This window comes from Bufo gargarizans, chromosome 2 (assembly GCF_014858855.1).
Source record: "Bufo gargarizans isolate SCDJY-AF-19 chromosome 2, ASM1485885v1, whole genome shotgun sequence".
In the NCBI taxonomy this organism is placed as follows: Eukaryota; Metazoa; Chordata; class Amphibia; order Anura; family Bufonidae; genus Bufo; species Bufo gargarizans.
This window is the reverse complement of record NC_058081.1, coordinates 33,973,274-34,096,570: the sequence shown is the minus strand read 5'-3', so window position 1 is coordinate 34,096,570 and position 123,297 is coordinate 33,973,274. Positions and strand designations below refer to the sequence as shown.

General features: G+C 46.2%; 2 protein-coding genes across 2 annotated transcripts; one reads left to right on the top strand and one right to left on the bottom strand.

Annotated features, from left to right (window-relative positions):
* Window positions 1-12,136: 12,136 nt before the first annotated feature.
* On the top strand, window positions 12,137-32,904 carry LOC122929276. The gene is made up of 3 exons (XM_044282795.1): window positions 12,137-12,272; window positions 30,429-30,560; window positions 31,486-32,904. The coding sequence occupies exons 1-3, from the start codon at window positions 12,257-12,259 to the stop codon at window positions 32,079-32,081; spliced, it is 744 nt and encodes a 247-aa protein (XP_044138730.1). The 5' UTR covers window positions 12,137-12,256; the 3' UTR covers window positions 32,082-32,904.
* Window positions 32,905-36,808: 3,904 nt separating this feature from the next.
* Window positions 36,809-100,662, bottom strand: LOC122925558 (probable N-acetyltransferase 16). Its single transcript, XM_044276916.1, has 2 exons — window positions 100,333-100,662; window positions 36,809-37,633 (listed from the first exon to the last, which is right to left on the bottom strand). The coding sequence occupies exons 1-2, from the start codon at window positions 100,660-100,662 to the stop codon at window positions 37,022-37,024; spliced, it is 942 nt and encodes a 313-aa protein (XP_044132851.1). The 3' UTR covers window positions 36,809-37,021.
* Window positions 100,663-123,297: the final 22,635 nt, after the last annotated feature.

Below are 123,297 nucleotides of genomic sequence, written 5' to 3'. Positions count from 1 at the left end.
TGACAGCAGCGCAATGCTTCTGTCAGAATGCACATCGGTGCTGCAGCTGGTCGATCGGTTGGTCCACCTGGAAGGTAAAAAGACAAAAAAAAAAAAGAAAAAACCAGGCCGCAACGCAATAATTTTATTAACTTTGGAACAGAACATGTAACTTTTACTTTTGGAACTAAACATTAACCTGTTTGCTTACCTGTTTTTTTTTTTGTTTTTTTACCTTTATAGAACAAACCTCTCCTTCCCCATGGGTCAATGTGCAAAGCGCAAATCGCCCAAAGATGTGGCGAAGTGCGTTATGCACTTTGTCCCATGTGAAAGGAGACGTTTGCAGCAGCTGTGAGTGAATGGGCCCTAATAGCCCTGTGTGCCTATCCTGGTGAGATGTGATCCCTATGCTAGGTGTACCTGTGTGTGGTACTTTCGGAAACACACCCCTAAGCATAGGGCAGGGTGGTCAGGACAGTTAGGACAGAAATAGCGGGTGTCACGCCTTATTCCACTCCTGCTACAGACACGACATTTTTTTCGGGGTGGCGGTCGGTTTGAGGTACCAGCAACGACACTGGGGAAGTGTCGCTCGTGTAGACGGCTAACTACACTGGTGGATGGGGCCACGGAACCTCCTGGATACAGGAGGTTCGCGATGATCTCTTCCTGAAATTTGAGGAAGGATCCAGTTCTCCCAGCCTTACTGTAGAGAACAAAACTATTGTACAGAGCCAATTGAATTAAATATACAGACACCTTCTTATACCAGCGTCTGGTGCGTCGGGAAACTAAATACGGAGCCAACATCTGGTCATTGAAGTCGACCCCTCCCATGTGGAGGTTATAGTCGTGGACTGAGAGGGGCTTTTCAATGACACGGGTTGCTCGCTCAATTTGTATTGTCGTGTCTGCGTGAATGGAGGAGAGCATGTAAACGTCACGCTTGTCTCTCCATTTCACCGCGAGCAGTTCTTCGTTACACAGTGCGGCCCTCTGCCCCCTTGCAAGACGGGTGCTAACGAGCCGTTGGGGGAAGCCCGCAGCGACTAGTTCGCGCGGTACCACAGGCGCCAATCCGTTCTAGAAACAAATGCCTAAAGAGGGCCACACTTGTGTAGAAATTGTCCACATAAAGATGGTACCCCTTGCCGAATAAGGGTGACACCAAGTCCCAAACTGTCTTCCCACTGCTCCCCAGGTAGTCAGGGCAACCGACCGGCTCCAGGGTCTGATCTTTTCCCTCATAGACCCGAAATTTGTGGGTATAGCCTGTGGCCCTTTCACAGAGCTTATACAATTTGACCCCATACCGGGCGCGCTTGCTTGGGATGTATTGTTTGAAGCCAAGGCGCCCGGTAAAATGTATCAGGGACTCGTCTATGCAGATGTTTTGCTCAGGGGTATACAAATCTGCAAATTTCTGGTTGAAATGGTCTATGAGGGGCCGAATTTTGTGGAGCCGGTCAAAAGCAGGGTGGCCCCTGGGACGGGAGGCGGTGTTGTCGCTAAAGTGCAGGAAACGCAGGATGACCTCAAATCGTGTCCTGGACATAGCAGCAGAGAACATGGGCATGTGATGAATCTGGTTCGTGGACCAATATGACCGCAATTCATGCTTTTTTGTCAGGCCCATGTTGAGGAGGAGGCCCAGAAAAGTTTTAAATTCGGAAACTTGGACTGGTTTCCACCGGAAAGGCTGGGCATAAAAGCTTTCCGGGTTAGCGGTGATAAATTGTGTGGCATACCTGTTTGTCTCTGCCACGACTAAGTCTAAAAGCTCCGCAGTCAAGAACAGCTCAAAAAATCCCAGGGCCGAATCGATCTGAGCTGTCTCAACCCGAACTCCAGACTGGGCGGTGAAAGGGAAAACTACGGGTGCGGCTGAAGTTGGGGACTGCCAATCAGGGTTTGCCAGCACCTCTGGGATTCTAGGGGCTCTACGGGCACGTCTTTGCGGTGGCTGCGACGGGGTCACTACTGCACGTGCCACCGTACCAGCTTCAACTGCCCTTCTGGTGCTCGCTACTTCACCAGGTTGTACGGCAGTGCTGGTACTAGGTCCAGGAAGGGCTGGGCTGCTGGTGTATGCCTCACCACGTAATCCGACAGCACCAGCCCCACTCTGCTGCTCTTGAAGCGGATCCTGCGCAACCTGCGGTCTAGCGACACGGGGCCGGGTACGCCTGGTGCTATCAGGGACCTCAGCCTCCTCGTCCGAACTTTGGGTCAGACTGCCACTGCTTTCTACAGGTTCGTATTCTGACCCGCTGGATTCATCAGATGAGGGTTCCCACTCCTCATCCGACTGGGTCAGAAGCCTGTAGGCCTCTTCAGAAGAATACCCCCTGTTAGACATGTGGGCAACTAAATTTAGGGGTATTCCCTGAGACTACCCAAGAAAAAAAAAGCAAGCCTGTCTTACAAATGGGAGGCTAGCGAAGTACCGGAGGCTGCTGCGGTTGATAAAAAATATCAAAACTGATTTTTTTTATCGCCGCAGTGCGTGTAAAGTGAATGTGCAGCGAATGTGTCACTGCGGTGGGGCGGGCGTGGGTGAACGCACGTGTGGGCAACCGATCAGGCCTGATCGGGCAAACACTGCGTTTTGGGTGGAGGGCGAACTAAAGTGACACTAGTACAATTATAGATCTGACCGTGATCAGTTTTGATCACTTCCAGATACTATAAAAGTACAAATGCTGATTAGCGATACGCTAATCAGCGAATAACGGACTGCGGTGTGGTGGGCTGGGCGCTAACCGATCCCTAAACTACCTAACCAAGGGGCCTAAACTATACTGAAACCTAACGGTCAATACCAGTGAAAAAAAAAAGTGACAGTTTGCACTGATCACTTTTTTCCTTTCACTAGTGATTGACAGGGGGGGATAAAAGGGGTGATCAAAGGGTTAATTGGGGTGATCTGGGGGCTAAATGTGGTGTGGTGGGTACTCACAGTAATGATGTGCTCCTCTGCTCCTCTGCTGGAACCAACCGACCAAAAGAAGGAGCAGAGGAGCACAGCAGCCATATAACCCCATCATATTTACTAATATGTGGGGTTAAATGGCTGCTGATTGTTTTTTTTGAAAATCAGCAGCCTGCCAGCCAATGATCGTGGCCGGTAGGCTGCTGACGAAATACTCTGCAGTGAAATGCCGGCCCGCGATGCGCATGCGCGGGCCGGCTGTGACGTAATCTCGCGTCTCGCGAGAGGACGCGCCGATGCGTCCAGGAGGAACTAATCAACCACCTCCCGGACGCATCGGTGCGTACAGCGGTCGGGAGGTGGTTAATATGTAATGGGCCATGTAGCTCTGTAGTGTAGTGGTTAAGATTCTTGGCTTTAATGAGGAGGTTGTGAGTTCAAATCCTTCCAGAAACTTTTTGGAAATAGAGGCTAAAGTAGATTTAACTACACTGGGTGTCTGCAAGCACTGGCTCCATATATGGACATAGCTATATATGGAGTCAGAGCAGGGACTCCTAAGCCGAACTAGAGTCCCGACTACCTCCTGTCTTCAGAGCAGGGGGTGCCTGGTTTAATGCTCAGGTTCTCCCATAGATTTCCATTGTGCTCAGGTGCTCTGTAGAGCACCCGAGCATCGGAAAGTGCTCTACTAGAGCACACACCAGCACTTTGGTGCTTGACCAACACTAGTCATGGGCTGTACAATTATCGGAGGATTCTAACTGCTCACATCCGGATAGTGCTATGGATACTTTTCTACAAAGTGCTGTAAAATTTCTTGGCCCATTGGATCTGGATACAAAGCTAAAAATTATACAACAATATCAGCAGAGAGACGCTGCAGAACGCCAAGCTGCAGAATGCAGCTTGCTAAAATGTCCAGGCAACCAGAGTCCAGAGAGACTAGTTTTCACAGGCCACTGTTTTGGAAAATGATGGATATCTGGACACATACTTGCAGGGTTTTGAGAAAACCTACAGGCAGTACCAGCTGCCCCGCAGTCATTGGGGTGCGGTACTTAACATCTGGACTGCAAGGAAAGCCTTTGTAGATATTCCCCTGCGCTGGAACAGGATTATGAGGTAAACAAAAATGCCCTTTGGTGCGTATGGCTCTTTGCTAGGAGAGGGGTATATGGTGTTTTGCCGTAGTGAGGGCTTGGTGGTTTGTGGAGGGGGTTGCTTCTAGGCGAGATCTGCAGATATTGCTCAGTATTGAATATACAGCTAAGCCTAACTCTAGTCTTGAGTGGTGGCGATAGGCTAACTGGCTGTGATCGGAGCACTCACCCTTAAAAGGGCGACCCCCAGCCACTGGAACCTTGGGTCTGACCTAAATATTCCTTCCTCTAATAGCTGACTTCAAGTTCTATTAGACGCGTTTCGCCATAATACAATGGCTCATCAAGGAGTGATCAGTGCAGTGGCAGAGCTTCTTCATATAAAATGGCATTGCCTATCCTAGATTGGGTTATTTATTAACAAAAGTGTCCTGCTGCGACATTTTAACATTTCCCCAAAGGCTCACAGACAAAAGTTCTGAAGCTGAAAGTACAATCTATCTGACACCTACTGTGGACTTGTGGCCAACTTATCTACTATTTTCCAACAATGGATTGGAGGGGATGAAAATCACCAGCTTTCTACTCGGATCGGGTGCCAGCAAATAGAAAAGGAGCCATTCCACCGGGAGATATGGGCAGCTAGGAGGAGCCTCCACCTGTTATTTATTCTGTTTCTGAGGGCATGGGAACAAACTGTGTTTTGTTTACCATGAGGTTGTGCACCTCAGTGCCACCTGTCCCAAGAAGTGGAGACCAGCATCCACTGGAGTGATACCAGCCTCTAGGTCACCCCCAGCAGTTCAGCGTGCAGCAGGATACAGAGAAATCCACAAGGACAACCTGCAATTGGTCACAGTGGGTGACAAGGTGACAGTGGGTTTGAGAGATACAGGGGCTGACCTTATCCTTGTACTTCCTATGCTTGTGAGTGCTGAGGACATAATTGAGGGTAATACTATTTCTGTGAGAGCGGTGAGAGGAATCCACCCTGCTGAGCCTATGGCCTGGGTGTGGAAGGGCGAGGTGCGAGAGAAGTCACGGTACTTGACAATATGCCTACAAATATTTTGCTGGCCACTGACTTAGGCAGGATGGTTTGAGATGAAACTGTTGGCAATATGTCAGAATCTAACTCTGTTTATTCACCTACATCCTCACCTGCGGTAGGGACAGTGGCCAACAGTTCTCATGAGTCAAGTAATAGTCCACCAGGTAGTATGTGTGCACTACATGCTTTAGATGACATTGGGGGTAATACTGTTGTGTTAGAAACCAATCCTGTTCTTCGGTCCGTCCCCTCAGATATGTTGCCAGGTACAGATCTAGACAGACAGCTTTCCTCAAATGGGATTATAGTGTCTAATGGTATTGCAGCCAATGAAAGGGAAAAAGTGCCTTGCCCCGTAGTACCAGTACAAATAGGAAAAGCTGGTAGAGAGGAGGCTGTAGGTTGAATGTAGGTTGACTGTAGTAGTGATGCTAATTCTCAGCAAGCTAGCTCCATTGTACACAGATGATAAACGCTGAAGAAACTATCCTTAGGAAGTCTTTGCCTGGGTCAGAGGTTGCTGGATGCCCAGAGACTCCATAAAAACTGCTGTATCCATTAATGCCACATGCACTTCTCTAAACTTCTCCCTTGATGGCTTCAGTAATACTACCCTGCATGATAGTGCTGCTTTGTATAGCCATACCAGAAGTAAGGATTTACACCTTCTCCCAGTGTCCGTGGTCATAAACTCCACAGGGTACCCCAGCACAGTACCTATATGAACATGAACAAAGCTTACCATGAGAGAGAGCCCCTGGCATTAGCTGTATGTAGTTTGCCTGAGGAGGAGCAGGAGACAGGCCCTTTACTGGACTTAGCCTCCTCAGCGAGAAAAGGGGGGTCCTTAGAAGATGCGACCATTGGTAAAGAGTTGACTGAAAAGCAATTGAGACAGCTGCATGAGACACTAAGTCCCCACTGGAGCTGTTTCATTGGAAAGCCAGGAAGGACTCAACTAGTGAGACTACCATGTAGACACAAGCAATCAACCTCCTCTAAGACACCCCAACTATAGGGTCTCCCTGGAGGTACAGGCAGATATAATCAGGGAGTTGAGGAAATGTTGGAGCTGGTGGTGATTAGAAAATCCCATAGCTCATGGGCTGTCCCAGAAGTGCTGATCTCTAAGAAAGATGGGGGAACCAGGTTCTGTGTGGATTATAGGAGGTTGAATAAAGCAACAGTTTTTTTATGCTTATCCCATGCCTAGGATAGACAAATTGCTGGAGTGAATAGTCAATGCCCACTATAAAACCATTATGGCTCTAAGTAGGGGATACAGACAGATTGCCCTGACACCAGAGGCACAGGAACGTTCTTCCTTTATTACTCCCTTTGGGTTATATGAGTTCCTGAACATGCCCTTTGGTATGAATAATTCTCCTGCCACCTTTCAGAGGGTCGTGAATCACTTTCTAGAGGGTCAGGAGGGGTATGCACTGGTCTACCTTGATGACATTCTAGTATTTAGCCAAACCTGGGAGGAACACCTGATCCATAAAATAGCAGAAGCAGGTCTGACCATCAAACCTGAAAAAGTGAGATGCACTGAGTAGGGGGAGGTAACCTATGCCCTGAGCCAACTAAAGTAAAAGTTATTACAGCTTGGCCCAGTCCAACAACTAAAAAACAAGCAATGTCTTTTCTAGGGACCAGTGGATACTACCTCATTACAGCTCACTAGCTAAGCCCTTGACCGATCTGAGAAAAAATAAGTTACCCCAAATAGTTACTTGGACTCTAGAGTGTGGGCAGGCTTTCTCCACTCTGAAACTAGTGCTGTTACAATCTCCAGTACAGCAAGCCCCCAATTTATCTTGGAGATTCATAGTACATACAGATGCCTCCAACTATGGGCTAGGAGTTGTGCCAGGTAAATGAACGAGGGGAAGAGCAACCCATGATGTACCTCATAAGAAAAATGCTGTAGATGAATACTGTAGATGAAAAGGAGTGCCTTGCACTTGTATGGGCCTTGCAGAAACAGCCCTACATGTACAGAAGGGACTCCATGGTGATCTTTGATCACAATCCTCTCAGCTGGTTGAACAAGGTAGCTGGAAATAATGGCAAAATACTAAAGTGGAGTCTGACCCTTCAGCAGAACACTTTCACTATACAGCACAGGAAAGGCAGTGACCATTGTAATGCTGATGGGTTATTATTAGTGATGGACGAACATTGGCCGGGACGGTTTGCGAATGCGATCAAATGTTCGCGAACCGCAAGTTCGCGGCGAGCCCCATTCACTTTAATAGCAGGCGAACCTGAAAAACCTTCAGCTGATATGTACAGCCAGCAAACACTTATTAGAAGTGCACAAATAGTCCCACAACATGGACAGTGACATACCAGAGGGGGATCATTGGCAAAAATTCCCACAAAAAATATTAATCAGGGGCCATTTTTATTCATCTTAAAGGGAAACACAAAAATATGCCCTGCTGGAGCCTAGAAAAATGTTATTTCCTATCGGTTTGATGTATACAAATGTGCAGCACTCTATGTTTTTGTATCCTGCAGAGTCCATTTAAAAAAATGCATACGTTAACGTAAAAAATGTTTCTACGATGGCTCTGTATGGTGAACGGACGCACTGTACGGCATCAGTCTGAGGCATCTGTTAACGCATACATTTTTGGTATGCATTAAATGGATGCCAAAAATGGGATGTGAACCCAGCACTAGTGTCAGAACAAGCCCCAGTACACAGCGGAGCAGCGTGGCGGAGAGGGGAGGCCGCCATGTACTGACAGAGTGCTACCTGGTCCTGGTGGTCAGGGATGAGGACTGGGTTTCCCAAGGATCATTTTCTACTGGGAAATACAGGACACAGTATAATACACTAGAATCTATATAATATAAAGATATTATCCCTACCCCCGAATAATAATAAATGATCACCTAAATGTATTATGTAGAAATACGTCTATGTTAGGCATATTTCTGACACCGATTGTGGCGGAAGGGCACTTAGCACCGCAATCTGCATATTTTTCCTACTCATGCCAGGTCTAAAAAGGATGGCGTGGATAGGGAAAGGGATAAAGTTATGGCCACTCAGTTATTGGATACCACCGCCATACATTGACCTCTGTGCAGCGACCAGATAACACCGCCATACCATGAGCGGATAGAGAGCATAAGAGGGCACAGAACAGGGAATGACTAGGGGCACTGCACAGGGTGTGGTAAGAGGGCACAATGCAGGGTATAATGGGGCACAGAATAGGGTAAGGGGCACAGTCACATGACCCTGTGACATTAGAAGGTCCTTATGGTGAATGCGGTTCATACGCTACCATAATGAGAGGCAGAGAAGTGAGACAGGGGTGTGATTATGTGGCTAGAGATAAAAAATGTAACTGTCGGCCAGTACAGGCCCCAAAAATTACACAATAGGTATTACCTGTCATCAAACTTTGGATTCTGTGGCTGGATGTACATTAGGCGGTCACAGGATAAAAATGGAACTGTCGGCCATTACAGGCCCCAAAAAAAGATGGTGCAGATAGAGAGGATGAGGAGGGTGCAGAAACGGAAGGCTGAGTGAGCCACTCAACCAAGTCTGGTGCGTCCTTTGACGTAATCGCACGCACCTTCTGCAACTTCCCACTTAGGCTGCGGCCTGGTGCACCTGCCCGACCCCTACCACCCCTGCGGAATGGCCTGCCTCTTCCTCTGCCTGTCATTTTCAAAATGACCCTGTGACAAAAGTCCCTATAGAAGAGCAGTATTTGTGGAAGAAGGTATATCACACCCCTGCCTCAATCACTTTTTGGGGGGTAACTGGTATATCCCACCAGTAGAAATTATTTCTTCAAATAGTGTTTGTCACTCTGTGTAGATGCTGTAACGCAGCAAAACTGCAAACAAATGCTGCACTACCTAAATGCACTATATAGAAAGTATATTATTGGTATATAAAAATCCCTTCTTCAATCGTTTTTTTGGGGGGCAACTGGCTAATCACACCAGTAGAAATTATTTGTTCCAATAGCGTTTGTCCCTCTGTGTAGCTGCGGTATCTCAGCAGTACCGCACATAACTGCCGCACAATACAATTGCACTATAATATACTATCTATGTTAGAAAGTATATTATAAGTATATCGCACCCCTCAGTATATCACACCTATCGTTAGTACACCTATACCAGTCCTTAAAAGGACTTTTGTGGCCCTATTAGCTAGCGATTTGTGTCCCTAACAGCCTGTCCCTGCTCCACACAGCAACCTCTCCCTACACTGGCAAAAGACTGAATGTAAAATGGCGGCCAGATCAGGTTTATTTATAAGGTAGGGGGTATGTCCATGTGCTGAAACGTCTCAATTGGCTGTCCTGTCCCACCTGACGGATATGTCATGGGCCAAAGTTCTTCACAATGTAAAAGAATATGACTGGTGCGAATATTGCCATATGTTCACCCGTTCGGCGAACAGCGAACGAGCAAAGTTTGCCGCAAAACGACCGCCGGGCAAACTGCAAGGCCATCTCTAGTTATTATCATGCCAAAATGAAGATATTGTACCTGGTGAGCAGGGAAACTGTCCTGTGGCTGACAGTTCCCCTGTCACCTTTTAAAAGGGGGAGGTGTTGCAAATATTGATATTAATTTGTGTCCAGCTCTTCCCCCTACATGGTGATTCCTGTGTATATGTTTGTGTGTGCAGGTTTGTGTCTGGTCATCTAGGGCAGCGGTCCCCAACCACCGGGCCGCGGCCCGGGACCGGGCCCTGGAAGATTGTTTGCCGGGCCGCTGCCATACAGAGGAGGGGAGACGCCAGGGAAGGGAAGAGGGGAGACGCCAGGGCAGGGGGGAGGGCCCGCGGCCCCGCAAGTGCTTTTTTTCAGTGCCCTCCCTATATTTTGGGTGCGCCTGCGCTCACACTGCATAACCTGTTGTAATCCCGCGAGACCCGTGACCTCCTGCGGCGGGTCTCGCGGGATCACTGCTGGAATGATGAGCCGCAGGCAGAGACACGGGATTGCTCATCGAACTGAAGCCCGCCACATCCCGCAAGTACGGGGGGAAGATGATCAGTGGCACTAATGTTTTAATTTAGAAAGGGGTGAGCCCGCACCGGCCATATGTTGGCAGGGCAGGGACAGCAAATATTGAGGGGCAAAAACTGAAATATATATATAGAGAATGGGGGCTAAATGAAATATAGGTAGAGAGGGGCCTCTGACAAAACATTGGTAATTATAACTGGGTTATTATTGCCAAAGTTTTGTCAGTGGCCCCTCTCTACCTATATTTCATTTAGCCCCCATTCTCTATATATTTCCTTTTCATTTTGCTCCCTCATTATTTGCTGTCTCCGCCCTAATATCATATCACATTATAATAACCGGCACTAATGTCTGAATTCGGAAAGGGGGTCCCACGCCGGCCATATGAGGGCAGAGGCAGCAAATAATGAGGGGGCAAAATGAAAATGAAATATATAGAAGTGGGGGCAAAATGAAATATAGTGAGAAAGGGGGCGACCTGACAAGACTTTGGCAATAATAACCACGTCGTTCACATGAGGGGCACGGTGGTGCTCATGGTTATTATTGCCACAGGGGGGGCCCAAATTCAAAGGTTGCCCTGGGGCCCATATAAATTCTAGTTACGTCACTACGCCAGACGCATGCGTGCCCGACGCGCATATCACACACAGCGTGCAGCCGTACAGCGGGTCGGAAAAAGAGTGTTCCTTCCTTCCAATTGTGATGCCGGCCAGCCACTGCCACCAATATGAAATCTGAAAAGGGCTAGTGAGGGAGGGATTGGTTAGGTCTCATTGCCCCACCAATGAAAATTAATATGAAGGGGGAGGGGGGGGGTTGTCGGCATCCAGTTTCAGATAGTATCTGAGGGAGTGAGTGGGAGAATGACCTGCAGTTCCTTTTCCATGTCACCTTGAAAATATCAGCAGTGCAGCAGAGACCCTAGTCAGTTTTGAGCCACATTTTAATAATAAATGTAATAGTTATCTATTTTAACATGAACCTTGTGTTTTGTTATGCGCGTGACTCAGTCAGTGCCGCCCATCACCCACTAAGCCCCGCCCACCCTCGAAGCCCCGCCCGAGACCTAATCCCGCCCCCCCCGGTCCCTGGGAAAATTGTCTGACATGAAACTGGTCCTTCGTGCAAAAAAGGTTGGGGACCACTGATCTAGGGCCTTTGAAGTTGTCTTCTGGCTAGTCCCACCTCAGCAACCAGAGGTAATACGGGGCTAGCGTAATAAAACTCAAAAATCTAGCTTTACTCAGAACCTCCACAGTAACATCAGAGAATGGGGGGATGGATGTAAAAAGAGAACATTCATAAGGTATGAAAAACCAGGGCTGGGTGTCATTACTTGGTGCTCACCAAAGTAGTGAAGATTTGTCCTAGTTTTCTACCTGCCACGGCACCAGAGCCCATGCCGTCAACGTGAGTGTTAGGTTCCTGGTTTATTTTCTTTTATTTTTAGAAACTGTTGTGCATTATATTTCTATATGTCTTTTGTTCCTTTTTTTGTATATTATATATAAGCATTGTGACTCTTTTCGTCATATTAAACTATAGTTAGTACGTTCTGTCTTGTATTCTTCAATGAATCTACCTGCTAAGCTCGAAGCATATAAGGTGAAAAGTTTGGGAGGAAATTGTAATATTTAACTAACAAATTAATCATATAGGGATAGTAGAGAATAACTGAAGACTTCCTGTAAGAGTGAGCGCTCTTAAAACGAACCTTAGTGGTGGCAGTGATGAGGTATTACTGGGAATAGTAATAATTTAGCTAAATCAATTGCCAAACCCACACATCACATGAACTCCAGTGAGGGTGATCATGACACACACTAACAAGCTACAGACGCTCTAGGCTGCTAGTCAAATATGATAAAGACTATAAGGTAGTCTTCTAAGATGAATCTCCATACTGTATAAACATCCGTGACTGTATGTACACTCCAGCTCTGAAATCAAATACAGAAATCATCATTGATCCCACCCCACGTGTGTCTATGGTTTGTTGATTCTCTAACGGCTGTTGAACTTATTACATAATTTGGGACCGAGAGCACATAGGTCAAGAGATCATTTCTCTGACAGTAAATTGGCCTCTCGAACAGGGATTAGAGAAACCAGCATTAACCCATCCGGGACCAGAGAGGAGGACAGACACCCGGGGACAGAAGAATAAATGAGTAGCTGCGAAGGTAAGAAAAGTATTTTTTTTAACCTTTCTATTCTGCCTTCTCTTTGAGTCTCAAAGCCTCCCATCCAGGGTGAGTTGTTTTTGAGGGTAATTGTCACGGCCTCTGTTGTGTTTGCCATGACACGTTAGCCGTCTTTGCTGTTGCCAGGGACAACGTGTAGTTGTTGCAGCATGTCGGTGCCTCTACCTTTCTCCTGGGGCCTTCCCTGTCTGGTGCCGGAGGGGTTAATTATCTGGCCGGTGGGGATCTAGGTGTGTCCTGGGTGTGGTCTCTTGGCTCTTAATATTGTGGGTCTTAGAGTCTGGGGTTAATTGCCCTTGAACCTTTGTGTGAGCTGGAGATGGTACTGCTCCTTTTCTGGAGATTCCGTCTGTCCAGTGGGAGGGCCTCGCAGCTAGACATACTGTCACAATGGGGAGTGGGGGAAAACTCTGCACCGTATAACGAGGGAAAATGGGAAAGCAGCGAGGCCTGAACACCAGGAAAAGAGAGCAGATCACCTCCTAAAGCCGCCATAATCCTTGCCTTGACTCCTAACCATATGAGCAGACCCAGATGGTAGGTGGGCTCATACACAGGAACCTAGTACCCTTAGACTCCCTGAATATCCCTGAAATAAGGCTAGGAGCAGGTGATGACCTGTTCATCCCAGACGCAGATAAACAGGAGTCTCTACCGGCCTAGTAAAGAACATGTACCTACCTGCCGCAGCCACAACAATGACCAGACCCCATGCAGACAGGAAGCATGGCGGCCCCTGGTGGAGCTGCTCACCAAGTAGTTATTCCCCCTCCGGGGAACCCATACACCCCCTTCCGCAAGTCACAATGAAAGATAGGGGGATGTCTAGCAGACATGCTAAACTACTACACCACCAGACATGTGACAATGACTAGACATAAAACACCAACCATACCAACCACACACATAAGAGGGGTAGAGAAGGGAAGGTAAAGACAAAGGGAACATAGATGACATCGGTGATACATGGATGTCCAACTAGGTGGCCCTCAAGAACTGGGCAGATAAAACACCCAGGACAGGAGCAAGCTCCAGCACCAACAAAGGCTGGAGTACAACTGACTCCAGCCTGGAAGCAATAGGTAATAAAAAACTAGTGGCCACACCCAGCCAGGAATTAACCCCTCCAGCACCAGACAGGGGATGAACCAGGAGAAGGGGAGCAAAGCACATACATGCTGTGACAACGCATTGCCCCTGGCAACCAGCATGCACGGCTAATGTGTCACGGCGCACAACAAAGACCGTGACAGTAAGGTCTAGTCAAATGAACTGATTTGGAAACTATGTGCTTTCTGGTGTATGTTTAACTCAATATCTGTTTGTCTAACTCAATTCTCTTCCTCTGTCCCTCCTTGTGCCGAGTCTTCTGATCTGGGTAACTTCTATCTCTATAATGTCCAGTCCAAGAACCTTTTGTAAAATAAGTTTTAGAAGTGATGATGATTAAGACTAACTAACCCGTGTTAAGGGGTTTTCCGAGTTCAGAGCTGAAACCAGACATATTCCCATCTTCACCCCTCCAGCCACCATGAAATGAACAACGGAGCATTTTATGCCCCGATGACCATCCTTGCCCAGCTCTGGGCAAGGGATTTTTGTCTATATTATTACACTGCTAGGCAGAGGCTTCCACCTAGCAGTGTTCCTACTACTAAACGAGATAAACGAGGCGGCAAATCATAATGAGGTGGTTATTATGGGGGACTTCAACTACCCAGATATAGACTGGGAAACTGAAACTTGTATATCTCTTAAAGGAAACAGGTTCTTGGCAATAACCAAAGACAATTACCTCTCCCAACTGGTTCAGGACCCGACTAGAGGGACGGCCATACTGGACTTAGTATTAACCAATAGGCCTGACAGAACAACAGACGTGCAGGTTGGGGGGCACCTGGGAAATAGTGACCACAAAGTAATAACCTTCCAATTATCATTCAAAAGAGCGTTTCTACAGGGAGGAACAAAAATACCAAACTTCAAAAAAGCTAAATTTAGCCAACTAAGAGAGGCCATAGGCCAAACTAAATGGGATAAAGTCCTCACAAATAAAAATACAGCCACAAAATGGGATATCTTTAAAAGCATCCTAAAATCTCATTGTGAGAGGTACATACCGTATGGGAATAAAAGGTTAAGGAACAAAAAGAAACCAATGTGGCTAAACAGAACTGTAAAGAAAGCAATAAATGACAAAAAGAAAGCATATAAAACACTAAAACAGGAAGGTAGCACGGAAGCACTGAAAAACTATAAGGAAAAAAATAGAACATGTAAAAAACAAATAAAAGCGGCCAAACTAGAGACTGAGAGATTAATTGCCAAAGAGAGTAAAACTAACCCTAAAATGTTCTTCAATTATATAAATGTTAAAAAGTATAAATCTGAAGGTGTCGGCCCTTTAAAGAGTAATGAGGGGGGAGTCGCAGAGAGCGACGAGGAGAAAGCAAAGCTGTTAAATATTTTTTTTTCCAATGTATTCACTGAGGAAAATAAACTGTCAGATGGCATGCCAAATGTTAAAATAAATTCCCCATTAAAAATGTCCTGTCTGACCCAGGAAGAAGTGCAACAGCGACTTAAAAAGATTAAAATAGACAAATCGCCAGGACCAGATGGCATACACCCCCGTATCCTAAGGGAATTAAGTAATGTTATAGCCAGACCCTTATTTCTGATATTTACAGATTCTATATTGACAGGGAATGTCCCACAGGATTGGCGCATGGCAAATGTGGTGCCAATATTCAAAACTGTCCAAAAACAGAGCCTGGAAACTATAGGCCGGTAAGTTTAACATCTGTTGTGGGTAAACTGTTTGAAGGTTTTCTGAGAGATGCTATGTTAGAGCATCTCAACAGAAATAAGCAAATAACGCCATATCAGCATGGCTTCGTGAGGGATCGGTCATGTCAAACAAATTTAATCAGTTTCTATGAGGAGGTAAGTTCTAGACTTGACAGCGGCGAATCAATGGATGTCGTGTATCTGGAGTTCTCCAAAGCATTTGGCACTTTACCACATAAAAGGTTAGTATATAAAATGAGAATGCTCGGACTGGGAGAAAACGTCTGTAAGTGGGTAAGTAACTGGCTCAATGATAGAAAATAGAGGGTGGTTATTAACGGTACACACTCAGATTGGGTCACTGTCACTAGTGGGGTACCTCAGGGGTCAGTATTGGGCCCTATTCTCTTCAATATATTTATTAATGATCTTGTAGAAGGCTTGCATAGTAAAATATCAATTTTCGCAGATGACACTAAACTGTGTAAAGTAATTAACACTGATGAGGACAGTATACTGTATATATATATATATATATATATATATATATATACACTACAGAGGACAGTATACTACTACAGAGCGATCTGGATAGATTGGAGGCTTGGGCAGATAAGTGGCAGATGAGGTTTAACACTGACAAATGTAAAGTTATGCACATGGGAAGGAATAATGCAAGTCACCCGTACTTATTAAATGGTAAAACATGCACTGGCATGGAAAAAGATCTAGGAATTTTAATAAACAGCAAACTAAGCTGCAAAAACCAGTGTCAGGCAGCTGCTGCCAAGGCCAATAAGATAATGGGTTGCATCAAAAGGGGCATAGATGCCCGTGATGAGAACATAGTCCTACCACTTTACAAATCACTAGTCATACCACACATGGAGTACTGTGTACAGTTCTGGGCTCCAGTGAAAAAAGCAGACATAGCAGAGCTGGAGAGGGTCCAGAGGAGGGCAACTAAAGTAATAACTGGAATGGGGCAACTACAGTACCCTGAAAGATTATCAGCATTAGGGTTATTCACTTTAGAAAAAAGACGACTGAGAGGAGATCTAATTAATATGTATAAATATATCAGGGGTCAGTACAGAGATCTCTCCCATCAGCTATTTATCCCCAGGACTGTGACTGTGACGAGGGGACATCCTCTGCGTCTGGAGGAAAGAAGGTTTGTACACAAACATAGAAGAGGATTATTTACGGTAAGAGCAGTGAGACTATGGAACTCTCTGCCTGAGGAGGTGGTGATGGTGAGTACAATAAAGGAATTCAAGAGGGGCCTGGATGTATTTCTGGAGCGTAATAATATTACAGGCTATAGCTTCTAGAGAGGGATCGTTGATCCAGGGAGTTATTCTGATTGCCTGATTGGAGTCGGGAAGGAATTTTTCCCCCCTTAAGTGGGGAAAATTGGCTTCTACCTCACAGGGTTTTTTGCCTTCCTCTGGATCAACTTGCAGGATAACAGGCCGAACTGGATGGACAGATGTCTTTTTTCGGCCTTATGTACTTTGTTACTATTTGTAGCGATGAAATTTCGGACATAGTCAAATCCCTACCCAATGGGAATGCTCCAGGACCAGATGGGTTACCCGCTGGTTACTACAAAAAATTCCTACCAATACTGCTCCCTCATATTACAGTGGTGCCAGTCACTGATGACGGGAGCCCTTCCCCCAAAGCAAACCTTAGAAGCTACTATAACTGTAATAGCAAAAGAAGTCAAGAATGAAATGGAATGCGGCAGCTACAGGCCAATTTCACTTCTTAACTTAGATGTCAAGATATGGGCAAAGATCTTAGCAAATAGACTGAATAAAGTAGTTCCAAAAATAATTCACCCTGATCAAGCTGGATTTGTGGCGGGCAGAGAAGGCAATTTCCACTCTTGTAGGATCCTTCATGCGGTCAAGCTAGCAAAAGACAAAAAACTCCCTCTTATCCTTCTCAGTACGGATGCCGAGAAGGCGTTTGACCGAGTCAATTGGCTGCATATGCAAAGGACCCTACACAGATTTGGTGTACACCACCCCTTCATCACCGCGATTATGTCTCTCTACCATCAACCTAGTGCCAGAGTGAGGGTCAACGGCACTTTATCTACCCCTTTTAACATAAGCAACGGCACGCGCCAGGGGTACCCGTTGTCCCCCACTCTGTTCATTATCACTATGGAAACTTTACTACAAGCAATAAGAGATGATCCATTGATAAAGGGACTGAAAACTAACCAAACTGAACATAAATGCGCCGCCTTTGCGGACGACCTTCTGCTCCTGATCACAAACCCCACCCAAGCGTTCTCTCCATTAATGGCCCTGTTTGAACAATTTGGAATACTTTCAAACTTTCAAATTAATTACTCCAAATCAGAACCTCTTAATATTACTATCCCAACTTCTCAAATCTATAAGCTGTGTACCTCCTACCCTTTCACATGGCAACAGGAGAAAATTAAATACCTGGGTATATATCTTACAAATTCACCAACGAAGCTGTATTCCATAAATTATGTCCCTCTACTGAAAAAAGTCAAAGACCAATTGAGTTCTCTGTCTCTCCCCTTTGTCTCATGGCTTGGCAGAAATAACCTTCTACAAACCTCTATTATGCCCCAAACTCCTATACCTCCTCCAAATGGTTCCTATCCATTTGCCAAATTCCTTCTTTGTCTCCACCCGGTCATTATTTGCATCTTTCCTATGGAAAGGCAGAAAATCGTGTATAGCGTACAACAAACTAACCAGAAATCGTACACACGGAGGTATGGGCCTTCCTGACGCTCAGCTGTACTACAAAGCGGTCCAACTGAAAAGGTGGTTGCAACTATGCATCCCCCAATTCAGGATTTCAGGCTCAGATATAGAATTAAACACACTAACCAATTGTCAGCTAGCGGGATTATGGGAAGTCCGAAAACCTCATCCCCCCATAGAGGGTTTGACCAAAGGGATCTACTCGGTCTTCAACACCCTATCTAGTCACTCGCATCTTCTCTCTGATCCCCCTGGACTCATGCCTTCTCCACTCTGTCCATTCCTGATATACCCTAATGTCACCAACCCTCCAGATTTCTGGAACACATTTAAAGACTTGAATATCAAGGAGTTACTAACCCATACGAAAACAACACCAGAATTGAACACATTCTTTTCCCAACGTTTGAAACAAGCTACCTTCTTAGATATAAAAATCTTCAAAGATGTTTGCCTTAAACTTCAGGATAAATATGCAACTTTAAATGAATCTACCTGGTTTGAACAGTTGATACTAAGACGTACATCACTTAAACATGTAATCTCTACTATTTACAAAAATCTACTAGGTTCACTGAAAATAAACAAACCAACCTACATTGTCCAGTGGGAGGAGGATCTGGGAGTATCCTTTAGCATGACAGATATCGACCACATATATCTAAGGTCTCACGGTTTCTCTGGGTGTGTAAAAATTCAAGAACATTCATACAAAACGATGGTCAGATGGTATAATGACCCTAGCAAACGCTACAAAATGGGTTTATCAAACACGAATGTAGGCTGGCGTTGTTCTCAGGGTAAAGGCACACTTGGTCACATATTTTGGTCTTGCCCGCTAATCACCAGTTACTGGTCTCACATTGAAAAGGAAATCAACCGGATATGCGATTCCTCCCTTCAGCTTAACGCAATCTCAGTTCTTTGGTGGCTACCCTCTAAAGGCTGGTCTCCTAGACCGTTTGATCTCCCCACATGGCTTGTCCAAGCAGCTAGATCGGTTATCCCGCTGCGGTGGCTTAGCCCAGATCCTCCCTCCATTACCCAGTGGAAATTGAAAGTCGACCAACTATACCTCATGGAAGAACTTAGTAGCCGGGCTAACAGGTCTCACTCCAAGTTTCTACAACTGTGGAGCCCATGGAAGAAATATAGGAATTCCTAATTACGACACATGTTTGTTCGCACCTCACTAACAACAAATCCATGTTAAGGACCTCTCGTTTAGCACTTCTAAATATCACTGCCATTTTGGATGACATCAATGTGGTATTGTCAGCCGCATGGAATATCTGTGGTTGAACCTTATGCTGCTGTGGTTTGTCATGACAATGGAGTCTCCTACTCTAGAGAGGAGGCTAACCTTTGCTTACTCACAATCCTCATCCCACCAGGATGAGACAAGTGACCCGAGTGTGATTTGTGATCTGAGTGCTGTTAGGAGGATGTTCTTAGCCTCCTTTCGTTCGATATGGTTATTTGTAGATTAACGTTCCCCACCAAAGCCAGCTTGGTTAAATATTTTTTCTGTATGCATTGACAACTTGGCTACGCTCCATTGTAGGGTCATATGAATAGAATATGATCTTAGCTTTTCGCTCTACGAACCCCAAATAGATGTAATTTGGTGGATGGTAGCTATATCTGTTTGTTTTCTCTGTATCTGCAATTCTTGTAAAACTTGCTTTCTGCTATACCTGTAATATGTCAAAAGATGCTTATTCTATTATTGCAAAAATGAATAAACAGATATTTGTAAAAAAAAAAATTGCACACTGACTAATACAGATGTTGTAGATTGCCAAAAAAGTCTTTTTTTGGTAACAGAATATGAAAGCTGTATATATTAAACTTGAATTTAACACTTGCAGATCTGGAAAATACTGTTTTTTGAAAAGAATTGTGTGTTTTTCAAACCCCAGAAAATGATGGGTTTATGTCTACCTTAAATTGCACACTGACTAAGCCAGCCATAAAAATGGTGATTTGCAATGTCCCAAAAGCTCAGATGCAGTTTTAGCCCATTCCTCCGTATAAACAGCTTCAACTCTGTTATGTTGGTGGGTTTCCTTCCACGAGCTTCTTGTTGGCCCTTACACAACATTTCTGTTGAATTACAATCATGACTTTGACTTGGCCACTCCAAAACTTTAAATTACTTCTTTGCTTTCCTTGGTCTTAGGGTCTTTGTATTGCTGCATCACCCACAGTCTCTTGAGATTCATCTCACGGACCGATGTCCTGACATTTTCCTTTAGAATTTGCTGGTATAATTTAGAATTCATGACGGAGGCATTGGTTACCCTTCTTCCGACCCCTAATACTTACCTGCCTCTAATCCGGCCCTAACCCCACCGATGCATTCTCGGCCCACTATTCCGAACTACCACTAACCTTTTAATAAAACTAGGACACCAAGCTGGAATAAATTGGCCACAGCAGCCATTTTATTAACATACAACAAACATATATAAAAAACCATAACACTTAATGATAAATCCACCCAGGGGGAAGTCCTTGAAGCCCCAAATAACTGAAATTACCCCACTGGGGTGAGCCAATTTGCCTCCAGCTGTTGCCCACCAGCTCAGAAGCACCACTGAACGGTCCATTTTAATTTCGTCACAACTGGGAGTCCAGCGCCGACCAAGGAGCCCTACCATCATCCTCACCTGTGAATATAACCAACTTCAATGACATCCCCCCGCCACAAACACACATATTTGACCCCTTAAGTATGTGCGTCCCTCCATAAATTCAAAGCTGTCTCAATCCCTTCCTGTAACGCCAAACTTTACAAATCCAAATCAGCCCGCCAAAAAAAAAAACACACCATTCTCAAGCTCCGTATGCCTCACCGCTACTGCCCCATTCCTGGGCATAAAATGACCCATAGCCCTATTTACCTCAATCCGCGCCTTGTTTACACCCTCCACTGATCTGGCACCCCTTCCAAACCTTCCTCGGGACTATATCGGACCAAACGGTCATCAATCTCAGAAACAAAGCCCATAACCGCAACATGTCAAACTTCACATCCCAAAGTAGTTCCCTAAATGGCTGTGCTGCCAAATCGTTGCCGCCCACATGCAAAACTAACACGTCGGTTGCCCTATCCTGCATGAAAAACCATGTACCTCCAGCAAAACCCGAGCCCACATCATACCCCTGCGCCCCAACCACCTTACCACCACTGCCGATTGTGGGAAACCCAATTGCTGACCATCCGGCCGAGCCACACTAGGGCTGGAACTGCACCTGTAATGAGAGACCAAAGCAAAGAACAATCCTGCTGCCAAACCCCCCAACCCCTATAAAGCCCCCTCCATTTTACATTCGATTTGAACGGATATAAGACCTAAAACGAATCGATTCTCAACGCACAATGCGCTTGATCACTTAGCCCCCAACGGGCCACCTCCGTCGCTGCTCCAATCCGAAATGAATGACTTGAGTACCCCACTTGACCAAATCCCAACCTCTTTAAACATTTTGAAAAAACTTCAGCGAACTGAAAACGAGATAAAAACGGCCCATCATTAACAATGGTAAAACCCCCCTCCTCATTTCCATCCTATATTCCCTCATACATTGCACTGGGCACATGGCACAACCTGGAACGCCGAACAGAACTTCTCTACGCCCTCTACCCTCCACATCTGTCTTTGAGCGATGAATACTGAATTCCACCCTATCGTTAAACAAATCCATGTCTTCAATAAGCAACCCTCCCACCGACTAACTGTCGGACAGACCAATTCCCCTAAGCGTAACGCCCCAAAAAACGCCAAAGAAAATGCTAATCTAAATAACCGTTCCTCCCAGGCTGAACTACAAACTTCTTTTAACTGCAAACGACACCAGCCTCCTGCGACACTGGCCTCCTGCTATCTTCCCCTACCCTTAAAGGATGCCAACCTTTAAACGCCCCCATGACCAAAAAGAATCCTGCCCGGGGAGCATCCGCCTTCACTGGGTCAGCATTTGCTCAATAATCCATCAGTATTGCTAATGCACAAAAAAACAGGAGTGGCTCTAAAACAGAGATGACACGTGAATGGAATATTTGCATGTCATCTGTGTTTTGTACCTACTCCTGCTTTTGGCTACCTAATTACAAGCCAATTCTGATGGGACCATACAGGCCTTACAGCTGCTACACAGACAGGATCCGTTGTGGGTCTCATTTTTCCTTCCTTCTTGACAGATCACAAGAAGGATCAAATAAATGATGATGTCAGCCAGGCCGAAAGACAAAATAGTGACCGAGTCATGAAGTGGGGAGGGTGGAAACAGCAAGAGAAGTCCACAGAGAGGACCTATGAAATAATGGTGAGGTGGAAGCATCAGGAGGAGGCCACAGAGTGGCCCAATGACACAATCTGGAGTTTGCAGCAGTATGAGGAGGCCACAGAGTGGCACATTGACAGAGTCTTGACTTGGCAGCAGTATGAGGAGGCCTACGAGTGGCACAATGACCGAGTCTGGAGGTGGCGGCAGCAGCAGCATCAAGAGGAGGCCACAGCGTGGCCCAACGACAGAGTCTTGACTTGGCAGCAGTATGAGGAGGCCTACAAGTGGCACAATGACAGAGTGTGGAGGTGGTGGAAGCAGCAGCAGCATCAGGAGGAGGCCACAGAGTGGCAAGGTGACAGTGTGGATAAGGCAGCAGCAGCTTCAGGATACCAAACAGTGGCAAGGTGAGATAGTGTGGATACATCAGCATCAGGATACTACAGAGTGACAAGGTGACATAGTGTGGATATGGCAGCAGCAGCTGCATTAGGAGACCACAAAGTGACCCGGTGACAGAGTGGAGCGGTGGGTGGTATTACCAGTACCCGCTAACGAAGGTGGGTGAAAGAAGGAGCACTTGCCATCAGATTTGTGGCATCAGGCGGGTGGCAGCATCAGAGTAATAGCTGAGTCAGGTAGAAAGAAGAAACCAGTATCTTTTGTCAAAGTGTTGGTGTGGCACCATGGATGATCTAGTCTGATGCATCTGGAATTGGTGGGTGGAAATCCTGGCTGATCCACGCTTGATTAATCTTGACAAAGGTCATTCTCTCCACATTTTGGGTGGACAAGCGAGTTCTCCTTGGGGTAACTATGGCCCCCGCCGCACTAAACACCCACTCTGATGCCACACTACTGGCCGGGCAGGACTGCTTTTCAAGGGCAAACTTTGCTAGTTGCGGCCACAAATCCATTTTCTTCTGCGCAGTGTGCATTGGCAGGGTGCTGTCCAAGTATGCCACCACCTGCTGGTTCAGGTTCTGCTCCAGGTCTACCTGCTGCTGCTGGTGAGTAGTTACTTCACTATGCGGGAGAAGAAAGCTACTCATCAGCGACTGTAGACTCAGGCTGCTGCTGATGGAGCTGGTACTGCTCCTGCCACCTCACCCCTGAGGTCACTTGTGATGACGTGGATGACCGAGTTAACCAATCAAGAACCGCTAGGTTGCTGGTCAAGACACACCCGCTAGATAACATCGGGAGCTCAGACCGCTCGATGCGACTCCTGCTGCCACGAGTCTACGACCCAATTTGAGGGTTTTGCCGTGGGGTGTTGTACCCAAGAAGGAACCAGGCAAATTTCGCCTGATACATCACCTGTCTCATCCGAAGGGCGCATCGGTGAATGATGCTATACTTCAGGAGGAGGAGTCAGTGTCATATGTATCGTTGGATCGGGCGGTAGCGTTAGTGAGAGATGCTGGGAAGGGAGCTCTGTTGGCTAAATCGGATGTGGAGTCGGCTTTTAGACTCTTGCCGATTCCCCGGATTGTTTCCATTTGCTTGGGGGTTGTTTTGAGGGTTTTTTCTATTATGATACCTATTTGCCCATGGGGTGCTCCATTTCGTGCCACTATTTCGAACTGTTCAGCTCGTTTTTGGAGTGGGTTGTGCGTTTTGAATCTGGTTGGTCGTCGGTAATTCATTATCTCGATGACTTCTTGTTTGTAGGGCCGGGGGGTGTGGGGGTCTGTCAGACTCTCTTGTCCTCCTTTTTGGCTCTGATGGCGTGTTTTGGGGTTCCCATTTCGGCTGAGAAAACGGAAGGTCCGGTGATGCGGTTATCTTTCTTGGGTATCGAAATAGATACAGTGGCCATGGTCTTTCGTTTGCCACAGGACAAGTTGGTTGGGCTCAAGCCTTTGATTGAGGGGTTTCTGGTGGTGCGGAAGGTGACTCTTAGGCAGCTGCAGTCTCTCCTGGGTATGTTTTGTTTTGCTTGCCGGATTATGCCTATGGGGTGGGTCTGTTCGCGGCGTTTATCGTTGGCGATGCAAGGGGTGATTTTCCCTAGTCACCGCATCCGACTGACCAAGTCGCTCAAGGCTGATTTACAGGTGTGGCGGGAGTTTTTGTGTTCTTACAACGGCCATACGTGTTATATTTCGCAGGAAATATCGGGGGCGGAGCTAGCGCCGAGACAGAGCAGACATGTGAAGCGCTGCTCTCCAGCAGATACACCCTTATAAGCCTGGATTTACTGCTCCACTGGTCGCCAAAATGGTTAAGATACTGATCAAGCAGGTCAAGCCCGTTCAGCCAGCCAGCCCGGCGATATGGATCGATTCATCAGAAAAGCAGCGGCTGCTGCTGTGGACAAAGATCCCAAGATGGCGCCCGGCAGTCCTAGGAGCGGCAGATCAGCTAAAGAAGCGGACGAATCAGAAGGGGTAAGAGATGTTTCTCCTGACCCTGATAACCTCCCCATATCCCGCTCCTACCTTAAAGAAGCTTTATTAGACGCCCTGGGCCCCATCAGCCTAGATTTAGCCTCCATCAAGGAAGATGTCCGCCACATAGGCAGGAGAGTGGAGGGCCTAGAAGATAATCAAGCGATCATCATCAGCCATCAATCGGAGGCAGCTAATAGCCTCATGATGTGCCAAAATCACCTTAATTCCTTGTATGCAGCTGTTGAGGAGCAGGAGAACAGAGGGAGGAGAAACAACCTGCGTTTCCGTGGAATACCCGAGTCTGTGTCCCCAGTGGATGTTCCTCAAGCTGTCATTCAAATTTGCCTGCAAATCCTGGGACTGGACTCGGTCCATGAAGTAATAATAGAAAGAGCCCACAGAGCCCTGCGTCCTAAGCCACAAGCCTCAGAGCCTCCTCGGGACGTTATATGCAAATTCTTGCACTTTCCTGTCAAGGAAGCTATCTTGTCAGGTGCCAGGCAAGCAGATCCCCTGAGATGGGAGAACAACCCTATAGCAGTTTTTCAGGACCTATCGCAGACCACCCTGAAGAAGCGTCGATCCCTGAAGCCACTAACGGAATGGCTCCGTCAGCATAACATCATGTACAGATGGACTTTCCCGTTCGGTCTGTCTTTTGCATATGAAGGACGGCGTGTCAACATCTCCTCCTATGGGGACTTAGAAAAAGTCTACACCCACTTGAAAATTCCTCCTCTGGACATAGAAAACTGGGAGATGGTCCAGAGCCTTCCAGCATTAACATCCCTACCTGCGATATCATCCTGGAAGACCCTGCGCACCCCAAGATCGCAGAAGACCAAGAAAAGTTACCTCGCCTCTACCCCTAAAAGACTCTCTCTCCCAGATAAATGATTACCTGCTTTTTCCCTACTATCTGGCTCTCCAGTAGTATTGGCCCTTTAAGGGTATTATCTACAATATTACAAGACGTTCAGTCTAATTCCCCCCCTGACGTCAATGACATTGTTAAAATTACTGTATATTGCTCCATCAAGCTCTAACAGTAATCTTAGGTTTGAGCTTGATCTCAAGCTCTTGTTTCGTTTTTTGTTATTTGTTCTTATTGTTTTTTCTTGTGACAGGTACTCCTTCTTCAACTACAAGATAACCCAGTGCTGCTCTATAGACGCAAGATGTCAGGTTACTTTTACATGCTCACGGTCTCCTTCCCTTCACAAACAGGTCTTTTTGTTTTACTTGCTTGTCCTTTATCTCTCGCCCTGGCAGACAGCACAAGCATTGGGGGAAATCAGGTCGACGTCATCTAATCTCTCCCCTACCACACCTTATGTAAGATAATGACTGACGTCCACCTGATTTCCTATAATGTTAAGGGGCTAAGATCTCCCGCTAAGAGGTGTAGAATATTCTCTCTATTGAAAAAAGCTAAGGGCTCTATAGTTTTCCTCCAAGAGACCCATTTTAAACATGGCCACTATCCCAATCTCTCTTACGCCAAATATCCCACTTGGTTCCACTGTGGGACCAGCGGTGCCGCCTCAAGGGGTGTGAGCATAGGATTCGGCAAAAACTTCCCTTTCACCCTCCTTTCACAAACCTTAGACCCAGAAGGCAGATACCTTATTCTGAAGGGCACAAAATGGCCAGCAAACCTTCACTCTAGTGAATGTCTACACCCCAAACTCAGGTCAAGTGGATTGGCTCCTTTCCCTCCATAACTTAATAGAGGCCCACGTAGAAGGCTCCCTAATCTTAGGAGGGGACTTTAATCTCACCCTAAATCCGCTTCTGGACTCCTCAAAAAAGTCCTCAATCTCTCATAAAAACCTCAGATCCCTCCAAGTTAAATTATTTAATTTGGGCCTGGTAGACATTTGGAGGTGTTTACACCCAGACGAGTTAGATTTCTCCTTTTACTCTGCAGCAAACGACACGTATACCAGGATTGATTATATTTTCTTACCTAAAGAAAAAATACAATTATGCAAATTAGCTAAGATTGGCGATATTACACTATCAGATCACGCCCCAATCTCCTGCGAACTGCACCTTTTATCCTCCCCCCCTAGAACCCCAAACTGGCGATTCAATGAATCACTACTAAATAACACCGCCCACAAAAACCAGATAGCCTCTCACCTTGAGGAGTATTTCTCTATTAATAATACCCCAGATATATCCCCCCAAACGCTATGGGATGCCCACAAGCCCTATATCCGGGGCAAGCTTATAAGTCTCTGCTCATTCCTCAAAAAGGAAGCAGAGAAAAAACTGAATCTTCTTTTGTCACAGATTCACGCTATAGAGAAGAAACACAAACAATCTCACCTAGCCTTGCACCTGTCGGAACTCCTTTCTCTAAGGACTGAACTTAAGAACCTCCTGAATGAACGCTCTGCTAAGTACTTTTTATCTTCTCAACAGAAGTTTTACGCTCATGGCGACAAAGCTTCTAAATACATGATGAGGAGGATTAAACAGAGAAAGGAGTCCCGATTTGTCCAATGCATTAAAACCCCCCAGGGCTCGTCCTTGTTTAAATCTGAGGAAATCGCTGCCCAATTTAGACTCTTCTATGAGTCCCTATATAATCTTCCCTCCCAAGAGCTAAAATACTCCCCTGAAGAGAAAATACCCCGTATCAATCTCTTTATGGAATCCCTCACTCTCCCAACACTGACCTCCTCCCAGAAAGAATCTCTCACCAGGCCTTTCTCGACCCAAGAATTAGAGTCAGCCATAAAATCTACCCCAAGTGGGAAGTGCCCAGTGGCCTCCCGATTTCATATTATTCTGCTTTCTGAACCCCTACCTTCTCCCAATGTACATTTTCTCTTTGGAGGGAAAGCCAATTTCTCCCGACATGACTAGGGCCACCATTACTATAATTCCTAAAGGTGGGAAGGATCCCTCCGCCTGTTCCAACTACCGTCCCATTTCTCTACTCAATGTAGATTTAAAACTCTTGGCCAAAATGCTCGCCCTTCGGCTGAATAAGTTCCTTCCTTTACTGATCCACCCGGACCAGGTGGGTTTTGTTAAGGGCCGAGAAGGAAAGGATAACACTGCCAAAGTCTTGAACTCCCTTTTTTATGCCTCTTACAAATCCTCACCCTTAATCTTGATCGGCACAGACGCCGAGAAGGCTTTTGATAGGGTAGACTGGTCAACTACCAGACTCTTTTATCAATTCAGTCTTCTCGATGTACACTCACTCCTCGGCGTCTGTGTCCGTCAACGGAATCCTTTCATCTAACTTCCCAATTAGTAACGGGACTAGACAGGGATGCCCTCTTTCCCCTCTTATCTTTGTCCTTATTATGGAGACACTTTTGCGGGCTTTGAGGCAGGAGAGAGACATCCGAGGCCTTCATGTAGGGGGACTGGAATTTAAGTTAGCTGCCTTTGCAGACGACCTCCTGATTATTACAACTAACCCCCTGAAGTCCATGCCCATAATTCTCTCACTTCTGAGCAGATTTGGGTCTATATCCAACTTTAAAGTCAACCCCACTAAATCCCAGGTGATACACATGGGTTTGTCCCGAGCGGCTCTCTCCTCCCTCAGAGCCTCCACCCCTTTTAACTGGGATACCCAGCAATTAACATACTTAGGTGTCAAACTTACCCCCTCTTTAAATGACCTTTATGCTTTAAACTTTAAACCCTTACTATCATCAATTATTGCCCAATTAGACTCAATTGACTTTCCATTCCTATCCTGGTTTGGGAGAAAAAAACCTCCTTATGTCCCTCGTTATGCCTAGGCTTACATATTTAATGCAGACTCTCCCCATAGAATTACCCAAGACTTTCTTTATTCTCTTGAACAAACATATACGTAAATTTATATGGCAAGGCAAGGCCCCTCGTATCTCCTTCTCCACTCTTTCTAAACCAAAAAAAACTGGAGGGATAGGATTACCTGACCCTGAAATATACATGAGATCTATTCTCCTGTCTAGGATTATAGATTGGATTAGATCCCCCCCCCCCCCCTCCAAACCATGGGTTATGTTGGAAAATTCATTTTTAAAAGCTCCTTTAAGGGCCCTTTTGTTATCAGGAAAACCCCTCCCTAGTCTACGCTCTATTCCTAATACGGTGATTAGGAATACTTTAAAGACTTGGAACTGGTTTGTAACTAATAAAGGCTCCATATCCCTCCCCTCCCCTCTGCTACTAATTAAGGATATAATCTCCCTGGCTCCGAAAGAGCTTAGAGATAGCTTTCCCCCCTCCCTGCACACCTCTGACTCCCCTGTAGAGACACTAGTAGACACAGAGGGGACCTTGCTATCCGACCAAAAGCTATGCGACCTTTTCAAAATCAAACCTGATAACCCTATCACATTAGGTTTTTTTAAAAAAGAAGCCCTTTCTTTACTCAAAAGCATCCCGACTCATACTGAACTCTCCTGGTTTGAAAAGCTCTTAAACGCTAAGCTATACCCCTCCAAGACTATCTCCACAACATATAGGAACCTAAAAAGCTCAGTTTCTGACCCCAAACCGGCTATGGTGGGCCTATGGGAAAGAGATCTACAACGCTCCCTATCAGAGGCTGAGATTTCTTCCATACTGATCTCCCCACATAAAATCTCTAGATGCACCCGAGTGCAAGAAAATAGTTATAAGATCCTATCCCGCTGGTATAAAACCCCGGACAAAACCTGCCTGTACAGCAGAGACGCTTCAGATCTCTGTTGGAGATGTCAAACAGAGAAGGGTTCTTATTTTCACATATGGTGGACTTGTAGTGTGATCAGGGGGTGGTGGGAGGAGATACTGAAGACCATCAACAAAATATGCCAGACTAATATCTCCTGTACCCCGGAACTAACCCTTCTCTCCCTAGGAGTTCAGAAAATCCCTAAACACACTGCTTCTCTCTTCTTACTTATGCTAAGCGCAGCTAGACTACTTCTCCCGAAGCTATGGCTTACTCGAGATACCCCCAGCCTCGAGTGCTGGTATAGTAAGATAGACCAAATATATAGAATGGAGGAAATCTCCCACTGGGAACTGAGAACAAGATCAGTTTTTCTAAAAATCTGGAACCCGTGGAAAGAATTCAGGCATTTCTCATGATGTCTTCCATTTGAACATATGTACATCATGACAGGGAATTACCTACCCCCGACCCCTTGTCTACTTTCCTTACCTTCCCTCCCTCCCCTTCCCTTTTTCCCTCTCCCCCCCCCCCCTCTTGATTACTAAGTTACCTGATTCATATATATTGAGTTGTATCCTCAATATCTGGTCTAACAGCACTTCTGGTGTAATATGCTGATAATAACGTCCTTACTTCACTGTGTTCTCTTTAAAAATATTATGTACACTTTAAAAATATTTTGTACATTTTAAAAATATTTTGTACAATGAGATATATGTACCTGTACTGTTACATGTTACATGTCACGTGTTTTTTATACATGTGTGTTTTTTATGAAAATAAAAACCATTAATTGAAAAAAAATAAAAAATTCGCAGGAAATATCTACTTGCGAGTTGGAGTTGTGGTCGGATGCGGCTTTTTCCTGTGGCTTTGGTACGGTTTTGGGTAGGGAATGGTGCGCTTCCCCTTGGCCGGATGAGTGGAGAGTTCTGGGTTTGATGAGTAACCTGACGCTGCTGGAACTGTTCCCTATTGTAGTGGCAGTGGAGATTTGGGGTGATAGGTTAGAAAATTGTCACGTGTGTTTTTGGTCGGATAACTTGGGCACTGTTCAGTGTATTAACAGGTTGTCCTCTTCGTTATTGCCGGTCCTAGCATTGCTGGGGCATTTGGTCCTGCGGTGCTTGGAACGCAATATTTACTTTAGAGCCCGTCATGTTCCGGGGGTGGATAACAGGATTGCTGATGCCCTCTCTCATTTTCGTTGCAGGTTTTTCGGGACCTTCTTCCGGAGGCGGAAATGGATGGCATGGCGTGCCCGGATTTCCTGTGACGTCTAGTGGTCAGCAATTAATGACGTTGGTCAGTTTTTCGGTGACTCCGGCTACGTGGCAGGCGCATGGTAAGGCCTGGGCTGAGTGGTTGGCGGTAAGGGGTAATAGGGAAGTGGCGGCACGGGATGATGTGCGTTTGGAGGTTACAGTGGAGTGGATGTTACGGATACGTGGTCAAGGGGTTTCGGCTCCAGTTGCGCGGCGTAAATTGGCGGGGGTGGGTTTTTATTTTAAATTATGCAGGTGGTCAGATGTCACTAAAAATTTCTTGGTCCGTCAGGCTATGAAGGGGTGGCAGAAGGAATATGTGGTGCGTGATAGTAGGCGTCCGATTTCGTTTAGTTTGCTGGGCAGATTGGTGGAAGCGTGTCAAGTTGTGTGTTCATCGGGGTTCGAGCAGGCTTTAGTTGCGGCGTGTTTTAGCGTTACTTTTTTCGCAGCTTTACAGGTGGGGGAATTGGTAGCGCCTTCAAGTTCACGACAGGGTGGTTTGTTGGTGACGGATGTGATTCTCAGTAATAATGCGCTGAGGGTTCGGATTCGTCGCTCGAAAACCGATCAGTTTGGGAACGGGGTGTGTTTACCTATCCATCCGGTTTCGGGTGGGGCTTGCCCTATAAGATTGGTATCAGATTACCGGGCGGTAAGGGTTAGTGGGGGGAATTTTTTTGCGCATGCTGACAGGTCTCCCTTGACAAAATTTCAGTTTTTCTCGGTGTTACGTAAATGTTTGGCGCATTTGGGGTTAGACCAGCGGGATTTTGGCACCCACTCTTTTAGAATAGGTGCGGCGACGGAGGCGGCTAGGGCAGGGTTGCCGGAAGCGGATGTCATGCGGATTGGTCGTTGGAGGTCGGCCTGCCTTGTGCGGTATGTAAGGCCAGACTTATTGGTGAGTTAGGTATTATAAAAAATAAAAAACTGAGACTGGTGTAGGTGGTTGCATGCGTAGCAGACTTGTTGGTCTTTTTTGCTAATTTTGTTTCTTTGCAGGGGTCGTTCGTCCAGTGATCTGGTTGGTTGGACATTCCTACATCTTCTGGGCAGCGCAGAGGGTGGAATGCAGGCCTGGAGGTCGCAGCCTGGGTTTCAGGGAAGTCGAGGTGGACTGGAGGGGGCTTCGGGGCCAGAGATGGTCCCAGGTGTTGCCGGAGGTGGTGGAGATTGGTCGTAGATCGGTGGGGCCAGTGATACTGGTCTTACATGCGGGTGGGAATGACCTGTGTTCCCAGAGGATGTTGGAATTAATGGCGTTGATGAGGTCTGATTTGGAGCGCTTCCCTGCGTTCTTCCCGGAGCTGGTTATAGGGTGGTCAGAGGTAGTGCCAAGAGTAGTTTGGCATGGCGCCAGGGACAGGGAGGCTATGGAAAAGTGCAGGAAGACATTGAATGCCCGGATGTCCCGTTTTGTGCGTTCTAAGGGAGGGGTGGTTGTCCGACATTGGCAGTTAGAGGGCGATAATAGATCTTTGATGAGGCCAGACGGTGTGCACCTCACCGAAATTGGACTGGATATCTTTTTGTCCGGTTTGCGGGATGGCATCGAACAGGCTTTTAGTTTGCTGGGTGGTGGTCGGAGCCCTGTTTAAGATACGGTCCTCCTCCGTGGCGGCATTTGAAAAGGAAAGTTCGTGGTGAAGAGTTATTGGCGTACGTACACCCTGGGGAGCCAGGGTGGTATACCGCATCGGAGGAATGGTTCGTGGAGGAGGTGGTGTTTTTTTATACCGTTTTGTTAAAAGAAAATATTAGCTGTGGCCGATCATCACCCAGTAAAGGATTGGTTGTTAAAACTAAGTTGTTGGAGTCTTTTTTGGGGTTAAGTTGGAAGGGGCCGGTGGTCCTCCCTTGTTCCCCTCCTTGCCCCATCCCTATTTTAGTACCAGCAGTCTGGAGAGCACCCGACAGGGTAGCGAGGGTGATGAGGGACTGTTGGTCCCCCTTCCCCTCCCTTTATGTTTTCCCTAGTTAGGGGTAAAGAATAGGCCCCCGGTTTGTGGTTGGGGGGAGAATAGTAAGGGGTTAAAGAAGTTGCAGGTGGAGTAAGGAAAGAAGGGGAGAGCCAGTGGGAGGAGTAGTATAGGTGGATATATATAGGGGAGGTCAGTGTAGGGACTTCCTCTTGACAGGGTAAGCTGAGTTGCCCGCCCTCCCGCTCTTAGGATTCAGGTTTATTTTTATACGTTTATAAAGTAATTTATATTAAATTTTTTTTTTTTTTTAAATGTGATATGTTGTTGCAAGACCAGTTTGGTTCATTGTGTCTCTCTTTTGAGGTTCGGTGAGAGGTGGAAAATGGAAGTCACAGAGGTGGAAAATGGAAGTTCGTGGTGAAGAGTTATTGGCGTACGTACACCCTGGGAAGCCAGGGTGGTATACCGCATCGGAGGAATGGTTCGTGGAGGAGGTGGCCGATCATCACCCAGTAAAGGATTGGTTGTTAAAACTAAGTTGTCGGAGTCTTTTTTGGGGTTAAGTTGGAAGGGGACGGTGGTCCTCCCTTGTTTTCCTCCTTGCCCCATCCCAATTTTAGTACCAGCAGTCTCACATGACAGAGAATGAGGGCTGCTCTTTGCAATTGCTGCTGCAGAGCAAGGTGCACGCCACCATGGACACCTGAAGCAGCTGTTAGAGGCAGGCACAATACATGTCTTTCACAGCAGCAACGCAGCACCAGAGCAATGAGGCCATGTACTATTGACTCCTCCTCAATGAAATCTTCCTGTCTACAACAGAAACAGGGCAGGACATTGCTTCTACACCCCATCACTCTAATATATGAGTAAAGTGAAGCATTTGCATGCGGTGTTAAAACTGGACAATCCTTTTGCTAAAGTGCATTAAGCAGCAAATATCCCACTGACTGTCTCATCACCAACTCCAGCTAGTCAAGATTGCATACTCAGGTCATTCAAATAGGCCACCAGATTTGTCAGTAAGGACAACTTCAGAATTCACTGTCATCACCCACATATTTAAATTACAGAAAACACTCGAGCTGATGCAACAAAGGATGGCAGAAGAACAGCTTCCGCATCTCATTGGCAGCCTTGTAGCTGTTGGGTACCCACACAGACAATTTCTCATGGAGGAGGAAGTGAAGGAGGAGGATGAGGTGCTACCATTAGAGGAGGTGGAAGAGCAGGAGGAGGAGTTGGTGGTGCAGAAGGACAAGGCCGATAATGAAGACATTGTCCATGATGACCATTAATCGCAGTGGTGGGCGGAGCCGGAAATAACTGGGTCGTCGGGCATGCTGGAGAGCATTGCAAACTGTATGCTTGCACGTCATTAATATGACAGAACAGTTTTTTCATGTGTCGCACCAGGCTAATGCAAATCAGCAAATTGAGATATACTGCCTGAACACCCAGGTTCAGTCCTACCAGGACTCTGGCCTCTCTCTGGCACATACCATGTTCCCCGACCCCATGGATGTCTGGGCCAGCAGATTTGAACAGTGGCCAGAACTGGCCCAATTTGCTCTTTCTTTACTGTCTTGTTCAGCCTCCAGGGTCATCTCAGAGAGGGTATTCAACACAGAAGGTGACATCATCACACCCAAACAGACAATATTGGCCTCCACAAGCGTACAAAACATCACTTTTGTCATTAAGAACCTACATGGATCAGTTAAGATTTTCACACACACATTTGGTTGAAGCCAATGAATAGATCTGTCATTGCTGATGGTGGCTATTTATCGCCAGCCTAATCATGCCACTGCCATTTTCTGCCTGTCATAATGTTACATACTGTATGGCTGCTGCCAACATCACTGCTAATCCCCCTTCTGCCACTACCATTACCCCTACACACCCACCACTACTACTCCGCCTATACAGCCACACTCACAACTTCTTCCTTGTCGGTTCCATGCTGTGCCGCTACTGCTGCTATTACTCCTAAACACCCTAGCCTTTCTTCATCCATGCTGTACTGCTGCTGTTCCGGCCTCTACATAAGTTCGGCAAATCCACCGTTGCATCTAAATCTACGCCAGGTCTTTTGCTGGTGTAAATTTAGACAATTTTCTACACCTAAAACAGGTGTAGAAAATGATGAGGTGGACCTGCTGGCCTGTCCCCTTTTTTAGACCTGGCATGAGAAAAAGTCATAGATTGCGGCGCAAATAACCTTTGCACTGCAATCTGTGCCAGAAATACACCTAATAGACATATTTCTGGTTAGTAAATGACCCCGTGTGTATTTAAGCAGCATCTGCCCCCAATATGGGAACATTTTTGGAATGTTTGTTTAAAGGGGTTTTCCAGGATTTTAATATTGATGACCTATCTCGAGTATATGCCCTCAGATCGAATGAGTCAATTTGTTCCAAAACTTTGTTTTAATGCTGTACATCTGAAGTTGTGCACGACTTTGGTGAACAACATCAGCCTTCGATTCTACGACTTTAAAATCATTTTAAAAGCAGGAATCCAAAGTCAGAGGTTCCAATCTCTTGCTTTATTCAACCAGCTGATTGATGGGGGTCCCAGATGTCGGACCCCCGCTGATCTGATATTTATGACCTATCCTGAGGATAGGGCATTCATATTAAAATCCTGGAAAACCCCTTTAGTTTAAAAAGCATAACAAATGCGACGGTGCACTGTGTTTGGTAATATCAGCCATACATTTACCCATAGCTATAAAGGTCAGTGTCACACTGACATTTACTATTGTCGTCATTGAATTAAAGAGCTTAAAAAGGAGGAGTGAGAAAGCAAAATTTAGGGGAAAAAATAAATAAAATAAATGAGTCCTAGCAGACCTCAGAGTGTCATACCAATCAGACCAGTCAGAACACTTTTTATTTGGGTAGAATTCAGACATGAATTGAACTTTTGGACCAATTCAGTCAAATTGAACTGAAAGAATTTCAAGAAATTCGCTCATCTCTACTTGCCAATCATCTTTACAAAATATTTTTTTTTTAAACAGTTTTTATTAGGTTTTAATCAGGATACCATAAATTGTACAGCCAGCAGAACAAATATAGCAATAAGACAACAATCCTACAATCGTAGCCTTACACATTCGGGGTTGTGTCAAACCATGGTTTTTGTATTGGTGGTCTATTGTCTTCTAAGATTGAATTATACCAATTTCCTTATACCTTATCACTTCCTTTAACCCCTTCAAGACCGTACCACATAAATTTTTTTTGCTTTTTTACACCTTGCATTCCTGAAGCCATAACTTATTTTTCCATTCACAGCCGTGGGAAGGCACCATTTACAGCGTTCTGCATGCGTAAAAACAGACACATTTTTTTCTCTGGGTCAGCACAATTGCAACAATACCACATTTATAAAGTTTTTCTTGTGGTTTAAGGCTTGAAAAAAAAAAAACTTTGGAAAAACTTCACATTTGCATTGCCATATTAACATCTCTTATTTTTATATCTACAGAGCTGTGTAAGGAATCATTTTTTGTGGGACAATCGTAAAACTACAACTGTAGTTTTTATTGAAGGTGAAGTAAAAAAATAATAATCAGAAATTCATAGGAACATATCCGGCTTCCTCGATCCCCACTATGGGTATCTGTTTAAAACATCAGGCGCCTGGCAGGTATGGTGGCCACAGTGCTCGCAAGAGGGTGCCATCTTTAAATACCTGACTCCCAAAGTGTATTTACGTTGGGTGGTAGGGAGCAGGTCAAGTGCGTCACTTAACTAAATCTGCTATTGTATCACAAATAGCTTGTACTATTTGTAATATTGGTGGGGTTTTATTTGGTAGATGCACTTTTGGGTGCCTAGGCACTAGATCTGGGATTACTACCCTGTAATCTCTATAGAAGGAGAAATCTGAACTAATGTGCCAGTTGTCACCCGCTTCCCTTCATTGTTATGGCCAACAGCTCAATGGAGGTTAAACACCGGTTCTTGTAATCTATAGGATTCTTTTTGGTTGAAGGAATGGAAGACAGATTCATAGGAATCAATGTTTTGAAAAGCTTTTAGCACTGCACTTTAACATCAAACCTATAGGCGCCTTTCACACGAACGATAAAGATTGACTCAGGATGCGTTCAGTAAAACTCGCACCATTTTGCAAACAATTCAGTTAGTTTTGTCTGCGATTGTATTCAGTTTCTTCCGCGCAGGTGCAATGCATTTTGATGCATTTTTCATGCGTGTGATAAAAAAACTGAAGGTTTACAAACATTTCTTAGCAACCATCAGTGAAAAACGCATTGCATCCGGACTTGCTTGCGGATGCACTGCGTTTTTCCACGGAAGCCCCATTAATTTCTATAGGGCCAGGGCTGCATGAAAAACGCTGAATATAGAACAGGCTGCGTTTTGCATGCCAAAACTGATGCGTAAAAAAACAAAAAAAAAGCTCCTGAACACAGACCCATTGAAATGAATGGGTCAGGATTCAGTGTGGGTGCCATGTGTTCGCATCGCACCCGCGTGGAAAACCCACTCGTGTGAAAGAGGCCATAGAAATGGGGTCTTTGGACAGATTCTGAAATGCAAAATAAGAGCTTGCCGAGACTGGAAAGTAGAATTCAATCAGACCTGGCATTCAAAAATAATCTGCTCCCTAATACAATAGTATATATTCAACCCTTCACACAATTGGACAAGCTCAGTTTGGAGACTCTTCTCTGCATATAGGACAAATATTATACCACTCCCTGCCGGCAATCCTTTTACTCCGATTTTCAACTGCTCTAGAACATGGACCTTAGCACAAGATGGATCGTTTCCAAACAGGTCGATATCTATATAGCATAATCTGTCTGCAAAAGGCACTGGATATGGTTGAGAACCAAGGCTAAGAAACCCTTCTGGAGAGGCTTGGGGGCCATTACTGCCAGGTGTGACCTTGGAGGAAGATGCAGAGTCACTAGAATCCTCAGGATGTGAATAAATCCAGACAATCTCTCGTTTCAGTAGAAGATCTAGGTTGGACTTCTGAGCGTTAATAGGAGACCAACTTTGAATCAGCAATCCACCAGGAAGCAATTGCTTTTTTGTCTTTGACTCCTCAAGGAATCTAAGAATTTCCTCTGGTCCCAGAACAGATAGCTTTTTGGATCTGTCTTCATTATTCACTCGAGACTCCAGTAACCTGAGTTTTGCTTCCAACTGGTCAGCAGTAACAAGTACAGGTATCACAGCCTAATGGGGAACACAATGAACATAGGAGAGAGGTTCAGATTCAAAAGATTTAATGCAATACATAGATGAATGGTTATAAAAGTAGAAGAGGAACAAATGGAAAACAACAAGACTAATTCTGAGCGAATCGAAGTAATCAAAGTAGACTTCAATCCAAAATTCAGGGAAAATTCGATTTGCTACGAAGCCAAATTTCCTCATGTTTCATGGTAACAAAACAATTTTCTCTGAAATGGCATTAAAAATAAAATCATACCATTTGAGCGTGAAGAGGCTGCCGCAGCCATCTTGCTTGAATTTCCAGCGCAAAATCTTGTGCGCGGTGACCCATGACATTCACCGCCGTAAGAGATTTTGTGCTGCATCTTCAAGCAAGATGGCCACGATGGCCTCTTTGTGCTCAAATGGATAAGGCAAGTACAATTTTTTATTTTATTTTTTAAATGATCAACCCCTGTAAGACCTTAATAAAAATCTCAGATGCCACGATCAGCAATGAACCTGGCATCTGAGAGGGTTGAATGACAGGTGGTGGAACAATTGCCATCCCCAGTAGTCATTGCGCCCGGTACTTACAAAGAAATGCACTGCATGACGAAACAAGTCGTCAAGCTAATTTTTTTTGTAAAATTCGGCAATGAAGCCAAATCGAATCTCTAAACGAAAAAAATAAATAAAACATAGGAAACATTAAAAATAAACAGATTAAAAAAAATGGATAAGTTATTCCAACCAATAATCAAATAATTAAAGTTTGTAAATTGAAGAAGATTGAACATTCAAACACATGTATTACCTGTTTGCCAATAAAGTTGTAATACTTTCGCTCTGCTCATACTATTATAGTATTATTGATGTTCCCAGTTTGATACACTGGACATTTAATGACAAGGTGCAGAACTTTATTACAACATTGGTTTGTTAGTCTAGTTAAATATTAACATTGATAAGATATGGTGGGGAAGGGTTTATTTTGCTATACTTGACTAAGGGACCTGTTAATTGGTTTTGGGGTGAGATTGGATTCTCCACGAGTAGAGTTGAGCGGACACTTGGATGTTCGGGTTCGGCAGGTTCGGCCGAACATGAAAGAAAAGTTGGGGTTCGGGACCCGAACTTGACCCCGAACCCGAACCCCATTGAAGTCAATGGGACCCGAACTTTTGGGCACTAAAATGGCTCTAAAATAGTCCTGGGAGGGGCTAGAGGGCTGCAAAAGGCATCAAAATGTGCTTAAGAGCATGGCAACTGTTCTGCAAACAAATGTGGATAGGGAAATGACTTAAAATAACATAAAATACAGGAAAATTTAAAATAACCATCTGGATCTAGGAGTAGGAGGTTGAGGAGGCGGTGGATGGGTGGATATGGCGGTGTAGGTTGACGTGGCGGTGTAAGTGGAAGCGACAGTGAAGGAGGAATAGGTAGCCAACAGTGATTTGTGTTATTTTTTATTTTTAAATTGGGGTATCCCCCAAAAGATTGGGATATATAACAAAATAAAACAAAGAATAAGTGCACTTGAGTACAAGAATGGATTGTTGAGGCTAGTATAAATGTCTATTCTGCACAAGGTACGGACAAGGCCTGTGGGATCCATGCCTGGTTCATTTTAATAAACGTAAGCTTGTCCCCATTGGCTGCGCCCTGTGATAATGCTCTCTGCCGTGGTAAACACACGTTCACACTATACACTGGCTGCAGGGCAGGTCGCACCTCCAAGGCTGACAAAGCTTTTCCACATTTGGGCCATGCTAACACTGCCTTCTCAGGTGCTGGCGGTGCCCCAGCTGTGTTGGCGACCTCTTCCTTCTCCTCTGCCTTCTCCTTGTGCTTCCACTGTGCCTCCGCTGTCAGGTGGGAATGCTATCATCAGCGTGCACTTGTAGTCGCGCATCTTCCGATCAGTAACAGATGTTTTCACTAAATTTAGTTCCCTGTCAGCAATGCACAGCAGGGGTTCATTCACGGCAAAAAGGGGGTACATGTCACCCAGCAAGAGAACAGAGTAATTTGAGAGATTTAGGCCCCTGTCACCCAAGCACAGCAGGGGTTCATTCACGGCAAAAGGGGGTACATGTCACCCAGCAATAGAACAGAGGATTTTGAGAGATTTAGACCCCTGTCACCCAGGCACAGCAGAGGTTTGTTTACGCCAAAAATGGTAAAATGTCACCCGACAATTGAAAATAAGATTTTTTTTTAATTTAGGGCACTAAAATTGCCACTTTTTTTAATTAACCACTACCCGACCGCCTAACACAGGATTGCGTCCTGCGGGCGGCCGGGTTATTCCTCCTTGACGCGCCAGCGCGTCATCTCGCGAGACGCGAGATTTCCTGTGAACACGCACTCACAGGAGCGCGCATTCACAGGATCCGAAGGTAAACTAGTTGATCTACAGCCTGCCAGCGCTGATCATTCGATGGCAGGCTGTAGATGCGATTTCTTTTAAACCTTAAAAGGTATATCAGACGCTGTTTTGTTAACAGCATCTGATATACCTGCTACCTGGTCCTCTGGTGGTCCCTTTTGCTTGGATTGACCATCAGAGGACACAGGCAGCTCTGTAATAAGTAGCACCAAGCACCACACTACACTACACCCCCCCTGTCACTTATAAACCCCTTATTAACCCCTGATCACCCCCCTGTCATTGATCACCCCCCTGTAAGGCTCCATTCAGACGTCCGTATGTGTTTTGCGGATCCGCAGATCCGCAAAACACGGACACCGCGGATGTGCAAAACACGGACACCGGCAATCTGCTTTCCGCATTTTACAGATCCGCACATTGCCAGAACTATATAGAAAATGCCTTTTCTTGTCCGCAATTGCTGACAAAAATAGGACATGTACAATAGGCTCTACAAAAAACGCAGTGTTCGCCCGATCAGGCCTGATCTTGTGCGCACACTTGCGTTCAGTCCGCCCCACCGCAGTGACAGAATATTTTTTTTTCTGATTACTGCAAAAACACTGTAAAATCGCTGCGGAGCTATAAAGATCACTTTTGAGGGGCATGGCGAGTTCATAGAATATATTTTTTTTTGGCCCAAGTTAGCAGATATTTTTTTCTTTTTTTTTTTTTCTTACAAAGTCTCATATTCCACTAACTTGTGTCAAAAAATGAAATCTCACATGAACTCACCATACCCCTCACGGAATCCAAATGCCTAAAAATTTTTAGACATTTATATTCCAGACTTCTTCTCATGCTTTAGGGCCCTTAAAATGCCAGGGCAGTATAAATACCCCATAAGTGACCCCATTTTGGAAAGAAGACACCCCAAGGTATTCCGTGAGGGGCATGGTGAGTTCCTAGAATATTTTATTTTTTTTGGCACAAGTTATTGGTAAATGTTTTTTTTTTATTTATTTTTTTCGCTTACAAAATAATTTTCAGCTAACTTGTGCCAAAAAAATATATATTTTAGGAACTCGCCATGCCCCTCACGGAATACCTTGGGGTGTATTCTTTCTAAAATGGGGTCACATGTGGGGTATTTATACTGCCCTGGCATTTTAGGGGCCCTAAAGCGTGAGAAGTAGTCTGGAATCCAAATGCCTAAAAATGCCCTCCTAAAAGGTACTCATTGAAATTTGGGCCCCTTTGCGCACCTAGGCTGCAAAAAATTGTCACACATGTGGTATCGCCGTACTCAGGAGAAGTAGGGAAATGTGTTTTGGGGTGTATTTTTACATATACCCATGCTGGGTAAGGGAAATATCTCTGTAAAATGACAACTTTGTATAAAAAAAAATTGAAAAGTTGTCTTTCACAGAGATATTTATCTCACCCAGCATCTGTATATGAAAAAATACACCCCAAAACACATTGCCCTACTTCTTCTGAGTACGGCGATACCACATGTGTGACACTTTTTTGCAGCCAAGATGCGCAAAGGGGCCCAAATTCTAAAGAGCACCTTTAGGATTTCACAGGGCATTTTTTACGCATTTGGATTCCAAACTACTTCTCATGCTTTAGGTCCCCTAAAATGCCAGGGCAGTATAAATACCCCACAAGTGACCCCATTTTGGAAAGAAGATACCCCAAGCTATTCTGTGAGGGGCATGGTGAGTTCATGTAAAATTTTATTTTTTATCACAAGTTAGTGGAATATGAGACTTTGTAAGAAAAAATAAAATAAAAAATCATCATTTTCCGCTAACTTGTGACAAAAAATAAAAACTTCCATGAACTCATTATGCCCATCAGCGAATACCTTAGGGTTAGGGATGAGCAACCCCGAACTGTATAGTTCGGGTTCGTACCGAATTTTGGGGTGTCCGTGACAACATTTTCGTAAAAGTCCGGGTTCGGGTTCGATGTTCGGCCCTTTCTTGGCGCTTTTTGAAAGGCTGCAAAGCAGCCAATCAACAAGCGTCATACTACTTGCCCCAAGAGGCCATCACAGCCATGCCTACTATTGGCATGGCTGTGATTGGCCAGTGCAGCATGTGACCAAGCCTCTATTTAAGCTGGAGTCACGTAGCGCCGCACGTCACTCTGCTCTGATCAGTGTAGGGAGAGGATGCAGCTGCTGCTGTTAGGGCGAGATCAGGCACTAGACAGGGATTTACTCAGCAAAAACACTTAATGAAGTGATCGATCTACAGCTGTGAATCATTCATCTTCTGCTATTCAATTGTTCACTGTTTCTAGGCTGCCCAGAGCGTTTTTCTATCACTTTTTTCTGGGGTGATCGGCGGCCATTTTGTGTCTTGTGGTGCGCCAGCACAAGCTGCCACCAAATCCATTTAACCATCAATAGTGTGTTTTTTTTTTTTTGCTATATCCTACATCAGGGGCTTGGCTGTGCTTGCTATTTTATTGAGGGATGAAATACAATTGCCAAAATAGCAGTACCCTAAATCTGGTGTTTCAGCTGTGGCTAGCCAATTGTAATACTGTCTGCTGTCTGGCAAAGGATATATTTTTGTTCTGGTTTGAAATACAATTCCCTAAATCAGTGGTTTCTGCTGTATCAGGCCAAGTTTAAATCGATCCATAAAAGGGTATATTAGATTGAAGGTGCTGATAGGGTCATCCTCAATAACTTCACACGCTACCGTGCATTTCCAAGTTTAATTCTGTCCGTAAACGTTTACCTGTCATCCAGCGCCTAAATAATAGGCCTAAAATTTATATTCAGCTAAATCTGTGTTTATTGCTGTGGCTGGTCAATTCATTTAGTGTCCGCCAAAGCACAGTTTTTGTTCTGGGTTGAAATACAATTCCCAACTTAGCAATTCCCTAAATCAGTGGTTTCTGCTGTACCAGGCCAACTTTAAATCTATCCATAAAAGGGTATATTAGATTCAAGGTGCACATAGGGTCATTCTGAATAACTTCACACACACGCTACTGTGCATTTCCAAGTCTAATTCTGTCAGTAAACGTATACCTGTCACCCAGCGCCTAAATACTAGGCCTACAATTTATATTCAGCTAAATCTGTCGTTACTGCTGTGGCTGGTCAAGTTATTTGGTGTCCGCCAAAGCACAGTTTTTGTTCTGGGTTGAAATACAATTCCCAACTTAGCAATTCCCTAAATCAGTTTTTCTGCTGTATCAGGCCAAGTTTAAATCTATCCATAAAAGGGTATATTAGATTGAAGGTGCTGAAAGAGTCATCCACAATAACTTCACACGCTACCGTGCATTTCCAAGTCTAATTCTGTCCGTAAATGTATACCTGTCACCCAGCGCCTAAATACTAGGCCTAAAATTTATTTTCAGCTAAATCTGTGTTTATTGCTGTGGCTGGTCAATTCATTTAGTGTCCGCCAAAGCACAGTTTTTGTTCTGGGTTGAAATACAATTTCCAACTTAGCAATTCCCTAAATCAGTGTTTTCTGCTGTATCAGGCCAAGTTTAAATCGATCCATAAAAGGGTATATTAGATTGAAGGTGCGGATAGGGTCATCCTCAATAACTTCACACGCTACCGTGCATTTCCAAGTCTAATTCTGTCCGTAAACGTACACCTGTCATCCAGGGCCTAAATACTAGGCCTACAATTTATATTCAGCTAAATCTGTCGTTACTGCTGTGCCTGTATTATTGTAATACGGTACCTAAATAGATAGCCAGATAATACATTGGGCCAAATAATTTTTTTCTTATTGTGGTGGTGAACGGTAACAATGAGGAAAACATCTATTAAGGGACGCGGACATGGTCGTGGTGGTGTTAGTGGACCCTCTGGTGCTGGGAGAGGACGTGGCCGTTCTGCCACAGCCACACGTCCTAGGTAACCAACTACCTCAGGTCTCAGTAGCCGCCAGAATTTACAACGATATTTGGTGGGGCCCAATGCCGTTCTAAGGATGGTAATGCCTGAGCAGGTACAGGCATTAGTCAATTGGGTGGCCGACAGTGGATCCAGCACATTCACATTATCTCCCACCCAGTCTTCTGCAGAAAGCACACAGATGGCGTCTGAAATCCAAGCCCATCAGTCTGTCACATCACCCCCATGCATATCAGGGAAACTGTCTAAGCCTCAAGTTATGCAGCAGTCATTTATGCTGTTTGAAGACTCAGCTGGCAGGGTTTCCCAAGGGCATCCACCCAGCCCTTCCCTAGCGGTGGAAGACATAGAATGCACTGACGCACAACCACTTATGTTTCCTGATGATGAGGACATGGGAATACCACCTCAGCACGTCTCTGATGATGACGAAACACAGGTGCCAACTGCTGCGTCTTTCTGCAGTGTGCAGACTGAACAGGAGGTCAGGGAAGAAGACTGGGTGGAAGACGATGCAGGGGACGATAAGTTCCTAGACCCCACATGGAATGAAGGTCGTGCCACTGACTTTCACAGTTCGGAGGAAAAGGCAGTGGTGAGACCGAGCCAACAGCGTAGCAAAAGAGGGAGCAGTGGGCAAAAGCAGAACACCCGCCGCCAAGAGACTCCGCCTGCTACTGACTGCCGCCATCTGGGACCGAGCACCGCAAAGGCAGCTTCAAGGAGTTCCCTGGCATGGCACTTCTTCAAACAATGTGCTGACGGCAAGACCCGAGTGGTTTGCACGCTGTGCCATCAGAGCCTAAAGCGAGGCATTAACGTTCTGAACCTTAGCACAACCTGCATGACCAGGCACCTGCATGCAAAGCATGAACTGCAGTGGAGTAAACACCTTAAAAACAAGGAAGTCACTCAGGCTCCCCCTGCTACCTCTTCTGCTGCTGCCGCCTCGGCCTCTTCTGCTGCTGCCGCCTCGGCCTCTTCCTCCGCCTCTGGAGAAACGTTGGCACCTGCCGCCCAGCAAACAGAGGATGTACCACCAACACCACCACCTCCGTCACCAAGCATCTCAACCATGTCACACGGCAGCGTTCAGCTCTCCATCTCACAAACATTTGAGAGAAAGTGTAAATTCCCACCTAGCCACCCTCGATCCCTGGCCCTGAATGCCAGCATTTCTAAACTACTGGCCTATGAAATGCTGTCATTCAGGCTGGTGGACACAGACAGCTTCAAACAGTTCATGTCGCTTGCTGTCCCACAGTATGTTGTTCCCAGCTGGCACTACTTCTCCAAGAGAGTCGTGCCTTCCCTGCACAACCAAGTATCCGATAAAATCAAGTGTTCACTGCGCAATGCCATCTGTGGCAAGGTCCACCTAACCACAGATACGTGGACCAGGAAGCACGGCCAGGGACGCTATATCTCCCTAACTGCAACTGGATAAATGTAGTGGCGGCTGGGCCCCAGGCGGAGAGCTGTTTGGCGCACGTCCTTCCGCCGCCAAGGATCGCAGGGCAACATTCTTTGCCTCCTGTTGCCTCGTCCTCCTACTCGGCTTCCTCCTCCTCTTCTTCCACCTGCTCATCCAGTCAGCCACATACCTTCACCACCAACTTCAGAACAGCCCGGGGTAAATGTCAGCAGGCCATTCTGAAACTCATATGTTTGGGGGACAGGCCCCACACCGCACAGGAGTTGTGGCGGGGTATAGAACAACAGACCGACGAGTGGTTGCTGCCGGTGAGCCTCAAGCCCGGCCTGGTGGTGTGCGATAATGGGCGAAATCTCGTTGCAGCTCTGGGACTAGCCGGTTTGACGCACATCCCTTGCCTGGCACATGTGCTGAATTTGGTGGTGCAGAAGTTCATTCACAACTACCCCGACATGTCAATGCTGCTGCATAAAGTGCGGGCCGTCTGTTCGCGCTTCCGGCGTTCACATCCTGCCGCTTCTCGCCTGTCTGCGCCGTAACTTCGGCCTTCCCACTCACCGCCTCATATGCGACGTGCCCACCAGGTGGAACTCCACCTTGCACATCCTGGACAGACTGTGCGAACAGCAGCAGGCCAAAGTGGAGTTTCAGCTGCAACACGCACGGGTCAGTCGCACTGCGGAACAGCACCACTTCACCACCAATGACTGGGCCTCCATGCAAGACCTGTGTGCCCTGTTGCGCTGTTTCGAATACTCCACCAACATGGCCAGTGGCGATGACGCCGTTATCAGCGTTACAATACCACTTCTATGTCTCCTTGAGAAAACACTTAGGGCGATCATGCAAGAGGAGGTGGCCCAGGAGGAGGAGGAGGAGGAAGAGGGGTCATTTTTAGCACTTTCAGGACAGTCTCTTCGAAGTGACTCAGAGGGAGGTTTTTTGCAACAGCAGAGGCCAGGTACAAATGTGGCCAGCCAAGGCCCACTACTGGAGGACGAGGAGGACGAGGAGGAGGTGGAGGAGGATTAGGATGAAGCATGTTCAAAGCGGGGTGGCACCCAACGCAGCATGGGCCCATCACTGGTGCGTGGCTGGGGGGAAATGCAGGACGATGACGATACGCCTCCCACAGAGGACAGCTTGTCCTTACCTCTAGGCAGCCTGGCACACATGAGCGACTACATGCTGCAGTGCCTGCGCAACGACAGCAGAGTTGCCCACATTTTAACGTGTGCGGACTACTGGGTTGCCACCCTGCTGGATCCACGGTACAAAGACAATGTGCCCACCTTACTTCCTGCACTAGAGCGTGATAGGAAGATGCGCCTGTACAAGCGCACATTGGTAGACGCGCTACTGAGAGCATTCCCAAATGTCACAGGGGAACAAGTGGAAGCCCAAGGCGAAGGCAGAGGAGGAGCAAGAGGTCGCCAACGCAGCTGTGTCACGGCCAGCTCCTCTGAGGGCAGGGTTAGCATGGCAGAGATGTGGAAAAGTTTTGTCAACACGCCACAGCTAACTGCACCACCACCTGATACGGAACGTGTTAGCAGGAGGAAACATTTCACTAACATGGTGGAACAGTACGTGTGCACACCCTTCCACGTACTGACTTATGGTTCGGCCCCATTCAACTTCTGGGTCTCCAAATTGTTCACGTGGCCAGAGCTAGCCTTCTATGCCTTGGAGGTGCTGGCCTGTCCGGCGGCCAGCGTTTTGTCTGAACGTGTATTCAGCACGGCAGGGGGCGTCATTACAGAGAAACGCAGCCGTCTGTCTACAGCCAATGTGGACAAGCTGACGTTCATAAAAATTAACCAGGCATGGATCCCACAGGACCTGTCCATCCCTTGTGCAGATTAGACATTAACTACCTCCCCTTAACCATATATTACTGTACTCAAGGGCACTTCCTCATTCAATCCTATTTTTATTTTCATTTTACCAGTTTTGGCTGACGTGAAGCCTGATTCTCTGCTATGACATGAAGCCTGATTCTCTGCTGACATGAAGGCTGAATCTCTGCTATGGGACCTCTCTCCTCTGTCTGGGTCCCGGGACCTAAATAATTGACAATGGCCTGTTCCAGTGGTGGGTGACGTGAAGCCTGATTCTCTGCTATGACATGAAGCCTGATTCTCTGCTATGACATAAAGCCTGATTCTCTGCTATGACATGAAGCCTGATTCTCTGCTATGGGACCTCTCTCCTCTGTCTGGGTGCCGGGGCCTAAATATCTGAAAAATGGACTGTTCCAGTTTTGGCTGACGTGAACCCTATTTCTCTGCTATGACATTAAGCCTGATTCTCTGCTGACATGAAGCCTGAATCTCTGCTATGGGACCTTTCTCCTCTGTCTAGGTGCGGGGCAACCCAAAGTTGAATGAACCTCTCCTCTGTCTGGGTGCCGGGGCCTAAAAATATCTGACAGTAACCTATTCCAGTGTTGGGTGACGTGAAGCATGATTCTCTGCTATGACATGAAGCCTGAATCTCTGCTATGGGACCTCTCTCCTCTGTCTGGGTGCCGGGGCCTAAATATCTGACAATGGACTGTTCCAGTTTTGGCTGACGTGAAGCCTGATTCTCTGCTATGACATGAAGACTGATTCTCTGCTGACTATGAAGCCTGAATCTCTGCTATGGGACCTCTCTCCTCTGTCTGGGTGCCGGGGCCTAAATATCTGACAATGGACTGTTCCAGTTTTGGCTGACATGAAGCATGATTCTCTGCTATGACATGAAGCCTGAATCTCTGCTATGGGACCTCTTTCCTCTGTCTGGGTGCCAGGGCGTAAAAATCAGACAATGGACTGTTCCAGTTTTGGGTGATGTGAAGCATGATTCTCTGCTATGACATGAAGCCTGAATCTCTGCTATGGGACCTCTCTCCTCTGTCTGGGTGCCGGGGCCTAAATATCTGACAATGGACTGTTCAATTTTTGGCTGACGTAAAGCCTGATTCTCTGCTATGACATAAAGACTGATTCTCTGCGAACATGAAGCCTGAATCTCTGCTATGGGACCTCTCTCCTCTGTCTGGGTGCCGGGGCCTAAATGTCTGACAATGGACTGTTCCAGTTTTGGCTGACGTGAAGCCTGATTCTCTGCTATGACATGAAGCCTGATTCTCTGCTGACATGAAGCCTGAATCTCTGCTATGGGACCTCTCTCCTCTGTCTGGGTGCCGGGACCTAAATAATTGACAATGGCCTGTTCCAGTGGTGGGTGACGTGAAGCCTGAATCTCTGCTATGATATGAAGCCTGATTCTCTGCTATGACATGAAGGCTGATTCTCTGCTATGACATGAAGTCTGATTCTCTGCTATGGGACCTCTCTCCTCTGTCTGGGTTCCGGGGCCTAAATATCTGAAAAATGGACTGTTCCAGTTTTGGCTGACGTGAACCCTATTTCTCTGCTATGACATTAAGCCTGATTCTCTGCTGTCATGAAGCCTGAATCTCTGCTATGGGACCTCTCACCTCTGTCTAGGTGCGGGGCAACCCAAAGTTGAATAAACCTCTCCTCTGTCTGGGTGCCGGGGCCTAAAAATATCTAACAGTGGCCTATTCCAGTGTTGGGTGACGTGAAGCATGATTCTCTGCTATGACATGAAGCCTGAATCTCTGCTATGGGACCTCTCTCCTCTGCCTGGGTGCCGGGGCCTAAATATCTGACAATGGACTGTTCCAGTTTTGGCTGACATGAAGCCTGATTCTCTGCTATGACATGAAGACTGATTCTCTGCTGACATGAAGCCTGAATCTCTGCTATGGGACCTCTCTCCTCTGTCTGGGTGCCGGGGCGTAAAAATCAGACAATGGACTGTTCCAGTTTTGGGTGACGTGAAGCATGATGCTCTGTTATGACATGAAGCCTGAATCTCTGCTATGGGACCTCTCTCCTCTGTCTGGGTGCCGGGGCCTAAATATCTGACAATGGACTGTTCCATTTTTGGCTGACGTAAAGCCAGATTCTCTGCTATGACATAAAGACTGATTCTCTGCTGACATGAAGCCTGAATCTCTGCTATGGGACCTCTCTCCTCTGTCTGGGCGCAGGGGCCTAAATATCTGACAATGGACTGTTCCAGTTTTGGCTGACGTGAAGCCTGATTCTCTGCTATGACATGAAGCCTGAATCTCTGCTATGGGACCTCTCTCCTCTGTCTGGGTGCAGGGGCCTAAATATCTGACAATGGACTGTTCCAGTTTTTGCTGACGTGAAGCCTGATTCTCTGCTATGACATGAAGCCTGATTCTCTGCTATGACATGAAGCCTGATTCTCTGCTATGGGACCTCTCTCCTCTGTCTGGGTGCCGGGGCCTAAATATCTGAAAAATGGACTGTTCCAGTTTTGGCTGACGTGAACCCTATTTCTCTGCTATGACATTAAGCCTGATTCTCTGCTGACATGAAGCCTGAATCTCTGCTATGGGACGTCTCTCCTCTGTCTAGGTGCGGGGCAACCCAAAGTTGAATGAACCTCTCCTCTGTCTGGGTGCCGGGGCCTAAAAATATCTGACAGTGGCCTATTCCAGTGTTGGGTGACGTGAAGCATGATTCTCTGCTATGACATGAAGCCTGAATCTCTGCTATGGGACCTCTCTCCTCTGTCTGGGTGCCGGGGCATAAATATCTGACAATGGACTGTTCCAGTTTTGGCTGACGTGAAGCCTGATTCTCTGCTATGACATGAAGACTGATTCTCTGCTGACATGAAGCCTGAATCTCTGCTATGGGACCTCTCTCCTCTGTCTGGGTGCCGGGGCCTAAATATCTGACAATGGACTGTTCCAGTTTTGGCTGACGTGAAGCATGATTCTCTGCTATGACATGAAGCCTGAATCTCTGCTATGGGACCTCTTTCCTCTGTCTGAGTGCCGGGGCGTAAAAATCAGACAATGGACTGTTCCAGTTTTGGGTGACGTAAAGCATGATTCTCTGCTATGACATGAAGCCTGAATCTCCGCTATGGGACCTCTCTCCTCTGTCTGGGTGCCGGGGCCTAAATATCTGAAAAATGGACTGTTCCAGTTTTGGCTGACGTGAACCCTATTTCTCTGCTATGACATTAAACCTGATTCTCTGCTGACATGAAGCCTGTATCTCTGCTATGGGACGTCTCTCCTCTGTCTAGGTGCGGGGCAACCCAAAGTTGAATGAACCTCTCCTCTGTCTGGGTGCCGGGGCCTAAAAATATCTGACAGTGGCCTATTCCAGTGTTGGGTGACGTAAAGCCTGATTCTCTGCTATGACATGAAGCCTGAATCTCTGCTATGGGACCTCTTTCCTCTGTCTGGGTGTCGGGGCGTAAAAATCAGACAATGGACTGTTCCAGTTTTGGGTGACGTGAAGCATGATTCTCTGCTATGACATGACGCCTGAATCTCTGCTATGGGACCTCTCTCCTCTGTCTGGGTGCCGGGGCCTAAATATCTGACAATGGACTGTTCCATTTTTGGCTGACGTGAAGCCTGATTCTCTGCTATGACATAAAGACTGATTCTCTGCTGACATGAAGCCTGAATCTCTGCTATGGGACCTCTCTCCTCTGTCTGGGTGCCGGGGCCTAAATATCTGACAATGGACTGTTCCAGTTTTGGCTGACGTGAAGCTTGATTCTCTGCTATGACATGAAGCCTGAATCTCTGCTATGGTATCTTTGTTCGCGCTTCCGGCGTTCACATCCTGCCGCTGCTCGCCTGTCTGCGCTGCAGCGTAACTTCGGCCTTCCCACTCACCGCCTCATATGCGACATGCCCACCAGGTGGAACTCCACCTTGCACATCCTGGACAGACTGTGCGAACAGCAGCAGGCTATAGTGGAGTTTCAGCTGCAGCACGCACGGGTCAGTCGCACTGCGGAAACAGCACCACTTCGCCACCAATGACTGGGCCTCCATGCAAGACCTGTGTGCCCTGTTGCGCTGTTTCGAATACTCCACCAACATGGACAGTGGCGATGACACCGTTATCAGCGTTACAATACCACTTCTATGTCTCCTTGAGAAAACACTTAGGGCGATGATGCAAGAGGAGGTGGCCCAGGAGGAGGAGGAGGAGGAAGAGGGGTGATTTTTAGCACTTTCAGGCCAGTCTCTTCGAAGTGACTCAGAGGGAGTTTTTTGCAACAGCAGAGGCCAGGTACAAATGTTGCCAGCCAAGGCCCACTACTGGAGGACGAGGAGGACGAGGAGGAGGTGGAGGAGGATGAGGATGAAGCATGTTCACAGCGGGGTGGCACCCAACGCGGCATGGGCCCATCACTGGTGCGTGGCTGGGGGGAAATGCAGGACGATGACGATACGCCTCCCACAGAGGACAGCTTGTCCTTACCTCTAGGCAGCCTGGCACACATGAGCGACTACATGCTGCAGTGCCTGCGCAACGACAGCAGAGTTGCCCACATTTTAACGTGTGCGGACTACTGGGTTGCCACCCTGCTGGATCCACGGTACAAAGACAATGTGCCCAACTTACTTCCTGCACTGGAGCATGATAGGAAGATGCGCCTGTACAAGCGCACATTGGTAGACGCGCTACTGAGAGCATTCCCAAATGTCACAGGGGAACAAGTGGAAGCCCAAGGCGAAGGCAGAGGAGGAGCAAGAGGTCGCCAACGCAGCTGTGTCACGGCCAGCTCCTCTGAGGGCAGGGTTAGCATGGCAGAGATGTGGAAAAGTTTTGTCAACACGCCACAGCTAACTGCACCACCACCTGATACGGAACGTGTTAGCAGGAGGAAACATTTCACTAACATGGTGGAACAGTACGTGTGCACACCCCTCCACGTACTGACTTATGGTTCGGCCCCATTCAACTTCTGGGTCTCCAAATTGTTCACGTGGCCAGAGCTAGCCTTCTATGCCTTGGAGGTGCTGGCCTGCCCGGCGGCCAGTGTTTTGTCTGAACGTGTATTCAGCACGGCAGGGGGCGTCATTACAGACAAACGCAGCCGCCTGTCTACAGCCAATGTGGACAAGCTGACGTTCATAAAAATTAACCAGGCATGGATCCCACAGGACGTGTCCATCCCTTGTGCAGATTAGACATTAACTACCTCCCCTTAACCATATATTATTGTACTCAAGGGCACTTCCTCATTCAATCCTATTTTTATTTTCATTTTACCAGTTTTGACTGAAGTGAAGCCTGATTCTCTGCTATGACATGAAGCCTGATTCTCTGCTGACATGAAGCCTGAATCTCTGCTATGGGACCTCTCTCCTCTGTCTGGGTGCCGGGACCTAAATAATTGACAATGGCCTGTTCATGTGGTGGGTGACGTGAAGCCTGATTCTCTGCTATGACATGAAGCCTGATTCTCTGCTATGACATGAAGCCTGATTCTCTGCTGACATGAAGCCTGAATCTCTGCTATGGGACCTCTCTCCTCTGTCTGGGTGCCGGGGCCTAAATATCTGAAAAATGGACTGTTCCAGTTTTGGCTGACGTGAACCCTATTTCTCTGCTATGACATTAAGCCTGATTCTCTGCTGACATGAAGCCTGAATCTCTGCTATGGGACCTCTCTCCTCTGTCTAGGTGCGGGGCAACCCAAAGTTGAATGAACCTCTCCTCTGTCTGGGTGCCGGGGCCTAAAAATATCTGACAGTGGCCTATTCCAGTGTTGGGTGACGTGAAGCATGATTCTCTGCTATGACATGAAGCCTGAATCTCTGCTATGGGACCTCTCTCCTCTGTATGGGTGCCGGGGCGTAAAAATCAGACAATGGACTGTTCCAGTTTTGGGTGACGTGAAGCATGATTCTCTGCTATGACATGAAGCCTGAATCTCTGCTATGGGACCTCTCTCCTCTGTCTGGGTGCCGGGGCCTAAATATCTGACAATGGACTGTTCCATTTTTGGCTGACGTAAAGCCTGATTCTCTGCTATGACATAAAGACTGATTCTCTGCTGACATGAAGCCTGAATCTCTGCTATGGGACCTCTCTCCTCTGTCTGGGTGCCGGGGCCTAAATATCTGACAATGGACTGTTCCAGTTTTGGCTGACGTGAAGCCTGATTCTCTGCTATGACATGAAGCCTGAATCTCTACTATGGGACCTCTCTCCTCTGTGTGGGTGCCGGGGCCTAAATATCTGACAATGGACTGTTCCAGTTTTGGCTGACGTGAAGCCTGATTCTCTGCTATGACATGAAGCCTGATTCTCTGCTATGACATGAAGCCAGATTCTCTGCTATGGGACCTCTCTCCTCTGTCTGGGTGCCGGGGCCTAAATATCTAAAAAATGGACTGTTCCAGTTTTGGCTGACGTGAACCCTATTTCTCTGCTATGACATTAAGCCTGATTCTCTGCTGACATGAAGCCTGAATCTCTGCTATGGGACCTCTCTCCTCTGTCTAGGTGCGGGGCAACCCAAAGCTAAATGAACCTCTCCTCTGTCTGGGTGCCGGGGCCTAAAAATATCTGACAGTGGCCTATTCCAGTGTTGGGTGACGTGAAGCATGATTCTCTGCTATGACATGAAGCCTTAATCTCTGCTATGGGACCTCTCTCCTCTGTCTGGGTGCCGGGGCATAAATATCTGACAATGGACTGTTCCAGTTTTGGCTGACGTGAAGCCTGATTCTCTGCTATGACATGAAGACTGATTCTCTGCTGACATGAAGCCTGAATCTCTGCTATGGGACCTCTCTCCTCTGTCTGGGTGCCGGGGCCTAAATATCTGACAATGGACTGTTCCAGTTTTGGCTGACGTGAAGCCTGATTCTCTGCGATGACATGAAGACTGAATCTCTGCTGACATGAAGCCTGAATCTCTGCTATGGGACCTCACTCCTCTGTCTGGGTGCCGGGGCCTAAATATCTGACAATGGACTGTTCCAGTTTTGGCTGACGTGAAGCTTGATTCTCTGCTATGACATGAAGCCTGAATCTCTGCTATGGGACCTCTCTCCTCTGTCTGGGTGCCGGGGCCTAAATATCTGACAATGGACTGTTCCAGTTTTGTGTGACGTGAAGCCTGTTTCTCTGCTATGATATGAAGCCTGATTCTATGCTATGGTACCGCTCTCCTCTGTCTGGGTGCCGGGGCCTAAATATCTGACAATGGACTGTTCCAGTTTTGGCTGACGCGAAGCCTGATTCTCTGCTATGACATGAAGCCTGATTCTCTGCTGACATGAAGCCTGATTTTCTGCTATGGGACCTCTCTCCTCTGTCTAGGTGCGGGGCAACCCGAAGTTGAATGAACCTCTCCTCTGTCTGGGTGCCGGGGCCTAAAAATATCTGACAGTGGCCTATTCCAGTGTTGGGTGACGTGAAGCATGATTCTCTGCTATGACATGAAGCCTGAATCTCTGCTATGGGACCTCTCTCCTCTGTCTGGGTGCCGGGGCCTAAATATCTGACAATGGACTGTTCCATTTTTGGCTGACGTGAAGCCTGATTCTCTGCTATGACATAAAGACTGATTCTCTGCTGACATGAAGCCTGAATCTCTGCTATGGGACCTCTCTCCTCTGTCTGGGTGCCGGGGCCTAAATATCTGACAATGGACTGTTCCAGTTTTGGCTAACGTGAAGCCTGATTCTCTGCTATGACATGAAGCCTGAATCTGTGCTATGGGACCTCTCTCCTCTGTCTGGGTGCCGGGGCCTAAATATCTGACAATGGACTGTTCCAGTTTTGGCTGACGTGAAGCCTGATTCTCTTCGATGACATGAAGACTGATTCTCTGCTGACATGAAGCCTGAATCTCTGCTATGGGACCTCTCTCCTTTGTCTGGGTGCCGGGGCCTAAATATCTGACAATGGACTGTTCCAGTTTTGGCTGACGTGAAGCTTGATTCTCTGCTATGACATGAAGCCTGAATCTCTGCTATTGGACCTCTCTCCTCTGTCTGGGTGCCGGGGCCTAAATATCTGACAATGGACTATTCCAGTTTCGGTTGACATGAAGCCTGATTCTCTGCTGACATGAAGCCTGATACTCTGCTATGGGACCTCTCTCCTCTGTCTGGGTGCCGGGGCCTAAATATCTGACAATGGACTGTTCCAGTTTTGTGTGACGTGAAGACTGTTTCTCTGCTATGACATGAAGCCTGATTCTATGCTATGGGACCTCTCTCCTCTGTCTGGGTGCCGGGGCTTAAATATCTGACAATGGACTGTTCCAGTTTTGGCTGACGCGAAGCCTGATTCTCTGCTATGACATGAAGCCTGATTCTCTGCTGACATGAAGCCTGATTCTCTGCTATGGGACCTCTCTCCTCTGTCTGGGTGCCGGGGCCTTAATATCTGACAATGGACTGTTCCAGTTTTGGCTGACGTGAAGCCTGATTCTCTGCTATGACATGAAGCCTGATTCTCTGTTGACATGAAGCCTGAATCTCTGCTATGGGACCTCTCTCCTCTGTCTGGGTGCCGGGGCCTAAATATCTGACAATGGACTGTTCCAGTTTTGTGTGACGTGAAGCCTGATTCTCTGCTATGACATGAAGCCTGATTCTATGCTATGGGACCTCTCTCCTCTGTCTAGGTGCCGGGGCCTAAATATCTGACAATGGACTGTTCCAGTTTTTGCTGACGTGAAGCCTGATTCTCTGCTATGACATGAAGCCTGATTCTCTGCTGACATGAAGCCTGATTCTCTGCTGACATGAAGCCTGAATCTCTGCTATGGGACCTCTCTCCTCTGTCTGGGTGCCGGGGCCTAAATATCTGACAATGGACTGTTCCAGTTTTGGCTGACATGAAGCCTGATTCTCTGCCATGACAAGAAGCCTGATTCTCTGCTATGACATGAAGCCTGATTCTCTGCTATGACATGAAGCCTGATTCTCTGCTGACATGAAGCCTGATTCTCTGCTGACATGAAGCCTGATTCTCTGCTGACATGAAGCCTGATACTCTGCTATGGGACCTCTCTCCTCTGTCTGGGTGCCGGGGCCTAAATATCTGACAATGGACTGTTCCAGTTTTGTGTGACGTGAAGCCTGATTCTCTGCTATGACATGAAGCCTGATTCTCTGCTATGGGACCTCTCTCCTCTGTCTGGGTGCCGGGGCCTAAATATCTGACAATGGACTGTTCCTGTTTTGGCTGACGTGAAGCCTGATTCTCTGCTATGACACGAAGCCTGATTCTCTGCTGACATGAAGTCTGAATCTCTGCTATGGGACCTCTCTCCTCTATCTGGGTGCCGGGGCCTAAATATCTGACAATGGCCTGTTCCAGTGGTGGGTGACGTGAAGCCTAATTCTCTGCTATGACATGAAGCCTGATTCTCTGCTATGACATGAAGCCTGATTCTCTGCTATGACATGAAGCCTGATTCTCTTCTATGCGACCTCTCTCCTCTGTCTGGGTGCCGGGGCCTAAATATCTGAAAAATGGACTGTTCCAGTTTTGGCTGACGTGAACCCTATTTCTCTGCTATGACATTAAGCCTGATTCTCTGCTGACATGAAGCCTGAATCTCTGCTATGGGACCTCACTCCTCTGTCTGGGTGCCGGGGCCTAAATATCTGACAATGGACTGTTCCAGTTTTGGCTGACGTGAAGCTTGATTCTCTGCTATGACATGAAGCCTGAATCTCTGCTATGGGACCTCTCTCCTCTGTCTAGGTGCCGGGGCCTAAATATCTGACAAAGGACTGTTCCAGTTTTGGGTGACGTGAAGCCTGATTCTCTGCTATGACATGAAGCCTGAATCTCTGCTATGGGACCTCTCTCCTCTGTCTCGGTACCGGGGCCTAAAAATATCTGACAGTGGCCTGTTCCAGTGTTGGGTGACATGAAGCCTGATTCTCTGCTATGACATGAAGCCTGATTCTCTGCTATGACATGAAGCCTGATTCTCTGCTATGACATGAAGCCTGATTCTCTGCTATGGGACCTCTCTCCTCTGTCTGGGTGTCGGGGCCTAAATATCTGACAATAGACTATTCCAGTTTTGACTGACGTGAAGCCTGATTCTCTGCTATAACATGAAGCCTGAATCTCTGCTATGGGACCTCTTGTCACGGAAGGTGTACAGGAAACAAGACAACACAAAATGAATATATGACTCACTGGATCCAAAACTAAGGAACAAAAAGGGAGACCCCTGCATCAGACCTGGCACTCTCCTCTCTCCTCTGCCTGGGTGCCTGGGCCTAAATATATGACAATGGACTGTTGCAGTGGTGGCTGACGTGAAGCCTGATTCTCTGCTATGACATGTAGACTGATTCTCTGCTGGCATGAAGACAGATTCTCTGTTACGGGACCTCTCTCCTCTGCCTGTGTGCTGGGCCTAAATATCTGACAATGGACTGTTCCAGTTTTGTGTGACGTGAAGCCTGATTCTCTGCTATGACATAAAGCCTGATTCTATGCTATGGGACCTCTCTCCTCTGTCTAGGTGCCGGGGCCTAAATATCTGACAATGGACTGTTCCAGTTTTGGCTGACGTGAAGCCTGATTCTCTGCTATGACATGAAGCCTGATTCTCTGCTGACATGAAGCCTGAATCTCTGCTATGGGACCTCTCTCCTCTGTCTGGGTGCCGTGGCCTAAATATCTGACAATGGACTGTTCCAGTTTTGGCTGACATGAAGCCTGATTCTCTGCCATGAGAAGAAGCCTGATTCTCTGCTATGACATGAAGCCTGATTCTCTGCTATGACATGAAGCCTGATTCTCTGCTGACATGAAGCCTGATTCTCTGCTGACATGAAGCCTGATACTCTGCTATGGGACCACTCTCCTCTGTCTGCGTGTCGGGGCCTAAATATCTGACAATGGACTGTTCCAGTTTTGTGTGACGTAAAGCCTGATTCTCTGCTATGACATGAAGCCTGATTCTCTGCTATGGGACCTCTCTCCTCTGTCTGGGTGCCGGGGCCTAAATATCTGACAATGGACTGTTCCTGTTTTGGCTGACGTGAAGCCTGATTCTCTGCTATGACATGAAGCCTGATTCTCTGCTGACATGAAGCCTGAATCTCTGCTATGGGACCTCTCTCCTCTATCTGGGTGCCGGGGCCTAAATATCTGACAATGGCCTGTTCCAGTGGTGGGTGACGTGAAGCCTAATTCTCTGTTATGACATGAAGCCTGATTTTCTGCTATGACATGAAGCCTGATTCTCTGCTATGACATGAAGCCTGATTCTCTGCTATGACATGAAGCCTGAACCTCTGCTATGGGACCTCTCTCTTCTGTTTGGGTGCCGGGGCCTAAATATCTGAAAAATGGACTGTTCCAGTTTTGGCTGACGTGAACCCTATTTCTCTGCTATGACATTAAGCCTGATTCTCTGCTGACATGAAGCCTGTATCTCTGCTATGGGACCTCTCTCCTCTGTCTAGGTGTCGGGGCCTAAATATCTGACAAAGGACTGTTCCAGTTTTGGGTGACGTGAAGCCTGATTCTCTTCTATGACATGAAGCCTGAATCTCTGCTATGGGACCTCTCTCCTCTGTCTCGGTACCGGGGCCTAAAAATATCTGACAGTGGCCTGTTCCAGTGTTGGGTGACATGAAGCCTGATTCTCTGCTATGACATGAAGCCTGATTCTCTGCTATGACATGAAGCCTGATTCTCTGCTATGACATGAAGCCTGATTCTCTGCTATGGGACCTCTCTCCTCTGTCTGGGTGTCGGGGCCTAAATATCTGACAATAGACTGTTCCAGTTTTGACTGACGTGAAGCCTGATTCTCTGCTATGACATGAAGCCTGAATCTCTGCTATGGGACCTCTTGTCACGGAAGGTGTACAGGAAACCAGACAACACAAAATGAATATATGACTCACTGGATCCAAAACTAAGGAACAAAAAGGGAGACCCCTGCATCAGACCTGGCACTCTCCCTGACTGCTCAGCCTATGCGAAAATCCCAATGGTAGATGATCGCATATCCTCGTACCTCGACTGTATAACACCTGAACACCCTATAATAGTGAGGGGACATGACCACCGGCTCCCTACACTAGACACGGAGGGAGTCAGGGTCACCTGGGTTCCAGCAAACAGAAAACACAAAAGAATGCACATCACTTATCTTGTAGAAGACTGGAAAATAGGATCAGCATGCACACACACTCCAGGAAGTTGTATAAACCGCACACTATTGCATTATGGGGAGGAATTTAAAGGGATGCAATCAGTCCAACTACATGACAGCTGAGAGAGGCTAACGAGATGAGGAACTGAAAGCCAAAACAAAGGAAGCTCAAGGAGGAGGTTCTGAAAGGCATCTGTCAGAGCTTCTCAGATGTCTGGTGGTGACACCTCTCTCCTCTGTCTGGGTGCCGGGGCCTAAATATCTGACAATGGACTGTTCCAGTTTTGGCTGACGTGAAGCCTGATTTTCTGCTATGACATGAAGCCTGATTCTCTGCTGACATGAAGCCTGATTCTCTGCTATGGGACCTCTCTCCTCTGTCTGGGTGCCGGGGCCTAAATATCTGACAATGGCCTGTTCCAGTGGTGGGTGACGTGAAGCCTGATTCTCTGCTATGACATGAAGCCTGATTCTCTGCTATGACATGAAGCCTGATTCTCTGCTTTTACATGAAGCCTGATTCTCTGCTATGGGACCTCTCTCCTCTGTCTGGGTGCCGGGGCCTAAATATCTGACAATGGACTGTTCCAGTTTTGGCTGACGTTAAGCCTGATTCTCTGCTATGACATGAAGCCTGATTCTCTGCTGACATGAAGCCTGAATCTCTGCTATGGGACCTCTCTCCTCTGCCTTGGTGCCCGGGCCTAAATATCTGACAATGGACTGTTCCAGTTTTGGCTGACGTGAAGCCTGATTCTCTGCTATGACATGAAGCCTGAATCTCTTCTATGGGACCTCTCTCCTCTGTCTCGGTGCCGGGGCCTAAAAATATCTGACAGTGGCCTTTTCCAGTGTTGGGTGACATGAAGCATGATTCTCTATGACATGAAGCCTGAATCTCTGCTATGGGACCTCTCTCCAATTGATATTGGTTAATTTTTATTTATTTTATTTATATTTTTATTCATTTCCCTATCCACATTTGTTTGCAGGGGATTTAACAAAATTTTGCTGCCTTTTGCAGCCCTCTAGCCCTTTCCTGGGCTGCTTTACAGCCTTTTTAGTGCCAAAAAGTTCGGGTCCCCATTGACTTCAATGGGGTTCGGGTTCGGGACGAAGTTCGGGTCGGGTTCGGATCCCGAACCCGAACATTTCCGGGAAGTTCGGCCGAATTTCTCGAACCCGAACATCCAGGTGTTCGCTTATCTCTAGTCCTTAATTCAGTCACTGGAACATGATCGTAAGATGCGTGAGTACAAGCGCACGCTGGTAGACGCGCTGCTGGAGGCATTCCCACCTGACAGCGGGGGCACAGTGGAAGCACAAGGCGAAGGCAGAGGAGGAGGAAGAGGTCGCCAATGCTGCTGGGGCACCACCAGCACCTCAAAAGGCAGGGTTAGCATGGCCAAAATGTGGAAAAGCTTTGTCAGCACTCCACAACAACTAGCACCACCAGGTGATATGGAACGTCTTAGCAGGATGCAGCATTTCAGCAATATGATGGAGCAGTAAGTGTCCAAACGCCTACACGTACTGACTGATGGGTCTGCCTCCTTCAACTTCTGAGTCTCCAAATTGGACACATGGCCTGAGCTTGCCCTTTATGTCTTGGAGGTGCTGGCCTGCCCTGCAGACAGTGTATTGTCTGAACGTGTGTTTAGCACGGCAGGGGGCGTTATCACAGACAAGTGCAACCCCCTGTCCACAGCCAATGTGGACAAGCTCATGTTCATTAAAATGAACCAGGCATGGATCCCACAGGACTTGTTCGTACCTTGTGCAGAATAAACATGTACAGTCAGGTCCATAAATATTGGGACACCGACACAATTCTAACATTTTTGGCTCTATAAACCACAATAGATTTGAAATGAAACAAACAAGATGTGCTTTAACCCCTTAGGGATGCATGACGTACCGGTACGGCATGTTTCCCGAGTCCTTAAGGACCCATGACGTACCGGTACGTCATGGGTTTAAACCGCGATTGCGGTACGGAGGGGGTTAATTGTGACAGAATGCCGGCTGAAATCATTCATCGGGCATCCTGCCACAACACCGGGAGGTCAATTCAGACCTGCGGTTTGTGGCTTTTACCTGCTTTTGCGGTGGTGGTGCCATCGGGTCCCCATGCGGCTGTAAGGGGGACCCGATGGCATGGAAGGCAGCGCGATGTCTAAGGAAGGCATCGCGTTCCCTTCCGGTGACGAGCCTGTGAAATCCAGCCCCCTGGATCTCACAGGTCGGAAGCTGTATGAGTAATACACACAGTATTACTCATACAGCCAATGCATTCCAATACAGAAGTATTGGAATGCATTGTAAAGGAATATACCCCCAAAGTTCAAGTCCCAAAGTGGGACAAAAAAATAAAGTAAAAAAAAAGTTGAAAAAATAAAGTCCCCCCCCCCAAAAAATTTAAGTTTTAAGTAAAAATAAACAAAAATTTAATTTTCCCCAAATAAAGTAAAAAAAAAAAGGTAAAAAATAGGGTGACAACACAAAAGTATACAAATTAGGTATAGCCGCGTCCGTATCGACCAGCTCTATAAACATATCACATGACCTAACCCCTCAGATGAACACCGTAAAAAATAAAACATAAAAACTGTGCTAAATAAACAATTTGTCACCTTACATCACAAAAAGTACAACAGCAAGTGATCAAAAGGGCGTTTGCCCACCAAAATAGTACAAATCTAACAGTCACCTGATCCCGCAAAAAATGAGCCCCTACCTGAGACAATCGCCCAAAAAATAAAAAAAACTATGGCTCAGAATATGGAGACATTAAAACATAATTTGTTTTGTTTGAAAAAGTGTAATAGCAAGCGATCAAAAAGTCATATGCACCCCAAAATAGTGCCAATCAAACCGTCATCTCATCCCGCAAAAAATGAGACCCTACCTAAGATAATCGCCCACAAACTGAAAAAACTATGGCTCTCAGAATATGGAGACACTAAAACATGATTTTTTTTTGTTTCAAAAATTATATTATTGTGTAAAACTTACATAAATAAAAGAAAAGTATACATATTAGGTATCGCCGTGTCCGTTTCGACCGGCTCTATAAAAATATCACATGACCTAACCCCTCAGATGAACACCGTAATTTTTTTTTAATAAAAACTGTGCTAAATAAACCATTTTTTGTCACCTTACAGCACAAAAAGTGTAATAGCAAGCGATTAAAAAGTCACACGCACCCCAAAATAGTGCCAATAAAACAATCATCTCATCCCACAAAAATCATACCCTACCCAAGGTAATCGCCCAAAAACTGAAAAAATTATGTCTCTCAGACTTTGGAAACACTAAAACATGATTTTTTTTTGCTTCAAAAATGAAATCATTGAGTAAAACTTACATAAATAAATAAAAAGTATACATATTAGGTATCGCCGCATCCGTGATAACCTGGTCTATAAAAATATCACATGATCTAACCTGTCAGATAAATGTTGTAAATAACAAAAAATAAAAACGGTGCCAAAACAGCTATTTCTTGTTATCTTGCCTCACAAAAAGTATAATATAGAGCAATCAAAAATCATATATACCCTAAACTAGTACCAACAATACTGCCACCCTATCCCGTAGTTTCTAAAATGGGGCAACTTTTTTGGAGTTACTACTCTAGGGGTGCATCAGGGGAGCTTCAAATGGGACATGGTGTAAAAAAAAAAACAGTCCAGCAAAATCTGCCTTCTAAATACCGTATGGCACTCCTTTCCTTCTGCGCCCTGCCGTGTGCCCGTACAGCTGTTTACAACCACATATGGGGTGTTTCTGTAAACTAAAAAATCAGGGCCATAAATATTGAGTTTTATTTGGCTGTTAACCCTTGCTTTGTTACTGGGAAAAATTGATTAAAATGGAAAATTTGCCCAAAAATTTAAATTCTGAAATTTCATCTCTATCTGCCAATAACTCTTGTGGAACACTTAAAGGGTTAACGACATTTGTAAAATCTGTTTTGAATACCTTGAGGGGTGTAGTTTCTTAGATGGGGTCACTTTTATGTAGTTTCTACTCTAGGGTTGCATCAGGGGAGCTTCAAATGGGACATGTCCAGCAAAACATGCCTTTCAAAAACCGTATGGCATTCTTTTCCTTCTACGCCCTGCCGTGTGCTCATACAGCGGTTTACGACCACATATGGGGTGTTTCTGTAAACTAAAGAATCAGGGCCATAAATATTGAGTTTGGTTTGGCTGTTAACCCTTGCTTTGTAACTGAAAAAAAAAAAAAAGAAAAATCTGTCAAAAAAGTGAAATTTTTAAATTGTATCTCTATTTTCCATTAATTCTTGTGGAACACCTAAAGGGTTAACAAAGTTTGTAAAATCAGTTTTGAATAGCTTGAGGGGTGTAGTTTATAGAATGGGGTCATTTTTGGGTGGTTTCTATTATGTAAGCCTCGCAAAGTGACTTCAGACCTGAACTGGTCCCTAAAAATTGGGTTTTTGAAAATTTCAGAAAAATTTCAAGATTTGCTTCTAAACTTCTAAGCCTTTTAACATCCCCAAAAATCAAAATATCATTCCAAAATGATCCAAACATGAAGTAGACATATGGGGAATGTAAAGTATTAACTATTTTTGGAGGTATTACTATGTATTATAGAAGTAGAGAAATTGAAACTTGGAAATTTGCTATTTTTTACAAATTTTTGGTAAATTTGGTATTTTTTTATAAATAAAAATGAATTTTTATGACTTCATTTTACCAGTGTCATGAAGTACAATATGTGACAAAAAAACAATCTGAGAATGGCCTGGATAAGTCAAAGCATTTTAAAGTTATCAGCACTTAAAGTGACACTAGTCAGATTTGCAAAAAATGGCCAAGTCCTTAAGGTGAAATAGGGCTGAGTCCTTAAGGGGTTAACTGCAGACTGTCAGCTTTAATTTGAGGGTATTTACATCAAAATCAGGTAAACGGTGTAAGAATTACAACAGTTTGCATATTTGCCTACCTCTTATTAAGGGACCAAATGTAATGGGACAGAATAATAATCATAAATCAAACTTCCACTTTTTAATACTTGGTTGCAAATCCTTTGCAGTCAATGACAGCCTGAAGTATGGAACGCATAGACATCACCAGACACTGGGTTTTATTCCTGGTGATGCTCTGGAACAGCTGAGAAGCCAATTGTCCCATTACTTTTAGTTCCTTAACAAGTGGGAGGCACATATGCAAACTGCTGTAATTCCTGCACCGTTCACCTGATTTGGATGTAAATACTCTCAAATTAAAGCTGACAGTCTGCAGGTAAAGCGCATCTTGTTTTTTTCATTTCAAATCCATTGCGGTGGTGTATAGAGCCAAAAATGTTAGAATTGTGTTGATGTCCTAATATTTATGGACCTGACTGTATACCGGCCTTACCCATCCATTGTTATACTACAGCGCAATTTCTCATTCTTGTATTTTGGATATTTCCCACTCTTTTGGGTTGTACCCTAATTTAAACAAAAAATAAATAAATAAATAAAACCAAAAAACAGTATTGGCTACCTCATCTTCCTCAACCGCCGCGTCCACCTACACCGCTACGTCCACCGCCTCCTCAACCTCCTACTTCATATGGACCTCCACCTCACAGATCAAGATAATTTTTTTTTTTACGTATTTAATTTTATTTTAAGTCATTTCACTAATTTGTCTGATACATTGTTGGGTTACATATCCCACATTTTTGGCTGTGATATACCCCTGCTCTACCTAGTAGACAGGTAAATAAATTTCACAAATTTGTCTGTTACATTGTCGGGTGAAATCCACAAATTTTTGGCTGTGATATACCCCTGCTCTACCTAGTAGACAAAAAATAAATTTTTCACTAATTTGTCTACATTGTTAGTAGAGTTGAGCGGACACCTAGATGTTCGGGTTCGAGAAGTTCGGCCGAACTTCCCGGAAATGTTCGGGTTCGGGATCCGAACCCGATCCGAACTTCGTCCCGAACCCGAACCCCATTGAAGTCAATGGGGACCCGAACTTTTCGGCACTAAAAAGGCTGTAAAACAGCCCAGGAAAGGGCTAGAGGGCTGCAAAAGGCAGCAACATGTAGGTAAATCCCCTGCAAACAAATATGGATAGGGAAATGAATTAAAATAAAAATAAAATAAATAAAAATTAACCAATATCAATTGGAGAGAGCTCCCATAGCAGAGAATCTGGCTTCACGTCACCCACCACTGGAACAGTCCATTCTCAGATATTTAGGCCCCGGCACCCAGGCAGAGGAGAGAGGTCCCGTAACAGAGAATCTGGCTTCATGTCAGCAGAGAATCAGTCTGCATGTCATAGCAGAGTATCAGGCTTCGCGTCAGCCACCACTGTAAAAGTCCATTGTCACAAATTTAGGCCCTGGCACCCAGGCAGAGGAGAGAGGTCCCATAACACAGAATCTGGCTTCATGTCAGCAGATAATCAGTCTGCATGTCATAGCAGAGAATCAGGCTTCACATCAGCCACCACTGCAACAGTCCATTGTCAGATATTTAGGCCCAGCACCCAGGCAGAGGAGAGAGGTCCCATAACACAGAATCTGTCTTCATGTCAGCAGAGAATCAGTCTGCATGTCATAGCAGAGAATCAGGCTTCACGTCAGCCACCACTGCAACAGTCCATTGTCAGATATTTAGGCCCAGCACCCAGGCAGAGGAGAGAGGTCCCATAACACAGAATCTGGCTTCATGTCACCAGAGAATCAGTCTTCATGTCATAGCAGAGAATCAGGCTTCACGTCAGCCACCACTGCAACAGTCCATTGTCATATATTTAGGCCCAGCACCGAGGCAGAGGAGAGAGGTCCCGTAACAGAGGATCTGGCTTCATGTCAGCAGAGAATCAGTCTGTATGTCATAGCAGAGAACAAGGCTTTACGTCAGCCACCACTGCAACAGTCCATTGTCATATATTTAGGCCCAGCACCCAGGCAGAGGAGAGAGGTCCCGTAACAGAGAATCTGTCTTCATGTCAGCAGAGAATTAGTCTGCATGTCATAGCAGAGAATCAGGCTTCACGTCAGCCACCACTGCAACAGTCCATTGGCATATATTTAGGCCCAGCACACAGGCAGAGGAGAGAGGTCCCGTAACAGAGAATCTGTCTTCATGTCAGCAGAGAAATAGTCTGCATGTCATAGCAGAGAATCAGGCTTCACGTCAGACACCACTGCAACAGTCCATTGGCATATATTTAGGCCCAGCACACAGGCAGAGGAGAGAGGTCCCATAACAGAGGATCTGGCTTCATGTCAGCAGAGAATCAGTCTGCATGTCATAGAAGAGAATCAGGCTTCACGTCAGCCACTACTGCAACAGTCCATTGTCATATATTTAGGCCCAGGCACCCAGGCAGAGGAGAGAGGTCCCGTAACAGAGGATCTGGCTTCATGTCAGCAGAGAATCAGTCTGCATGTCATAGCAGAGAATCAGGCTTCACGTCAGCCACCACTGCAACAGTCCATTGTCATATATTTAGGCCCAGCACACAGGCAGAGGAGAGAGGTCCCGTAACAGAGAATCTGTCTTCATGTCAGCAGAGAATCAGTCTGCATGTCATAGCAGAGAATCAGGCTTCACGTCAGCCACCACTGCAACAGTCCATTGGCATATATTTAGGCCCAGCACACAGTCAGGGGAGAGAGGTCCCATAACACAGAATCGGGCTTCATGTCACCAGAGAATCAGTCTTCATGTCATAGCAGAGAATCAGGCTTCACGTCAGCCACCACTGCAACAGTCCATTGGCATATATTTAGGCCCAGCACCCAGGCAGAGGAGAGAGGTCCCGTAACAGAGAATCTGTCTTCATGTCAGCAGAGAATCAGTCTGCATGTCATAGCAGAGAATCAGGCTTCACGTCACCCAACATTGGAACAGTCCATTGGCATATATTTAGGCCCCGGCACCCAGACAGTGGAGATGTTCATTCAACTTTGGGTAGCCTCGCAATATAATGGTAAAATGAAAATAAAAATAGGATTGAATGAGGAAGTGCCCTGGAGTACAATAATATATGGTTAAGGGGAGGTAGTTAATGTCTAATCTGCACAAGGGATGGACAGGTCCTGTGGGCTGCGTTTGTCTGTAATGACGCCCCCTGCCGTGCTGAATACACGTTCAGACAAAACGCTGGCCGCCGGGCAGGCCAGCACCTCCAAGGCATAAAAGGCTAGCTCTGGCCACGTGGACAATTTAGAGACCCAGAAGTTGAATGGGGCCGAACCATCAGTCAGTACGTGGAGGGGTGTGCACACGTACTGTTCCACCATGTTAGTGAAATGTTGCCTCCTGCTATCACGTTGCGTATCAGGTGGTCGTGCAGTTAGCTGTGGCGTGTTGACAAAACTTTTCCACAACTCTGCCATGCTAACCCTGCCCTCAGAGGAGCTGGCCGTGACACAGCTGCCTTGGCGACCTCTTGCTCCTCCTCTGCCTTGGCCTTGGGCTTCCACTTGTTCCCCTGTGACATTTGGGAATGCTCTCAGTAGCGCTTCTACCAACGTGCGCTTGTACTCGCGCATCTTCCTATCACGCTCCAGTGCAGGAAGTAAGGTGGGCACATTGTCTTTGTACCGTGGATCCAGCAGGGTGGCAACCCAGTAGTCCGCACACGTTAAAATGTGGGCAACTCTGCTGTCGTTGCGCAGGCACTGCAGCATGTAGTCGCTCATCTGTGCCAGGCTGCCCAGGGGTAAGGACAAGCTGTCCTCTGTGGGAGGCGTATCGTCATCGTCCTGCCTTTCCCCCCAGCCACGCACCAGTGATGGGCCCGAGCTGCGTTGGGTGCCACCCCGCTGTGACCATGCTTCATCCTCATCCTCCTCCACCTCCTCCTCATCCTCGTCCTCCTCGTCCCCCAGTAGAGGGCCCTGGCTGGCCACATTTGTACCTGGCCTCTGCTGTTGCAAAAAAACCTCCCTCTGAGTCACTTCGAAGAGACTGACCTGAAAGTGCTAAAAATGACCCCTCTTCCTCCTCCTCCTCCTCCTCCTGGGCCACCTCCTCTTGCATCATCGCCCTAAGTATTTTCTCAAAGAGACATAGAAGTAGTATTGTAACGCTGATAACGGCGTCATCGCCACTGGCCATGTTGGTGGAGTACTCAAAACAGCGCAACAGGGCACACAGGTCTCGCATGGAGGCCCAGTCATTGGTGGTGAAGTAGTGCTGTTCCGTAGTGCGACTGACCTGTGCGTGCTGCAGCTGAAACTGCACTATGGCCTGCTGCTGCTCGCACAGTCTGTCCAGCATGTGCAAGGTGGAGTTCCACCTGGTGGGCACGTCGCATATGAGGCGGTGAGCGGGAAGGCCGAAGTAACGCTGTAGCGCAGACAGGCGAGCAGCGGCAGGATGTGAACGCCGGAAGCGCGAACAGACGGCCCGCACTTTATGCAGCAGCTCTGACATGTCGGGGTAGTTGTGAATGAACTTCTGCACCACCAAATTCAGCACATGCGCCAAGCAAGGGATGTGCGTCAAACCGGCTAGTCCCAGAGCTGCAACGACATTTCGCCCATTATCACACACCACCAGGCCGGGCTTGAGGCTCACCGGCAGCAACCACTCGTCGGTCTGTTGTTCTATACCCCGCCACAACTCCTGTGCGGTGTGGGGCCTGTCCCCCAAACATATGAGTTTCAGAATGGCCTGCTGACGTTTACCCCGGGCTGTGCTGAAGTTGGTGGTGAAGGTGTGTGGCTGACTGGAGGCAAAGAATGTTGCCCTGCGATCCTTGGCGGCGGAAGGATGTGCGCCAAACAGCTCTCCGCCTGGGGCCCAGCTGCCACTACATTTACCCAGTGTGCAGTTAGGGCGATATAGTGTCCCTGGCCGTGCTTACTGGTCCACGTATCTGTGGTTAGGTGGACCTTGCCACAGATGGCGTTGCGCAGTGCACACTTGATTTTATCGGATACTTGGTTGTGCAGGGAAGGCACGGCTCTCTTGGAGAAGTAGTGCCGGCTAGGAACAACATACTGTGGGACAGCAAGCGACATGAGCTGTTTGAATCTGTCTGTGTCCACCAGCCTAAATGACAGCATTTCATAGGCCAGTAGTTTAGAAATGCTGGCATTCAGGGTCAGGGATCGAGGGTGGCTAGGTGGGAATTTACGCTTTCTCTCAAATGTTTGTGAGATGGAGAGCTGAACGCTGCCGTGTGACATGGTTGAGATGCTTCGTGACGGAGGTGGTGGTGGTGTTGGTGGCACATCCCCTGTTTGCTGGGCGGCAGGTGCCAACGTTCCTCCAGAGGCGGAGGAAGAGGCCGAGGCGGCAGCAGCAGAAGAGGTAGCAGGGGGAGCCTGAGTGACTTCCTTGTTTTTAAGGTGTTTACTCCACTGCAGTTCATGCTTTGCATGCAGGTGCCTGGTCATGCAGGTTGTGCTAAGGTTCAGAACGTTAATGCCTCGCTTCAGGCTCTGATGGCACAGCGTGCAAACCACTCGGGTCTTGTCGTCAGCACATTGTTAGAAGAAGTGCCATGCCAGGGAACTCCTTGAAGCTGCCTTTGGGGTGCTCGGTCCCAGATGGCGGCGGTCAGTAGCAGGCGGAGTCTCTTGGCGGCGGGTGTTCTGCTTTTGCCCACTGCTCCCTCTTTTGCTACGCTGTTGGCTCGGTCTCACCACTGCCTCTTCCTCCGAACTGTGAAAGTCAGTGGCACGACCTTCATTTCATGTGGGGTCTAGGACCTCATCGTCCCCTGCATCGTCTTCCACCCAGTCTTGATCCCTGACCTCCTGTTCAGTCTGCACACTGCAGAAAGACGCAGCAGTTGGCACATGTGTTTCGTCATCATCAGAGACATGCTGAGGTGGTATTCCCATGTTCTCATAATCAGGAAACATAAGTGGTTGTGCGTCAGTGCATTCTATGTCTTCCACCGCTGGGGAAGGGCTGGGTGGATGCCCTTGGGAAACCCTGCCAGCGGAGTCTTCAAACAGCATAAGAGACTGCTGCATAACTTGAGGCTCAGACAGTTTCCCTGGTATGCATGGGGGTGATGTGACAGACTGATGGGCTTGGTTTTGAGCCGCCATCTGTGCGCTTTCTGCAGAAGACTGGGTGGGAGATAATGTGAACGTGCTGGATCCACTGTCGGCCACCCAATTGACTAATGCCTGTACCTGCTCAGGCCTTACCATCCTTAGAACGGTATTGGGCCCCACCAAATATCGCAGTAAATTATGGCGGCTACTGGGACCTGAGGTAGTTGGTACACTAGGACGTGTGGCTGTGGCAGAACGGCCACGTCCTCTCCCAGCACCAGAGGGTCCACTAACTCCACCACGACCATCTCCGCGTCCGCATCCTTTACTAGATGTTTTCCTCATTGTTATCGTTCACCACAACAACAAAAATATTATTTGACCCAATGTATTGAATTCAAATTCAGGCCTTTTTTTAAAGACAACTAACACTATCTGGCTATCTATTTAGGTACCGTATTACACTAATACAGGCACAGCAGTAACCACAGATTTAGCTGACTATAAATTTGAGGCCTATTATTTAGGCGCTGGGTGACAGGTTTAGGTTTACTGACAGAATTAGACTTGGAAATGCACAGTAGCGTGTGTGTGAGGTTATTCAGAATGACCCTATGTGCACCTTGAATATTATATACCCTTTTAGGGATAGATTTCAAATAGCTCTGATACAGCAGAAACCACTAAATTAGGAAATTGCTAAATTGGGAATTGTATTTCAACCCAGAACAAAAAATGTGCTTTGACGGACACTAAATAACTTGACCAGCCACAACAGTACAGCAGTAACGACAGATTTAGCTGGATATAAATTTGAGGCCTAGTATTTAGGCGCTGGGTGACAGGTATAGGTTTACTGACAGAATTAGACTTGGAAATGCACAGTAGCGTGTGTGTGAAGTTATTCAGAATGACCCTATGTGCACCTTGAATATTATATACCCTTTTAGGGATAGATTTCAAATAGCTCTGATACAGCAGAAACCACTAAATGAGGAAATTGCTAAATTGGGAATTGTATTTCAACCCAGAAGAAAAAAAGTGCTTTGACGGACACTAAATAACTTGCCCAGCCACAACAGTACAGCAGTAACGACAGATTTAGATGGATATAAATTTGAGGCCTAGTATTTAGGTGCTGGGTGACAGGTATAGGTTTACTGACAGAATTAGACTTGGAAATGCACAGTAGCGTGTGTGTGAAGTTATTCAGAATGACCCTATGTTCACCTTGAATATTATATACCATTTTAGGGATAGATTTCAAATAGCTCTGATACAGCAGAAACCACTAAATTAGGAAATTGCTAAATTGGGAATTGTATTTCAACCCAGAACAAAAATTGTGCTTTGACGGACACTAAATAACTTGACCAGCTACAGCAGTAACGACAGATTTAGCTGGATATAAATTTGAGGCCTAGTATTTAGGCGCTGGGTGACAGGTATAGGTTTACTGACAGAATTAGACTTGGAAATGCACAGTAGCGGGTGTGTGAAGTTATTCTGAATGACCCTATGTGCACCTTGAATATGATATACCCTTTTAGGGATAGATTTCAAATAGCTCTGATACAGCAGAAACCACTAAATTAGGAAATTGCTAAATTGGGAATTGTATATCAACCCAGAACAAAAAATGTGCTTTGACGGACACTAAATAAGTTGACCAGCCACAACAGTACAGCAGTAACGACAGATTTAGCTGGATATAAATTTGAGGCCTAGTATTTAGGCGCTGGGTGACAGGTATAGGTTTACTGACAGAATTAGACTGGGATATGGCCAAAAAATAACCACACTATTGATTGTTAAATGCACTTGGTGTGACAGCTTGACCAACCACACTACTGAGGGTTAAATGCACTTGGTGACAGGCGCAGCTTGCCCCTGATGTAGTATATGGCCAAAAAATAAACAGACTATTGCTGGTTAAATGCACTTGGTGTGACAGCTTCACCCTGATGTAGGATTTAGCCAAAAAACAACCACACCATTGAGGGTTAAATGCACTTGGTGACAGCTTGCCCCTGATGTAGTATATGGCCAAAAAATAAACAGACTATTGCTGGTTAAATGCACTTGGTGTGACAGCTTCACCCTGATGTAGGATTTAGCCAAAAAACAACCACATCATTGAGGGTTAAATGCACTTGGTGACAGGCGCAGCTTGCCCCTGATGTAGTATATGGCCAAAAAATAACCAGACTATTGTTGGTTAAATGCACTTGGTGTGACAGCTTCACACTGATGTAGGAATTAGCCAAAAAACAACCACACCATTAAGGGTTAAATGCACTTGGTCGCAGCTTGTGCTGGCACACCACAAGACACAAAATGGCCACCGATCACCCCAGAAAAAAGTGACTGACAAACGGTCTGGGCAGCTCAATGATCCACAGCTGCAGATTGATCAATTAATCAAGTCCTTTGGAGGAGTTAATCTGCCTAATCTCGCCCTACTGTCGCAGCTGCAACCTCTCCCTATGCTGATCAGAGCAGAGTGACGGGCGGCGCTATGTGACTCCAGCTTAAATAGAGGCTGGGTCACATGGTGCTCTGGCCAATCACAGCCATGCCAATAGTAGGCATGGCTGTGATGGCCTCTTGGGGCAAGTAGTATGACGCTTGTTGATCGGCTGCTTTGCACGGACACCCCAAAATTCGGTACAAACTCGAACTATACAGTTCGGGTTCGCTCATCCCTAATTGTTAGGTGACAAATACTCATGTTTTGCACCAGAAAGTACATTTGCGGCCTACACTGCATTTAGGATAGTACGAATCAGGTGAGGCCAGAACAAGTACAGGCAATAGTAGATTGGGGAGCTGACAGTGCCTACAGTTCCTTCGCATTGTCTCCCACCCAGTCGCCTGCTGAAAGATCAGAGTTGGCACCTGCAGCCCATTACCATCTGTCTTTCAACTCACCCCCTTGAAAATCAGACAAGCAGTCTGAGCCCCAAGTCATGCAGCAGTCTCTTCTGCTTTTTGATGACTCTGCTGGCAGGGTTTACGTGGGCCTTCCACATAACCCTGCACCAGAAGTGGAAGAGTGAGTGTACTGATGCCCAACCACTTATGTTTCAGGATGAGGACATTAGAAGACCACCGCAGCACGTCTCTGATGATGACAAAACACAAGTGCCAACTGCTGCGGCTTTCTGCAGACCGACAAGGAGGGCAGGGGTAAAGAGTGGATGGAAGATGATGTGGAGGATGATGAGATACTAGACCCCACATGGAATCAAGGTCATGCGAGTGACCTGTCTAGTTCGGAGGAAGAGGCGGTGGTCGCACAGAGGCACCAGCACAGCAAAAGAGGGAGCAGGGTGTTACATTCTTTCCATTTTCGCTGTGAATAAACCCCTGCTCTACATAGGTGACAGGGACCTAATTTTTGTAAAATTGTCTGTTCAATTGGTGGGGGACATGAACACAGTTTTGCTATGAATAAACCCCTGCTCTGCATAGTTGACAGGGACCAAAATTTTTAAAAATCGTCTGTTCCATTGGTGGGTGACATTAACCCATTTTTGCCAATAAAAAAACCTTGCTCTGCATAGGTGATAGGGACTTCAATTTCTAAAATTCGTATTCAATTGACATGCGCTCCCTCCTTTCATTTGATCCTTCTGCTTTAACAACTTGTCCCACATTTCCGCTCGATCACATTTCAGCCATTGACATCCCTTGGATGTGGTATCCTTTTCTCACACTCCCTCTCCAGCGTGGAACCCTGATTTGCCGCTAACCGTGATCAACATGGTAGGCGCAGAAAAGAACATCGAAAGTTGATAGAGAAGATATCCAATTGGATCGTGGACATCATGCGGACATGCGACATGGTGGAGCAGTATGTGTGCACACGCCTACACGTACTGACTGATGGGTCTGCCCCCTTCAACTTCTGGGTCTCCAAATTGGGCACATGGCCTGAGTTTTCCCTTTACGCCTGGCTGGAGGGGGTTATCACAGGTTATATTTCTCAATGTTTTGGGGTGTACCCAATTTAAACAAAAAAATTAAATTAAATAAAAAACAAAAACCAGTGTTGACTACCTCCTCATCCTCCACCGCCGCTTCCACCTACACCACCACATCCACCACCTCCTCAACCTCCTACTCCATATGGACCTCCTCCTAGTTTAAGATTATTATTTTTTATTTTTACGTATTTTATGTCATTCAAAGTCATTTCCCTATCCACATTTGTTTGCAGAGCACTTGCCGTGCTCTTAACCACATTTTGCTGCCATTTTCAGCCCTCTAGCCCTTTCCATTACTTTTTTAGAGCTATTTTAGTGCTCAAAAGTTTGGGTCCCTATTGACTTCAATGGGGTTTGGGTTTGGGGTCAAGTTCGGGTCCCGAACTCGAACTTTTTTGCGAAGTTCGGCCGAACCCGTCGTACCCGAACATCCAGGTGTCCGCTCAACTCTAGTGAAGACTTAACCACCTCAGCTCCCCTAGCTTAAACACCCTTAATGACCAGACCACTTTTTACAATTCTGCACTACACTACTTTTACGGTTTATTGCTCGGTCATACAAATTACCACCCAAATGAATTTTACCTCCTTTTCTTCTCACTAATAGAGATTTCATTTGGTGTTATTTCATTGCTGCTGACATTTTTACTTTTTTGTTATTAATCGAAATTTACCCAAATTTTTTTAAAAAAATGAAATTTTTCACTTTCAGTTGTACATTTTTTAAAAAAAAAATACATTTCTATATAAATTTTTCTCTAAGTTTATTGTTCTACATGTCTTTGATCAAAAAAAAATGTTTGGGTAAAAAAAAATGGTTTGGGTAAAAGTTATAGCGTTTACAAACTATGGTACAAAAATGTGAATTTCCGCATTTTGAAGCAGCTCTGACTTTCTGAGCACCTGTCATGTTTTCTGAGGTTCTACAATGCCCAGACAGTAGAAAAACCCCACAAATGACCCCATTTCGGAAAGTAGACACCCTAAGGTATTAACTGATGGGCATAGTGAGTTCATAGAACTTTTTATTTTTTGTCACAAGTTAGAAAATTATTTTTTTTTTCCTTGCAAAGTCTCATATTCCACTAACTTGTGACAAAAAATAAAAACTTCCATGAACTCACTATGCCCATCACGAAATACCTTTGGATGTCTTCTTTCCAAAATGGGGTCACTTGTGGGGTAGTTATACTGCCCTGGCATTTTAGGGGCCCTAATGCGTGAGAAGAAGTCTGGAATCCAAATGTGTAAAAAATGCCCTGTAAAATCCTAAAAGTACTTATTGGAATTTTGGCCCCTTTGCCCACCTAGGCTGCAAAGAAGTTTTACACATGTGGTATCACCGTACTCAGGAGAAGTTGGGCAATGTGTTTTGGAGTGTATTTTTACATATACCCATGCTGGGTGAGAGAAATATCTCTCTAAAAGTCAACTTTTCTCATTTTCTTTATACAGTTGTCATTATAGAGAGATATTTCTCTCACCCAGCATGGGTATATGCAAAAAGACACCCCAAAACACATTGCCCAACTTCTCCTGAGTATGGCGATACCACATGTGTGACACTTTTTTGCAGCCTAGGTGCGCAAAGGGGCCAAAATTCCAATGAGTATCTTTTAGGAGGGCATTTGGATTCCAGACTTCTTCTCACGCTTTAGGGCCCCTAAAATGCCAGGGCAGTATTAATACCCCACATTCGACTCCATTTTGGAAAGAAGACACCCCAAGGTATTCCGTGAGGGGCATGGCGAGTTCATAGAAGTTTTTCTTTTTTGGCACATTAGCGGAAATTGATTTATTTTAATTTTTTCTCACAAAGTCTCCCTTTCCGCTAACTTGTGACAAAAAAATAAATTTTACATGAACTTGCCATGCCCCTTTCCAAAATGGGGTCACATGTGGGGTATTTATACTGCCCTGGCATTTTAGGGGCCCTAAAGCGTGGCCCTAAAGCATTTGGATTCCGTGAGGGGTATGGTGAGTTCATGTGAGATTTTATTTTTTTGTCACAAGTTAGTGGAATATGAGACTTTGTAAGAAGAAAAATAAATAAATAAATAAATAATCCAATTTCCGCTAACTTGTGCCCAAAAAATGTCTGAATGGAGCCTTACAGGGGGGTGATCAATGACAGAGGGGTGATCAGGGAGTCTATATGGGATGATCATCACCCTGTCATTGATCACCCCCCTGTCAGGCTCCATTCAGACATCTGTATGTGTTTTGCGGATCCGATCCATGGATCCGTGGATCCGCAAAACACATACGGACCTCTGAATGGAACCAGCCTTACAGGGGGGTGATCAATGACAGGGGGGTGATCAGGGAGTCTATATGGGCTATATGTCATTGATCACCCCCCTGTAAGGCTCCATTCAGACGTCCGTATGTGTTTTTCAGATCCGCGGATCCATGGATCGGATCCGCAAAACACATACGGACGTCTGAATGGAGCCTTACAGGGGGGTGATCAATGACAGGGGGGTGATCAGGGCGTCTAATATGGGGTGATCAGGGGTTAATAAGGGGTTAATAAGTGACAGGTGGGGTAGTGTAGTGGTGTCTGGTGCTACTTATTACAGAGCTGCCTGTGTCCTCTGGTGGTCGATCCAAGCAAAAGGGACCACCAGAGGACCAGGTAGCAGGTATATTAGACGCTGTTATCAAAACAGCGTCTAAAATACCTTTTAGGGGTTAAAAAAATCGCATCTACAGCCTGCCAGCGAACGATCGCCACTGGCAGGCTCTAGTTTCCCTCCGGTTCCTGTGAACGCGCGCGCCTGTGTGCGCGCGTTCACAGGAAATCTCGCGTCTCGCGAGATGACACCCCAGCGTGTCCAGGAGGAATAACAGGACGCAATCCTGCGTGTGGCGGTCCTGTAGTGGTTAAAGAGACTTAGTCAAGAACCTAAAAGGCTTCCAAACAACCACCCATTGTACAAGCTTAATCATGTTCTGCAGGATGGTATACTGAAGGTGGGAGGGAGACTGGAAAATGCATCGTTACCTAGCCGAGTGAAGTATCCAGCAATTCTACCCAAAAACTCTACCTTCACAAGATTGATTATTGATCTCTACCACAACATATCCTTGCTTCAAGGAAGAACGTAGAAAGAAAAAAGGAGCGTTAGAGTAAAAATACTCAAAACAGAACCAAGGGCTGTAGATTAGCCCTGATTCGTAAAGAAATATTAGGAGGAAGAGCGCCAAGGGACAAGGTGCTATAGAAAAAATGAAGGGTTCCAGGTAGAAAGATAGGTTTTTAGGCAGCTCACACCATAGAAGAAGCTAGCCTTAAAGTCCAGGCTGCCCGTGATATCAAGTTTTGAGTAAAAAGCAATCAAAGGGTAGGAACCCGTGGAGCGCCACAAACTATCAGTGCAGAAAGGGTTAGTTAGAACAGATGAAAGTGAGTTCTTTAACCACGTAGGTGATGACTGAGTAGATGTATCAAAATAGGAAGTCAAGTTAGAGTTATACTCAATGGTCTTACATATAGTAATTAAAAATAGAGCAGATAAAACTGGATCAATAAAAAAGGTATCAATAAAATACATAAAATCAAAATGACAACACTGACGGCTGTTTAGGTTGTACTCACTTCACCGGGGGGGTATTGCAAGATAAAGCTCAAGACATTTGCACTTAAAGCCCCCCCGCGCCGAGGTCGCCTATAGGTAGTCAATCCACCGAATGGTCCCAAATGATGAACCGGGGGCCTTCTTAAATAAATCAGGTGGTCTTTAATACAAAAAGAAAAGCTCGACGACCTTGTGTCATGGAAGGTGTACAGGAAACAAGACAATACAAAATGAATATATGACTCACTGGATCCAAAACTAAGGAACAAAAGGGAGACGTCTGCATAAGACCTGGCACTCTCCCTGACTGCTCAGCCTATGCGAAGATCCCAATGGTAGATGATCGCATATCCTCGTACCTCGACTGTATAACACCTGAACACCCTATAATAGTGAGAGGGACACGACCACCGGCTCCCTACACTAGACACGGAGGGAGTCAGGGTCACCTGGGATCCAGCAAACATAAAATCATAAATGAATGTAACACTTATCTTGTAGAAGAGTGGGAAATAGGATCAGCATGCACACACACTCCAGGAAGTTGTATAAGCCGCACACTAATGCATTATGGGGAGGAAATTAAAGGGATGCAATCAGTCCAAATACAAGACAGCTAAGAGAGGCTAACGAGATGAGGAACTGAAAACCAACACAAAGAAAGCTCAAGGAGGAGGTTCTGAAAGGCATCTGTCAGAGCTTCTCAGATGTCTGGTTGTGACAGTACCCCTCCCTCTACGAGTGGACTCCGGACACTCAGAGCCCACCTTCTCAGGATGGGACCTATGGAAAGCCCTGATGAGACGAGTGGCCTTAATGTCCGTCACTGGCACCCACATCCTCTCCTCAGGACCATAACCCTCCCAATGAACGAGGTACTGGAGAGAACCGCGGACAACACGAGAATCCACAATCCTAGAGACCTGAAATTCAAGATTACCATCAACCATAATCGGAGGAGGAGGCAAAGGCGAGGGTACAATGGGTTGAACATAAGGTTTTAATAAGGACTTATGAAAAACATTATGGATCTTCCAAGTCTGAGGAAGATCAAGACGGTAGGCAACAGGATTGATGACAGACAGGATTTTGTAAGGCCCAATAAACTTAGGACCCAACTTCCAGGAGGGAACCCTCAATTTGATATTCTTGGTAGACAACCACACCAGATCACCAACATTCAGGTCCAGACCAGGCATACGTCTCTTATCTGCCACACGCTTATATCTCTCACTCATGCTCTTTAGATTATCCTGAATCTTTTGCCAAATCGATGACAAAGATGAGGAGAATCAGTCCTCATCAGGTAAACCAGAAGACCCCTCTCCCGAGAATGTCCCAAACTGCGGATGAAACCCATATGCACCAAAAAATGGTGACTTATCAGAGGACTCCTGACGACGGTTATTTAAAGCAAACTCAGCAAGGGACAAAAAAGAACACCAATCCTCCTGATTCTCCACCACAAAACAGCGCAGATATGTCTCCAGATTCTGATTGACGCGCTCTGTCTGGCCATTCGACTGCGGGTGGAAAGCAGAAGAGAATGACAACCAAACCCCCAAGCGAGAACAGAAAGCCTTCCAGAATCTGGAAACAAACTACGTGCCCCTATCAGAGACTATGTCTGAAGGAATACCATGCAATTTGACAATGTGATCAATAAATGCCTGTGCCAGCGTCTTAGCATTGGGCAAACCAGGAAAAGGGATGAAATGCACCATTTTGCTTTAACGGTCCACCACCACCAGAATCACAGTCTTCCCCGAGGAACGAGGCAGGTCCGTTATGAAGTCCATGGACAGATGTGTCCAAGGAGGGGAAGAAATGGGTAAGGGAAGGAGAGGACCTGATGGCCGTGAATGTGGGACTTTGGCACGAGCGCAAGTCTCGCAAGCAGACACAAAACCCTCAACCGACTTACAAAGCGCAGGCCACCAGAATCTCCGAGCGATGAGATCCACTGTGGCTCTTGCCCCCGGGTGCCCAGCAAGGACAGTATCGTGCTGTTCCTTAAAAATCTTGTGTCTTAAAGCGAGAGGCACAAACAACCTCCCAGGAGGACAAAGATCAGGAGCCTCTGACTGGGCTACCTGCACCTCTGCCTCCAATTCAGGAAAAAGAGCAGAGACCACCACACCTTCAGCCAAAATGGGACCCGGGTCTTCAAAATTCCCACCTCCCGGGAAACAACGTGACAGGGCATCTGCCTTCACATTCTTAACCCCAGGGCGGAACGTGACAACAAAATTAAACCTTGAAAAGAACAAAGACCATCTGGCCTGTCTCGGGTTCAGACGCTTGGCTGACTCCAAGTAGGCCAGATTTTTATGGTCAGTAAACACGGTAATAGGGTGTCTAGCTCCCTCTAGCCAATGGCGCCATTCCTCAAAAGCCAATTTGATGGCCAACAACTCCCTATCTCCCACATCGTAATTTCTCTCTGCGGAGGAGAGTTTCTTCGAGAAAAAGGCACACGGTCGCCATTTGGCAGGAGAGGAACCCTGAGACAAGACCGCACCCACACCCACCTCAGAAGCATCAACCTCAACTATGAAGGGTAGAGAAATATCAGGTTGTACCAAGATGGGAGCGGAAGCAAAACTCTCCTTGATATTAGAAAAGGCCTTACGCGCCTCTACCGACCAGGACGAAAAATCTACCCCCTTTCTGGTCATATCAGTGAGTGGTTTAACAACAGAAGAATAATTTAAAATAAACTTCCTGTAATAATTGGCAAAGCCCAAAAAACGCATCAGCGCCTTCTGATTCTCAGGAAGCATCCACTCAAGCACAGCGCGGACCTTCTCGGGGTCCATGCGAAAACCCGAAGCGGAGAGAAGAAACCCCAGAAATTGAATTTCTGGAACCGCAAACACACATTTTTCCAGTTTCGCGTATAATTTATTCTCCCGCAGGATGAGCAAGACCTGACGTAAGTGTTCCTTATGAGTTTTGAAATCAGGAGAAAAAATCAAAATGTCATCCAAATACACCAATACAAATTTTCCCATTAAATGATAAAAAATGCTGTTCACGAAATGCTGAAAAACGGCTGGGGCATTCATCAAACCAAAAGGCATAACCAAATTCTCAAAATGGCCCTCAGGGGTTTTGAAGGCCGTCTTCCATTCGTCTCCTTCTCTGACCCTGACCAGGTTGTATGCCCCTCTTAGATCTAATTTGGAAAATACTTTAGCCCCAACAATCTGGTTAAACAGGTCCGGGATCAGAGGAAGCGGATAAGGGTCACGAATAGTGATACTGTTCAGCTCCCTGAAATCCAAACAAGGTCTTAAAGAACCATCTTTTTTCTTAACAAAGAAAAAACCAGCGGCAACAGGTGACTTCGAGGGTCGTATGTGTCCTTTTTTTAGACTCTCAGAGATATAAGCACGCATAGCGACCCTTTCAGGTTGGGAAAGATTGTATAAACGAGATTTAGGCAGCTTGGCGCCTGGGATGAGATTAATAGGGCAATCATACTCCCTGTGCGGGGACAAATCCTGAACTCCACTCTCAGAGAAGACATAAAATTCAGAGAGAAAAGGTGGTACAGTCTTAGTAGAAACCTCAGAAACAGATGTCGTGAGGCAATTCTCTCTGCAAAAGTCACTCCAACCATTTATTTGCCTCGCTTGCCAATCAATGGTGGGGTTATGTTTAGTGAGCCAGGGTAGCCCCAACACAAGAGGAGTAGGTAATCCGCTAAGGACGAAACATGACACATCCTCAACATGAGCATCACTCACAATTAAACGGATATTGTGAACTATGCCCTTTAATGATTTCTGAGAAAGTGGAGCGGAATCAATAGCAAAAACAGGAATATCCTTTCCCAAAGTGCATACCTGGAAACCATGAGTTATCGCAAATTTCTTGCTCTCTAGCGCCACCCTGGCAGGCAGGACAAAACGGGAACTACAAGCAAACGGAAAACCTTCAATCTCCACCTCAACCCTGCCAATAGTAACAGATGGAACATTTTTAAAAGATTTTTTCCTTTTTGTTTCTTTATTACTCCCAAAAAACTGCCTGAATCTCCTAGAGGGACAAACATTTGCCAAATGATTTATAACTCCACAACAAAAACAAACTTTCCCATGCTGGCTGAATCTTCTATTGTCAGAGGCAATCAACCCCAGCTGCATGGGCTCCTGCTCAGAAGAGACTGACAGCGACTGAGACCCCTGCGCACAGAATGAGACCGCTGCACTGTCCTGGGATTGAGTATGACAGGAAGGAGTGCTCTCTCCTCTCTCTCTAAGACGCCTGTCAATACGAACGGCCTGAGACATAGCAGAGTCCAAGGAGATAGGCCTCTCATGAAAGGCAAATGCATCTTTCAATCCCTCTGAAAGACCATGGCAAAATTGACTTCGGAGTGCAGCATCATTCCAACCAGTATCAGCTGCCCATCTCTGAAATTCTGAGCAGTTTATCTCTGCGGATTGTTTACCCTGGCATAAGAGACGTAGTCTAGACTCAGCCAAAGCAATACGATCCGGATCATCATATATCTGACCCAGGGCTAAAAAGAATTCATCCACTGAACGGAGGGGCCGTGCCCCCACCGGCAGCGAAAAGGCCCACGACTGAGCGTTACCCCTGAGCAGCGATATAATGATCCCCACCCTCCGTTCCTCATCACCAGAGGAATGGGGAAGAAGGCGAAAATGGAGTTTGCAAGCCTCTCTAAAACGCACAAAATTCTCACTACCCCCGGAGAACGTATCCGGGAGCCAGATCTTAGGCTCAGAACAAACTCCATGAACGCAAGCTGAACCGGTCACTTGAAACTGAGAAAGAGTCTTATGGAGATCAGCTACCTCCAATGAAAGACCCTGAAAGCGTTCAGTCAAAAGTGAAACCGGATCCATGCTTGAGACGGTTTTGGCGGCTTATAATGTCACGGAAGGTGTACAGGATACAAGACAATACACAATGAATATATGACTCACTGGATCCAAAACTAAGGAACAAAAGGGAGACGTCTGCATAAGACCTGGCACCCTCCCTGACTGCTCAGCCTATGCGAAGATCCCAATGGTAGATGATCGCATATCCTCGTACCTCGACTGTATAACACCTGAACACCCTATAATAGTGAGAGGGACACGACCACCGGCTCCCTACACTAGACACGGAGGGAGTCAGGGTCACCTGGGATCCAGCAAACATAAAATCCCAAATGAATGTAACACTTATCTTGTAGAAGAGTGGGAAATAGGATCAGCATGCACACACACTCCAGGAAGTTGTATAAGCCGCACACTAATGCATTATGGGGAGGAATTTAAAGGGATCCAATCAGTCCAACTGCAAGACAGCTAAGAGAGGCTAACGAGATGAGGAACTGAAAACCAACACAAAGAAAGCTCAAGGAGGAGGTTCTGAAAGGCATCTGTCAGAGCTTCTCAGATGTCTGGTTGTGACAGCTTGCTCCTGAGGAAGGGGGACTGTATTTAACCCCCAAAACGCGTCAAGCGGGCTTTAAGTGCAAGTGTCTTGAGCTTTATCTTGCACTACCCCTCCTGGTGAAGTGAGTACAACCTATGTATTTTATTGATACCTTTTTTATTGATCCAGTTTTATCTGCTCTATTTTTAATTACTATATGTAAGACCATTGAGTATAACTCTGACTTGACTTCCTATTTTGATACATCTACTCAGTCATCACCTACATGGTTAAAGAACTCACTTTTATCTGTTCTAACTAACCCTTCCTGCACTGATAGTTTGTGGCGCTCCACGGGTTCCTACCCTTTGATTGCTTTTTCCTCAAAACTTGTCACCAAGGAAGAAGCTTTACCTAAAGCTGTTTGAGAGAAGGTGGTTACTGGATTGTGAAAGGAAGCAAAGTTATAGCAAAATATATAAGTAAATGTGTAGTCTGCAGAAAGGCACATAGACCTACTGAAGAACAAAGAATGGCAGATTTACCGGCAGATCGTGTAAACCCATCACTACCATTTCTCTATGGCGGAATGGATTGCTTTGGCCCATTCATCACCAAACAGAACCGCAAGGAGTACAAGAGATATGGACTGATATTTACATGTCTGAGCTCCAGATCAATTCACCTGGAAATGTTAGAAGATATGTCAACTGACACATTCATAAATGCCTTGAGATGTTTCATAGCCATTAAAGGTACCGTCAGAGAGCTTAGAACTGACCAAGGATCTAATTTTGTCGGAGCAAAGAATTAATTGAAGAAAGCGCTAAAAAAGAGATTGATAAAGAAAAAGTAACTATTTGTTAGAGAAACAGTGTAATTTTCATATGAATGCTCCACATGCAAGCCATACAGGAGGAGTTTGGGAAAGACAAATCATAACTGTGAGAAATGTGTTAAGTTTAGTGTTGAAAAAGTACGCCGGAAGAATAGATGATGCTTCACTTAGGACCCTATTCTATGAAGTAATGTCTATTGTTAACAGTCATCCACTTACAGTTGATAACATCAACGATCCAACAAGTTTGGACCCTTTAACGCCCAACGACCTACTTCACCTTAAGTCTGGTTACATACAGCCACCGCCTGACAAGTTCACCCAAGAGGATTTCTATGCTAAAAGGAGATGGCGAAGAGTTCAATATCTATCAGAACAGTTTTGGAATAGATGAAGGAAGAAGTACTTAGCCAATCTTATGTTAAGAAGTAAATGGAAAACACCCAGAAGAAGTGTCCAAGTTGGTAACATAGTGTTAGTAAAAGAAGAATATTTACCTAGAAGTCAATGGAAATTGGCCAAAGTTCTAGAAGTTCAAAAGGATGAAGACAAACTAGTAAGAAGAGTGTTGTTACAAATAGGAGACTCAAAACTTGACAAAAAAGGAAAACGTCTCACTACTCCACTCAAGTTGGAACGTCCTATACAGAAGTTAGTTGTTCTACTTGAGAGTGATAAAAGACACTTGGAAGTTGAGAACCTAATGGAAAATTCCTCAAATTCATGTTCAAGTCCTACCACTAAGAACATAGAATTATAGGCAATTTTGGTGGGAGTGTAGCTGGCCAGCTGGGACCTGTCCTGGGTTGCTAGTGTAGCTTGTAGAGCTACAGCTATAGAGATGGCCTTGCGGTTTGCCCAGCGGTCGTTTAGCCGCAAACTTTGCTCATTCGCTGTCCGCCATATTCTTTTACATTGTAAAGAACTTTGACCCATGACACATCCATCAGGTGGTACAGGACAGCCAATTGAGACGTTTCAGCACATGGACATACCCCCTACCTTATAAATAAACCTGATCTGGCCGCCATTTTACATTCAGTCTTTTGCCAGTGCATGGAGAGGTTGCTGTGTGGAGCAGGGACAGACTGTTAAGAACACAAAACGCTAGCTAATAGGGCCACAAAAGTCCATTTAAGGACTAGTATAGGTGTGCTATCGATAGGTGTGACTTATTGAGGGGTGTGATATACTTATAATATACTTTCTAACATAGAAAGTATATTATAGTGCAATTGTATAGTGCAGCAGTTGTGTGTGGTTCTGCTGCGATACTGCAGCTACACAGATTGCCAAAGGCTATTGGAACAAATCATTTCTATTGGTGTGATTAGCCAGTTTACCCCCCCCCCCCCCAAAAAAAAACGATTGAAGCAGGGGTGCTATATACCAATAATATACTTTCTATATAGTGCATTTAGGTAGTGCTTCATTTGTTTGTGGTTTTGCTACTTTACCGCATCTACACAGAGTGAAAAACACTATTTGAAGTAATAATTTCTACTGGTGTGATTTACCAGTTGCCCCCCAAAAAACTGATTGAGGCAGGGGTGTGATATACCTTCTTCCACAAATACTGCTCTTCTATATGGACTTTTGTCATAGGGTCATTTTGAAAACGACAGGCAGAAGAAGAGGCAGGCCATTCCGCAGGGGTGGTAGGGGTCGGGAAGATGCACCAGGCCGCAGCCTAAGTGGGAAGTTGCAGAAGATGCGTGCGATTACGTCAAAGGACGCACCAGACTTGGTTGAGTGGCTCACTCAGCCTTCTGCTTCTGCACCCTCCTCATCCTCTCTATCTGCACCCTCCTCACTCTCTGCTGTGTGCACCCCCAAAGACACCACCACCACCATATCCCCTCCACTCGAGTCAGAGGAATTATTTTCCCATTCATTACAAGACCTTATCGATGCGCAGCCATTATTGGCATCAGATCAGGAAGAGGAGGTATCAATGGTCGCCACCCAGCAGTCTGAAGACAGTACCCAGATCAGCCCAAGGAGGGTGGTCCCCACTGTTGCTGCCTACTCCAAAATCTCTAATGTCAGTGGTGGTGAAGGTGACGAATCCGATGAGGACATGTCGATTGACGTCATGTGGGTGCCCACAAGAGACGAAGAGGAGGGGAGTACAGAGGGAGAGACGGAGCAGCAGATAGGGAGGAGAAGGAGGAGAAGCAGGCAGAACTTATAGTGCACAGGAGGCAAAAAGCAGACTGCTAATGTATCTGGAACGAGCCATCCACCATGCACGGTCCCATCTGGTGCTCCCAGGATGCCGGCACATGGCTACGCAGTGTGGGCTTTTTTTTACGTGTCCGCTGCTGACAATAGTGTTGCCATCTGCAGCCTGTGCTGTCATTGCATAAGTCGCGGTAAGCCCAACACTCACCTAGGGACGACTGCCTTAAGAAGGCAGCTGTCCTCCCATCACCGAGCCCAGAGGGCTCGGATGGGCTCAGAGCCATTCTTGAGTAACTCAGAACCCACAAAGCCACACTCCCGGCACTCCTTCTCCTCTTCTCCTTCTCCTTCTCTCTCCTCCCATTTGTCCTCCACTACACCTTCCACCGTGCCGTCGTCGCGTTCATGCGGCAAAAGGCAGGCCTCCTTGCACCAAATGTTAGAGCGAAAAAAGCTGATGACGCCGAATAACCCTCTTGCCCAACGGCTGACCGCTGGCTTGTCAGAACTGCTAGCCTGCCAACTACTGCCATATAAACTGGTGGACTCAGAGGCCTTTAGAAAATTTCTGGCCATAGGAACACCGCAATTGAAGGTCCCCGGAAGGAAATATTTCTGACAGAAGGGCATCCCAGAGCTATATGGCAATGTTCAGCGGCAAGTGAATGTATCTTGGCAAGCCCCCAACTGTATTGGGAGGGTGCTTAGGGACTGATGGTCACCCCCATTCCCCTTTTCCCCTCAGGGTATTCAGTGAGCTGGCCCCGCATGTAATGGTTAAATAAGGTGGTAGATCAGGGGGCCGTTAAGGGTTAATTCTCTTGGGGGATCCTCCTTAGACAGGATGGGGGCGGTGCAGGAATCCTGAAGTTTACATATACCCCTCCCCTGTCCTGGCACTTCCTCTTGCAAGTGGAAGCAAAATTGGTGAAGGTTGTCTCCCCCTTTTGCTCTGTCCACACCAAGTTTCTGCGGGAGATGCGGCCTCTAGGTCCTCCTGGTGAGTGTTGGCTGGCTCATTTATGAGTATTACCGGCTCTCCCTGTCACCCTCCTCCCCCCTGCTCCTGTTCACAGAACTGGCCGGGAGCTGCCGCATCATGTGAGCAGCCCCAGCACTTTAGCAATGCGGCCGGCGGTCCCCCCTGTGACCCAACCCCCCCCTCCTATTCACAAATCTGGCCAAGAGCTGCTGCACCATGCGTGCGGCCTCGATGACTAAGGGAGGGGCCGGCGGTCCGCATGGCAACCCTCCCCTTCACCCCATCTCCATTACAGCCCTAATGTTACCTGCGTTCCCCTCTTGGACGGCCCGTGGGGACTCACAGCGCTGCGGCCCTGCCCCTTCCTTTTGTAGCCCCTGCATGGCGCTTGTGTGGCTGGCAGCCTGTACTGTCCCAGATAATGGGATCCATCCATATGAGGGTTTTTCTGCTGCCCCTGTTTTTTCCTCCCAATGCCCTCCGGTGCTCTTGGGCTGGCTGGGCGTAATTTGGGGGCCACTCGGCTCTCTCCATTCCAAACAGCATGACGGAGTCTCTGCTGCCCCCTACTGTACAACATATACAGTACAGACCAAAAGTTTTGACACACCTTCTCATTCAAAGAGTTTTCTTTATTTTCATGACTATGAAAATTGTAGATTCACACTGAAGGCATCAAAACTATGAATTAACACATGTGAAATTATATACATAACAAAAAAGTGTGAAACAACTGAAAATATGTCATATTCTAGGTTCTTCAAAGTAGCCACCTTTTGCTTTGATTACTGCTTTGCACACTCTTGGCATTCTCTTGATGAGCTTCAAGAGGTAGTCACCTGAAATGGTCTTCCAACAGTCTTGAAGGAGTTCCCAGAGATGCTTAGCACTTGTTGGCCCTTTTGCCTTCACTCTGCGGTCCAGCTCACCCCAAACCATCTCGATTGGGTTCAGGTCCAGTGACTGTGGAGGCCAGGTCATCTGGCGCAGCATCCAATCACTCTCCTTCATGGTCAAATAGCCCTTACACAGCCTGTTGAAAAATAAATGATGGTCCAACTAAACGCAAACCGGATGGAATATAATGCCGCTGCAAGATGCTGTGGTAGCCATGCTGGTTCAGTATGCCTTCAATTTTGAATGAATTCCCAACAGTGTCACCAGCAAAGCACCCCCACACCATTACGCTTCCTCCTCCATGCTTCACGGTGGGAACCAGGCATGTAGAGTCCATCCGTTCACCTTTATTGCGTCGCACAAAGACACGGTGGTTGGAACCAAAGATCTAAAATTTGGACTCATCAGACCAAAGCACAGATTTCCACTGGTCTAATGTCCATTCCTTGTGTTCTTTAGCCCAAACAAGCCTCTTATGCTTGTTGCCTGTCCTTAGCAGTGGTTTCCTAGCAGATATTCTACCATGAAGGCCTGATTCACACAGTCTCCTCTTAACAGTTGTTCTAGAGATGTGTCCGCTGCTAGAACTCTGTGTGGCATTGACCTGGTCTCTAATCTGAGCTGCTGTTAACCTGCGATTTCTGAGGCTGGTGACTCGGATGAACTTATCCTCCGCAGCAGAGGTGACTCTTGGTCTTCCTTTCCTGGGGCGGTCCGCATGTGAGCCAGTTTCTTTGTAGCTTGATGGTTTTGTGACTGCACTTGGCGACACTTTCAAGGTTTTCCCAATTTTTCGGACTGACTGACCTTAATATTTCTTAAAGTAATGATGGCCACTTGTTTTTCTTTACTTAGCTGCTTTTTTCGTGCCATAATACAAATTCTAACAGTCTATTCAGTAGAACTATCAGCTGTGTATCCACCTGACTTCTCCACAAGGCAACTGATGGTCCCAACCCCATTTATAAGGCAAGAAATCCCACTTATTAAACATGACAGGGCACACCTGTGAAGTGAAAACCATTTCAGGTGACTACCTCTTGAAGCTCAACAAGAGAATGCCAAGAGTGTGCAAAGCAGTAATCAAAGCAAAAGGTGGCTACTTTGAAGAACCTAGAATATGACATATTTTCAGTTGTTTCACACTTTTTTGTTATGTATATAATTCCACCTGTGTTAATTCATAGTTTTGATGCCTTCAGTGTGAATCTACAATTTTCATAGTCATGAAAATAAAGAAAACTCTTTGAATGAGAAGGTGTGTCCAAACTTTTGGTCTGTACTGTATATATATATATTTTTGCCTGTACAGGGGATTACTGGTGCCCCCGTTTATTATTTTGTGCCCTCCTGAACTATAGGCAATATGGGTCTCCGTTTATGCCTGTTAGGGCCCCCTCCCTCCCCTTCTAGCACACAGGAGCAGAGGTTCTTTGTATTTTCCTTCCTTCTCGCAGGTGGCCAGGAGGCAAGGCCAAAGTTGGTCCCGCAAGCGCCAGTACCGTCGCCGTTCCAGGGTTGCCGGTAGAAGTCGGCGCTCCAGTTCCTCCAGGCGCCGCCCACCGTCATCTTCGGATGGAATGTTGGGTGCGTCTGAGGAGTCTGGTCTGATGTTGCAATCAAAAACAGTAAGAGGCAGGTGCCTGCCATCTATCCAGGGTTCAGCCTGGTCGCTGTAGGGACCCTTCGGGATGAGGTCCCTGACTACACTACGCTTGGTGAGTACCAATGTTCTGGGGCTTGGGTGAGCGGGAGGTTCTTGTATAGTGATGGAGTCATTATTCTGGCACTCACCCATCCCTCCCCGAGTTTGTTCTTATAGATCGGTGGTAATGTAATTTCCCTCTCGGTGGTAATGTAATTTCCCTCTTAGCTTGCTGCTTAATAGCAATAAGTAAAAAAAATAAAAAAATAAAAATAATAATAATAATAATAAATAAATAAAAAAATAAAAAAATCTAATCAAATAAAAAATATATATTAATTAGGTCATTGCTTCTAAGGGGCAGGGTTGTGAGTTATGTCCCTGCAGGAACTTTGGGTACTATATAAAAAAAATTAAAAAAATATAATATATAGATCCTGTACGCTATATGCTCCTTATATAGATGGTACGCTATGGGTTTTATGTTGTGATGTACAGTGTCGCCATATGTTTGTACTGTCCCCCCCTTTTAGTAAGGGATGTATCCGCGGCGGATAGGTAGCTTCATAGTATGGTGTAGGATTAAGTGGAGCCAGTCTTGGTTGCGATAAATATATATATATATATATATATATATATATATATATATACAGTATATATAAAGAAAAAAATTCAAAAAAATAAATATTTAATGAAGAAATATATATATATATATATATATATATATATATAAAGAATGACGTGATATGGCGTGGTTATTTCACATTTTGACAGCAGCCTGCTGTTTAAAAAAATAATAATAATATATATATAAAATAAAGAAAATAAAAATAATAATAATAATAAAAGATAAATTTAGAATTAAATACATAAATAAATGTGATAAATAAAATATAAACATAGGATAGTATAGGGGAGCGGTATATTTGGTTGCTTCCCTGTGTGAAGTAGTACTTTCGGTTGTGCTCCTACCTTGGGCACTAGGCCGTGTGTATTTAAAAAATAAATAAAATTATTTGTTCTATTTGGGCTTTCTAGACTAGCATATTTGGCAGGGTTTTGTTCAGTGGCGTACACACAATCCATGGGGCCCCGGTGCGAAACTGATCTATGGGGCCCCCTCCCAACCTTATATGTGCCCCCTCAGAGTGGTTATGCCAGATTATGTGTCCCTCACATTAGATATGCCCACATATGTGCCCCTCACATTGGTTATGCCAGATTACATGCCCCGTCACAGTAGTTATGCCTTCATATGTGCCCCCTCATAGTTATGCCTTTATATGTGCCCCCCTCACAGTAGTTATGCCACATTAGGTGCCCCCTCAATTAGTTATGGCAGATTAGGTGCCCCCCTCAAATTAGTTATGGCAGATTAGGTGCCCCCCTCAAATTAGTTATGGCAGATTAGGTTCCCCTCAGTAGAGATGCCAACTTTTGTGCCCCCTCACTCTAGTTGTTCCCATCAACCCCTCCCCCTCGGAAGTTGCAGCTAAATAGTGTAGTGGTTACAGTCCTCTGGATCATCGACCTCTCTTTAGTAAATATAGCCTGTACTATTGTTATTCTTCAGAAATACATCCAGGCCCCTCTTGATTTTGGTGAACTGACCATCACCACCTCTTCAGGCGGAGGTTTCCGTAATCTTACTGCCCTTGTCGTTGAGTCTCCTCTTCTATGTTGGTGTGCAAACCTTTTTTCTTTCAAAGCAGGGGATGTCCTCTTGTCATGGTCTCAGTCCTGGGGGTAGGTTGATAGGAGAGGTCTCTTTAATGACCCCCTCAGTCGTATATTTTAAAGTGCATAATCCTACTTTTGATATTCTTTCAGGGTGCTGTTGTTCTCTCATTCCAGCATTACTTTAGTTGCCTTCTCTGAGCCCTCTCCGGCTTCGCTATGTCTGCTTGTTCACGGGACACCAGAACTGTACTCAGTCCTTCATAGTGGTCTGACTTGTATTTTAAATGGGGTTAGTCTATGTTCTCATCACGGGTTTCTACCCCCCCCCCCCTTTCTTGTTCAACCCGTTTTCCTATTGGGATTGGTTTTGTAATGGGACCTGATGGTGTTTTGTATGGGAGTCGGGAAATTTCCTTTTCGGCTGTAAGAAGGGTTTAAACAGACCCTGTTCTGCTGGGTGGTGGTCAGAGCCCCGTTTGGTAAACGGGTCTCCTCTGTGGCAGCATTTGAGTACAGCGGAGATATGGTGGGAGTAGTTGGCGCACTTGCCCGCTGGGAGTCCAGCTGTGGGCATACTGCTCTCATGATTACGGTTTAACTTGCCCGCTGGGAGACCAGCGTTTGGCATACTGCTCCGATATTATGGTTTATTAAGGTTTGCTGCTTTAATAAAGAAGCTGTGGCCGATCACCACCCAGCAATAAAAGTGACACAGTTGTCGGTGTTGTTTGTTATGGGTCAAGGTTGGGTAAAGGGGCCAGGGGTTATTGAAGGTGTTGCCCCTTCCCATGTTTCCCTAAATACCGGCAGTCTGGCAAGCGCCCGACTGTATTGGGAGGGTGCTTAGGGACTGATGGTCACCCCCATTCCCCTTTTCCCCTCAGGGCATTCAGTGAGCTGGCCCCGCATGTAATGGTTAAATAAGGTGGAAGATCAGGGGGCCATTAAGGGTTAATTCTCTTGGGGGACCCTCCTTAGACAGGATGGGGGCGGTGCAGGAATCCTGAAGTTTACATATACCCCTCCCCTGTTCCGGCACTTCCTCTTGCAAGTGGAAGCAAAATTGGCCCTCCCTCCCTTTGCGGTTATCATTGAGAGGCGGGCGAGGTGCACGGTTATGATCAGTGAAAGATACTTGGTTATTCTGTTTTGTTTTCTATTTTCAGAGCCCCTGCTGGGAGTCCAGCAGTTTGGATATCGCTCCGAGGATTTTGGCTTTGGACAGCCGCAAGTTCTGGTGGAGTCTATGAAGTCACAGCTGGCGGCATTTGAGTACAGTGGAAATATGGTGGGAGCAGTTGGTGTACTTTCCCGCTGGGAGTCCAGCTGTGGGCATACTGCTCTGATGATTACGGTTTAACTTGCCCGCTGGGAGCCCAGCGTTTGGCATACTGCTCCGATATTATGGTTTATTAAAGGTTTGCCGCTTTAATAAAGAAGCTGTGGCCGATCACCACCCAGCAATAAAAGTGACACAGTTGTCGGTTTGTTATGGGTCAAGGTTGGGTAAAGGGGCCAGGGGTTATTGAAGGTGTTGCCCCTTCCCATGTTTCCCTGAATACCGCAGTCCTGACACAGTGTCGGTGCCAAGATACGGTACATCTGACCACAGACACGTGGTCTAGCAAACACGGGCAGGGAAGGTACATAACTTTTACTGCCCACTGGGTGAACCTTCTGACGGCTGTCAAGCATGCAACCCGTGGCATCCGTGTTAGCGCCACGGATTGCATGCAGGCCTGCCTCTTATTCTCCTACTCCATCCTCCCTCTCCTCCTCGGCTGACTCCTTCTTTTCCGCTGCTACCGTCTCTTCTGCTGCGCCCCCCAAGCTCCCCAGAACCTATTCGACGTCCCACGTGAGAGGTTGCCATGCTGTGCTGCGTCTGTTGTGCCTGGAAGCCAAGAGCTACACCGGTCCTGCACTCCTTTCAGCTTTGCGGTCACAGGCCGATCAGTGACTAACCCCGCTCAATTTGACAGTTGGTAAAGTGGTGTGCGACAACGGTGCGAATCTGCTGAGTGCGCTGAATAGGCTGCTCTGGCAGAAACGTGCAGTAAACGACTACCTGTACGAACTCTGCGGCAGAACAGGTTCTGGGTAGATTGTTGTTTTTTTTTCACCGGGCCAGTGGCTGCTCATGCGCGACGCATGCAGACTTCTTCGGCTATTTGATGAGGTCACCAAACCGGTCAGTCGCAGCCAAGGCACCATCACTGACATCGTACCTTACGCCTTCTTTCTGGAGCGTGCATTGCGTCGTGTCATTGATCAAGCTGTCGAGGAACAGGAGCAGGAAGATAAGGAAGTCGCAATCCTGGATGAATTCCCAGGGGGGACTACTCCATCTGAGACAAGTCAACCACAGGAGTCTGAAGAGCAGTCAGAGTAGGATGGTGTCGGGGCAGAGGGGGAGCCAAGAAGAGCATGCTTTAAACGTTTCTGAGATCCCTGGTGTTGTCCGTGGCTGGGGGGAGGAGAACAAGGACGACACTATTCTGGATGATGAGCAGGAGCCAGGCCACTACAACGCTTCTAGTTTAGTGCAAATGGGGGCCTTCATGCTCTAGTCTTTAGTCTAAGAGGGGCCCCCATATAAAAAGCATAAAGGGCAAGGACCAGTACTGGGTGGCAACGTATTTAGACCCCCGGTACAAACAAAAAATGGCTGAAATGTTACCACCATCACAGAGGGCTGTCAGAATGCAGCACTTCCAGCCTTGCTTAGAGAAATGCTGCATTCTGCTTTTTTAGGTGCTGGCAGAGGAATTTCCACTCACAGAGAAACTGTTGCGGGTACCAATCCAACAGCGCATGCAAGAAGAGGGCGTTTTGAAGATGTGTTGGTCACTTCAGATATGAGATCATTCTTGCAGCCAACCCTCTGGATCCAGCCTCAGGGAACGCCTAGACCAACAGGTGTCCGACTACATCGGGTTCATGGCCGATGTGGACGCTCTGAGAAGCTATGAACCCCTGGACTACTGGGTGTGCAGGCTTGACCTGTGGCCAGAGCTAGCATAATTTGCCATGGAACTGTTGGCTTGCTCCTCGTCCAGTGTCCTGTCCGAAAGGACGTTCAGCGCAGCAGGGGGGATCGTGACCGATAAGCGCACTCGCGTTGATCACGACAATGTGGACTACCTCACATTTCTAAAAATTAATTAGGCATGGATCTCGGAGGAATTCAACACATGTGATGAGTCGACCATGTTTGATTGAATTTCCTCATGACAGCCCTCAAATATCCGCCATCACCCAGAACAAATCATGGTCCCTGTCTTAGGTAAATATAGTGGCATAAAAGGCCTTATGTCCATTGAATGCCTAATTTTTGTGGCCTGTACTGGCCGACAGTTACATATTTATCCTGTGACCGCCTAATGTACCTCCAGCCACAGAATCCAAAGTTCATTGCTGTCAGGTGAATGCCTATTGCCTAATTTTTGGGGCCTGCACTGGCCGACAGTTAAATTTTTTTATCTCTAGCCACATAATCACACCCTTGTCACACTCCTATGCTTCTCGTTATGGTGGCTTATGGACGGCATTCACCATAAGGACCTTCTAATATCACAGGGTCATGTGACTGTGCCCTCCACCCTGTTCTGTGCCCCTTACCCCGTACTGTACTGTGCCCCCTTATACCCTGCATTGTGCCCTCTTACCACACCCTGTGCAGTGCTCCTAGTCATTCCCTGTACTGTGCCCTCTTATACTCTTTTATCCCGTCACAGTATGGCGGTGTTATCCGGTCACTGTGCAGAAGTGTTTTCCGGTCAATGTATGGCGGTGGTATCCAATATCTGGATCGCCATAACTGTATCCCTTTCCCTGCCCATGCCATGCTTTTTTAGACCTGGCATGAGCGGGAAAAAGATGCAGATTGCGGTGCCAAGGATCTTTGCACCACAATCTGTGTCAGAAATACGCCTAACATAGATGTGTTTCTATATAATAAATGATCACCTAATTGTATTATCATTCGGGGGTAGGGATAATATCTTTATATTATATAGATTCTAGTGTATTATACTGTGCCCTATATTCCCCAGTAGAAAATGATCCTTGGGAAACAATCTTCATTCCTGACCACCAGGACCAGTTAGCACTCTGTCAGTACATTGCTGCCTCCCCTCTCCGCCACGCTAAATCTGATACTTGGGCTGGGTTCACATCCTATTTTTTCCATCCATTTAATGCATACCAAAAATGTCTGCGTTAACAGATGCATCAGACTAATGCCGTACAGTGGCGTCCGTTCACCATACAGTTTAATGGTAGAAATAAAATTTACGTTAACATATGCATTTTTTTAATAGACTCTGCAGATACAAACATGTGGAGCGCTGCACATTTGTATACATCAAACCGATAGGAAATAAAAAATTTCTAGGCTTCAGCAGGGCATATTTTTTAGAATTTCCCTTTAAGGCGCATAGAAATGGCCCCTGATTAAAATACATATTTTTTGTGGGAATTTTTGCCAATGATCTCCCTCTGGTATATCACTGTCCATGTTGTGGGACTATTTGTGTACTTCTAGTAAGTGTTTGCTGGCTACAAAAATGAGCTAAAGGTTTTTCAGGTTCGCCTGCCATTAAAGTGAATGGGGCCCACCGCAAACTTGGGGTTCGGAAACATTTGATCGCGTTTGCGTACGCAAACCGTCTCGGCCGAAGTTTGTCCATTACTATACAGCTAGACCTGACAATAGGCTTAGTGCAGTTCCTATGTTTATGTGTTAATGACAAAAGAAGAGTTATTTACTGTGACATCATGTTTTGGATGTCATATAACTGTTATATTTTGTGTTCACAGAAGCAGAAAAGATAATATGCCTTTAAGATTCATTTTATAGTGTAAGGTAGGCTCAGTGACACAGCAGAAACAACAGAAAGTATAGTATTAATCTGTTGTTGCTGGGCAGAATTCTAGACCAATCACAGCCAGCCTCACACACAGCCTGTCTGGGAATTCCTCCAGCTCCTGCTGCTCGCATCATTATTCACCAGAGACAGGAGCTGAAGAGACATTCACTCCACTGAGAGCTGAGTTTTTTGGGAACAAGAGGCCAATATAGGTATTTAAAACAGTTATATAATGTTCATATTGTTAGTATTGTATTTAGAACTGTATACTGAACCAGATATATATGTGTTTACTTACAGTTCCACCAATTGCAACCATACAATTGCAAATACTAATTGCAAGCTACAAATTGCAACTATACAATTGCAAGCATTCAGATTCTATATTGCAATCCAAATTGCATACAACCACACCAGATCATACTCAATCAATCTGCAAATAGTCACTGCTAACTACGTACTGCAAGTGAACTATTAGTTACTAGATCTCAGATATACCTCTCAGAGAGATCATAAAGTGCTTAAATAAGTTAAAGTGACAGTACAGATACTGAAGAGAGAAATATATACACCATTTTATGTAGAATGACAAGATTGAACAGTTGAACCACCATCTTAATCATACCACCATTTTGTGATATCTTTTCAACACGTGTTATGTACATGGACTATCTGCTGCGGAGGCGGCACTGTTATATGAAGAAACGTTGAAGTTAATAAAGAAGTTATTTGAAGCATTTGGTGTGCTCTTTAAACCTGCTGTTTCCATAGAACGGCGCTAGAGGAATTACAGAATAATAGACAGTCTGGTTAGACTAAAAGTCAGAGATATCAAAATTCTTCTAATGCCACAGCGCAAAAGGCACTTCATAGTGCTGCGCCTGCCACAAGGGTAGTGTCTAAAGATGGAAAGGACTGGGACCTCCTTCTGCCCTATCTCATGTTCGCAGTGCGAGAGGTACCCCAGGCCTCTACTGGGTTCTCGCCCTTCGGACTGCTATATGGCAGACACCCTCGCGGTCTCTTGGATGTGGCCAAAGAGGCGTGGGAACAACAGCCCACTCCACAAATATTTTTTATTGAGTATGTTACCCAGATGCAAGATCGAATAGAGACAGTGTTGCCTCTTGTTAGGGAGCATATAGAGGCAGCTCAGCGAGCCCAGAGTCGGGTCTATAATCAGCAGGCTCGGGTCTGGATCTTTAACCCGGGTGATCGGGTTTTTGTTCTGGTGCCGACCATGGACAGTAAGTTCCTAGCTAGGTGGCAGGGGCCCTACAAGGTACCCGAGAAAATTAGAGATGTAACTTACAAGGTACACCAGCCAGGGAGGTGAAAGCCGGAGCAGGTTTACCATGTGAATTTACTTAAACCTTGGAAAGATAGGGAAACCTACAGAAGACAGCCCGCAGCCGGGTTTTCTAGGAGATGCAAGAGAAGTGGCTGCCACAGTAAAAATTGCTGACAGCCTCTCCTCTAAACAGATTCAGGAGGCCAGTTAGAAAACGGATGTGTTCTCGGACCTCCCTGGATGCACTTCCATAATCCAGCATGACATTGTCACTGAGCCTCAGGCAAAAGTCCGGTTAAAACCATACCGGGTACTCGAGGCTTGGCGACAAGCCATCTCGGCGGAGGTGCAGCTAATGTTGCAGCTAGACATTATTGAGGAGTCAAAAGGTGAGTGGGCCAGTCCAATAGTACTGATACCCAAGCCGGACGGGATGTTGCGGTTTTGTAACGACTTTCGTAAATTTAACAATATTTCTAAGTTCGACGCATATCCCATGCCCTGGGTGGATGAGCTAATCGAGAAGTTAGGACAAGCACGGTACTTTTCTGTTTTGGATCTTACGAAAGGGTACTGGCAGGTGCCCTTAACGGAGGCTGGCAAAGAGAAAACTGCATTCGTCACACCTGAGGGTCTGTCTCAGTATAAGGTGTTACCCTTCGGTCTGCATGGCACCACCGCCACTTTTCAGCGACTTATGGACATTGTGCTTTGTCCACATTGTTGGTATGCTTCGGCTTACCTGGACGATATTGTCATCCACAGTAGCGACTGGGAAAGTCACCTACCCAAAGTGCAGGCTTTAGTGGACTCCCTTCGAAAGGCTGGACTAACCACTAACCTGAAAAAATGTGTGATAGGGTTAAAGGAAACTAAGTTCCTGGGGTATGTCATTGGGCGTGGAGTCATCAAACCCCAAGTAAACAAAAGGTTCGCTGGGATGATCGGGCGGAAGAGGCTTTCTCTGCTTTGAAGTCTCCTCTTTCTCTGGGTCCCCGGTTTTGGTGACGCCTAACTTCAAAAGGGAGTTTAAAGTACAGACCGATGCCTCCGAAGTAGGCCTCAGTGATGTACTGTCTCAGGAAGTCAACGGGGAGGAGCATCCTGTTGTCTTCCTCAGCCATAAGCTCACCCCAGCTGAGACCAGGTATAGTATAGTTGAGAGAGAGCCTGGCTATCAAGTGGGCACTTGAGTCTCGCCACTATTATTTGTTAGGGAGAAAGTTCCGCATGGTGACTGACCACTCCCCTATTAAGTGGATGAGCCAGGCTAAAGACAGAAATGCCCGGGTCATCCGATGGTTTCTGTCCTTACAAAACTTTAAGTTTTCGGTGGAACACAGGGCAGGCCGGTTACAGAGAAACACGGATGCCCTGTCCAGGGTACACTGTCTGGCGTGTGTTCACCCCCTCAGGGTTGAGCAAAGGGGGGGTATGTGACACAGTGAGGGGTTTTGTCTGGGAAGGCAGGTATTTTCCTCCCATCATTAGTGTTGAGCATGAATATTTGAATACCGAATTGCTTGTGGGCCAATGAGAAGGAAGCAATGTCAAGTTCACAACAATACTTAGTGCACCAATCAGTAATCTGTAGTCAGACCCGCCAAAATGTGAAGTTGCACGTAGTGCGATAAAAATATTCTAATCACAGCCGATTAGCGCAATCGCGAATATATTGGCACACCTGACTATCTGCATATAAAGCTATTCTGATGTTCTGCCGTGCCAACCATTTTCTTCAGTCTCAGGAAACTTATACCAGCTTGAAAAATGTAGCCCAAGTGATCCACGCCTGTATTTCGCGTTCCGAATACGCATTACGCGATTTTTACATTGCCAATTTATCACATTTGATAAAATAATCTAGAATTCTCGAAATTCGCGAATATACAACGAATATTCTACAAAATATTCATAAAATATTGCGAATTTTAATACAGCCCTTGCCGCTCATCACTACTCAGCATCTGCTGCTGGGCTGATTTAAGTTTAAGTGCCGGTCTTGATTTTAGCAGCACCTGGCTCTCCTTAAATAGTCAGCTGGGCTAAGCAGCTGAGTCTCTGTGTTGGGATCTGAGATTTTGTGCCGGACTGGAGGGCTGAGAGCCATGTGCAGGGGGAACAGGCCCCCTAAAGCCTGCTGTGGACTACTGGAGGCAGAACTGCCAGCAGGGTTACTTGTGCAATATAAACTTTCCATAGTATGTGAATTAACACCAAAGACTGTGACATGTTGTTCTGTGCAAATTGAACTGCCCATTTGTGTGTGAATTAACACCAAAGACTACAAAGTGACGTTTTGTTTTGTGCAACTGCCACAAGTGTGAATAAACACTGAAGTTGGAGTTAAGAACTTGTATTTTGCCTCTATACTGCGTCCGCTTACCCTAATTATGAGGCATTTACTGACTCTTGGACGCCGTGGTTGAATCAGAAACAAGTGAAGTAAGTTTTTATCTCTCTGCTCAAGGGGATTATGGGGAGGAACACTTACATTGTGGGTTCTGCTTTTTTTTTTCTTATTGCTGAAATGCCATTAAATAAAGATAAAGAGTAAAAAAAAATATATATATATAATAAAGAAATATAAAAGAAAGATTGAACCTACCTTACAGGTGATCATTTTGCATGTTTCCACCATAATAGCTGGTGGATTCCCAGCTACAGCGGATCGAGTTCTTTTAACCTCCGGGTGGTCAGAACACATAACACCCCAGCAAAACCTCCCAATCTCTCCAGCCACTCCACGTTTTCTCATCTCAGCAGCTACACGAATATCTTCCACCACAGCAGTAGTTCCATCATCAACCAGCATGAATGACTCAAAGCCCACCTGATGATCCATAAGGAGAAAAACAAGATGAGCATAGAGTAGGTCATGGAGTTTCTGCTCTAAGATCTGACCATACAGGAGGACATACAAGCAGTACTTTGTCATATTTTATGAACACATCTTCAACTTTCTAGTATACTTTGTGTTTGAATTCCTTTTGACAGTGAATGGAATATTTTTTTTTATATTATCAGTAGTGTTGATCGAGCACCCGAGCACAATAGAAGTCTATGGGAGAACCCAAGCATTAAACCAGGCACCCCCTGCTCTGAAGAGGGGAGGGTGCCGGGTCCCACTGAGGTCTATGCAGAAGATTGCTGTACAGTGTGAGTTAGCGCTTAGGAGTCCCTGCTCTGACTCTATATATAGCTATGTCCATATATAGAGTCAGTGCTTGGGGACACCCAGTGTATTTAAATCTAATTTAGCCTCTATTTCTGAAATGTTTCTGCCAGGATTTGAACTCACAACATTCTAAATTAGAGGCAAGAACCTTAACCACTCAGCTATAAAAGCTAAATGATAAACTGTGTCAGAAAAAAACAAATAGTACTTTCATGTAGCTGTATAGCATAGTGGTTAAGGTTCTAGGTTCTAATGTAGAAGGTTGTGAGTTCCGATCCCGGCAGAAACGCTTCAGAAATAGAAGCTAAATTAAATTCATATATTTTATATATTTTTTTGTAATTATAAAAAATGTATGCCACAAAATAAATGTGTAATTACTAACAAAAAAATTATAATATATATATATATATATATATATATATATATATATATATATATATATACATACAGATATATATATACAGTACAGACCAAAAGTTTGGACACACCTTCTCATTCAAAGAGTTTTCTTTATTTTCATGACTATGAAAATTGTAGATTCGCACTGAAGGCATCAAAACTATGAATTAACATATGTGGAATTATATACATAACAAAAAAGTGTGAAACAACTGAAAATATGTCATATTCTAGGTTCTTCAAAGTAGCCACCTTTTGCTTTGATTACTGCTTTGCACACTCTTGGCATTCTTTTTATGAGCTTTAAGAGGTAGTCATCTGAAATGGTTTTAACTTCACAGGTGTACCCTGTCATGTTTAATAAGTGGGATTTCTTGCCTTATAAATGGGGTTGGGACCATCAGTTGCGTTGTGGAGAAGTCAGGTGGATACACAGCTGATAGTCCTACTGAATAGACTGTTAGAATTTGTATTATGGCAAGAAAAAAGCAGCTAAGTAAAGAAAAACGAGTGGTTATCATTACTTGAAGAAATGAAGGTCAGTCTGAAAAATTGGGAAAACTTTGAAAGTGTCCCCAAGTGCAGTCACAAAAACCATCAAGCGCTACAAAGAAACTGGCTCACATGGGAATCGCCCCGGGAAAGAAAGACCAAGAGTCACCTCTGCTGCGGAGGATAAGTTCATCCGAGTCACCAGCCTCAGAAATCGCAGGTTAACAGCAGCTCAGATTAGAGACCAGGTCAATGCCACACAGAGTTCTAGCAGCAGACACATCTCTAGAACAACTGTTAAGAGGAGACTGTGTGAATCAGGCCTTCATGGTAGAATATCTGCTAGGAAACCACTACTAAGGACAGGCAACAAGCAGAAGAGTCTTGTTTGGGCTAAAGAACACAAGAAATGGACATTAGACCAGTGGAAATCTGTGCTTTGGTCTGATGAGTCCAAATTTGAGATATTTGGTTCCAACCACCGTATCTTTGTGCGACGCAGAAAAGGTGAACGGATGGACTCTACATGCCTGGTTCCCACCGTGAAGCATGGAGGAGGAGGTGTGATGGTGTGGGGGTGCTTTGCTGGTGACACAGTTGGGGATTTATTCAAAATTGAAAGCATACTGAACCAGCATGGCTACCACAGCATCTTGCAGCGGCATGCTATTCCATCCGGTTTGCGTTTAGTTGGACCATCATTTATTTTTCAACAGGACAATGACCCCAAACACACCTCCAGGCTGTGTAAGGGCTATTTGACCATGAAGGAGAGTGATGGGGTGCTGCGCCAGATGACCTGGCCTCCACAGTCACCGGACCTGAACCCAATCGAGATGGTTTGGGGTGAGCTGGACCGCAGAGTGAAGGCAAAAGGGCCAGCAAGTGCTAAGCATCTCTGGGAACTCCTTCAAGACTGTTGGGAGACCATTTCAGGTGACTACCTCTTGAAGCTCATCAAGAGAATGACAAGAGTGTGCAAAGCAGTAATCAAAGCAAAAGGTGGCTACTTTGAAGAACCTAGAATATGAAATATTTTCAGTTGTTTCACACTTTTTTGTTATATATATAATTCCACATGTGTTAATTCATAGTTTTGATGCCTTCAGTGTGAATCTACAATTTTCATAGTCATGAAAATAAAGAAAACTCTTTGAATGAGAAGGTGTGTCCAAACTTTTGGTCTGTTCTAGGGATGAGAGAACTCGAACTGTATAGTTCGGGTTCGTACCGAATTTTGGGGTGTCCGTGACACGGACCCGAACCCGGACATTTTCGTAAAAGTCCGGGTTTGGGTTCGGTGTTTGTCGCTTTCTTGGCGCTTTTTGAAAGGCTGCAAAGCAGCCAATCAACAAGCGTCATACTACTTGCCCCAAGAGGCCATCACAGCCATGCCTACTATTGGCATGGCTGTGATTGGCCAGAGCACCATGTGACCCAGCCTCTATTTAAGCTGGAGTCACATAGCGCCGCCCGTCACTCTGCTCTGATTAGCGTAGGGAGAGGTTGCGGCTGCGACAGTAGGGCGAGATTAGGCAGATTAACTCCTCCAAAGTACTTGATTATTGATCGATCTGCAGCTGTGGATCATTGAGCTGCTGATACTCAATTGCTCACTGTTTTTAGGCTGCCCAGACCGTTTGTCAGTCACATTTTTCTGGGGTGATCGGCGGCCATTTTGTGTCTTGTGGTGCGCCAGCCCTTGCTGCGACCAAGTGCATTTAACCCTCAATGGTGTGGTTGTTTTTTGGCTAAAGCCTACATCAGGGTGAAGCTGTCACACCAAGTGCATTTAACCAGCAATAGTCTGTTTATTTTTTGGCCATATACTACATCAGGGGCAAGCTGCGCCTGTCACCAAGTGAATTTAACCCTCAATGGTGTGGTTGTTTTTTGGCTAAAGCCTACATCAGGGTGAAGCTGTCACACCAAGTGCATTTAACCAGCAATAGTCTGTTTATTTTTTGGCCATATACTACATCAGGGGCAAGCTGCGCCCGTCACCAAGTGCATTTTACCAGCAATAGTCTGTTCATTTTTTGGCCATATACTACATCAGGGGCAAGCTGCGCCCGTCACCAAGTGCATTTAACCCTCAGTAGTGTGGTTGGTCAAGCTATCACACCAAGTGCATTTAACCAGCAATAGTCTGTTCATTTTTTGGCCATATACTAAATCAGGGGCAAGCTGCGCCCGTCACCAAGTACATTTAACCAGCAATAGTCTGTTCATTTTTTGGCCATATACTACATCAGGGGCAAGCTGCGCCCGTCACCAAGTGCATTTAACCCTCAGTAGTGTGGTTGGTCAAGCTATCACACCAAGTGCATTTAACCAGCAATAGTCTGTTCATTTTTTGGCCATATACTAAATCAGGGGCAAGCTGCCCCCGTCACCAAGTGCATTTAACCCTCAGTAGTGTGGTTGGTCAAGCTGTGACACCAAGTGCATTTAACCAGCAATAGTCTGTTCATTTTTTGGCCATATACTACATCAGGGGCAAGCTGCGCCCGTCACCAAGTGCATTTAACCCTCAGTAGTGTGGTTGGTCAAGCTATCACACCAAGTGCATTTAACCAGCAATAGTCTGTTCATTTTTTGGCCATATAATAAATCAGGGGCAAGCTGCGCCCGTCACCAAGTGCATTTAACCAGCAATAGTCTGTTCATTTTTTGGCCATATACTACATCAGGGACAAGCTGCGCCCGTCACCAAGTGCATTTAACCCTCAGTAGTGTGGTTGGTCAAGCTATCACACCAAGTGAATTTAACCAGCAATAGTCTGTTCATTTTTTGGCCATATACTACATCAGGGGCAAGCTGCGCCCGTCACCAAGTGCATTTAACCAGCAATAGTGTGGTTATTTTTTGGCCATATCCCAGTCTAATTCTGTCACTAAATCCATACCGGTCACCCAGCGCCTAAATACTAGGCCTCAAATTTATATCCCGCTAAATCTGTCGTTACCGCTGTACTGTTGTGGCTGGGCAAGTTATTTAGTGTCCGTCAAAGCACATTTTTTGTTCAGGGTTGAAATACAATTCCCAATTTAGCAATTTCATAATTTAGTGGTTTCTGCTATATCAGAGCTATTTGAAATCTATCCCTAAAAGGGTATATAATATTCAAGGTGCAGATAGGGTCATTCAGAATAACTTCACACACACGCTACTGTGCATTTCCAAGTCCAATTCTGTCACTAAATCCATACCGGTCACCCAGCGCCTAAATACTAGGCCTCAAATTTATATCCCGCTAAATCTCTCGTTACCGCTATCCTGTTGTGGCTGGGAAAGTTATTTAGTGTCCGTCAAAGCACATTTTTTGTTCTGGGTTGAAATACAATTCCCAATTTAGCAATTTCATAATTTAGTGGTTTCTGCTATATCAGAGTTATTTGAAATCTATCCCTAAAAGGGTATATAATATTCAAGGTGCACATAGGGTCATTCAGAATAACTTCACACACGCTACTGTGCATTTCCAAGTCTAATTCTGTCACTAAATCCATACCGGTCACCCAGCGCCTAAATACTAGGCCTCAAATTTATATCCCGCTAAATCTCTCGTTACCGCTGTCCTGTTGTGGCTGGGAAAGTTATTTAGTGTCCGTCAAAGCACATTTTTTGTTCTAAGTTGAAATACAATTCCCAATTTAGCAATTTCATAATTTAGTGGTTTCTGCTATATCAGAGCTATTTGAAATCTATCCCTAAAAGGGTATATAATATTCAAGGTGCACATAGGGTCATTCAGAATAACTTCACACACACGCTACTGTGCATTTCCAAGTCTAATTCTGTCACTAAATCCATACCGGTCACCCAGCGCCTAAATACTAGGCCTCAAATTTATATCCCGCTAAATCTCTCGTTACCGCTGTCCTGTTGTGGCTGGGAAAGTTATTTAGTGTCTGTCAAAGCACATTTTTTGTTCTGGGTTGAAATACAATTCCCAATTTAGCAATTTCATAATTTAGTGGTTTCTGCTATATCAGAGCTATTTGAAATCTATCCCTAAAAGGGTATATAATATTCAAGGTGCACATAGGGTCATTCAGAATAACTTCACACACACGCTACTGTGCATTTCCAAGTCCAATTCTGTTAGTAAATCCATACCGGTCACCCAGCGCCTAAATACTAGGCCTCAAATTTATATCCCGCTAAATCTCTCGTTACCGCTGTCCTGTTGTGGCTGGGAAAGTTATTTAGTGTCCGTCAAAGCACATTTTTTGTTCTGGGTTGAAATACAATTCCCAATTTAGCAATTTCATAATTTAGTGGTTTCTGCTATATCGGAGCTATTTGAAATCTATCCCTAAAAGGGTATATAATATTCAAGGTGCACATAGGGTCATTCAGAATAACTTCACACACACGCTACTGTGCATTTCCAAGTCCAATTCTGTTAGTAAATCCATACCGGTCACCCAGCGCCTAAATACTAGGCCTCAAATTTATATCCCGCTAAATCTCTCGTTACCGCTGTCCTGTTGTGGCTGGGAAAGTTATTTAGTGTCCGTCAAAGCACATTTTTTGTTCTTGGTTGAAATACAATTCCCAATTTAGCAATTTCATAATTTAGTGGTTTCTGCTATATCAGAGCTACCAACACCACCACCACCACCTCCGTCACCAAGCGTCTCAACCATGTCACACGCCAGCGTTCAGCTCTCCATCTCCCAAACATTTGAGAGAAAGCGTAAATTCCCACCTAGCCACCCTCGATCCCTGGCCCTGAATGCCAGCATTTCTAAACTACTGGCCTATGAAATGCTGTCATTTAGGCTGGTGGACACAGACAGCTTCAAACAGCTCATGTCGCTTGCTGTCCCACAGTATGTTGTTCCCAGCCGCCACTACTTCTCCAAGAGAGCCGTGCCTTCCCTTCACAACCAAGTATCCGATAAAATCAAGTGTGCACTGCGCAACGCCATCTGTAGCAAGGTCCACCTAACCACAGATACGTGGACCAGTAAGCACGGCCAGGGACGCTATATCTCCCTAACTGCACACTGGGTAAATGTAGTGGCAGCTGGGCCCCAGGCGGAGAGCTGTTTGGCGCATGTCCTTCCGCCGCCAAGGATCGCAGGGCAACATTCTTTGCCTCCTGTTGCCACCTCCTCCTTCTCGGCTTCCTCCTCCTCTTCTTCCACCTGCTCATCCAGTCAGCCACACACCTTCACCATCAACTTCAGCACAGCCCGGGGTAAACGTCAGCAGGCCATTCTGAAACTCATATGTTTGGGGGACAGGCCCCACACCGCACAGGAGTTGTGGCAGGGTATAGAACAACAGACCGACGAGTGGTTGCTGCCGGTGAGCCTCAAGCCCGGCCTGGTGGTGTGTGATAATGGGCGAAATCTCGTTCCAGCTCTGGGACTAGCCAATTTGACGCACATCCCTTGCTTGGCGCATGTGCTGAATTTGGTGGTGCAGAAGTTCATACACAACTACCCCGACATGTCAGAGCTGCTCCATAAAGTGCGGGCCGTCTGTTCGCGCTTCCGGCGTTCACATCCTGCTGCTGCTCGCCTGTCTGCGCTACAGCGTAACTTCGGCCTTCCCGCTCACCGCCTCATATGCGACGTGCCCACCAGGTGGAACTCCACCTTGCACATGCTGGACAGACTGTGCGAGCAGCAGCAGGCCATAGTGGAGTTTCAGCTGCAGCACGCACGGGTCAGTCGCACTACAGAACAGCACCACTTCACCACCAATGACTGGGCCTCCATGCGAGACCTGTGTGCCCTGTTGCGCTGTTTCGAGTACTCCACCAACATGGCCAGTGGCGATGACGCCGTTATCAGCGTTACAATACCACTTCTATGTCTCCTTGAGAAAACACTTAGGGCGATGATGGAAGAGGAGGTGGCCCAGGAGGAGGAGGAGGAGGAGGAGGAAGAGGGGTCATTTTTAGCACTTTCAGGCCAGTCTCTTCGAAGTGACTCAGAGGGAGGTTTTTGGCAACAGCAGAGGCCAGGTACAAATGTGGCCAGCCAGGGCCCACTACTGGAGGACGAGGAGGACGAGGATGAGGAGGAGGTGGAGGAGGATGAGGATGAAGCATGGTCACAGCGGGGTGGCACCCAACGCAGCTCGGGTCCATCACTGGTGCGTGGCTGGGGGGAAAGGCAGGACGATGACGATACGCCTCCCACAGAGGACAGCTTGTCCTTACCCCTGGGCAGCCTGGCACACATGAGCGACTACATGCTGCAGTGCCTGCGCAACGACAGCAGAGTTGCCCACATTTTAACCTGTGCGGACTACTGGGTTGCCACCCTGCTGGATCCACGCTACAAAGACTTTGTGCCCACCTTACTTCCTGCACTGGAGCGTGATAGGAAGATGCGCGAGTACAAGCGCACGTTGGTAGACGCGCTACTGAGAGCATTCCCAAATGTCACAGGGGAACAAGTGGAAGCCCAAGGCCAAGGCAGAGGAGGACCAAGAGGTCGCCAAGGCAGCTGTTTCAATGCCATCTCCTTTGAGGGCAGGGTTAGCATGGCAGAGATGTGGAAAACTTTTGTCAACACGCCACAGCTAACTGCACCACCACCTGATACGCAACGTGTTAGCAGGAGGCAACATTTCACTAACATGGTGGAACAGTACATGTGCACACCCCTCCACGTACTGACTGATGGTTCGGCCCCATTCAACTTCTGGGTCTCTAAATTGTCCACGTGGCCAGGGCTAGCCTTTTATGCCTTGGAGGTGCTGGCCTGCCCGGCAGCCAGCGTTTTCTCTGAATGTGTATTCAGCACGGCAGGGGGCGTCATTACAGACAAACGCAGCCGCCTGTCTACAGCCAATGTGGACAAGCTGACGTTCATAAAAATGAACCAGGCATGGATCCCACAGGATCTCTCCGTCCCTTGTCCAGATTAGACATTAACTACCTCCCCTTAACCATATATTATTGGACTCCAGGGCACTTCCTCATTCAATCCTATTTTTATTTTCATTTTACCATTATATTGCGAGGCTACCCAAAGTTGAATGAACCTCTCCTCGGTTTGGGTGCCGGGGCCTAAATATATGCCAATGGACTGTTCCAATGTTGGGTGACGTGAAGCCTGATTCTCTGCTATGACATGCAGAATGATTCTCTGCTGACATGAAGCCAGATCCTCTGTTACGGGACCTCTCTCCTCTGCCTGGGTGCTGGGCCTAAATTTATGAAAATGGACTCTTACAGTGGTGGGTGACGTGAAGCCTGATTCTCTGCTATGATATGAAGACTGATTCTCTGCTGACATGAAGCCAGATTGTCTGTTACGGGACCTCTCTCCTCTGCCTGGGTGCTGGGCCTAAATATATGCCAATGGACTGTTGCAGTGGTGGCTGATGTGAAGCCTCATTCTCTGATATGACATGCAGACTAATTCTCTGCTGACATGAAGCCAGATTGTCTGTTACGGGACCTCTCTCCTCTGCCTGGGTGCTGGGCCTAAATTTATGACAATGGACTGTTGCAGTGGTGGGTGACGTGAAGCCTGATTCTCTGCTATGACATGCAGACTGATTCTCTACTGACATGAAGCCAGATTGTCTGTTACGGGACCTCTCTCCTCTGCCTGTGTGCTGGGCCTAAATATATGCCAATGGACTGTTGCAGTGGTGGCTGACGTGAAGCCTGATTCTCTGCTATGACATGCAGACTGATTCTCTGCTGACATGAAGCCAGATTGTCTGTTACGGGACCTCTCTCCTCTGCCTGGGTGCTGGGCCTAAATATATGCCAATGGACTGTTGCAGTGGTGGGTGACGTGAAGCCTCATTCTCTGCTATGACATGCAGACTAATTCTCTGCTGACATGAAGCCAGATTGTCTGTTACGGGACCTCTCTCCTCTGCCTGGGTGCTGGGCCTAAATTTATGACAATGGACTGTTGCAGTGGTGGGTGAAGTGAAGCCTGATTCTCTGCTATGACATGCAGACAGATTCTCTGCTGACATGAAGCCAGATTGTCTGTTACGGGACCTCTCTCCTCTGCCTGTGTGCTGGGCCTAAATATATGCCAATGGACTGTTGCAGTGGTGGCTGACGTGAAGCCTCATTCTCTGTTATGACATGCAGACTAATTCTCTGCTGACATGAAGCCAGATCCTCTGTTACGGGACCTCTCTCCTCTGCCTGGGTGCTGGGCCTAAATATATGCCAATGGACTGTTGCAGTGGTGGGTGACGTGAAGCCTGACTCTCTGCTATGACATGAAGACTGATTCTCTGCTGACATGAAGCCAGATTGTCTGTTATTGGACCTCTCTCCTCTGCCTGGGTGCTGGGCCTAAATATATGCCAATGGACTGTTGCAGTGGTGGCTGACGTGAAGCCTCATTCTCTGCTATGACATGCAGACTAATTCTCTGCTGACATGAAGCCAGATTCTCTGTTACGGGACCTCTCTCCTCTGCCTGGGTTCCGGGGCCTAAATATCTGAGAATGGACTGTTCTAGTGGTGGGTGACGGGAAGCCAGATTCTCTGCTATGGGACCTCTCTCCAATTGATTTTGGTTAATTTTTATTTATTTAATTTTAATTTTAATTCATTTCCCTATCCACATTTGTTTGCAGGGGATTTACCTACATGTTGCTGCCTTTTGCAGCCCTCTAGCCCTTTCCTTTACAGCCTTTTTAGTGCCGAAAAGTTTGGGTCCCCATTGACTTCAATGGGGTTCGGGTTCGGGACGAAGTTCGGATCGGGTTCGGATCCCGAACCCGAACATTTTCGGGAAGTTCGGCCGAACTTCTCGAACCCGAACACCCAGGTGTTCGCTCAACTCTAGTCTGTACTGTATATATAAAAGCAGAAAAAAACACTGGCAGCACCACCCAAAAAGAAGTATAAGGAAAAAGGCGGGTGCAAAGTCCAAGTATGGCAACAGGTGCTTACCCACTTATATAGGATAAAAATCAGACTGCACTCCAGACGTATCTTCAATGAAACAGTGTGTCTTTATTCACCCATATAGTGGCAAAGAGCGACGTTTCGGCTCATACATGAGCCTTTCTCAAGCATTGATAAAAAGTGAGATACATACATATAAAGGTGTATCAATCAAGACAATCAATATATCAACATAATTGATCATTTAAAAAAAACATGTGTAAAATATATCCAAATATCTACAAGGAGATTAATTAATTACTACCTGGAAGCGTGATATGAGTGAGATTGGTGAGCTGAGGTCTCTTACTCGACCTAAGGACTTCAGATATCCCAATCTCACCACTGAAGTGTATGCATTAACTGAGCTAAGGAGGGATACTGGTCTAACTATAAAACCCACCGATAAAGGCGGTGCAGTTGTAGTGATGGACACTACTAAATACATTAATGAGATCTTAAGGCAATTAAGTGACGATAAAGTGTAAAGCTTGGTACCACATGACCCCAAATTCCACATCATACAAATTATTGAGCAATGTGTGTCAGATGCTTTAAAAGCGGGTATTATAGATGAGGGACTTAGAGAATACTTAGTTGTTCCATACCCTATCACCCCGGTGATCTATGTGTTACCAAAGGTCCACAAAACAATGGTGGATCCACCAAGACACCCCATCGTCTCGGGCACCGACTCTGTGTTTGGCCATATATCGATCATCCTAGATAAGGTATTACGTGATTTTTCCACAGGTGGTCAGTCTTAAATTAGAGATACATCCGACTTCTTAACTAAGTTGAGCAAGGTCCATTTGGTTGAGGTGGGGTCAGTCACTTTGGTCTCATTTGATGTCATATCCCCATATACCTCCATTAACCACCAGAAAGGGATTTGCGCTGTACAAAGTATGTTGGATGTGTCGTCAATGACACACGAGGCCTGCTCCTTCATCATTTCGCTTCTCACGATTGTTCTGGAACATAATTATTTCCTTTTCCAGGACACGTATTATGTCCAGAAACGAGGCGTGGCGATGGGGTCCAATGTGGCCCCCATGTACGCCAACATCTTCATGCGCCGGTTTGAGGAGGATGTCGTCTATGGCTCCCACCATGCCCAACACATCCTAGGGTGGTGGAGATACATAGATGACATCTTCTTCATCTGGTCTGGGACTGAACAACAGTTGCAGGACTTTCACCGGTATCTGAATGGCATTGACGGTGAGCTACAGTTCACTGTCACCTATTCAGATACTGCTGTCCAATTTATTGACACAAATGTAATAATCTCTAATGGGCTTCTTTCTACACAACTCTATACGAAACCAACCGATAAGAATATGATGTTGAGATATGAGAGTTTTCACCCCCGTAGTATGGTGAATAGAGATGAGCGAACCCGAACTGTATAGTTCGGGTTCAAACCAAATTTTGGGGTGACCGTGATACGGACCCGAACCCAAACATTTTCATAAAAGTCCGGGTTCGGGTTCGGGTTCGGTGTTCGTCGCTTTCTTGGCGCTTTTTGAAAGGCTGCAAAGCAGCCAATCAACAAGCGTCATACTACTTGCCCCAAGAGGCCGTCACAGCCATGCCTACTATTGGCATGGCTGTGATTGGCCAGTGCAGCATGTGACCCAGCCTCGATTTAAGCTGGAGTCACGTAGCGCCGCACGTCACTCTGCTCTGATCAGTGTAGGGAGAAGGTTGCAGCTGCGACGTTAGGGCGAGATTAGGCAGTGATTAACTCCTCCAAAAGACTTCATTCAGTAATCGATCTGCAGCTGTGGATCATTGAACTGCTGCTATTCAATTGCTCACTGTTTTTAGGCTGCCCAGAGCGTTTTTCATTCACTTTTTTCTGGGGTGATCGGCGGCCATTTTGTGCCTTGTGGTGCGCCAGTACAAGCTGCCACCAAGTACATTTAACCCTCAATAGTTGTGTTATTTTTTGGCTATATCCTACATCAGGGTGAAGCTGTCACACCAAGTGCATTTAACCATCAATAGTGTGGTTATTTTTTGGCCATATACTACATCAGGGGCAAGCTGTCACCAAGTGCATTTAACCCTCAATAGTGTGGTTGTTTTTTGGCTATATCCTACATCGGTCAAGCTGTCACACCAAGTGCATTTAACCATCAATAGTGTGGTTATTTTTTGGCCATATACTACATCAGGGGCAAGCTGTCACCAAGTGCATTTAACCCTCAATAGTGTGGTTGTTTTTTGGCTATATACTACATCTGTCAAGCTGTCACACCAAGTGCATTTAACCATCTATAGTGTGGTTATTTTTTGGCCATATACTACATCGGGGCAAGCTGAGCCTGTCACCAAGTGCATTTAACCCTCAATAGTGTGGTTGGTCAAGCTGTCACACCAAGTGAATTTAAACATCAATAGTGTGGTTATTTTTTGGCCATATCCCAGTCTAATTCTGTCTGTAAATGTATACCTGTCACCCAGCGCCTAACTAATAGGCCTCAAATTTATAGTCAGCTAAATCTGTGGTTATTGCTGTGGCTGGGCGTTATTTAGTGTCCGTCAAAGCACAGTTTTTGTTCTGGGTTGAAATACAATTCCTAATTTAGCAATTCTCTAAATTAGTGATTTCTGCTGTATCAGGCCTACTTTAGATTTATCCCTAAAAGGGTATATTAGATTCAAGGTGCTGATAGGGTCATTCTCAATAACTTCACAAACACGCTACTGTGCATATCCCAGTCTAATTCTGTCTGTAAATGTATACCTGTCACCCAGCGCCTAAATAATAGGCCTCAAATTTATATTCAGCTAAATCTGTGGTTACTGCTGTGCCTGTATTAGTGTAATACGGTACCTAAATAGATAGCCAGATAGTGTTAGGTGTCTGTAAAAAAAGGCCTGAATTTGAATTCAATACATTGGGCCAAATAATATTTTTGTTGTTGTGGTGAACGATAACAATGAGGAAAACATCTAGTAAAGGACGCGGACATGGTCGTGGTGGTGTTAGTGGACCCTCTGGTGCTGGGAGAGGACGTGGCCGTTCTGCCACAGCCACACGTCCTAGTGTACCAACTATCTCAGGTCCCAGTAGCCGCCATAATTTACAGCGATATTTGGTGGGGCCCAATGCCGTTCTAAGGATGGTAAGGCCTGAGCAGGTACAGGCATTAGTCAATTGGGTGGCCGACAGTGGATCCAGCACGTTCACATTATGTCCCACCCAGTCTTCTGCAGAAAGCGCACAGATGGCGCCTGAAAACCAACCCCATCAGTCTGTCACATCACCCCCATGCATACCAGGGAAACTGTCTCAGCCTCAAGTTATGCAGCAGTCTCTTATGCTGTTTGAAGACTCCGCTGGCAGGGTTTCCCAAGGGCATCCACCTAGCCCTTCCCCAGCGGTGGAAGACATAGAATGCACTGACGCACAACCAGTTATGTTTCCTGATGATGAGGACATGGGAATACCACCTCAGCACGTCTCTGATGATGACGAAACACAGGTGCCAACTGCTGCGTCTTTCTGCAGTATTCAGACTAAACAGGAGGTCAGGGATCAAGACTGGGTGGAAGACGATGCAGGGGACGATGAGGTCCTAGACCCCACATGGAATGAAGGTCGTGCCACTGACTTTCACAGTTCGGAGGAAGAGGCAGTGGTGAGACCGAGCCAACAGCGTAGCAAAAGAGGGAGCAGTGGGCAAAAGCAGAACACCCGCCGCCAAGAGACTCCTCCTGCTACTGACCGTCGCCATCTGGGACCGAGCACCCCAAAGGCAGCTTCAAGGAGTTCCCTGGCATGGCACTTCTTCAAACAATGTGCTGACGACAAGACCCGAGTGGTTTGCACGCTGTGCCATCAGAGCCTGAAGCGAGGCATTAACGTTCTGAACCTTAGCACAACCTGCATGACCAGGCACCTGCATGCAAAGCATGAACTGCAGTGGAGTAAACACCTTAAAAACAAGGAAGTCACTCAGGCTCCCCCTGCTACCTCTTCTGCTGCTGCCGCCTCGGCCTCTTCTGCTGCTGCCACCTCGGCCTCTTCTGCTGCTGCCGCCTCGGCCTCTTCCTCCGCCTCTGGAGGAACGTTGGCACCTGCCGCCCAGCAAACAGGGGATGTACCACCAACACCACCACCTCCGTCACCAAGCATCTCAACCATGTCACACGGCAGCGTTCAGCTCTCCATCTCACAAACATTTGAGAGAAAGCGTAAATTCCCACCTAACCACCCTCGATCCCTGGCCCTGAATGCCAACATTTCTAAACTACTGGCCTATGAAATGCTGTCATTTAGGCTGGTGGACACAGACAGCTTCAAACAGCTCATGTCGCTTGCTGTCCCACAGTATGTTGTTCCCAGCCAGCACTACTTCTCCAAGAGAGCCGTGCCCTCCCTGCACAACCAAGTATCCGATAAAATCAAGTGTGCACTGCGCAACGCCATCTGTGGAAAGGTCCACCTAACCACAGATAAGTGGACCAGTAAGCACGGCCAGGGACGCTATATCTCCCTAACTGCACACTGGGTAAATGTAGTGGCGGCTGGGCCCCAGGCGGAGAGCTGTTTGGCGCACGTCCTTCCACCGCCAAGGATCGCAGGGCAACATTCTTTGCCTCCTGTTGCCACCTCCTCCTTCTCGGCTTCCTCCTCCTCTTCTTCCACCTGATCATCCAGTCAGCCACACACCTTCACCACCAACTTCAGCACAGCCCGGGGTAAACGTCAGCAGGCCATTCTGAAACTCATATGTTTGGGGGACAGGCCCCACACCGCACAGGAGTTGTGGCGGGGTATAGAACAACAGACCGACGAGTGGTTGCTGCCGGTGAGCCTCAAGCCCGGCCTGGTGGTGTGCGATAATGGGCGAAATCTCGTTGCAGCTCTGGGACTAGTCGGTTTGACGCACATCCCTTGCTTGGCGCATGTGCTGAATTTGGTGGTGCAGAAGTTCATACACAACTACCCCGACATGTCAGAGCTGCTGCATAAAGTGCGGGCCGTCTGTTCGCGCTTCCGGCGTTCACATCCTGCCGCTGCTCGCCTGTCTGCGCTACAGCGTAACTTTGGCCTTCCCGCTCACTGCCTCATATGCGACGTGCCCACCAGGTGGAACTCCACCTTGCACATGCTGGACAGACTGTGCGAGCAGCAGCAGGCCATAGTGGAGTTTCAGCTGCAGCACGCACGGGTCAGTCACACTGCGGAACAGCACAACTTCACCACCAATGACTGGGCCTCCATGCGAGACCTGTGTGCCCTGTTGCGCTGTTTCGAGTACTCCACCAACATGGCCAGTGGCGATGACGCCGTTATCAGCGTTACAATACCACTTCTATGTCTCCTTGAGAAAACACTTAGAGCGATGATGGAAGAGGAGGTGGCCCAGGAGGAGAAGGAGGAAGAGGGGTCATTTTTAGCACTTTCAGGCCAGTCTCTTAGAAGTGACTCAGAGGGAGGTTTTTTGCAACAGCAGAGGCCAGGTACAAATGTGGCCAGCCAGGGTCAACTACTGGAGGACGAGGAGGACGAGGATGAGGAGGAGGTGGAGGAGGATGAGGATGAAGCATGGTCACAGAGGGGTGGCACCCAACGCAGCTCGGGCCCATCACTGGTGCGTGGCTGGGGGGAAATGCAGGACGATGAGGATACGCCTCCCACAGAGGACAGCTTGTCCTTACCTCTGGGCAGCCTGGCACACATGAGCGACTACATGCTGCAGTGCCTGCACAACGACAGCAGAGTTGCCCACATTTTAACGTGTGCAGACTACTGGGTTGCCACCCTGCTGGATCCACGGTACAAAGACAATGTGCCCACCTTACTTCCTGCACTGGAGCGTGATAGGAAGATGCGCGAGTACAAGCTCACGTTGGTAGACGCGCTACTGAGAGCATTCCCAAATGTCACAGGGGAACAAGTGGAAGCCTAAGGCCAAGGCAGAGGAGGAGCAAGAGGTCGCCAAGGCAGGGTTAGCAAGGCAGAGATGTGGAAAAGTTTTGTCAACACGCCACAGCTAACTGCACCACCACCTGATACGCAACGTGTTAGCAGGAGGCAACATTTTACTAACATGGTGGAACAGTACGTGTGCACACCCCTCCACGTACTGACTGATGGTTCGGCCCCATTCAACTTCTGGGTCTCTAAATTCTCCACGTGGCCAGAGCTAGCCTTTTATGCCTTGGAGGTGCTGGCCTGCCCGGCGGCCAGCGTTTTGTCTGAACGTGTATTCAGCACGGCAGGGGACGTCATTACAGACAAACGCAGCCGTCTGTCTACAGCCAATGTGGACAAGCTGACGTTCATAAAAATTAACCAGGCATGGATCCCACAGGACCTGTCCATCCCTTGTGCAGATTAGACATTAACTACCTCCCCTTAACCATATATTATTGTACTCCAGGGCACTTCCTCATTCAATCCTATTTTTATTTTCATTTTACCATTATATTGCTTGGGCAACCCAAAGTTGAATGAACCTCTCCTCTGCCTGGTTGCCAGGGCCTAAATTTATGACAATGGACTGTTACAGTGGTGGGTGACGTGAAGCATGATTCTCTGCTATGATATGAAGACTGATTCTCTGGTGACATGATGCCAGATTCTCTGTTACGGGACCTCTCTCTTCTGCCTGGGTGTCGGGGCCTAAATTCATGACAATGGACTGTTACAGTGGTGGGTGACGTGAAGCCTGATTCGCTGCTATGATATGAAGACTGATTCTCTGGTGACATGAAGCCAGATTCTCTGTTTCGGGAACTCTCTCCTCTGCCTGGGTGCCTGGGCCTAAATATCTGACAATGGACTGTTCCAGTGTTGGGTGACGTGAAGCATGATTCTCTGCTATGATATGAAGACTGATTCTCTGCTGACATGAAGCCAGGTTCTCTGTTACGGGACCTCTCTCCTCTGCCTGGGTGCCTGGGCCTAAATATCTGACAATGGACTGTTCCAGTGTTGGGTGACGTCAAGCATGATTCTCTGCTATGATATGAAGACTGATTCTCTGTTGACATGAAGCCAGATTCTCTGTTACAGGACCTCTCTCCTCTGCCTGGGTGCCGGGGCCTAAATATCTGACAATGGACTGTTACAGTGGTGGGTGACGTGAAGCCAGATTCTCTGCTATGGGACCTCTCTCCAATTGATATTGGTTAATTATTTTTTTTTTTTTTTAATTCATTTCCCTTTTCACATTTGTTTGCAGGGGATTTACCTACATGTTGCTGCCTTTTGCAGCCCTCTAGCCCTTTCCTGAAGCCTTTTTAGTGCCGAAAAGTTTGGGTCCCCATTGACTTCAATAGGGTTTGGGTTCGGGACGAAGTTCTGGTCGGGTTCGGAATCCGAACGCGAAAATTTCCGGGAAGTTCGGCCGAACTTCTCGAACCCGAACATCCAGGTGTTCGCTCAACTCTAAGGCCCCTTTCACACGGGCGAGTTTTCCGTGCGGGTGCGATGCGTGCGGTGAACGTATTGCACCCGCACTAAATCCTGACCCATTCATTTCTATGGGGCTGTGCACATGAGCGGTGATTTTCACGCATCACTTGTGCGTTGAGTGAAAATCGCAGCATGCTCTATATTGTCCGATTTTCACGCGACGCAGGCCCCATAGAAGTGAATGGGAAGCGTGAAAATCGCATAGCATCCGAAAGCAAGTACGGATGCGGTGCGATTTTCACGCACAGTTGCTAGGAGACGATCGGGCTGCAGACCCGATCTTTATTATTTACCCTTATAACATGGTTTTAAGGGAAAATAATAGCATTCTGAATACAGATGTCACGGCTGTTTAAGGGTAACCAGAGCATACACAGTAAGAAGAGCTACTGACCGGACCCAAACTAGGGAAGAGAAAGGGAGACCCCTGTCAGACCCTCAATACTCTCCCTATGCTGCTAAAGCACATGCCCGGATCCAAATGGTGGAACGAGGCATGCCAGCGTACCTTAGACTGATGAGCCCTGTAACCCCTACAATAGTGGAAGGGGCACGGCCACCGATGCCCTGCTCAGAATATGGAGGGAACCGTGGCCACCTCAGATCCAGTCAGGAAATCACCAGGTACACAACAAAGTCTGCACACTTAGTTGATGGAGCTGCAGCCGCAGAGAAGACGGATCCAAGGGCCGCTGGCAATATCCGGAGTGCTTGCAGCAGCAGAACACAGGTCCAGAGAACTAGTAGCTAAATAAGTGAAGATACTCAAGACAGAGCTACAACTGAAAAGAGAAATATAATCCACGCCCTGCAATAGGAGGAGGGGTGATTTAAAGGCAGGGAAATCAAACGCAGGAGAGACAGCTGGGAGTAAAGACCTCATCACAGGGGCGGAGAAACAAAACAGTGAGAACACCTCCAAACTCTAAGTGACATCATCACCGGGGTGGAGACACAGAGCTGTGAGAACGTCTCAAAGCTCTGGTAGTGACAGTACCCCCCCTCTACGGGTGGACTCCGGACACCCAGGACCCACCTTCCCAGGATGAGCCCTATGAAATGCCCTGATAAGGCGAGTGGCTTTAATGTCCGACATCGGAACCCACATCCTCTCCTCAGGACCATAACCCTTCCAATGAACGAGGTACTGAAGAGAACCGCGGACAATGCGAGAGTCCACAATTCTGGAAGCCTCAAACTCCAGATTGCCATCAACCAAAATCGGAGGAGGAGGCAAAGAGGAGGGTACCGTGGGCTGGACATATGGTTTTAAGAGAGATCTGTGAAATACATTATGTATCTTCCAAACCCGTGGAAGATCAAGACGGAAGGCAACAGGATTGATGACTGACAAAATTTTATAAGGCCCAATAAACTTGGGACCCAATTTCCAGGAGGGAACCTTCAGTTTAATATTTCTTGTTGACAACCACACCAGATCACCCACATTCAGGTCCGGACCAGGCACACGTCTTTTATCAGCCACACGCTTATACTTCTCACTCATCTTTCTGAGATTACTCTGAATCTTTTGCCAAATGGTAGACAAAGACGAGGAAAATCTCTCCTCCTCAGGTAAACCAGAAAGAGCCCCTCCCGAGAATGTCCCAAACTGCGGATGGAACCCATATGCACCAAAAAATGGTGACTTATCAGAAGATTCCTGACGACGGTTGTTCAAAGCAAACTCAGCAAGAGGGAGAAATGAACACCAATCCTCCTGGTTCTCCGCCACAAAACAGCGCAAATATGTCTCCAGATTCTGATTGACGCGCTCAGTCTGACTATTCGACTGCGGGTGAAACTACTACAGCTACAACTGAAAAGAGAAATATAATCCACGCCCTGCAATAGGAGGAGGGGTGATTTAAAGGCAGGGAAATCAAACGCAGGAGACACAGCTGGGAGTAAAGACCTCATCACAGGGGCGGAGAAACAGAACAGTGAGAACACCTCCAAACTCTAAGTGACATCATCACCGGGGTGGAGACACAGAGCTGTGAGAACGTCTCAAAGCTCTGGTAGTGACAACAGAATGCATAGTAAAACATCGTTAGAGGGGTTTAAAAAAAATATATAAAAATTTAACTCACTTTAGTCCACTTGATCGCAAAGCCGGCATCTCCTTGTGTCTCCTCTGCGTTGAACAGGACCTGGGGTGAGCATTAAATAGAGGTTAAGGACCTTTGATGACGTCACTCCGGTCATCACATGGTCTTTTACCATGGTGAATCACCAAGGTAAAAGATCATGTGACGTACCATGTGATGACCGGAGTGACATCATCAAAGGTCCTTAACCTCTATTTAATGCTCACCCCAGGTCCTGTTCAGCGCAGAGGAGACACAAGGAGATGCCGGCTTCGCGATCAAGTGGACTAAGGTGAGTTAAATTATTATTATTATTTTTTTTAACCCGTCTAGCGCTGTTTTACTATGCATTCTGTATTCAGAATGCTATTATTTTTTATGTTATAAGGGAAAATAATACAATCTTCAGAACATCAATCCCAAGCCCGAACTTCTGTGATGAAGTTCGGGTTTGGGTACCAAACATGTGCGATTTTTCTCACGCGAGTGCAACGCATGACAGTGTTTTGCACTCCCGCTGAAAAATAGCGCATTTTCCCGCAACGCACCCGCCTCTTATCCGGGCAAAAAAACTGACGCCAGTGTGAAAGAGGCCTAATGGTGAAGCATTTACCATACTCACAATTCTTGAGAGCAAAGAGGATTGTAACAGATAGCAATACCCTAGAGAAGACAGTAGATGACATGATAATATGACATCTGACATCAAATTTATATGACATATGACATCAAATTTAAACAACGGGGTTACCTGAGCAAATTGCTTACGGTACAAAAACAAAAAGCTCTAGCTATAGACAGGGACTCCCTACTTCTAGGTAGTAACAATAGGAAGGTGCAAAATAGAATTACATTTGTATCTACCTATTCTGAATACAGTGGTGCAATTAACAAAATTCTGAAGAGGCATTGGTCAATATTGAGCAGCTGCTTAAATTCAGGGCATTACCCGTATGTGCCTATCGCAGATGCAAAAACATCAGAGACCAGCTGGTGAGAGCGGATGTAGGACCTAAATCAATTACCAGACAGACGACGTTGGCTCCATCTGGCACTCGTTTTCCGTGCCTGCATTGTGTCAACTGTCGACATGTTTGCAGATCTAGGACATTCGTACACCCTAGCACGGGTCAAGTATATCCCATCAAGTACCATCTGACTTGTGATTCGGCTTATGTAGTGTATATCCTATCGTGTCCCTGCCAATTGCTCTATGTAGGCGAAACCTCCACAGATCTAAAGACTAGGTTCAACAACCACCGTTACACTATTAGAAAGGGGTGTACAGATTTACCGGTCCCTAGACATTTTGTGTTACAAAAGCACAATGTAAAAGATCTTAGATGTTGGATCATAGATCAGATCCAAATGCCACGGAGGGGTGGAGATCGTATATCTCTACTCAAAAAAAGAGAAATGTATTGGATCCAGACTTTGAATAGTCTGTATCCGAATGGATTAAATATAGATTATAGATATGGTGGAGGTATGTGATAGGGTAGTTTGCCCTTGTCTGCCCCAGTTGTATGTGAATTATTCCCCCTGCAGTTGACAGATTCATTTATAAAAACAAAAAAGAAAAAAAGTAAAAAGAAAAAATAATGATAAATACAAAGATAAGATAATGAACAGTACATTTATTATATTATAAGGTCATAGAAACATAGAAACATAGAATGTGTCGGCAGATAAGAACCATTTGGCCCATCTAGTCTGCCCAATATATCTGAATCCTATGAATAGTCCCTGGCCCTATCTTATATGAAGGATAGCCTTATGCCTATCCCATGCATGCTTAAACTCCTTCACTGTATTTGCAGCTACCACTTCTGCAGGAAGGCTATTCCATGCATCTACTACTCTCTCAGTAAAGTAATACTTCCTGATATTACTTTTAAACCTTTGCCCCTCTAATTTAAAACTGTGTCCTCTTGTGGTAGTTTTTCTTCTTTTAAATATGCTCTCCTCCTTTACCGAGTTGATTCCCTTTATGTATTTAAAAGTTTCTATCATATCCCCTCTGTCTCTTCTTTCTTCCAAGCTATACATGTTAAGGTCCTTTAAACTTTCCTGGTAAGTTTTATCCTGCAATCCATGTACTAGTTTAGTAGCTCTTCTCTGAACTCTCTCTAGAGTATCTATATCCTTCTGGAGATATGGCCTCCAGTACTGCGCACAATACTCCAAGTGAGGTCTCACTAGTGCTCTGTACAGTGGCATAAGCACTTCACTCTTTCTACTGCTTATACCTCTCCCTATACATCCAAGCATTCTGCTGGCATTTCGTGCTGCTCTATTACATTGTCTTCCCACCTTTAAGTCTTCTGAAATAATTACTCCTAAATCCCTTTCCTCAGATACTGAGGTCAGGACTGTGTCAAATATTCTATATTCTGCCCTTGGGTTTTTACGCCCCAGGTGCATTATCTTGCACTTATCCACATTAAATTTCAGTTGCCAGAGTTCTGACCATTCTTCTAGTTTTCCTAAATCCTTTTCCATTTGGCGTTTCCCTCCAGGAACATCAACCCTGTTACATATCTTTGTGTCATCAGCAAAAAGACAAACCTTACCATCGAGGCCTTTTGCAATATCACTTATGAAGATATTAAACAAAATTGGTCCCAGTACAGATCCCTGAGGTACCCCACTGGTAACATGACCTTGTTTTGAATGTTCTCCATTGACTACAACCCTCTGTTGTCTGTCACTCAGCCACTGCCTAATCCACTCAACAATATGGGAGTCCATGCTCAATGACTGCAGTTTATTGATAAGTCTTCTGTGTGGGTCAGTGTCAAAAGCCTTACTAAAATCTAGATATGCGATGTCTACTGCACCTCCACCGTCTATTATTTTAGTCACCCAGTCAAAAAAATCTATAAGATTTGTTTGACATGATCTCCCTGAAGTAAACCCATGTTGTTTTTCATCTTGCAATCCATGGGATTTTAGATGTTCCACAATCCTATCCTTTAATAGGGTTTCCATTAATTTGCCTACTATTGATGTCAGACTCACTGGTCTATAGTTGCTCGATTCCTCCTTACTACCTTTCTTGTGAATGGGC

Coding starts and splice junctions, on each gene's coding strand:
- LOC122929276 (XM_044282795.1), top strand. Junction 30,561..31,485: donor GGCTACGTGGCAGGCGCATG/GTAAGGCCTGGG, acceptor GTTTCTTTGCAG/GGGTCGTTCGTCCAGTGATC.
- LOC122925558 (XM_044276916.1), bottom strand. CDS start 100,662: ATGACAAAGTACTGCTTGTATGTCCTCCTGTATGGTCAGATCTTAGAG. Junction 37,634..100,332: donor GCAAAATGATCACCTGTAAG/GTAGGTTCAATC, acceptor GTTCCCCATTAG/GCTGTGATACCTGTACTTGT.